The sequence below is a fragment of the Sebastes fasciatus genome, chromosome 5 (assembly GCF_043250625.1).
Source record: "Sebastes fasciatus isolate fSebFas1 chromosome 5, fSebFas1.pri, whole genome shotgun sequence".
NCBI lineage: Eukaryota > Metazoa > Chordata > Actinopteri > Perciformes > Sebastidae > Sebastes > Sebastes fasciatus.
In genome coordinates, this window is record NC_133799.1 from 35,242,261 (window position 1) to 35,364,632 (window position 122,372).

The following is a 122,372-nucleotide window of genomic DNA, read 5'->3' on the forward strand; positions in this document are numbered from 1 at the left end:
GATTATTTTTTTACTCATTTTGGGGTCGTAGTTCTCTGGATTTGAGTCTGATTTTAGAATTTTCTTTCAGTATTTGAATTGCATCTGAACTAAAGGACACATCATCAGTAGTGGACCACAGGATCATACTCTTCCTATATATACTGTATATATACCAGCGTACCAGCTGCTACCTCCAGAGCTCAAGGGGGACTTGGGCCTTGGTTTCAGACGTCGAGGGGCGTGACAAAGTGCCTGTATTTGACAACCAGAACGGGCTGCACACCCTGCCTGCTGTTATGGGCTGGGTGTTACACCCCCATGTGAGGCCCAAAGGTTGTTTGCTGACACCCAGAAATGTCCAGAACAAATAAACAGAAGAGAAAATCCAGGCAGAGGGCTGCAGGGTCTCTGCAGAAACAGACACTCCTAGGGGGTCATAAGTGATGATTGAGAGGGATTATTTTTGTATCAGCCTATTCATTGTTTGTAGAAAATTCCTGCATATTATATACTTTAAAATAATTACGTACACAGTCTTGTACCTTTGCCTTTTTTTCTATTTTGCTTTGTTGCTCTGAATCAAATGTTTTATGGTCACGATTCATCTCGTAGTTGGTTGGCTTGGTTCCATGCTTAAAGGTCCCATATCGTGCTCGTTTTCAGGTTCATACTTGTTTTTTTGTGTTTCTACTAGAACATGTTTACATGCTGTAATGTTAAAAAAAAACTTTATTTTCCTCATACTGTCGGCCTGAATATACCTGTACCACCCTCTGTCTGAAACGCTCCGTTTTAGCGCATTTTGACGAAATTGCGACAAAACTGCGACAGCATTGTGTTGCTAGGCAACAGGTTGGGTCCATGTGTACTTCCTGTCAGCTGATGACATTCACATACGCTGCAACCAGGAATAAACTGGGACACATTTAGAATGTTTACGTTTAAATCTGTGTAAAGGGTCTAAATATTGTATATTTGTGACATCACAAACGGACAGAAATCCTGACAGCTTGTTTCAAATGCAGAGTTTGTGAATACGGGCTGTGTGTATTTCCCTGTGGATTGAGTGTTTCAATACTTTCACAGTATTTATATAGGACTTAAGCTTGCTTTATAATAAAAAAAAACATGAAAATCTTTTTTTATAATATGGGACCTTTTTTTCCTTTCTGGAACATCAATGGAGTGAATGAATGGGAATTTCACTTCTGGAACTGGACTGAACACTGATATATGGAGAGATTGAATAGCATCTGCAACATCTGCTCATTGGATCAAGGTAGGCATATGTTCTATATGCATAAACAAACAAAACTCAATGACTGCTATTTGATAAATGTTACTAAATAAAATACTATAACATTATAATATTATTGTAGTTAATACATATATTTCAGAATACTGTGCTCATTGAGACAAAAAGCAAAATTTAATCAGTGAAATGTAATTTTTAACATGTTGTTCCTGATCGTGTTGCAACTGTCCCCATGGTTGGGATCAGTTGCAACATGACTTCTTCCATTCAAATAAATATTGTGATGTCATATATAATCATCTTTAAATTGTATGAGTAATTGGCAGCTGGATGTAAGTTTAACATATAAAAACAATAGTTGGTCTAGTCCAAATAGTCTCTAAGTAACTGAGAGAAATGCAAGAAGGTGTTTGAAGGTGTTGCACCTCCAGCCTCCTCTACGTTCTAAACGAGCGATAAGTGGTACGTAACGCAGGAGCCCTGTGTGCGCATGTGTGTGCGGCGTTGCCCCTGGTGACGCGTCTCTATCCAGCGTAGTCCCGCCCACGCTTCTCATCCTCGGCCTGTGATTGGCTTTCAGGAGCTAACCCCTCTGCCGCTGACTGGCTGGGACAGCTGTCTGTCAGTTAGCTGGATATATTTAGCTGATTGCATTATCGGATCAGATTTAACCTGCAGCCCAACAATATAGAGTTAAGAACACACAGTTGATGCTGCTTTCATGCGAGCATTAGCCGGGAGACTAGTTAGCTGACTAGTGAAGCTAACATCAACAGCAGATCCTGGATTGTCTGTGAAGCAGCGAACAACAGACGACTAAAGACATGTCTTCAGACGAAGACAGGGCCAAGGACATACTGAAGGGCTTCAAACTGTATCCTTTCTACTGGTGTTAGTTAGACCCGGAGTAACGTGCTCTCTGTGTGTCCGGTTTGTTACCAGATACCGTTACCTAGCGATAGCATGATGCTAGTAGCATGTATTACAGTAACAGTGAGGTTAGCTAGCTGAGGCTAACCTGTCAGCTCCACCTCTCACTGGAGGACCTGGAGCTACACAGCCGATGTCTTCATGTTGTGGGACTAAATGGAAATGCTCTGTTAGTTAGGAACCAGCTAGATAGTTGGCCTGCCATATAAAATGAGTTTTTTGGGGCTAATTAGCCGGCTAACTGCTAACTGCTAAGTGGTGAATACCCTAACAACGAACCGTTACGTCCTGTAGCAACGGAGACATGCGATGGAGACAATGCTCACATTGACAGAGGTGATATAAATACCCATTGTCAAACTTATAGTTACTATTTAGCTCTATAGCTGACATGTTCCTAGCGTATTATAGTATAACGGTACAGCGTGTTTGCTGTGTGACAGCTCCGTGAACGTTACATACTGTATGAGGAGATGTCAGACCCAGGTGTTGTGGTTGTTGTGGTATGGTAGTGATGCCAAACTTCATTACAAATCAGCCAAGTTTTAATGTTTCACTGCTTAACAGCCATATTTAGTGTATGTTATGTGTGTTATCCCATTTCCCCCCAGAAGTCACGTAGACTGTCTGATACTTCGGCTCATTTCCCAAGTGTTTTTGGGGATCTTGAATGTTTTTGTTTGTGTCACAGTGACAAGACTTGTGCTCTTCCTCACTGTCACAGTTGCTGTTTAGTGATGCAGTGAGTTTTCAGATCAGTCTACAGCTATATGAAAATAGTCTCTTGTTTTATGAGGACTTTCAAAACAAGAGAAATTACTTTGGAAACAAACAAGTGAGTTAATGTCAGCCCATTGGCACACCTGTATATTCTCCAACACACACATACAGACACTTTTTAATTATGTTTTTGGTATTTGCCTTGTAAAGATGTCAACAGGAAGCACAGGAATCAAACCTGCAAGTTGCGTTCACGTGTCCAGAACTCTGTCGTATTTTTTTTACTATGCTGTTAGGTGGTATGCTGATATTCTCCCACTTTACTGCTCTTTATTAATGTTGTAGCACTCATTTGACTTGTCTGGTTGTGTTTGACTTACAGTACGTTGCGTAGGGTAAGATCATCTACCGAATACCTACAGTACGTATGCACTCACGCGTTGTTGAACATGAATCTTTTCTCTGTTTCGTTAGTAATTATTAGGATGCACGTAGAGAAATGTGATGTTGCAAATTGGTAGATTTGCATTTTAAATTGCGTTCACGGTCAGATAAGAGTGATGTGACAAAACATGTCGGCTACTCCTCACAGTGTTAGTTAAGGGCTTTCCAAACACTAGCTGCCACCCTCAATAGCAGCCACTCAAGCTCTGGCTGTAAATCAGTTGAATACCAAAAAAAAAAATGGAAAAACACAACATAAAATTCCAAAGAAAAAAGTGGAGACTGAAGCTACTTATTTGGCCGAGCATCAGAATGGGGAAGAAAGGGGATTTAAGTGACTTTGAAGTGGCATGGTTGTTGGTGCCAGACGGGCTGGTTTGAGTATTTCAAAAACTGCTGATATACTGGGATTTTCACGCACAACCATCTCTAGGGTTTACAGAGAATGGTCCGAAAAAGAGAAAATATCCAGTGAGCGGCAGTTGTGTGGACAAAAATGCCTTGTTGTGATGTCAAAGGTCGGAGGAGAATGGGCAGAGTGGTTCGAGATGATAGAAAGGCAACAGTAACTCAAATAACCACTCGTTACAACCAAGGTATGCAGAATACCATCTCTGAACGCACAACACGTCCAACCTTAAAGCAGATGGGCTACAGCAGCAGAAGACCACCCGATACTAGCACCGGCCTTTTTATTAGGTACACCTTGCACCTAATAAAGTGGCTGGTGAGTGTATAGTCCATGTCCAAAATGTATGAACCATATGTGCCGACAAACATGAACACCTGCAGTAAGGTAGTATAAGCAGAACCACGTCCGCGTCCTTTTCGGACCTAAGCAGAACAGGAAGACAGGAGGATGATACATGTATGATGGTATTAAACCTTTATTCATTTACATCAGGTAATTTTTCAGTCTACCTAAGGCAGATAGACACATAAGCTTTCCTTGCTGGAAATATAATCCCACGGCAAAAAGTAGTTCTAAGAGCTTGAGGTATCATTGGCTAAGTTGCAATGTTTGCACATTTTCACGTCCCCACTGCTACTCCAAGTCCCAAGTTTGTTGAGTTTTTGTGTTTTTTTTTCTTTTCTTTTTTTTTTACTAAAGCAAACTGTATCTAGGATGTGAGGGTGTGTGGGTGGGTGGAGCCAACATGACAAATTCGATCTCTCCATATTACTGGCCGGACTGTGTCTTCATGCGACTGACCATGTAGGACCGAATTAGCCTCAGTAATACCTTCTAGAATAAGCAGCAGAGCACTGCAGCATGCTACACTTTACTTACCCACTGGTGCTCTCCTTCCAGTCAGTTAACACATGACCATACAACTTTAGTTAGTTTAGTTATTTCAATATGTATAAAACATGTCCCCCTTTTATTATATTATACCTATCCCAGTCTATACCAAAGCTCAAGGCGTGAGTTAATGTGTGTGTCTTGGTAAGGTCAGGCGTCTTGCTGCACTGTGGTAATGCCTAAATCCGTGATTTAGTGGGACAGGGATTTACTACCTCCTGTCCATGCTGCCTTATAGAGCTCAACAGTGAGGTTCCGGAAGTGAAAATCCCATCGAGGAAGCCAACGCAGAGACTAAACGGCACGTTGTTTTCTTATTTTCTTCACTAGACTGTAAAGGCAACATTGCTGCCATCATGTGTGTTATCCAAAATATTTATGAATAGAAATATAAAACTAGAAGATAACAGACCGTCTAGCGGTGAAATTCTCTCACTTGGTTGGTTAGTGTTTTTTAAGAACAGCACATAGACTAAGATGCTCACACAAGCAGTAGCACTTGTTGTAGTCAGTTATTGGTAGTCTCACATATTCATACCCATAGTCTGACTGAATTTATTGTTATTCTGAGATAGTTAAAAAAAAAAAGTTTCCTCTGTAGTTTGCCATAGACTGTATATAAGAAGTGGACGTAATCACTGTGATGGCTTCCATCGGTTTAAGGACTGCGGTTTTGAAGCCTTGAGTTCGGCATTTAGGCCGTCACCATCTTGTTTTTTTTGCCGTCGCTGTCTTGTTTTTTTGCAACCAGAAGTGACACGAGAGGGTGGAGCTTAGCACGACCGAACTCTGAATAAGACATTTTTTAGGCGACCAAAATGTAACGATTAACTTTGACGAACTGAAAACACACTGTGAAAGGGTTAAAGCTGTAAGACGAAAACACGGACAACTCCCAGACCGGACAACGCCGTGGTAGCGACCTGTCAATCACAAGGTAGCCCCGCCCTAAAGCATATCATGCTTTATGGTCTATCTGACTCTAAATGGGAACATAATTTCCTAAATGAACATCATGCTGTATTGAAGAAGACTTGAAACTAGCGATTGAGACCATAAAATCATGTTTACTATGTTTACTGAGGTAATAAATCAAGTGAGAAGTAGGCTCATTTTCTCATAGACTTCTATACAATCAGACTTCTTTTTGCAACCAGAGGAGTCGCCCCCTGCTGGCTGTTAGAAATGCAAATAGGCTGGACATGAATGTCCATAGTTAATCGCGATTAATCACAAATGAATCACACATTTCTTTTATTTGTTCAAAATGTACCGTAAAGAGAAATTTGTCAATTATTTAATCCTCTTATCAACATGGCAGTGGACAAATATGCTGCTTTATGCAAATGTATGTAGATATTTATTATTGGAAATAAATTAACAACACAAAACAATGACAAACATTGTCCAGGAACCCTCACAGGTACTGCATTTGGCATTGAAAATATGCTCAAATCATAACATGGTAAACTGCAGCCCAACAGACAACAACAGCTGTCAGTGTGTCAGTGTGCTGACTTGACTATGACTTGCCCCAAACTGCATGTGATTATCATAAAGTGGGCATGTCTGTAAAGGGGAGACTCGTGGGTACCCATAGAACCCATTTACATTCACATATCTTGCAAGCTGCGTTAATGCGTAAAAAAGAAATTAGTGGCGTTAAAAATAATTTGCGTTAACGCGTTATTATTGCGTTTACTATGACAGCCCTAAATGCGAGTTTAAGGCACTTCCACTTTGGCTTCACTTTTCAGACCCGGAGTTGTTCACTGGAGAAAATACATTTCCCCTTGAAACGTTGAATGATTTCATATCCTTGTATAATGAATACTGTGATCATTAGTCATTTTTTTTCCCATTTGATAGACTGAACAATTGAAAAATAGTCAATAGACAAATTGATAAGAAAACTTTGATTTAAAAAAAAAAAAAGCAGTTTGTTAATTCACTGTTGTTGCAGCCCAACATGAGGTACAGTAGTACTGACCACAGCCCTGTAAAGGTGGACACTGTGTGTGTTGGTGTCTGTCTGTAGTGTGGCACGGTTGGGCTCAGTTTGCTCTGTAGTTTACACGCCTCCTTTTGATCTGTGTAGCTCCATATTACAAATATTACTACAATATTAGAATGGTGAAGCTTTTGGAAAGCACAAGCATTGCCTTATAATGAATGAATGAATGGATGGCAAGAATATATCCCTGTGTGCTCATAGTGTTGCCGAGTTGTTGCCGTATGAATTGACTGGAGTGAAATGGTGCATCTGTTCAGTAGCGGTGCGTCGTAGAGGTCGGGGTTAGGAAGCCGCCTGTACTTTGAACAATTAAAGCGTCTTTAAAAATAAATGCAGACTAAACAGTGACAGCAGCTTTTCACTGGGGGCTCATTAGCTTGTGTGTGTTCTGACTGATTTGTGCATGCACCCTGGTGGTTTACACACGCACACGCGCCGCGTGCAGCATTCCCTGAGGACGCGGTGGTTCAACCTCATACGATGTTGTTGGAGCTTAAATCAATTGCTGTACAAGAGTGTCTTTAGTTTAGTTTGTGAGGAAGTGATTTGAGAGAGAATGAAGGGAACACATCATCTGATGTGAACAGTAAAATGTGGCTGATGGTTGCCCACTTCTTCCGTTGGCGTCACCGTCAGGCCGCTGTCATTATGACAACCTGCTGAAAACGATGCACACGTTCTCTTTTGTTTACAGGGACACGTTTAGAAATGAGATGTGGTGAAAGAGCGAGAAAGGCATCGCAGTGTGGTCTGGATTATTTTTGGAAGGTATGGAGGATGATGAGTTTGATGTAGGAGATTTAGTTAGACTTGAGAGGATTAGAGAAACCATTCAACTCAGCACACTTTACTAGAAAGCCAGAGGAAGAGGTGGGGGATGGTGGAGGCGGCACGGCTCTAATAGACCTTTAGACGGCGGATAGGGCTGGGTATCATTTAAAAAGATGACAATGCCAGTACCCTTAAAGTGATAACGATGCCAATAGAGTGCTTCATTCTATACCCATCATGTGAATGTGCTGTGTGTGTGTGTGTGTGTGTGTGTGTGTGTGTCCCACTGGCTTAAAGTTATTTTTATAAAACGGTCGCTATATCGTGACAGTAGTACATGAAACAGGTAACCTGAAAACAATCATGTGCCTCTGTGTCCTCCGTTGCTCCTAACGGCATCTGCAAGATTTTCACAGACCGGAGGAAAACAAGCAGTAAGAGCTGAGCCCAATGATGCCAAAAATATACTGCCTACTGCCACGTTACGTGTTGGCTCTCTATCAGCACTTGTTGCCGTTGTTAACGCTGTAAGCACCGTTAGCTGCAATTCCGGCCGTATGGGTTGCAGCTGCTGCCGACTGAGCCGATCACACGTCGCAATAAATCGAAGAACGCTTGTGGTGATTGGCTGCGAGCAAAACAGTCATCTTTTCCTAGATCTGGGCACAAAAAGGACCGATTGCAGTCATTGTTTGGCTGGAGAAATTTCGATACTACATGGCACTGGGTTGTTTCGGTTGATATCTTAAAGGTGTTATTGAGTAGCGATACCCAGCCCTAAAGGCGGTTACAGCTGATATCCATCACGGAAGCGTAGCACCCACCAGCCGGTTCCCCCTCACACTGTCAGCTCTGTTAGCACTGTTGTCGTTATTTTAACTGTTAGCACTGTTAGCACTGTTAGCACCAGCCGTCGCCATATTGAGAGCCGTGCGGAGGCAATAGAAATGCTCCCAATCTTGTATTTAGCACCTTATATAAAGTAAATCAAATATAAAATACTTAAAAAGCACAAAATTATGTTTAAACTTCCTTTTTTTTGATGGTTTATTCTTAAGCCCATATATGATCAGTCCACCCTGGCTGTTTCAGATTATTGGTATTATTATTATTATAATTTATGCCTGTCCCACTCTGAAGGCTATCTGCAGACATTTTAAGAAGACATTTCTAAGACCTGAAAAAATTAAAGGTCCTAATTGTTTGAGATAATCCAAACATGCATAAAAGACATTTTTAGAGACATGTATTGACGTAAGATGGCATTTTCTTTCTGTCGACATTGATGCAGATGGAAAGTCTTGCAGAGAGTAAGACAAATAAATCAAAGTAAAATAAACAAATCTAATTATTGTATATTATATGACATGCAGGTGAAGATGCTGGCCATCATTACAGTGGAACAAACCTTTCTTACACATACATATCCTGTGTCTTCGTCCTGACCAACTAGATTTTATGACAAGCTGTCAAGTAAGTGAGTTTGGGAAGAGTCCCTGAATGCAACAGAGAACCCTTCAAGTTACTGTGTGTGAGCTTTAGGAGCTGTCTGTTTGGAGGCAGTTAGGATGGAGGGCTTCACAGATGGTGTGGAGTCAAGTGTGTGTGTGACACTAAGTAGTATCTGAGTGTGACAGAGTGGAGAATCTTCTAGAACAGAGGGCTGTGGGACGGCGGTTCTTTACTGGTGTCCATCAGTCTGATTTCAAAAGATAAAACTGAAACAAACCAGCAACACACTGACCGACCTAGAGTCCCAGGCTGAACACAGCCTGATCATAAGCACAGCGCTGCACAGTGCACAGGCCCTGACATCGTCTCCATGGCCAGGCCCAAAGCCAATGTTTGAATGTCTAAATGCATGTAGCATATTAGTGAGGAGAAACCATGACAACAATATTAAGAGGGAAAAATGAAAATGAATGGACTTGGCATCACACAGGATAAAGTCTCTTTCCCACTCCTGCAGCAGCATCTCTGCTCAGTATAAAGTACATTACACGCCTCAGGGGAAATCACAAGTGACTTAAATGCTCCTTAAATTCTGTATAATTTGGACGTTTTCACAGTCAAGGCGGTGTGTGTGCATTGATAGATCAGTAGCAGTCATCTGATCATAGAAATGGAAGAGGAGTAGAACAGACATTCCCGTTCAAATCATAAACTGTATAGATGGATGACGCGTCCCCTCTTCCTCACACTGTACAGAAGTGAAACCAAAATATCCCGGATACGGGGAGCTGCCATCTTGTGCTTTTTGACGTCATTTGGAGCCAGAGTCTGTGATCCGGTGGTGGAGCAGCGGCATCGAGGTGCCGTCCACACACACACCCACCCATATGTATATACGCTCTATAGTTCAGATCAACATAGCAGAATGGTCCGAACGGTGGCCATTTTTAAGGTGTACGGTTGCCATTGCGACCGACCGATTTATGGCAAGTCGCAGACTCACTGAGGTGAGGTTTTGCATTAACAGCTAAAACGAGCAGTGGAGTAGTAACGTTAGGAAGCATAGAGAGCCAGAGGAAGGGAGTACAATGTAGGCTAACCGCTTAATGTTTCATCCACACACTCGTGTCACAGCGTAAGAAAGCACATCGCTATCGCCAGACGAGGGACTACTTTGTTCGGCTTATTTTCCGTAAGCAGCGTAGTATTAAAGCATGGTGGAATTAACAAGCTAGCTAGCTAACTAACTAATGGACGGCTGGCTAGTTAGTTTGCTTGCTACTTCCACCATGCTTTAATGCTACACCGGTTACAGAAAATGAGCTGAACAGCAGGCTGGTGGCCGGCGGGTCTAACGGTCCCTCCGCCTCACTCTCTGCCGCTCCGGAGAAGGACAAGCTACCTAGCAAACTAGCCAGCCGTCCGTCTCTAGAGCTGCGTCCGCCGTTTTCCCCGGAGAGCTGAGACCACACGTTATGGCTCACTGACATGTGTTGTCACCATAACAACTAACAACAATCACCATTTTCTGATTTACTGGTCAAATGACCAGTTCAATGTCCTGTTCTATTTCTATGCATTTGATGCATGCTTATGCATCGGTGCCCCCGCAGACTGTTGAAGTGATTGTAGAGACGCAGCATGAGAAGCGGTAAAGTACAGTGGAACCACTGACCGGGTCCTTCCCGGCTCTGTGATTGACGGCTGTATTGTGTTTATAGTGAATGTGGAGGTCAGGAACAGCTGACCAGCTGACAGACTGATGGGACAGCTAGCAGCCAACAATGTCCACACAAAGCTCTCTCTCTCTCTCTCTCTCTCTCTCTCTCTCTCTCTCTCACCTCCACACAGTTGCCTTTTGTCATTATGTTGTCATTTTTGGTAGTTCTTATCACGCTGATTCATGCTCAAGTGCTCATTTTTTTCTGGTAAGTTTGGTTCTAATTAGTTATTTGATGCTATAAAAAAGGGGTTTGAGACGTCATGATTGAAGTAGTAGCTGTGTGTTCATCTCATTGTCATCATCAGAAATGTAGTTATGGAGGTATTATGGTTAGTTGTTGTGTCTTACTACTTACTTACGCGGATCCAAATGACATTAAGGGTTCAATTGATAACATTCAGCCACTAGATGTCGCTTTCTCCCTCCCGTTTCATTGCATTTACTTCACAACAAGTCGTTGCCAGGCACTTACCGTCAATCTCAGCCATTTATTCTTTATTTTCCACACTATCTGACGACACAGAGACACCACGTGATACCAACGTTGTTATATTATTGGCTGACAAGCCTTGTTAGAAATGGAAACCGAATGATATATTCCACAGGAACAAAATCATTCATTTTGGACCCGCCAACATTTTTTAAATGACTAATTCACGATCATAATAATGCTTTTTAAGAAAAGCCATACTTTTATCCGGCATCTTTCTAAAAGCTCTGTGGATATATTATTATTTTATTTAATTTTTTTAAATATTTGTCTACATGAAAATGTTATCAATAACCTTTTAAAAGCGCTAGATGGCAGCTCCCGTATCTGGGATATTTTGGCTTTACGTTTGTACAGTTGGTGGAAGTGGAGATGCGTCGTCCATCTATACAGTCTATGGCGTAAACACGATATACATTTTTGAAGTGATACACCAACACCTCATATCACCCACGTTAAAAAGTAACTGTCCTTCTGAACTTAATGACTGGTTGCGGCACCTTTTAGCAACCAAAGGCGTCTGATAACTGGAGATCAGTTACACACATCGTTGTGGAGGAAGTTTGTTCCACTCTTTTTTTCCAGAATTGCTTTAATTCAGCTACATCGGAGTGCTCATTTAAGGTCAGGCCACAGCATCTTTGGCAGGCAGTTGTGCCGTTGTTATTACGGGCAGCATGTTGTGACTGAACTTGATCTCTATCCTTTCCCGGTTAACCTGAGCAGAGGTGTGTACGTCTTCCATCTGAACCACTGATCTGATTTAATACTCCACTACAGTTCCCAGGTCCCATGCTTCCCTCAGACAGCGCTAGCCTATCTTCACTACACATTCTGTTTTGTTTGAAGGTCCATATCTGAATAGAATCATTTTTATAGGAGAAATAAAAGCAACTTTCCAGATTGGAATCTTTTCAAAGATTGTTCAGACTGCGGTAAAAGGTTTTAAAGTATATAGTATATAAGTCTAATGCAGTGAGGGCCAAAGAGCAAATGTACTACGGAGTATTAGGGCCACATTGAGGGAAAGAAATCAGAGATTTCCAGAATAAAGTCATAACTTAACGAGAAAAATAACTCGTAATATTACAAGAATTAAGTCATAACTTAACGAGAAAAAAATAAAATAACACGTAAAATTACTACTTTATAATATGACTTTATCCTCATAATTTTACGACTTTTTTCTTGTAAACCCTTGACTTTATTATCGTAATATTACAACTTTTTTTCTCGTAAACCTATGAATTTATTCTCATAATATTATGACTTTATTCTCGAAATCTCAGATGTATTTATTTTTCCTCGATGTGGCCCTAATAATCCGTCGTACCATAGACCTACAACAATGATAAATAAAAATTAAAATGTAAACAAAAAACAGTTATTCATTTCCATTTTAAAAGCCACTGGAGAGGAGCTAAAGAGCTGCAGGTTTCTGACCCCTGCTTTAGTCTGTTCTTCAGTTTGGTTGTTGCCACTTTAACTTTTTCCTGACAGAAACTGGATGAATCTTCGAGATGCAGAGACGGGCAAAGTGCTGTGGCAGGGAACCGAGGACCTCTCTGTACCAGGAGTAGAACATGAAGGTACATTAGACGGTATATATGTATCATAACACAACATGGGCTATTTTGGGGCTATTTTTTGTAGGGCTGGTTGTCTTGATTGGTGGCGTTCTCCAGTGCCTTTGGCCGGCCTGTGGGTGATAAGCGAGCTACGATTTCTCTTTGAATCATCTCCTTTAATCATCACCAAATGTACACCCATCTAAAACAACCAACAAATAATATTGTGAAATGATTCTAATTTCAGAATACTGTACACTACAGCTTTATAAGCAACAGGATTTAGTACGAAGCAAAATAACCCCAAAATGTACAATAATTAACATTACACTTTAAATCTTTGTTTACACATGCAACAAGTCATCAGACAGGTTTCATGTTTTAGAGTCTTCGTCAGGTGTTATTATTACCCAAACCCTATTCGTTTGAACTTAAACCGGTTTTGTAAGATTTAAAGGACAGAAAGACAGAAAGGATTCACAGAGGACAATATGATGGACCGAGGATATATTGAGGTCCTGCATACAGTTTTACATGCATTTACAGTTGACTTTTTGAGTGCATGCACATCCTTTTGGTTTAGATAAACTGGATATGACTGTCAAACTCTTTGTGTGCATCAAACGTTGATGTGGTGAAGGAGAATACCAGTTTAGTATCATTAGTGAAATTGTGCAAATGATTTGACATAACAGAATGTATTATGGGAAGTTACCAGTGCCACACACTTGTCTTACTCTTATATAACAGAAGCCTACAAAGCTCAAAGGGGTCAAAGGTCACCTACAAACCTCTGCTACCCATACAGTAGCTCTCGGTTAATTCCAGCTTTGCTGTCTCCGCAGCTCGCGTCCCGAAGAAGATCCTGAAGTGTAAAGCGGTGTCCAGGGAACTGAACTTTTCCTCCTCGGAGAAACTGGAGAAGTTCAGGCTGGAGCAGAAAGTTTTCTTCAAAGGACAGTGTCTAGAAGGTAATCTGAACTGCTTAAAGGGACGAGAACCTGAAGGCCAGTCAGTCACAGGAACCCCGTGGATCCCGATGGTTTCACACTATTCCGCTGATCTCGTCCGTCTCCACCTGGGGCTGTGGCCGATTAGTCTTTGTTGCTTATTAGGAAGGTTCCTCACTGAGTGAAATGACCCGGAAGTACCTCAGTAGCAGCCATGATGAGAGCTGTTTGAATCCTCTAAATGCTGAGGAAAGGTGCTCCAATGCTTCCTTTATTATCTCCTTTAGCATAGGATACACTGGACCATCCTTTAGCAAAGGAAAAGAGAGAATGCCATCCCACAATTCCTTGCGGCCGCAACTTTTAAAGCGACGCACCGTTCGGCCGTTCATGATAACAAACGATATGCTTATCTTGCATATTATCTTCATACAGTCATATACTAACGGGATTCATGTTGATAAATATGAGTGGACAGTGGCAAGCATTTGTTTCACTTTGTATTTAATTATTTATTATTTCAAACATGTAACAAATACCTATACTGTGTATATATATATATATATAATTTATGTATATATACTATAATAACCCTAAACATATAGCAACCTGTCCATAAAGAAATATTACAAGTTCAAAAAGGAGCAGAAAGAAGTACAGCCTACTCATATGGTCCTACCCCTTCTCTATAACGCAAACAATTAAATCTATAGTTATCTTGTATTCCTTTTATCATTTCAATTCCAACCTATATAAAAGACGTAATTTTTTTAACTTTTAAACCGCAACCTTTGTAGCTTAGGAAGGTTCCTAACTGAGTGAAATGACCCGGACGTATCTGAGTGGCAGCCATGATGAGAGCTGGCCTGCAGTCGAATAGTAAAAAAACAAAAAAAGAAAGGGTTGTGGTCGACGTCTTTTCCTAACCACTTCTCCTTGACCTCGATGGTAAACGTCATGAGGTCAAGGAAAGATGAGAAGGAGTATTCAGAAGGACTTAGGAAAAGACAACCGTGGCGTTGGGAGAACCCGACTGCTCTTTCACTAGACTCCATCATTATGATGCGACGGCAGTGGATGTTAGTGACGTGTGTCACTTTAAATGTTGCTGCCGCAAGGAACTGTGGGACAGCGTTATCTCCTTTCCTTTCATAAAGGACGGTCCAGTATTTCCTATGCTAAAGGAGAAAAGTACGAGCAGGGGAGGCATCTGATTGGTTCTTTCCAAGCGGACTGCGAGGCAATGATCGGTAGACGTTTTTACAGGATTACAGCAGCTACAGATGACAGCTCTTTTCTGGTCCTTTTTTTTTTAGAGTGGGGGTGTAAAGACCATTTCAACCAATATAACAAATAGTGTAGCCTGGAGAACATTGTCAACCCTGCCTTTAATTAACCTGCATGTCTTTGAACTGTGGGAGGAACCCGGAGAACCCAGAGAAAACCCACGCTAACACTGGGAGAACATGTAAACTCCACACAGAAGGACCCCAAGCCGGATTGGAACCTGTGACCCTCTTTGGGTTTGAATCCAGCCAGTCAGATTTAAATCAAGATTAAAAAGATAAAGAGACTCGACTGATGAGAAATTGATAAATAAGTCTTGTATGAGCCTTTGGGGCAGGAGATTGCAACCTGCGCCTCCGGAGCCACATGCGGCTCTTTAGCTTCTCTCCATTGGCTCCCTGTGGATTTATAAAAATAGAAATGAATAACTGTTTTTTGTTTACATTTTAATTTTTATTCATCATTGTTGTAGGTCTATGGTACGACAATACAACGTAGTATTAGGGCCACATTGAGGGAAAAAAAAAAAATCTGAGATTTCGAAAATAAAGTCGTAATATCTTATTTTCTTTTTATCTCGTAAAGTTATGACTTTATTATCGTAATATTACGACTTTTTTTCTCGTAAAGTTATAACTTTATTCTCGTAATATTACAACTTTTTATTCTCGTAAAGTTATGACTTTATTCTGGAAATCTCAGATGTTTTTTCCCTCAATGTGGCCCTAATACTCCGTAGTACATTTTCACTTTGGCCTTCACTGCATTAGACTTATATACTATATACTTAGACTATAAACTGTGTTACCTTCATCACAATGCTCAAATGTTTTGTGGCTCCAGACAGATTTATTTATTTTGTTTTTGCCTAAAATGGCTCTTTTGATAATAAAGTTTGCTGACCCCTGCTCTGGGGTCTGGAGATGTTTAAAGATTTACCAGCCCTGTAAGCAAACGGCAAGCTTGGCTCCCTAACATGTGTCATAAGATACAGCAGTTGCTTTATAACATCCCTCACCATTACAGCATCGTCTCCAATCCGTCCAACAGACGGCTCCGTTAGCTGTTGTCACTTCCCTGTTACTGTGTGTTAGCGGTGCTGTCCCCCGGGGGCCCTGCTGTACAGAGGTGAGGTTATACAGAGCCCCAGGGGACAACACACTATCCACTCCAACATAACATGTTTATGTTGCTGCTCTCCAAGTCAGTGACAATGGCTGTAGGCTATTATTATGGTCCACTAACATAGTGTATTAACAGGATTCCTAGAAATGATATTGTATGTTAGTGAAGGCAGCGCTGAACTCTCTGTGTGTGTCTGTGTCTCTCTCTGTCCAGAGTGGTTCTTTGAGTTCGGCTTTGTTATCCCCAACTCCACCAACACATGGCAGTCTCTGATAGAAGCAGCTCCAGAGTCCCAGATGATGCCGGCCAATGTTTTAACGTGAGTCTCCACTTTCATCATCTTTATCTTGACACATGTTGCGGTAGATCTCATTTCTCACATCTACTATTTGACCCTTTAGTAGAGCTACGAGGTATCAAACCAACACACAGTGATGCAAAACAAGTGTACATGTGACCTCCTGGTCCGTGTTAACGTCATACACCAGTTTGCTGCGTTGTATTTAGATTTATAATGATCTGACATTATGATCATTTATTGTGTCAATATTTGGAGGATTTGGCTTACAAATGAGCAGGGGGACGTTTTAAAGAACGATTATTACAATGTGGGTCTCATGTTCATAGTTTAGTCCATCATTTTTATAAGTTCTGATGAGATTGTAGACATCGAGTTAATAGCTGAGATCTGGGAACACGGCAACATCACCACAGAGAAGTCTGAAACCCCTCAGGTTAGAGAAGAGGAAACCAAACATCACAGCATACTGACCCACTTCCTGCTTCAGCTTTGACCTTTCTGTTCTTGCCGTAGTGTTGTGCACCCATGTACTGTGTTAATGTGCAACAGCTCATAAACTGAAAGTGGTTTCCTGCCCGATCGTCTGCCTACTCGAGTTCCTCCCGTCAGATTTTATTCAAAGGTGCAGTGTGTAGGATCTGGCGGCGTCTAGCGGTGAGGTTGCAGATAGTAACCAACCAAAGCCTCTCCCTTGTGCCGAGCGCGTCGGAGAACTACGGCGGCCGACGCGAAAATATGATTACGCAAATGTCCCTCTCTAGAGTCAGTGTTGGGTTTGTCCGTTCTGGGCTACTGTAGAAACATGGCGGTCGGCTCTGTGAAGAGGACCCGCTCCTTATGTGCCAAAAATGCATATATCGCTAAGAAGTGAAAGCCAATCGTTCGTTCCATTGCAACATCAGGGCCCAGCAGCAGAGCTACGCCTCTGCCATTTTGGACTGACAACGCCAGTTAAACGTCTGCCTACAAAGTGCCGTAACAAAGTAAAACTAAATGATTTCTGTTCTATTGTCATAATTTCAATGTCTCTACTGACATGGCCTGTGTTCCATTTTAAAAATGCATAAAATTATCACTATTTATGTACTTATTTATTTATTAGACTTTTTTGCTTCCCAGAGGAGCGTAAAGTAAGCGATGGACATCAATGGAAGTTAGAAAAATCCAGCACACACATTTTGAGATCAATCTCAAACTTTTTCATGTCAAGGATCCAACATGGAGTCCAATAGACCACAGACCATGGATGTAGAAGAGGGTCCAACAGACCACAGACCATGAATGTAGAAGAGGGTCCAATAGACCACAAACCATGGATGTAGAAGAGGGTCCAACAGACCATGGATGTAGAAGAGGGTCCAATAGACCACAGACCATTGATGTAGAAGAGGGTCCAACAGACCACAGACCATGGATGTAGAAGAGGGTCCAATAGACCACAAACCATGGATGTAGAAGAGGGTCCAACAGACCACAGACCATGGATGTAGAAGAGTGTCCAACAGACCAGACCATGGATGTAGAAGAGGGTCCAACAGACCATTGATGTAGAAGAGGGTCCAACAGACCACAGACCATGGATGTAGAAGAGGGTCCAGTAGACCACAGACCGTGGATGTAGGAGAGGGTCCAATAGACCACAGACCGTGAATGTAGAAGAGGGTCCAATAGACCACAGACCATGAATGTAGAAGAGGGTCCAGTAGACAACAGACCATGGATGTAGAAGAGGGTCCAATAGACGACAGACCATGGATGTAGAAGAGGGTCCAGTAGACCACAAACCATGGATGTAGAAGAAGGTCCAATAGACCACAAACTATGGATGTAGAAGAGGGTCCAACAGACCACAGACCATGGATGTAGAAGAGGGTCCAATAGACCACAAACCATGGATGTAGAAGAGGGTCCAACAGACCATGGATGTAGAAGAGGGTCCAATAGACCACAGACCATTGATGTAGAAGAGGGTCCAACAGACCACAAACCATTGATGTAGAAGAGGGTCCAACAGACCACAGACCATGGATGTAGAAGAGGGTCCAACAGACCACAGACCATGGATGTAGAAGAGGGTCCAACAGACCACAGACCATTGATGTAGAAGAGGGTCCAACAGACCACAGACCATTGATGTAGAAGAGGGTCCAACAGACCACAGACCATGGATGTAGAAGAGGGTCCAATAGACCACAGACCATTGATGTAGAAGAGGGTCCAACAGACCACAGACCATGGATGTAGAAGAGGGTCCAATAGACCACAGACCATGGATGTAGAAGAGGGTCCAATAGACCACAGACCATTGATGTAGTAGAGGGTCCAATAGACCACAGACCGTGGATGTAGGAGAGGGTCCAATAGACCACAGACCATGAATGTAGAAGAGGGTCCAGTAGACAACAGACCATGGATGTAGAAGAGGGTCCAATAGACGACAGACCATGGATGTAGAAGAGGGTCCAATAGACCACAGACCATGGATGTAGAAGAGGGTCCAATAGACCACAGACCATGGATGTAGAAGAGGGTCCAATAGACCACAGACCATTGATGTAGTAGAGGGTCCAATAGACCACAGACCATGAATGTAGAAGAGGGTCCAGTAGACAACAGACCATGGATGTAGAAGAGGGTCCAATAGACGACAGACCATGGATGTAGAAGAGGGTCCAGTAGACCACAAACCATGGATGTAGAAGAAGGTCCAATAGACCACAAACTATGGATGTAGAAGAGGGTCCAATAGACCACAGACCATGGATGTAGAAGAGGGTCCAATAGACCACAGACCATGGATGAAGAAGAAGGTCCAATAGACCACAAACTATGGATGTAGAAGAGGGTCCAATAGACCACAGACCATGGATGTAGAAGAGGTTGTGTCCTGGTCTTTTGCCCTCCGTGTTAGTAAATAGCCTACAACTCCATTAAATTATGTTGATGTCATGCTACTAGCACTACTAGCTACTGGCCGATAGCCGGTTGTTATTATAAGATAATAAAAGTGATGAATTACAGCCAATATATCCATTATTACAGACGCGTACAGCGAGCAGGAAGCTGGCAGAACCAGATGTGTCATATGAGCGTGCAGGGCGGTGCAGTCTCGTTGGTCTGATGAGCGTTCATTAAGACGAGGAAAATAACTCTGGATTCAGCTGTTAGTGAACTTTACAACTTTTAGGATATAATGATTTAAATGAAGGATATTAGCATTTCTACTGGGATATTTATTTACCTAAAAAATAATGATCCTCTGATTTACAGACGTCTCTTTATACGACCTCTTTGCATCTATACTCTCTGCTATGTAGATATAAACCATGGATGTTTAAAGAGAACTGGATACAGCGTTGGAGGCTCCAGTTCATTCCTATGAGAGTTGCTCAGTGGAGCATGAAGCAAAAAAAAGCTCAACTTACCGAGTATAAAAGTTCCCGGATCTTCTGGCGATCTTCCGCATCCATTGGGCCCATAGAGCAGACGCTGTAGCGTTTCCTTTAACCCTGCCTCCTAGCCCTCGCTCCAGCCTCGGTCTGGGTCTTATTCACATGAACGGAGGAAGGGAAATAACTCTGGATTCAGCTATTAGTGCATTTTACAACTTTTAGGACCTAATGATTTAAATAAGGACTAGTAAAGTGTTCATACTGGGGAGTTGATTCATCTAAAAAAAAATTATATGCTGAGTTACAGACGTCTCTTTCCCAATGTAAGTCTATGGGGAAAAGTCCTTTTTGGGCCCAATGGCATCACGTGACGGACACGGACGTTGTAGTACCGTCGTTTGGCCACTACGAAAATTTTGCTTCAAATCCCGGCGCTCTTCCTGGGGGGGCTTGATATAAACCGCTCATTCTAAAGTAACGAAAACACAACGATTCTTATTTTCAGGTGATTATACACTAAAGAAAACATATTAATCTTATATTCCATCTCTGCCAATAGATCCCCCTAAATGCTACACACTGTCCCTTTAAGGTACATCACCAGACCTCTTTATTGTCTTGATGAGGAGCCTATAGTGCAGGGGTCAGCAACCTTTACTATCAAAGGAGCCATTTTAGGCAACAACAAAAAAAAAAAACTTGTCTGGAGCCACAAAACATTTAATCATTGTGATGAAGGTAACACAGTTTATAGTCTACGTATATAGTATATAAGTCTAATGCAGTGAGGGCCAAAGAGCAAATGTACTACGGAATATTAGGGCCACAATGAGGGGGGAAAAAATCAGAGATTTCCAGAATAAAGTCATATTACGAGAATAAAGTTGAAACTTTATGAGAAAAAAGAAAATAACACGTAGAATTACTACTTTATAATATTATGACTTTATTCTCATAATATTCCGACTTTATTCTCGAAATCTCAGATTTATTAATTTGTTTCGACAGCATTAAGATCCACGTTGTAATCAGCTGAAATGTTCCGTTAACTTGATTCTTGCAGTCACAACAGTGCACGTTCATGGATTCGTGCTGATGTTATATAGTGTGCACATGCCTCAGCTAATGTTGCTATGTGTGTCTTTGTCTTCCAGTGGTAATGTGATCATAGAGACCAAGTTCTACGACGACGACCTCCACGTCAGTACCTCCAGGGTACGGCTTTTCTACGTCTGACCTCTGACCCCCAACCCCTCACCCCCCCCCCCCACCCCCTGACTCTACCTTCCAAAATGCTGGTGTCCTGCCAAGGTCTATAAATTACCAAGGTTAGCTACAATTCGCAGCAGTAAACGTCTCGTCGCTGACTTGGGATCAGCCCGTTTGGATGAAACCCAGCAGCAGGTCCCAGAGTCAGCGAAGTGAGCTTTGTGTTTGGTTGTTCTCTTGTTTTGTGTCGACCTGAAAGCGTCCTCTAGACCTTGGGAGGAGAGGAGAGGAGAGAGGAGGAGAGAGCGCTCTGCTTGTTTCCTCTGTTCCAAGATCATCTCTCCCTCTCTGCATCACCCCCCCCCCCCCCCTCCTCCAGACTGTTCCACTGTAAATACACTACCACTGATATCTCCAGTCATCCAGGGGAGCCTGAAATGACACGGTTTGTGCTTTTTTAAAAAAAGAAAAATTCTGCCCTCTCTCACTCCAAGGTTGCGTTTACTCAGGAACAGAACATCAGACTCGTAACCTGTCTGATGTGATCTTCTCCTTTCTGTTTTGGAAACACTGCTCTCTCCCCGTGTGTCGCCGGTGTCGAGGAAAGGAGCTCTCTCCTGAGCTGCGTTCAAGAGGTCCTCATCATGAAACACTAGATAACATTTCCTCCAGCTGTGTCCCACTCCAGAGGCTTCCTCCTGTGAAGTTGTCCTGACAGAGTATATATCATCGTGGGTAAATGAGGCTCCGAAGTCCAAGTGAAATGCAGCCTCTTTTGTATACATTTGAAGAAAATGACGGGTATATTGTTCGTAGTCCTCAATCATACTTGCCAACCCTCCCGATTTTCCCGGGAGACTCCTGTTTTTCATCGCCCACTCCCGGTTTCCTCCCGGGGTCACAATTCTCCTGTATTTCTCCCGATTTATGACAAATGTTCACACCTTTTTTTTTTTTCCTTTTCATTATCTCAACATGTTCCTGGCTCTGTACAGCGTATACTGTATATACTATACTATAAAAGCCCTACCGAGAGTAGAGCAACACCAAATGTCATTTTCCCGGTGGAAGAGATGCCTGTGACCAGGGAATGAAATCAGCACCTGCGACCTGCCAAATACAGGATAAATGTTGGCTGTGGCAGGTTACCTGCCACCATGGCAGACAGATTTTTCCTTGTATTAAGAAATTAAAAAAGCAATTCTAAGCCTAAATTAAATATATGGTAACACTTCATTTTACAGGTCAGCAGATTTCATGGTAATAAGGTGATAATTAGCAAGTAACTTGTTTGAAATTTCTTTCGAATTACTGTCAAATTACCTCCAATATTGACCTATAAATTTATTGAAAAGGACTTTGTTATAAACATGATTTAATAATTATATTCCACTATTTCTCAATAGCTGGTAATTTATTTAATATGAAATCCTCCCTATTTTTGAGGTCTCAAGGTTGGCAAGTATGTCCTCGATATTCTAAAATCTTTTTGCACTGGTCAGTTCTGTCTATTATCAGAGAAATGGAAGTCATACAGATTAATTTCTGAAATGTCCACTTGTACGAGCTGACGAGGACAGCCTGAATGCATCGTTACCGCTGGTCTCTGTGAGGTCAAGTGTTGGATCTTGTGATGTAGCTTTTAGTCCTCTGAAGGACACACCCACGCAGGCAGCCTCTGAAGTGGGACACGGCTTCTACCGACCAAACCTTTCCTGTTTCCTGACCACATGACCCGGCATTAGAACAGCGGTTTCTCAGCGTGACGTGACGGAGGACCAAGCACCTGTTTTTTTAATTCCCGTCCATCACGAGAGCCGCTGCTTTATCTGGATCGCTTCTCGCCTGTTTTTATTTGGAATGAAAAGCTGCACACTGTTTGTCACGATGACACGTGTTTGAGGGACGTTCATCAGCACACAGGAGGGGTTTTATTATCACATCCACTTACATGCTAAATCATCATCAGGTTGTGGACCGAGATCTGCGTCATTTATTCTCCGTAGTTCAGATGTTAACGGCTGCTTAACTCGGCTCTTCTGTACATTCTGGCTTCCCATCCAGTTCACTGTGTTTGTTTTTTTTCTTAGCTGCTAACTGAGCTGTGTAAAATAGACTTGTGTTTTAATATGACAGGAGTTGTGGATTAAAGTCATCCAATGTTGTAATAACATGATGTGTGTGTGTGTGTGGTCTTTATTGTGTTGCTTTCAGAAAATGCATGTGTGAGTTGATCACGTTTGACCCCTTAAACAGAGACGGACACAAATAGCTGCTTTCTTATCACACGAGGGGGCTGTTGCTCAGTATGAAATGAATTCACCTAAACTGCCGTCTGCAGGAAGTTAAACCTAGTGGAACTGCAGTTGCACCGTTTACAGGGTTCCCGCGGGGTCTTAAAAAGCCTTATAGGGACTGTTTGTAAGAATCAGAAATTGCTTGTTAACAGCAGCACCTGTGTCCGTTAAGTCAACGAAAGTCAGCGTCCTGTTGCTCGCGCTTGTGCTCGCTCTACATAGGCATGAACGAGCGTCGGTGAAAACAGTGACGCTTAAAAATTCATTAACGTTACTTTCATTTAATAAAATAAATGCATTATCTTGCTTTTAAACGTTTCGTTTTTTGAGCACACCGTAACAAAACTATAAAACGGAACCAAAAGGTAACACCACTTTAGGAGCAACGGAAGTCAGACGGCAGCTGGCGGGACCACGGTTCAACATTCTACTACGGTGGCCTTCAGGTAACGTAAAAACGCAAAAAGCTCTCCAGAGCCAGAGTTGGGTTTGTCCGTTCTGGGCTACTGTAGAAACATGGCGGAGCAGCATGGAGGACTCCGTGAAGAGGACCCGCTCCCAAAGTAGATATGAAAAACACAACGATTCTTAGTTTGGGGTGGTTATACACTTAAGAAGACTTCGTTATGAATATCATATCCCATTTCTGCTAATAGAACCCCCGAAAAGTTACACACTGGTCCTTTAAGTTAAATCCAGATAGGAATGACATGAGAAAGTGTACTCATAATAAAAGTTTATAATTAACAGATAAATTAGGTTGCATTAACTTTCACCAACACTGGTCACAGCATTATTAGGTTTTACTGCATGACTCCACACACATCACCAAACATCTGTACCACCAGCTCCAGGTTGACATGTGGAGCCATGTCATCCCTGGGAGGACTGGCACTAGGGACAGTGCTGCGGTGATATCTCACTGCCTCGTTTGTCCTATCAGCTCCTCTTGACAGAAGACACCAATCTGCTAAATATTTTTGAAGTTCATTCTTATTCAAAGGAGACTCTCACAAGACTCGCATTCTACTGACATATCAGTCGGACATGTGCCCGTCCTTATGATTAGATTCTTGTACTTTTCTATTAGACAAACACATCTGTTACTGATTTGTTCACTGTGAAGTTGAAATGAGATCAATGTTTTGTTCCACTACAATCATTCATTGACAAACCTTGGGGTGATACAGGCCATTCCCTAAATTTAAAAGAAAAACTAAAAGAACCGTCTTCTCTCTTGTTGTCCACATTCACACTCGTCCAGATTCATAGATGGTGATTCTCTATGTGCAGATCAAGACGGTTCTGTGTGTCCTCTTCATCACTTCATTTGGCCCGCTGTCATGCTGAAAGACAACAGCACACTTCATTAACCAGCACAAGGTTACTGTAGCTGTACATGTACTTAAAGGTCCCCTATCATGCTCATTTTCAGGATCATACTTGTATTTTGTGTTTCTACTAGAACATGTTTACATGCTGTAATGATAAAAAAAACAACTTTATTTCCCTCATACAGTCAGCCTGAATATAACTGTATTTACCCTCTGTCTGAAACGCTCCGTTTTAGCGCATTTCGATGGAATTGCGACGAAATGCAACAGAATTGCGTTGCTAGCCAACAGCTTGGGTCCATGTGTACTTCCTGTCAGCTGATAACATTCACAAACACTACAACCAGGAATAAACTGGGACACATTTAGAATGTTTACGTTTAAAATTGTGTCTAGGGTCTAAATATTGTATATTTGTGACATCACAAATGGACAGAAATCCTGACAGCTTGTTTCAAATGCAGAGTTTCTGAATATGGGCTGTGTGTATTTCTCTGTGGATTGAGCGTTTCGATACTTTCACAGTATTTATATAGGACTTAAGCCTGTGTGTGTGTGTGTGCGTGCGTGCGTGCGTGCGCGTAAACCTACTTGTTAAGAAATGTCCGGTCTTGTAGGTTCAGGACCAAACTGTCAGCATTAAGGTACACCTTGTTCTGAGATGTTGACACCTGGAAGCAGACACAACAGCCATCATGACCACCACCACCACTATCACTAATGCTGGGACACAGTTACTTTGGTATCCTGTAATATTCACACAGAAGTTAAATCTGGTAGGTTTCATTGAAAATCACGTACAGTAAATCAGAGTGGAGCAGAGAGACGGAGTCACAGAGAGATAAACAACAGTACTGACCGTCTTTGCGATGGCCTGTGCCGCTCTGATCCTCCTCAGCTTCAGGTAACCTGGGTTCTTAGTCACTGCTAGGCCCAACTGACACACAAACACACACACACACACAGTTTTTGTTTAGTCAATACATTGCCTTTCATACATCATGACCAGAAATGTAATGCAAAGTAAACAACGGTACCGATTACTTTCCACAGTTTTCTTTAGATATCTAAAGTCCTCACGGTCAATAATAACACGCTGCAGGTTTGTTTCACTGTTTGACTCAAAGTTTACATCACAACACTCATTTTCTCAGTAGGATACGACTCGTGATGTGGAGCAATGCTGTTTCCATAGTAACAGTGAGAAGCAGGTTACCATTTTGGCAGCTTCAGCCTCTCCCTCAGCCTGGATGATCTTCTGTCTCTGATCCTGTTTGGCTTTCTCCACATAGAACTGGGCTCTCTGGGCCTCTTGGTGGGCTAAACACACACACAGACACACACAAACACACTATTACTGATAAAGTTCCTCTTTGTATAAATTCAATGAATTTATAGAACAGCAGACTCCAGATCAGCTCTCATTGGTTGTTTTCCTCCGGTCTGTGAAATCTTGCAGATGCCATTAGGAGCACCGGAGAACACAGAGGCACATGATTTTTTATAGATTACCTGTCTCATGTACTACTGTCACGATATAATGACCGTTTGTTAATCATATTTGCTCCATTTCTATCCACTGAAGCTTAACGCAATCGATCTTTTGGACGTTGTAGCAGGCTCCGTTTTAAAACTTGTCCAGTAGGAGGCTTAATAACGCTCCAAATTTACACTAAATTTTGGCGAGGAAAACTGTCGTGGCCATTTTCAAAGGGGTCACTTGACCTCTGACCTCCAGATCAGTGAATGTAAATGGGTTCTATGGGTACCCACGAGTCTCCCCTTTACAGACACGCCCACTTTATGATAATCACATGCAGTTTGGGGCAAGTCAGTCAAGTCAGCACACTGACACACTGACAGCTGTTGTTGCCTGTTGGGCTGCAGTTTGACATGTTATGATTGGAGCATATTTTTCATGCTACATACATTTGCATAAAGCAGCATATTTCTTTACTCCAATGTTGATAAGAGTAATAAATACTTGACAAATCTCCCTTTAAGGCACATTTTCAACTGATAAAACGTGTGATTAATCGTGATTAACTACGGATAATCATTATCATATTATAGTATGTCAAACAAAGTAATAAAAAGTCATCATATAGTATGTTGAAAAAGTCATAATATAGTGTGTTGGAAAAATATCATAAAAAATCATAAAAGTCATCATATAGTATGTCGAAAACAATCAGAAAAAAGTCATATAGTATGTCATAAAAAAGTCATAATATAATATGCCGAAAAAAGTCATAAAAAAGTCATAATATAGGATGTTAAAAAGTCCTAATTAGTATGTTGAAAAAAAATCATAAAAAAGTTTGTTGAAATAAGTCATAAAAAAGTCATAATATAATATGTTGAAAAAAGTCATAAAAAAGTCATAGTATGGTAGACAAGACAAACACATGTGATAATCTGTTAGCTCAATTAGACCGAAGCAACAACACTGAAACCCCAGACAGTGTAAAGCTCATCTGGGCATTAAACAAGAACCTTTCTACATTTGAGTCTGCTGTGGTGATAATCAGCAGATTTCCTCTATATTAACATTTGTGAAATGTTTAGCAGGAAACAGTCTGAGATGGTTGAGGCTATTGAGCTACATACAGTAAGCATGTTGACAGTGAGCTGCACCGAGCCTTACCGACTTGCTTGGCCTCCACGGCAGCAGTGTACTGGCTGCTGAAGCTCAGCTCGGTGATGGACACGTCATCCAGAATGATGTTGAAGTCTTTGGCTCTCTCATACAGCTCCCTGCGCACCAGCAAGGACACCTGGACCACAACACACACACCGACAACATCCAACTCTTCACTAACAATATCACACATGTAGATGGATTTTGAGGTGTTTGGTCACCTGACAGTCTTAAAGAAACTGAACTAATTGTAGCATTTAGCTCTGAAAGAGATGATTATTGCATTAGTATTACAGTTCATTTACTAGAACTATAGACTGGGATCCTCATTTGTCCCAGCAGAGTGGACAGATATGAGAGTACCTGTGCTCTCTGCGTGATGAGCTGCGAGGCGTTGAACTTCGCCACTACGGACTTGAGGACCTCGTTGACAATGGAGGGCAGGACTTTCTCATCGTAGTCCTTCCCCAGCTGTTGGTACATGATCGGCAGGTTGGACGCCAGCGGTCTGGACAACACCCGCACTGCTATGTTCACCATCTGCAGATCTTTACACAGATATTAGATACTACTGAGAGATCAGAAAATCAAGTTATTCTACACAGTTTAACTTGTTTGAATGAACACTGAGCTGCCTCGTCCTCCTGCTCTGGTTTGTTACTTTTACTATGTTCATTACTGAGTCATCTGTGTCACATGTGATTCACATGCTACCACCTGTGGTTTCTTTCGTCTTCACAAGTTAGCGCAGTCAGACTCCGTTGACAGTCGACCGGTCGTCGGTCACGGCCGATCAGCTGACAACCGGCTGGCTGACGATCCATCGGTGCATCTCTACTGCTCGTAGACCTGCTTTGGTGCGAGGTAACTTCAGGGTTAACCCTTCAGGGTTTTCCGACCTACGAAGGTGGATCACTTCTTACCGGGGTAGATCGCCATGGTAACTGATGCTGAACAGCTGACCTGCTCCGGAGCAGGTTATTTTCCAGATAAGAGATCAACTGGTATAAAAGCAACACCTACTGACCAATCAGAGCTTGGTGAGCGGACTGTATGATAATATTACACACATATGAAGAAGTTACAGTCTTAATCCAGACTAAAAACAACACAGTTTAAACTGACAGATGCAGGAAGGACAGCTGGCTGTATGCTGTGGATGTTTACCGCTTTGCATTGTTTTTATATTTATTTTTTTACTTGCTCTCAAGTCCGTTTCACACCGCCGGAGACGCAGCTGAAAGAAGGCTGAAATACTCACGCACGCCACCACATTGTCAAAGGCCATAATGGAGTGTAAATAACTCATCCATTACACTACTAAAAGCTATTTATAATATCACTGCCCCATCTAGATGTCTGTATCTGACTTTTGAGTATTCTGTTAAATTAATAAGTCTGTTAATTTACGCATTCACACATCTAGAATTTTGTTCTTTTGCCAGCTGTTCTTCCTGCATTTGGCAGCTTCAACTGTGTTCATTTTAGTCTGATTATGTGTTTAACATCTTCGTATTTGTCTAACATAGTTATAGCTCTTCCTTTGTAAAATGTGCTGCTCTGCCTGTCAGTCTGTAGACTTGTCCATGTCTGTGATTGGTCAGATGCTGCAAACACCGCCCCGTTCATGTGAACGCGCTGATAACCAGACTGAGAAATAATGGGTTGATTTACCGAGTTGATAACCAGCTTTGCAGGACCGCTTAGCGTGATCTCGATTGTTAGGGTTAGTGAAGCCAGATAACGAGAAGATACCCTCGGTGTGTTGAAGTCGCTTCGTAGTACAAGCCTCGACTCAACATGCCTTGATATCTGTAACAATAGGATTGTTTGTTCCTAGTTGATGTTGTTCCGGGGAACTGTTAGAGTGTGACACGGACCATAGTAATGCTAGCTAGAGCTGAGTTAACATGTGGACTGTCGTACTGAATAAAGTCACAAGTAAGCAAGTACAATGCTTTAACCGTCCATTCTGTATGATTTATGAAGAACGGAACAGATTGAAACAATATCCTGTCATATTACAACAAACAATGTGGACCTCCCTCCCTCTCCTTCTCTGTCTACCTACACCCGCCTCTCAAAACACTCACACAACCCTGCTTCAACCTCAGAAAAATCAAACTTGCTGTTCTCTTTTCTGCCACCAGGAGTCGCAAAGGTGCTCCCTCATCACTAACTCTATCTGTATGCAGCATCAACGCTCCCATCATACAGGGGCTGGATAAATATTCATAATCTGTTACACACAGGGCTGCAGATATTTAGTCAAAGATCTAAAAAACGTGTCTAACACAGAGGCACGAGCCACAGAAATATTATGTAAAGGTTAAGAAGACAACTTCTCTGTCATCTCTGTTTTAAATATCCATATAGCCGATCACAGAGCTGTTGTTTTTACCATGGCGCATTCAGATGAGTCTGCCCACACGGCAGTAGAACATCACTATTACAAATACTTCTATGCTGAGTCAGAGAGCTTGTGTGTGTGTTACCTTTGCTGCCAGTCAAAGAGGAGATCTTTCTGGGTTTGGCTCTGATATCAAAGATGATAGGGTACTGGAACCACGGGATCCTGCAACACAGACGCTAATGTCACGGCACAGGTAATACCGGTGAGATGATCGGTTTTAGGTCTAGTTCATTTTATTTCCACTGATCCTTGAGACTGCACCAGCTAGTAACGGGCCATAACATAACACGAAGGCCTGATGACTCCACCCGTCCTCCACACATGGTGGGCCCAGCCAACTCCGGTCTTCTTGTGACGCAGATTATGCACTAAGCTTGCATTTATGTCAACAAACAGACGCAGACAGACACTAAATCATGATACTTCAGGGATGTGGGTTATCGTTCGTTGTCCTTCACAGTCTCCGTCTGCAGCGTGTCACTGTCATGTGTTCCACTGCTCACTTTCTACCTGGCGTCTGCCCTCAGACTGATCTTTTTACTTAACCTTCTTGAGGTTGGCAATCAATCAAAAATGACAAATAATAACCTGCGAGTGTGCAAGCAAGCGAGTAAAGTCCAATTCTATAGCACCTTTCACAGACACCACTCACAAATGGCTTCGCAGTCAAAGAAATAGGTTAAAATATTAAATAAACACATGCTACCTAAATGCCTTATCTGCTTTTTAAAAGAGTTCAAAGACCTCAAGCCTACTGGGAGACTATTCCAGAGCTCAGGGGCTGTTGGATCCTCTATGGATGGGTAGAGGAACCCGAGAGCTCGGCTCGTGGTGTGGGGGTTCAGAAGGTAGGTGATATACTGTGGAGCCTGGTCATGTAGTGCTCTGTAGGTGGGCACCAAAAATGAATGAATTAAATGAATTCTAAAATGAACAGGAAGCCAGTTAAAATAGGTGTATTAATGGCAGCATTTTGGATGGTTTGTAAACGGTGTAAGAGGAGATTTATTAAGGCCGGTAATAAGAGAATTACAGTAGTCCAAACATGATGAGATAAAAGCATGTTTGGTTTCTTTAAACAAAGGTTGAACAAAAGAACGTGGTACAAACCCTGAAAATAAAAGGTGATAATATTGACTAGTATGCAGAGGCACATGAAGTCAAAAACCTTTAAAAAACAGAGAGGTTGGGAGGACATCTAGTGGACTTGAGGAGGATTTGCAGTGTGGTAGACAAGGCTTTAGCCTTTAAACCAGCTCTTAAAGCACTGGACAAAAAAAAGAACTCGTATCACTATTACAATATTATCGAAAAATACAACTTCGATTTTTTTGTTTATGTTATGTTTGTTTACCTTATAAGATACAGCAGGTTTAAACTATTTATTCTAAAAGCTCATAATGAAATAAGACAAACGGGATCATCAACGAGGGGAGACGGTGGAAATATAAAACATTGTTCAACAAACTTTACGTTACTCAAACTGCTTTTTCAGTTACAGAAACAAAACAGTGGACTGATCTCCCTCCAGATATTAGAGAGATGTTAAAAAGGGTCATGTTGTCTCAGCAGGAATCTCTCTGCTCCGTCAGAGGCTGCTCTTTCCCTCTCCTCTTCCCTCGTCACTCTGCTGCTCTGTATCCGGTCTGTGAGCGTCGCTGCCTGGCTGGCGAGCGATCTACGCCCGTGGGTGATTGTGGAGCTTTTCAACTCCAAAAAGGCAGATAAACACAGGTTCCTGTTAATTTATAATTTACATTTTTGTTGTGATAACTAAACAAAACTATCCGTCAACAAGGAACTAAAAGCCCCTCGTCTACAGACCGGTCTCTAGAGAGCTCCAGCCAGCTCATAGCGGTCTGTGAGCGTGACCGCCCGGCTGACGAGGTAGTGACCCCGGCAGGCGCTAGCTAGCTGTCACAGCAGTTTGTGGAGCTTCTAAACTCCGACAACGGTGAAGCAAATGTTCGGTTCGCCATCTAATATCGTAAAACTGTCAATATTCAAAATCTACACAGTTGATTTCTCGCCTCAAAAACTTTTAGAAGTGAATTTAGTGATGAAATAGATACGAAAAATTGCGGTCGTTGTTGTAACCGTAGCCTGTAAAGTTCCAGCGCTTTGCATTGTGGGATACAGTAGGTGAGGTAGACTGGTCCGACGCATACTGGAGATTTTGCCCGAATCAGTACGACATCCGGGCACTTTTGGCATACTGTAGATTTTGCTTTTGTTTGCATACTAAATACTACATGCTACATTTTGGCCAAATCAGTATCTACTACTAGTAGAGTATGAGGTTTCGAATACAGCCACAGAGTCTAGGATGGATGGATGGATGGATATGAGGAACCACTAGTGAATGGACTGGATGTTTGCCCCAACATTTACAACCTTATCTACTCTTACAGGTTTAGGATCTAGGGTTAAATGATGATCAACAATGTTTTGAAAAATAGTAAAAGGTTTTATAGTCATCAAAATGGTTCAGTATGTTCTCCAGTGTCACAGTAGTGAGTAAAAGCAACTTGCTCATTCTGCGTTTTGATGACTGTAAAACCTTTTACCATCATTCAAAATACTGATGATCATAATTCAACCCTAAACCCTAAGAGACTGTTAGAAAAAGATTTGTAAGTTAGGAGTGCTGGGAGAGACAATATAGTAGTGTGACACAAATTAAAGCCAGGACAGACAACAGACTCAAAGAGTTTAGAAGTAAAGAGGGGAAACTCTGGTTTCTTTTTGGACAACAGCCACTAGATGGCGCTGCGGTAGCGCTGCCAATATTTGGGACTGAAAATGCCAATGAGTCTTTGGCTGTGGATGTATAAAAAGACATCTGTAAATCAGAGGATCTTTTTTTTTTTTTAGGTAAATCAACTTCCCAGTAGGAACACTTAAATAACCCTCATTTAAATCAGTACGTCCTAAAAGTTGTAAAACTCACTAACAGCTGAATCCAGAGTTATTTTCCTCGTCATAATGAACGGTCATCAGACCCACGAGACTGCACCGCCCTGCACGCTCATATGACACATCCGGTTCTGCCAGCTTCCTGCTAGCTGTACGCGTCTGTAATAATGGATATATTGGCTGTAATTCATCATTTTATTATCTTTTAATACACCCATGGGCTGTATGCTGTCAGCCTGTACCGTGGTGGATGTATTAACGTCTCTGTTCCCAAACAACCGGCTATCGGCCAGTAGCTAGTAGTGCTAGTAGTATGACTAGAACAGAATTTGTAGGAGTTATTATATATTACAGAGTTGTAGGCTATTTCCTAACACGCAGGGCAAAAGCACAGGACACAACCTCTTCTACAGTATTTTCTGCATATTTATAATATATCTTTATTGTTCAACACAGGCCATTTCGGTAGAGACATTAAACATGACGGTAGAATAGAAATCATTTTGTTTTACTTTTGTACGCGCACGTTTTACTGGCTTCGCTATGGTAGTCGTCTCAATTACAGTCCAAAATGGCGGAGGCGTAGGTCTGCTGCTGGGCGCTGGCGTCGCAATGGACTTTCACTTCTTAACAATATACATTCTTTGACAGACTGGAACATCCTACCTGAAATGCAGACCCTCAGACAGAACAGTGTCCATCTGCATCCCTCCTATCCTGTTGAAGATGATGGCTCGGTGACCACCCTCCACTGTGCAAGCACACACACACACACACACACACACACACACACAGAATATATGATTAACTAACATGTTAAAGGTATAAGCAATGCTTCTTTGTATCAAATATTTTCTTACACCCCCTACAAACTACACTAGGATTAATGGCTACTGCAGCCCAACAGGTGAACCACATTCAACAGCCAGTGCATCTCCTCGTCATCCTAGAAACTCCTGCTAGTTTTTGTGGAGTATCACTGCCATCTGGGGGACAAGAACCGGTCTGCCTGCGTCTGTTACATTTTGAGAGCTCGGTACAAGTGTGTGTGTGCGTGTTTACCTGTGTATGTGGCTTCTTTAACGCCATATGCCAAAGCACCAGCTCCAAACAGCAGCTTCAGTCCTATTCCTGCCCCTCTGCCACCAGATGAAGACATCCGAGCGGCCAGATCCCTCAGGTGCTGGATGAGGCGCTAGAGTTGAGTGGATGAGCGTGTGACAGAGAGAAAAAATGGAAAGTAAGATAGATAGTCGTGTCCTTGCAGCAATGTGTGACTTTACAGTAGTGCTGAAATGATTAGTCAATTAATGGATTAATCAATTGTGTTTTGGGGTGCTTCTCATTTGCCATGTCTCCCCGCTCCTTGGGTGACAGAAATTAGACTGATCCGCCATAATGAAGATGTCTGAATAGCCTTATTTCTGTTGGGAGAAGTAAGGATCGACTCGGGTGTAATCTCACTAGCAAGTTTAGATTCTATTTGTGTTCTGACCATTTAGTTCCTATTAAAAGTCCTATATCATGCTGATTTTCCTCATACTGTCTGCCTGAATATACCTGTATTTAGCCTCTGTCTGAAACGCTCAGTTTTAGTGCATTTCAACGGAATTGCAACGGAATTGCGTTGTTAGGCAACAGTTTTGGTCCATGTTTACTTCCTGTCAGCTGATGGTATTTACATACACTGCAACAGGAATTAAACTGGGACACATTGAAAAATGTTTACTTTTAAAACCTTGTAATGGTCTAAATATTGTATATTTGTGACATCACAAATTGACAGAAATCCTGACAGCTTGTTTCAAATGACCTGGATGACCTGGATTTCATAACCTGGATTATTACATAGTAAATTAGAATATCAATAAATGCAGATGTGTTGCTGACTTTCAGTGTCTGTTGATAATATAAATACTGAAGAGTTGATTTTGAATGAATGTGCAGATGCTTGTCAAATATTTAAAGGGGAAACATGCAGAGATATTTCACATTCACTGGTGTGATGTTGTAGAGGACATCATCATGTCCTGGCTGTATAGGAACAGTGCAGCCTCATTATCAGGGCTAATAGAGGACTCAGGGCTGTCCCACTATGTCTTTACGGGCTCTGACTACCGGTGTGGACTAACCTTAGACCGGAGCGAGCTGAATAAGCAAAGGCCTACAGACCAGTCTCTGTTTATATCAGCATATGATGTTAGCATGCTAACAGCTAACGTCAGGTCTGACTGTAAACGGTTAACGGCGGCTGTCTCTGTGAGGTTTAGCGGTAACCGGAGCCGGTAAAACGGTCCCCTAACCTCCCGTTAAGGTGCTGACTGACGTGCTCCTCACTAACGTTACCGTTCAGCTTCAGTAACGTTAGTAGATAAACGTGTCTGTCAGCTGCGCATTAAACTCATTTAATCATGTAGTAATGTAGTTAACACTCACATTGGGCTCCTTGTTCGCCATGCTGCTGTACGTCAAACCCCAAGGTCGAGACAACCCCCTCCTTCCTCTGCGTCGACCGCAAAGTCTACTGGGACATGTAGTCCGACAGCATGGACAACCTATTACTGTAGAATAATCATCAATTATCCCACTTTGGTTATTGAAGGTTCTCTGACTTCTTACTGTATAAAGGTTTACTGTTCATACTGTAGGCTATATAAATGTTTACTGTTCATACTGTAGGCTATATAAAGGTTTACTGTATATACTCTAGGCTATATAAAGGTTTACTGTATATAAAGGTTTACTATACATACTGTAGGCTATATAAAGGTTTACTGTATTTAAAGGTTTACTACACATACTGTAGGCTATATAAAGGTTTACTGTATATACTGTAGGCTATATAAAGGTTTACTGTACACACTGTAGGCTATATAAAGGTTTACTGTATATAAAGGTTTACTGTATATACTCTAGGCTATATAAAGGTTTACTGTATATAAAGGTTTACTGTATATAATCTAGGCTATATAAAGGTTTACTGTACACACTGTAGGCTATATAAAGATTTACTGCATATAAAGGTTTACTGTACATACTCTAGGCTATATAAAGGTTTACTGTATATAAAGGTTTACTGTATATACTGTAGGCTATATAAAGGTTTACTGTATATACTGTAGGCTATATAAAGGTTTATTGTATATACTGTAGGCTATATAAAGGTTTACTGTATATAAAGGTTTACTGTATATACTGTAGGCTATATAAAGGTTTACTGTATATACTGCATATAAAGGTTGACTTTATATGCAGTATAGCCTACATATACTGTAGGCTATATAAAGGTTTACTGTATATAAAGGTTTACTGTGTATATACTGTAGGCTATATAAAGGTTTACTGTATATAAAGGATTACTGTACATACTGTAGGCTATATAAAGGTTTACTGTATATACTGTAGGCTATATAAAGGTTTACTGTATATAAAGGATTACTGTACATACTGTAGGCTATATAAAGGTTTACTGTATATACTGTAGGCTATATAAAGGTTTACTGTACACACTGTAGGCTATATAAAGGTTTAATGTATACACTGTAGGCTATATAAAGGTTTACTGTATATAAAGGATTACTGTACATACTGTAGGCTATATAAAGGTTTACTGTATATACTGTAGGCTATATAAAGGTTTACTGTACACACTGTAGGCTATATAAAGGTTTAATGTATACACTGTAGGCTATATAAAGGTTTACTGTATACTGCATATAAAGGTTTACTGTAGATAAAGGTTTACTATATATACTGTATATACAGTACAGGTTTACTGTATACACTGTATAAAAAGGTTTACATATTTAAAGCTTTACTGTGCATAATGTATATAAAGAATTACTGTACATACTGTATACAAAGTTTTACTGTATATAAAGGTTAACTGTACATACTGTAGGCTATATAAAGGTTTACTGTATATACTGTATATAACCTAAAAGTTTACTGCATATAAAGGTTTACTGCATATAGCCTAAAAGTTTACTATGTATAACGGTTTACAGTATATACTGTATATACAGGTTTACTGTACATACTGCATATAAACGTTTACTATAGATAAAGGTTTACTATATATACTGTATATACAGTACAGGTTTACTGTATACACTGTATACAAAGGTTTACATATATAAAGCTTTACTGTGCATAATGTATATAAAGAATGACTGTACATACTGTATACAAAATTTTACTGTATATAAAGGTTTACTGTACATACTGTATACAAAGGTTTACTGTAGATAAAGGTTTACTATAAAGGTTTACTGTATATAAAGGTTGACTGTATACAAAGGTTTACTATATATACTGTATATACAGTACAGGTTTACTGTATACACTGTATACAAAGGTTTACATATATAAAGCTTTACTGTGCATAATGTATATAAAGAATGACTGTACATACTGTATACAAAGTTTTACTGTATATGAAGGGTTTACTCTACATATTGTCTACAAGCAAGACCCCTCTGCTTCACATCGCCCTGTCAGGGTTTGTTTCACAACCAGGATCCCGTTAGCTGTACATTATCCCGCTTGTAACATCGCTACTTATTTAAGGAATCAATAATTTGACACAAAAACGGTCCCTTACGTGTTTTTATGTTCTGAGACAGATCATCGTGTGATATAAAATAGATGTTCACTGGTAATATTGGATAAAAGACTCCTGGTATAATGATACACTAGAGTTACCAGTCCACACAACCTACATCCCAAAACATGGGATAAATGATGTTTACTAAATATACACAATGTACTGATGGTGATAGTGAGCTGGTTCATTTGCAGAAAATTCATATACACGCTATAATAATAATATAATACAATGTATAATGTGCCAATACAGGACAGCAGATATTTAAAAAAACATTGCTGAGCACTTTCAGCTTCCAAAGAGGCATGACCTTCCCTCTAGCGCCCTCCTCAGGACAAACTATATATTTCAGCCTCACCACCTGGAAGGCTTTTAGAACCGTTCACCTGTCCAGCACTTTACATGTTGAGGGCTGTATTGAACCTTACAAGCTCCTACAGGTTTGAGACTTGAGTTGGTTTTTTTGCCAGTATGCCCTTGAGGATTTACAACCATGTATTACTTTTACAATTAAAGTGTAACCATGATGATGTATTTTTTAAATACACGACCATAGAAGTGCAGCATGAATTTAGTTCTTCAAGCACAAACGATGTGAATCTGCAGCTGAAACTGACATAAACGGATGACAAACAGGTGATTGCCGTTGACAGTTGATAAGAAGCCATGCCACGTCAGCACTGTCATAGAGTGATGTGCAGGCTGCAGCAGGCCGGCTTCACAAGAATTCAGCAGACATGTTGAAACATGCATCACCTTCTCACTATACATGTGAGTCACTCACTGAGCTACAAAGACATGCTTCTTCACTTCCATCCAGTTCTGCTGCTGGTAAAAGGAGGAGGCAGCAGAGAGATGATCACACAAAGCTAAATATATCTGCTTCTTGACAGATGACTGTAAGACTAAAAATTCATATTGTATACAAATGCTTTGATTGATTAGATGTTTAGATAAACTAACAAAATCAAACACTCAATTCAAGTGTTCTGAGAGATATCTAGACTTCCGCTCCTCCTCATGGCTCTGTTTTCAGGCTTTAAAAGATCTAGCCCGTGACGGGAGACTTTGACCAATCACAGGTCATTTCATTGAGAGAGCGTTCCAATTGGCTGTGACCGGAACTTGGCGTTCCTTTACCAGATTTTACAATGGCGGCGGCGTCACAAACTTTCTCATTTCACAGCTAAACCGTGCACTACAAGATGATTCTGAAAACATTTGAGGAGAGAAATAGGCATTAACGTAACATAATATTGATTAATATTTGATCAGCGCTGCCTAGTTTGACCGTTTGGTCGCAGTTTGCTAGGGATTGACAGCCGGCTCTCATAGACGGCAGATGGACAGCAGACCTCAAATCAGCTCTTACTGCTTGTTTTCCTCGGGTCTGGGATATATTGCAGATGCCGTTAGGAGCACCGGAGGACACAGAGGCACATGATTTTTTTCAGGTTATCTGTTTCATGTACTACTGTCACAATATAGTGACCGTTTTATAGAAGTAACTTTTTTTAATCATATTTGCTCCAATCTCACCTACTTCAGCTTTAAAGTTCAGTCCAAATTTGAATCCTTCAGATTTCAGTTCTGGTTAATACAAAAAAAACATCTCAAATAAAAACATGTCAGCCATAAATTGTATCAACGATGAGGTTTGATTGATTAAAGCAGCAGTGGGTAGAAATGGAGCAAATATGATTAATAAAAAGTTATTTATATAAAACGGTCAGTATATCCTGACAGTAGTACATGAAACAGGTAATCTGAAAAAAATGGTGCTAATGGCATCTGCAAGATTTCACAGACCGGAGGAAAACAACCAATTAGAGCCGAGCTGGAACCTTGCCGTCTCAGAGCAGCTGTCAATCACTCAAGAACTCCGACCAAACGGTCAAACTAGGCAGCGCTGATCAAATATGAATCAATATTATGTTACGTTAATGTCTATTTCTCTCCTCAAATGTTTTCAGAAACATCTTGTAGTGCACGGTTTAGCTGTAAAATGAGAAAGTTTGCTCCGGCTGGTGGGCGGTGCTTGGTATTTCCTCAAATGATCTCAACATGGCTGCCGGGTCAAAAACGTTCTCATCAGCGCAGCCTAGTTTGGCCATTTAATCGGAGTGATTGGTCAAAGTCTCCCGTCACGGGCTACATTTTTTAAAGCCTGAAAACAGTTCCATGAGGAGGTGCAGAACTCAGAGCACTTGAATTATAATATGCTGAAAAGTTATTATGGAATTTTTGCCCAATGATGCCAAAAATATTCTGCCTACTGCAGTGGAAGCTGATGACTCAAAAAATTGGGGACGACAGGAGGAAAACAAAGCCACGGTGTCACTTGCACCTCCATTTTATATGGGCTCAGTGCTATATACTGTATATATATATATATACATATATATATATATTAAGTTAACGCAATAATGACACAATAAAGACGCTTTAACGCAAATTTGTTTTAAAGACACAAATTTCTTTAAAGCAATCAATGTTTCAGAGGTTGTAGCAGCTTCAATTTTTAGAGCTAGAGTGAAGATATTAAAGTAAGTAATCCATTGGTACCAACCATGTCATACTAGCTTGTCACAAAGGGGGACTAGTAACGCTCCGAACTTGCGCAAAATTTTGGCGAGGAAAAACTGTCATGGCCGTTTTCAAAGGGGTGAAAATGTGTTCTATGGGTACCCACGAGTCTCCCCTTTACAGACATGCCCACTTTATGATAATAACATGCAGTTTTTTTCATGCAGTATAAATGTGTTATTGTCTCCTATTCTAAAAATAGTGTATTTGAATATTTCTGCATACTGGGGTCCCTAAAAAGTCTTGAATTACATAAATTGGGTATCACTGTAAAGCTGAGAGCCCAACTGTATTCATGTGTGATGATGTTAATCCCTATAGTAGCCATTTCATTGTAGTGAGAGCATTTTTTTTTTTTTTATTTGACCTTGCTGTATGAAAAATTGATCATAATCATTAAATTGTGTGTTTTTATGCAAATAACCACTATAGATGACAATAGCAAAGTACAGTACTGTGTACACTACCCTCCCTACCCCGAAAAATAGGGCTCTCTCAGAAGCTACGGTGTAATTCAAACTCTAGAATTTACCATGTATATAATGTTTTTTATGTAAAATATATTGAACATTGAATGACATTGAATCTAAAATGTTACTCCTTCATTTAGTGCAGAGATTTTCACTTCCTGCCACAGTGGCAGGAAGTGAAAAAAGTTCATTTCAGACCCTGGATGTGGCCAAAGATGGAGGTGCTACAACTCAACAATTCCAACGTTAAGATTAGAAGGTTTTGACTTTATTTAACCTGACTCTACTCTTTGGTCAGTCACCAAGTCCTCCTCTCTTCATAATATTGTCTTACCCAAATACATAATGCAATATTTGCATGCATAGACAGTGCATCAGGCTATGGGTATAAGACACACAGTGATCCGCAACAATAATTTAGATAACCCGATAGCAGTCCTTTTCAAACGGGCTAATCATCCAATCACAGCTTTCAGCTACTGTGGGGTCGAAAAAGTGGAATGTCACGACATGGAGGTGATCTTAAGGAAGATCTTCTTAAATGAGAAGCCTTTTGGATAACAGAGCTCCACACTTTTGGGACCCACTTTGGGCCCAATGATGAATTAGATTTGAGTGTATGTCTGTGAAATATAGAACTTCTACTTAATTGTAATGATGATAGCTTGGCATTTTGATCTTGTTGTTTGAGTTGCTGTAGTAAATTGACCAAGCAATGTTTTTAATGTGTAATATTGTATACTTATGATCGTGTGCCCTGATAATTTATGGTAAGATTATTATTGTTTTCCTTCAATAGTGATGTATGTTTGATGTTCTTTGTTTGACATGTATTTTTCTTCTCTTCTCTTCCCTGTTCTTTTCATGGTGCAATGGATATGGGATGATGTCACTTCCTCAACCAATAGGGATGGCAGACACTTCCAATCATCCAATCAGATTGATTTAGTGGTGTTTAAAAGAACACACACCACCATTTTATCTTCTTAATGTCCTGATGAAGGTCCTTGTTGACCCAAATGTTGACTATTTTTATAATTGTCATTTTTTATTTGAATAAGACACACAGTGAGTCAACAGCCCACTTCTGGCACCCATTTGCTGATCGTCCTTGGAGGTGGCCCTTCCGAGGTTTCTTCCTTCATCCTTCTAATGGTAGTTTTTCCTCCCTCTCAAAGAGGGTCTATAATGTCTGGGTCGGTGTCAGTTTAAAAAGAATAAATAAAGGGGTGACCTCTAGCTCACCCAGTAGAATGTGCGCCTCATGTAGGCTGAGTCCTTGGCAGCAGCAGCAGCATGTCATCCTCTCTCTCCCCTTTCCTGCCATTCACCAGCTGCCCTAACAAAAAAATAACAAATACATTTAACTTTCACTTGTTGGTTCATTATTATTGCTTTCAGAATCCACAGTATGAAAACCTTATAAAAAAGGGAAAGCCTCTGTAACCTTTGTGGATGGAATAGGTATTACAACCTCAGTCATTCAAATGCTGATGTGATACAAGCATATTATCTAACAGACATCTCAACAGCAGTGCTTGAAGTGGAAAAAAAGAAGTGCTGGTACTTCCCCTATACACATGTTGGCGTGTGTATCGGTCGGTATCAGCAATACAATTCCTATTTGTTCATTATTTCTTTAATGTGTGTGTTGTAACACGCAGCTGCAGCTGCTGACTGGACAGCTTTCATCAGAAGAAGAAGAAGTCAGTCCAGTTCCACTTTGCACTGCAGATCCTCTCTGGGTTTTCTCTGCAGCCACTCTGCTGTTGTCTCCAGTTCTCCTCCTCCTCTCCTCCTCTCCTCCGCCATTTCAACTAACAGCCGCCTGCAGTCTGCCCTGTATCATGGAGGAAGAGGAGAGCCGAGAAGGGAGAGGAGGGAGGGAGTGGGATAGATCAGACAGGAGGAGGAGGACGAGGAGGAGGGACCAGCTTTAGAGGAACACAAAGGAAAATCCAAAGTTTTCAGTCAAAGTAAAAGATGCAAATTTGGTGCAATTTAATTTTCATTTACAACATACAAAAAAACAAATCAAGTTTATCAATGTGAAATATTTTTATTGCTAGCTTTTGTTAAGCAGTCCCATTCATTTCTATTTTAAGATCAGCTGAAAAGTCAGAAATATGAAAGTATGAAGTTTTAAAAGAGGAAGTCATACAACAAATGTCTCTCAAATCCATTTTCCCAGAGATCAATAACATATTACATTAAATATAAGACACTAATTATTTTAAGCAAATATATTTAAGCCTGGTTTCCTGTAATACTTTGTGTCCTGAGCTTTGGAAAAGATTTCGACAGACGCTCTTCATCTCCGTCTCTATATCTGCAGCATGAAGTCGTGCAGTAAGCCCAATAGACACCTTTTCCACCATTAGCATGTAGCTTGTTAGCCACAGGTGACCTCTTGTCATTACTGTAACAAGGAGGTACAGCGGTCTGATGAGGAGCACAGACAACACCAAGCAGTGATTTATCACAATAAGGTTGCACTCCTCTCAGTATTGACAATAGTTTATCATTTGGACGTACAGTACGAATTATAACAGTGATTCTTGGTCCGTGGCACTCTGTCAGGAGATCTGCAAAATAATTTGCTATAAATTATAAAACTGTGCTGTATCATTGAAAAGTGCATATCTACAAATGGGGACAATTTGCATCAATATAACAAGCATATTGTGTCCGTTACTACCACCCACGTTAGCTTTGGGGCCAACAGAAACTCTGATATGATTGTGACACACAGCAATAGAGTGCTCCAAGGACGACGTATTTTTGTAGGCCAACCAGGACATTAGCATCGACCTTGACAAAATGACAAGATGACAAGAAAATCTCCACAAATAAACACCTCTTTATGATTTTTGAAGCGTGAATGCAATCGTCAGAAGTAAAAAGCAAACGTTAGGCTATAAACAAACTACACCACGGTCCTCATGACGACGTTTAGCGGTCCCACAGCCACTTGTTAGCAACCGCCTTTTTTAAAGGTTCCATATTATGCTCATTTTCAGGTTCATACTTGTATTTTGTGTTTCTACTAGAACATGTTTACATGCTATAATGTTCAAAAAAACCTTTATTTTCCTCATACTGTTGGCCTAAATATGCCTGTATTTACCCTCTGTCTGAAATTATCTGTTTTAGCGCATTTCGACAGACAAATTTGCAACAGAATAGCGTTGCTAGGCAACAGCTTGGGTTCATGTGTACTTCCTGTCCGCTGATGTCATTCACATACACTGCAACCAGGAATAAACCGGGACACATTTAGAATGTTTACGTTTAAATCTGTGTAAAAGGTCTAAATATTGTATATTTGTGACATCACAAATTGACAGAAATCCTGACAGCTTGTTTCAAATGCAGAGTTTCTGAATACGGGCTGTGTGTATTTCCCTGTGGATTGAGTGTTTCGATACTTTCACAGTATTTATATAGGACTTAAGCCTGCTTTATAATAAAAAAAAACATGAAAATCTCACTTTTTTATAATATGGGACCTTTAAGACACATAAAGGCTTCAAAATTCATGAGTGGGGTATTTATTGATGTATTTTATATCATAGAATAAAACGTTAAAATCTCTTCAGCTCGTGTTAACCACAGACCTTATTTCAGGCATCTAACTAAAAACTCATTGACTTCCCATTGATGAGGGAACTAAAAGTGTAGGAAAGTGTACTAAAAGTAGGACTCATTCCTGGAGCACTCTATAAGTTAATTCTTTTTAAATTGAAACACTTGCTGAAAGTCATCTTTAGACTGGTAAGTTTAAACATCTGGATTTATTACGACTATGCCAGTCTTGCTATTGTTCATTTTCTGACAGCTTTTAACATCAACTACTTGAAAAGTATAAATGCTGAGTCCAATAGTTGAGTTAATTGAGTTAAAAATGTATAAGTGGTATTTAAATTATTAAAATTGAAATGTGTTTCTGTTTATCACTATGAATCAGGTTTTCATCTTTCAATTTGATTGTAGCATTATCTGATATTAACCTACATGGTTATACTTGAAATGATACAGGCCTAAACTAGAATGGCACTCGGAGAGCACAGACCTCCGCCAAGGTGCGTGACTTTAAAAACAGATCACAGCTCACAGCTGGCAGTACCGTGAGGTGGTCGGCTTGTTATTAACACGGTGTGTTTCCGTGTAACGTATCGGCGGATGCCTTTCTCGTTCAGCAGCCTTGTTATGTCTGTATAACGTTACACTAAATTGTCTCTCATCTCGTCATCTACCGCTTTTTTCTTTCTCACCGTGGACGGCCAGCAGCTCCCGCACCTTGAAGTCTCGCCACACATCCACACAAGTATCTCTCTGCTCTCAGAAGGAGGCGGGGCCACGCGTCATCCCCGTGTCATTAGCTACACTGCGCATGGGTTATACTCTGTGCTCTTAATGCTCAGGCTGATCGGAATCCTTCAAAAAATATTCACTGTGCTACACTCCAACCCTCCAAAAAATGTCATTCAAATCCTTTGCGAACTTTTGGAGTAATCCTGCTAACAGACTAACAAACCAACAAACCAACGCCGGTGAAAACATAACCTCCTTCCTAAGCCTTTGGCCTTGGCGGAGGTAAATATGCTTCTTACTGTACACCAATGAAGTGTGACGTACTTTTTCAATGAACAAGATGGAAAGGGGTGGTTTAAAATAGGTTCAATATTCATTTATTATTATCAATCTACAACACAGGCTTGCACAACCAAACACAACTTGTAGTTCCAAATTTATTGCTACACGTGCAAAACATTTTTTATGATGGATACTTCTGTATCACTTGCCGGACGACAGCAGAGTGAACAGGCTGTTGCTGGGGTGGGTTTTGTCTTTCAGTATCCTTTGGGCTCTGCGCAGGCACCTCACCTCACCGATATCACTGATGCTTGGTAGATGGCCTGCCTTGAGTGTCACTAAAGGGGGTGTGGGATGAAGTTGTGACTCTAACCATGACCTTTGAGACCTGTCCGGCTATAGTGGAGGGCAGTAGTATAGTGGAGTTTTATCACATCCACACTCATCCAGTTATAGGCATCTTTCAGATAAAAAAAGTAACGATTACAAACTGATCTACCAGGAAATGGTGTTTGCGCATATTTAATTTGTCAACACAGATGACCGTGGGGCGGTATTGCTTATCTTATCTTATCTTATCTTATCTTATCTTATCTTATCTTATCTTATCTTAAAGCAGACCAGAGATGTTTCAGCCCTACTTTGAAACAGCCAGTCCAGTCCGTGATTCGCTCCTGCCGTTACCTGCAGCCAAACAGCCCACCCACTTCCATAACCCCGCTCTGGCTGATTGACAGCTGCAACAGCCACTCGTGGGGCGCAAAGCGTCAGCTTTGTGTTCACTCGAGTTCACCGACCAATCAGTTGAGTTGTTCAACAATCGCAACGCCATACGTTCTCTACGGGCCGCCATGTTTGTGAGGTAGACCAAAGACCATGGCGTTGTCTGCACTCCTTCAGCTGCCACTGGATCCACAGAGACTCCCTGATGAACCGCCTTCATCACTGTTATAGTTTTTTCCTTGTTCAAATAGCTTGTTGATGTTGATTATTAATTTGTATGTTCTGTGTTATTATCAGTGTCTTAATGGCATTACTAATTTGTTTATTTGCATTGAAGAATGTGGATAATATGCGATGAAAATGACATTAAGAACAGTAAATTAATAAATCAAACTCTGCCGTGACTGCTGATTTAAATATCTTTCCACACACACCTCCTTCTCGACCCCTCCCGTCTGTGTCTCCTCCTTTCTCTGTCTCCTCCTCTTCCCCCTCTCCATCCTTCCTCCCTTGCCCATCACCCACCCCCCCATCTCCCTCCCTGCTCCCCCTTCTCTCTCCCTCTCTCTCCATCCATCTCTTGTGCTCTCTCTCGTCCTTCTCCTTCTCTCTCTCCATCCATCTCTTGCGCTCTCTCCCCTCCTCCTTCTCTCTCTCCCCTCCTTCTCTCTCTCTCTCTCCATCCATCTCTTGTGCTCTCTACCCTCCTTCTCCTTCTCTCTCTCCATCCATCTCTTGTGCTCTCCCCTCCTTCTCCTTCTCTTTCTCTTTCTCCCCTCCTTCTCTCTCTCTCTCCATCCATCTCCTGTGCTCTCTACCCTCCTTCTCCTTCTCTCTCTCCATCCATCTCTTCTGCTCTCCCCTCCTTCTCCTTCTCTCTCTCCCCTCCTTCTCCTTCTCTCTCTCCATCCATCTCTTGTGCTCTCTCCCCTCCTCCTTCTCTCTGTCCCTCTCTGTCTCATTCTAAGTGCTGTAATAAAAGGAACACCAGTAGAAAAAGACAGTAAGACCAATGAGGAATGTAGTGGTACAATCAATACAATGTATATCAATTTAAGTACCAGCAGGCTTGAAATAATGTAATGGGTACTATGGCTACTACTTACTGTTTGTACTTCATTAAAATACTTTGCAGTCAAGTACAATAGGCTACTTACATACAGTCATTTTTGAAGTACTTGCCCTTTTGAGTAATTCCACTTTTTATTAATCCATGGACTCAACTAATTTCAGGGGAAAACATTTTTGCTTATCCGATGACTGATAGTGTTACTAGATAACAAAGACTCAGATAAAGACTCCACACTTTGCCTAAAGAACACGATAAACCAGGTGATTGAATGTGATAATTGGTAGATCCAGGTATCCAACACCTGGACCAGTGACTACATTAACATGTGGTATGGTTAATGATTCCTCACAGTCTGAAAGGAGTTTATTGAAATAGGGTACATTTTTGAATGCATGCATGACTGTTACTGGTAAGTAACGGTGTATTTTACATTACAGTACTTCCACCACTGTAGGCCTACAACTTACCCTCGACACAGAACTCCACACATGTAAGAGAGACAAAAAACAAAGTAAATGATATGTAAGGGGTAATGTCCACAGAGCCCGTCATTGTCGGGGATTCTTTCACAACAATGACCCGCTGGCTGTAAAGTATCCTGCTTATTACATGGCTACTTACTGAAGAAATCTATATTTTGACACAAAAACGGTCCGCTGGAGTCCGACATCAGAACTGCACCCATAGCAGCGGTCTGCTATACATAGCAACGGTCTGCTATACATAGTAACGGTCTACTATAAAGAAATAACAGACCGCAGAACGCCGTGATTAACCAATCAGAATCGAGTATTCAACACACCCGTGTAATAAATGTGATATGACACATACATACATACATATACACATACTGTATATACACATACACATATACATTTATACATATACATATGCACATATACATATATACACATAAAAAAGGAAAATAAAACGGGTAATCAGACATAATGATGGGATAATGGTATCGTACACACTAAGACCTACATGTATGCATAAATGTACCTCAAGATCTCAGTCCATGCTAGTCCATATAGAGACCACTCCAAAGAGCCTGGTGCCCCGTCTTCTCCAATATAGACCAGAAAGGGGTCCCAGATTAAAAAGGTTCGTCCTTGAGCCAGAAGCTTATAGCTTCTAAAGGGATCCGAATCCAATGTGAAACCGTAGGGACAGCGTCTGAAATCCAGTGAAGAAGAACACATCTCCTTGGACTAAAAATAAGCCCATGAAGCAGCTTCAGTGAAGAGGAGGCTATAATGTTCAACGCTGCTGATTGTAAACCAAGAATACAGAATATATAGGTTGCAGGGACATTTTTTTTTTGCTGGAGCTGTTGCCCCCGCGACCCGACCCCGGATAAGCGGTTGAAGATGGATGGATGGACATTTGTTTTTCTTAAATATAATGTCAGTTTCTTTACCCACTTTGACCCAGAAGCCATTAACAAGAGGGCATTTGAAAAACACAGCGGAAATATGAACCTTCAGTAATTTTACACTTGTGTATTTTGAAAGCAAAGGATTTATCTCATTGGGTTTCACTGGAGTGATTTAAAAGCCGGTGTATAACCCTGAATTGCAACATCCTGGCTTAAAGACTGAAAACTTGTGCAGACAAAAATTTGCTCTACATCGAGGTCACACACAAACACACACACACACACACACACACACGCACGCACGCACGCACGCACGCACACACACACACACACACACACACACACACACACACACACACACACACACACACACACACACACACGCACACACACACGCACACAAAGGGAGGGCTGTCTATTGTTTCCCCTCTGGCCAATTGCAGGCTACATATTTTCAAAGCGAATCGACCAATCAGGTGCTTGCTTGCAGACAGCTCACCCCGCCCCCCTGGTGTATAAAGGCGGGAGCTCGGCGGGTGTACGCGCCGCTGGCAGCACCGGACAGACTGACAGACAGACAGACTGAGGACTTACAGGCTTCACAGTCATTATCTGGAAGAAAAGCTCTACGCTCTAGTTTTTAAATCAATATTCTGACTGGATATTAATTTCCTTTTCTATCTCGAACATGGCGGACAGTAAAGTGAAGAGCAGCGCAGAAGTGAGCACCAAGGTGAGGTTACTAGAGGAGAAGAGACACAATGGTTTATAACTCCGTGTGTGTAACTGTATTACTCATTTGTCTATTTTAAGCGCAGCGGCGACATGAGAGAAGACTCGGTTTGTCAGCCTGCTATCTAAATATCATTAGTTTATAAATGTACTCTATGTTAAAGTCTGTACACTAGTGTTGTAGTGTTGAAGTGTTGGAGGTGAAGCAGCAGCTGTGTGAGTGATGATGAGGAGCGAAGCTTCCTCTGTGGTTTAAAAACCAAACCACCACTTCTCTGTTTAACACGGACTGACACAGTTTACAGCCCAGCATGCCTTTCTGTGAGACTACATTATAAACTACTCCATCCAGGTAGCTTCCTCTCTGACGGTGTCGACAAAACTCAGTGAAGTTACGCATCTTTATGAAGCTTTCTGAAGCTTTCTGAAGCGTTTAGTAGCTCTCAAAGCTGAATTAAAGACAGTCGTCACCGCCCACCGCCGCTCAGTGTTTCCATGCTGGGGGAATAACAGAGGCTAATAATAATAATAATAAAAAAAAAAAGAAACATGCTGTTTGCTCTGTTTTTGAATATTATCCCACATACAGTACATGGTGTTTCAGAACTGGTTTTGTGTCACAGTTTATGATGTGTAGGCGGTTTTTCTAGTGGACATGCGGAGTTTATTCATCGCATATTAATCTGATATTCAGATCGGAGTTTCTACTGCGGAGATATACTTCTACACATGGATAATAATAATATAATAACTATAGGTCTCGCCAGGCGGTATAACTCCTATCTATCTATCTATCTATCTATCTATCTATCTATCGGTGACGTTACTGATGGCACTAATAGTTTATTCATCTCGAGCTCTGGTTAATCGTTGTGAGCGCGCACCACGGTGTCGTGTTTATTTATATAGTACATCACTATCATTGTTATCATACTGTAGCCCAGTCTGCATGTAGCACCAGATACTGATTATTTTTATTGTTTTATTTAAAAAAATAAATGGAAATGATAATGGATAATAGGTTCCCTAATATATAACCATACAGCTCGCGCTCTCATCCGGTCTCTTCACCTCAAGCAGCTAATGTGCGCGAGGGACGGGGTCGTGCCTGTTTGAGCCGCGCGTGCAGTATAATCTACCGCTCGGTTTGACTGCGAGCCACAGGAGGGCGCGAGGCAAACACACTACTTTGCTAAAAACAGAGGCACCAGGATGTGAGACAGACAGACAGACAGACAGAGCAATGCATGCTCTAGTAGTTAGAAAAGTGTGTGCAGACAGTGAAGACATGAGACACTGAGGTGATGTGGAAGCCTAATTAATACTACTAGAGATACATGGTGTTGTCTCGCTTGCACCCGGGTTAACATATTGAAGTGAAATCCAGCCCCACTAGGGTTGTTTGAGGAGCTTTGTCAGGAGAAAAAAAAACATTTGTTTGCTTTGGCTCTGATTAGCTGACTAGAGAATAATCAGCTGCTGCGCTGTGCTGCTGGGAGTTGTAGTCTTTGCACTGGTGTGTGTGTGTGTGTGGTTTCCACCACCAGGCTGCAGCAGCAGTGACAGATGGTGTCAGGTTTCAGCCAGCCCCAGTGGGAGGTGGGAGGGACTTAGAAAGAACTGACCAATACGAATAGGAGATGTGAGATTCAAAGCACCACCTGTCTGTAAACGGGCAACTTGCAGCCCAGCTCCATGAAGGGGAGGAGGATGGGAGGAGGATGGGGGGTGGGGGGTTTCCCTCCTCTTTCAGAATCAATCAAATTTTATTTATATAGCCCATTTCATCCGACAGGCGTGGACTCAATGTGCTTCAAATAAAATAAAAAACAAAACAGGCAAAGATCATATATGATGAAAAAAACATAAAATATATAAAACATAACCTATAAGAATGTAGTACATATAAAACCTATAGCATAAGAAGGTATTACAGTAAAAGGGGAATAAGATAAGAAGGTATTAAATTATTATTATTATTAAAAATGGAATAATAACAATAATTCGTTTTACCCATTAACCACACACCAAACACAACAAAAAGCTTGCTTGTATTGAGTCTGCTTTTAAAAGAAGGCACTGTTGTAGAAGACCTCAGTTCAAGTGGCAGATTATTCCAGAGATTAGGACCATAACGACTGAATAGAATAACTAACTAGAATAATAAATTTGGCATAATATATGGAGACTACTTAATGAAAATGCATTTATTCCCTGCCGTACACAGAAGATGAGTAGAATGAAGCCACAGAAGAACATGAAACAGAAAGAATACACAAAGACAATACGAACCACGGAAGGGTGTCACATTTTGCAAAGTATTTTGACTCAAAGAGTTGATGTTGACCTTTCACATTCATTAATAAAGTTCATCTGAAAAGACTGTCATGCATTCATTGTCATATTAGGTCATTAGGTCATTTCACCTTGTGTTATTTACACAACGAGATACGTTCATAAAAGTGGATATGTCTAAGACCATGTTTGCTTTCAGGAGTTGAAGAAGAAGAGACAGACTGAAGAGGCAGAGAATGGAGATGATGCCGCCGCAAATGGCAAGACTGTAAGGAGAGCTCCTACGGTTCCTTTCTCAAGTGTGTAGAGCATGAATGATCCCTCCCCGTCCCTCTGGTGACCGATGTAACTGTGTCTCACCCTTGGCAGGACGAGGAGAACGGCGAGCAGGAGAAAGAGGTGGAGGACGACGACGATGACGTGGGAGAAGAGGACGAGGAGGAGGATGGAGAGGGTAGGTGTCTTCATACCATGTTGAACAACGGAAAGTGGAAAAGGTCATTATGAATGTTTCTTTGGGATATATCTAATCTCTATAAACAGATATCTGCATATGATTGCCGAATCTGTAGGTAACACGACAAGGTTTTGGTATCGAAAGCGTTCTGGTGTCTGTTTGTAGTCCGTTTGTGGTCCAATCGATCACAAAAACAAATAAAAAAAGTCAGCTGTCAAGTCGGCCCCACCTCCAGAGGACCACTGTCAGCATCCACAGCGGATGTGAGAAGAACCCCGCTGAGAGTGAATGTGAGTAAAGCTGCTGGGCCTGATAACATCCCTGGTCGTGTACTAAGAACACCAGCTAGTTGGTGTCATTGGTGACATTTTAGTTTTTTGATTTCAGCTCAGTATTCAATACAATTCTCCCCCATGAAACTGATTAAACTGGATAAATTTAGCACTCTGGGCTTAAGCAACACTGTGCAGGTGGATAGTGGACTTCCTCACAAACAGACACCAGTCAGTTCGGATCGGTGGTCACACCTCCTCCACTGAAGCCCCCCCCGCAGGGCTGTGTGCTCAGCCCGCCTCCTGTTCACGCGGTACACGCACGACTGCAACGGAGAGAACTCTGTTGTGGAGTTTGCAGATGACGCCGCCATCAGCGATTACAAACAACGACGAGACTTAATATCGGGAGGAAATCATCATCGGTCTTGCGTAAAAAACACTCCTGAAAACTGTACATCAATGGTCTGATGATGGAGAGGAGGAGCTCAGAGATTGTTTTGAAACCACAGACTGGCACTTGTTTTTTGACGCATGCCCTGATCCGCACGAACTGACAGACACAATCACAAGCTATATTAAGTTCTGTGAGGACACTGTTATCACAACTAAGACAGTTAAGGTGTTCAGCAATAACAAGCCAGACAGAGCTGTGAGTGAACTCTCCATCAGAATATTCACAAACCTACTTCAGAATATTTATGTGCACAAACTAGATGCACTACCTTTTTGTGCTGTTGTAATGTAAGCAGGTGAAAACAGTGCAGTTACAGAAACAGATAGCTAAGCCCACTAATTTCACTGTAGTCCTTATTGATTCAATAGAAGGGTTGGTCTGCCACCTGGTGGCCAGACTGTGCAACTGCAGGATGCACTCTAGACTTCACTGACATCAGTATACTTGCGTTAAACCCAAGTGAGTTCATTTAAATGTAATTAAATTAAGATTGGGAAGATATTCTGAAAATAATAATTTTTTGAAATATAAACTAAAGACAAAGGGTGAATACAGGTATATTCAGACAGACAGTATGAGAGAAATAAAGTGTTTTTTGAACATTAAAGCATGTAAACATGTTCTAGTAGAAACCTCAAATACAAGTATGATCCTGGAAATGAGCATGATCTGTCCCCTTTAAAGGCTAGTGTTCATATATTTTTTTCCATTTCTCAACAAATTCCTTGAAAAGACCCAAACCAACAACGTCACTCTAGTTTTTAACAGACGTTACTCAAATATAGTGCATTTGTTGAGGGCTAATTTAAATGGCAGATTAATACACATTAGGTTTTCTTCTGTATTGTAAGTTACTGCACAGCCCATAAACTTTAACTTGTGTATCAGTTTAGATCTCACACACCCACACATAAAGCCACGTTACACACCCGAGAACCAGACCTGACAGATACTGTACAACTGAAAGCTGTCCACATCCTCGTGTGTAATGCAGTCACATAAACTCTACAGTCATGTTCAAGTATCTCAGAATGAGGAGAACAGAAGTGATGGATACGTGGAGCGAGTGATATTTACTGTACGGTCTGTATAATAACTCAGCAGAGTCACTGTGTCGGTCTAACAGCCTGTGATTATCTCTGTGTATTCAGGTGACGAAGACGATGACGAAGACGATGACCTTGACAGGCCAAGGGGGAAGAGAGCAGCTGATGAGGATGATGATGATGATGATGATGATGATGATGAAGAGGTGAGGAAGAGTTGCCATGAAACATGCTCTGTTACAGATGGGTATCGCTTAAAAAGCCACTAGATGGCGCTGCTGCCATTCTGGACTGAAAACGCCAATGAGTCTGTGGCCATGAACGTATAAAGAGACATCTGTAAATCAGGAACACTTAAATAACTCTCATTTAAATCATTATGTCCTAAAAGTTGTAAAGTTCACAAACAGCTGAATCCAGAGTCATTTTCCTCGGCATAATGAACGTGCATCAGACTCACAGGACTGCACCGCCGTGCACGCTCATATGACACATCCGGTTCTGCCAGCTTCCTGCTAGCTGTATGCTGCTGTAATAATGGATATATTGGCTGTAATTCATCACTTTTATTATCTTATAAATCACCCATGGGCTGTATGCTGTAAGCCTGTACCGTGGTGGATGTATTAAAGCTCAAGTAGGCGAGATTGGAGCAAATATTAACCTTGAGGGGATGCATCCTATTTCTCCCTGATATTGTGACACTGTGAACAACAAACCTGTGTTTAAATCAACAGGAGGAGAGTTAGTAACGTTAGCTGTTAGCAGCTGGTGGGCAGCACAGTCCTGCTTAGTTAAACAGCGGAGCTACTAATGTTAACGGAGGTGCCATTCAGTTATTATTATGAAGCGTTCAAAGTCGGCTCAGGAAAAAGGACTATTGGGTGAAGGTAAATTACAACGTTAGCATGATGCGTTCAAATGTAATCTCGTAAAATTACGTTTTTGGCGAGAAACTTGAATAACTCCAGTTGTTTGAAGGAGATGTTTTCACATCAATATAAAATAGATATTAGAGAGAGAATTATGACCTGTTTAACTTCCTAACAACTCACCAAGATTTTTTTAATCAGAGCAAATATTTAAATATCCATAATAATTTGAATTGTGTTGTTTTATGCAAATAACCACTATAGATATGTTTTTTATGTAAAGTATATCGAACATTGAATGACATCAGATCTAAAATGTTATTTCTTCATTTAGCTCAGAGATTCCAAAAGTGACAGATAACATTTCTGAGTGGCAGACAAAAAAAAATACTTGTCTGCTACAGTGGCAGGAAGTAAAAAAAAGTTCATTTCCGACCCTGGCTACAGCCGCCCAGCACCTCTGGCTTTAAAACAAGTGAAAGGTGCGGTTACTAGACATGTTGTTTCTTTCCTGAGTCGTTCTCGTTTGTTTCCAGGATGTAGTTGAAACCAAGAAACAGAAGACAGACAAGTAGAGTTTGCAGCGCCCCTGTCGCTGTCTGGAGGACGCCACCATCGAGAGACAGACCAGCCAACCTTCAACACCTCAGTCCTCCCTTCTTCTCAAGAATACTTTTAAAAAGAGAATTTGTTTGTATTTTTATTTACATTTTATATTTTTGTAAATACTGTAAGGAGGTCGGCCATTTTGCAAAAGTGATCTTTCCGGGTATCGAGTGGTGCTTTGGAGATTTTTAGATCCAGACTCGCCGTCCATCATCAGCCGTCCACATTCTGTATGAACTGACCGGAAGCATCCAGCCTATGATTCCATCCACACACACACACACTGCACCACGTCCTGCACTTCTCAGAGTGCCGAGTGTGTATTAGTGGTAGTTTGTGTGAGATTCCAAGGCTGTAGTTTCTGCTGTCTCCATCTGTCTCCATCTGTCTGTCAGGGGCCAGATCTGAATGTTTTTTCTGTCTGTGCTGTTTTGTTGAAAAATAGACGGCCATTTGATTGTTTGTTTGTAACTGTTAGTTTCTACCTGTCCAGACGTCGTGTCTACCTGCAGTAAAAAAAGAAAGAAGAGAATCAGCTGTCAGTCGTGTGTGATCTTTTCAACAGGGGACATGTGCTCAGATGTGCATGTCCACACTTTCAAAATAAAAATCAGATCACAGCTGTGCTTGTGGATTTTGTTTTTTAGATAACTGGTTAATATGGTTGAGGATTGTAAAACAAAAAACTGACACATAAACTGTTGAGACTCCCGTCGTACTTTCCTTTTGACGGGTTGCGCCTGTCCTGGATGACAGTTTCAATAAAGTTTATTCAAACAGTCAGTGCAAATGTATTTCATACCATCTACTGTATGTATCCTCTCACACGACACCATCCAACATGTTCGGCAGTGAGGCTGCAGAAGAAGTGACTGTCATATAGGCCTCTTCACCTTCTACATGTCTGAGCCAGTGTTTGTTTTTGTCCCTTCTGGGCTACTGTAGAAACATGGAGGACTCCGTGAGGACCGGCTCCCTATGTAGATATAAACAGCTCATTCTAAGCTAACGAAAACACACAACGGTTCTTATTTTCAGGTGAATATACACTAATGAAAGCACATTTATGAATATTTTATTCCATTTCTGCAAATAAATCTCCCTAAATCCTACACACTGTTCCTTTAATCTCTCAATAAAAGTGCTGAACTGGTCAAACAAAATGATGGCTGTGTTAGGAAATCGGGTCTCAGGTTTAATTTGCCAACTGCCACGTGTCCTTTCAAAGTGTTGTTGTGCAATAGGCAAAGCTTGTATATGTGTAGAGATATTAACTAGCAGAAGAAAAAGTGAATAAAATCATTCTCGTTTACACCGATTCCAGTTTCTAATAGTTTTGATATGGATTGCTCCAGAAGGGGCTTTCACAAGCATGCTTCATTTCCATCCATCAATCTATACCTGTTTCACAGACCGGAGGAAAACACTATTCTAAAAAAACAACAACACTATTCTACAATTCACACCACTCCTTAGCAACAACTTTATTAAAAGAAGTGTCGTTTGTCATGTTGTTTTTTTTTCAGTCACACATGTAGGCATCAGTTTGAATCTGATTGTCCAGAAATATCCATCACATCCATCTCAACTTCAGAGGGAAACTTTGGCAACGGTCTGCTTCTCAAAGCAGACTGTATGGTGAATTCCCTATTTTACACGCACACACAAACAGCTGTGGATGTTGAGTTGCAGACTTGTGTAGCATAAAGATAAAAGAACAAACAGATTGTTGGTTGATGCATTTAAATGTTGATTAAAAAAAAAACAAGAAAGGATCTGTGAGCATGGAGGTGGAGCTGTCCGAGCTGAGGTCAGGGCTCATGTAGGTATGCGGCTGCGGAGGTACTCCATCACTGCATCCGTTCCTTTGGCCACGATGGCTGCTCTTGGTGAACGGAAAGGATTCCCCTCCAGACTGAGACACCTGAGGGACAGTACAGATTTTACATTGATTGATTTTGGAGTCCATTTTTCACCAGTTTTAAAAAAAAAAAAAACCTCAAAATAAACACAATTTCCTGTTTTTCTTTTTTTTAAAAGGTGCAGTGTGTAGGATTTGGCGGAATCTAGCGGTGAGGTTGCAGATTGCAACCAACTGAAACTTCTCCCGTGTGCAAAGCGTGTAGGAGAACTACGGTGGCCGACGCGAAAACGTGAATGTCCCTCTCTAGAGCCGGTGTTTAGTTTGTCCGTTTGGGGCTACTGTAGAAACATGGAGGACTCTGTGAAGAGGACCTGCGCCCTATGAAGATATAAACGGCTCATTCTAAACTGACGAAAACACAATTCTTATTTTCAAATGATTATAAACTAAAGAAAACATTACTATTATTAGGGCTGTCAGTTGATTCAAATATTTAATCGCGATTATCGCACACTAAACGCAATTTTTTTTTTAATCTATTTATAAAATGTACCTTAAGGGAGATTTGTCAAGTATTAAATACTCTTATCAACATGGGAGTGGACAAATATGCTGCTTTATGTAAATATGATGCTGCTCAGAGTATCGCAGTGACTGACTCGTCTGCTGACAGCACGGAGCTAAAGAGCTCCGATAACGGAGGTTCCATTGTGTTACATTATGGTGCGTTCAAGCTCTACTCAGTAAATTCGTATTGGGCAATGGAAAATTATAACGCTATCATGATGCGTTCAAATGTAATCTTGTAAAATGTAGTTTTTGGCGAGAAACTATCTACTTCAAATAACTGGATTTATTTGGAGGAGATGTTTTTACACCGATATAATATTGATAATAGAGAGAGAATTATGACCTGTTTAACTTCCCAACACTAACTCTAAGTGGCTTATAATATATAATTAGAACTACTAATGCCAAGAGTTCTTTTTATCAAAGGAAATACTTAAATAAAAATTAGGGCTGTCAATCGATTAAAATATTTAATCGCAAATTAATCAAATTTTTTATCTGTTCAAAATGTAGCTTAAAGGGAGATTTGTCAAGTATTTAATACTCTTGTCAGATTATGATCACATCTCATGATCATAATCTGACTCCTACAGTGTGGCGGACATCACATAACGAAAAACACTGAACACCGGGGGTGTGAGCGGAGACGGCAGCCGGTGGTGAGCTGCAGTGACGGAGCTCAGAGACGACGTACGGGACCGTACCTGAGGCTGGTACACAGGCCCAGTTCAGGAGGGACGTTCATCAGGTCGTTGTTCGACAGATCCAGGGTTGATAGATGGTCCAACTTCATTAGACGACGAGGGTCCACCTCGCGCACCTGGTTGTTACCCAGCAACACCGTCTCCAAGGAAACTATCTGATAGAGGACTTCAGGGAAGGACTTGAACCTGTGATCAGTAAAAAGACTGAGTGGACAAACTGTAGGAGACATTGTAGCTGATTGATTCACTCTAGTTCCGCTAATACTGCTTCCACACATCCTCACTCCTCTGGCCCCCTCCGGTGCTCCTAACGGCATCTGCAAGATTTCACAGACCGGAGGAAAACAAGCAGTAAGAGCTGATCTGAGGTCTGCTGTCCATCTGCCGTCTATGAGAGCCGGCTGTCAATCACTCGCGAACTCCGACCAAACGATCAAACTAGGCAGCGCTGATCAAATATGAATCAATATTCTGTTACGTTAATGCCTATTTCTCTCCTCAAATGTTTTCAGAATCATCTTGTAGTGCACGGTTTAGCTGTAAAATTAGAAAGTTTGTGAGCCAGCCGCCATGTTGAGATCAGTTGAGGAAATACCAAGCACCGCCCACCGGCCGGAGCACAGCCAATAGGAACTCTCTCTCTCTCTGAAATGACCTGTGATTGGTCAAAGTCTCCCGTTATGGGCTAGATTTTATTAAAGTCTGAAAACAGAGCCATGAGGAGGTGCAGAAGTCTAGTTATCTCTCAGAACACTTGAATTACAATATGCTGAAAGGTTATTATGGAATTATTGCCCAATGATGACACAAATATACTGTCTACTGCAGCTTTAATATTCAAGGAAAATGCAGTAGCCTTTCCAAAAGCATGTCTCATTAGTTCTGTAATAAAAAAAATTTGTATTGCCCCTCATGTCTGTTCTGTTATTATTCTATATTAATCATCTATATGTCCCAATAGATCTATTATTGAAGGAGCAGTGTTACTGAATTATCCCTACACATTATGGGACTGTTGATATGCTGTATGTCCTCCATCAGTGTCTCTTCCTCTCATCCCCTTTAGCATAAAATCAATAAATGATTGGTGCTCTTTTTGAGACACCCATCAAATGAAACTGCGCTAGCTAACGTACATGATGAACTTCAGTTCAACTAAACAGGTTCGGAGTTGGACTGGTCCTGAATCAGTGAGTTACCTGTTTTGATTGAGGGTGATGGAGCACAGTTTGGTCAGGTTCTTCATTTCAGATGGTAAATCCGTCAGCTGGTTGTTCCTGAAAGAAAAAGAGGCAGGACAAAGATTATTAACCCCTTCGCTGGAGGCTCTATATCAAAATCCTGTTTCCACACATGTGACCTCTAACACTGCTGGATTATTCTGTCTGATAAAGTATTGGCTTTTTAATTGAATTCTCCGTCATGTCAATGTTTGGTAAAGGCTCCATTTAAAGCAGCAGTGGGTAGAAATGGAGCAAATATGATTAAGAAAAGTTATTTTTATAAAACGGTCACTATATCGTGACAGTAGTACATGAGACAGGTAACCTGAAAAAAAGTCATGTCCTCTGGTACTCCTAACGGCATCTGCAAGATTTCACACACCGGAGGAAAACAACCAATCAGAGCCGAGGTGGAGTCTGCCGTCCAGCTGCCGTCTCTGAGAGTCGGCTGTCAATCACTCACGAACTCCGACCAAACGGTCAAACTAGGCAGCGCTGATCAAATATGAATCAATATTCTGTTACGTTAATGCCTATTTCCCTCCTCAAATGTTTTCAGATTCATCTTGTAGTGCACGGTTTGGCTGTAAAATGAGAAAGTTTGTGACCCGGCAGCCATGTTGGGATCTGTTGAGGAAATACCGAGCACCGCTTGATTTTGATTGGATTTTTTAAAGCCTGAAAACAGAGCCATGAGAAGGTGCAGAAGACCCAATTTAAAGTTGATCTAATCAAATCTGTAGGAGGAGTTCATTAAAGTACACGGCCTATAAAATGCTAAAAATGGGGGGAAAAAAATCACATATTGAATTCAATGTGGCTGACTTCCTGTTGAGTTTTGGGTATACCTCCTAGAGGTTTTTTTGTGCCTCTCCACATGTTACATCTGTCTGCCAAATTTCATACATGTAGCCGAAACCAGAACGAGGGGCTCAATTTTTCCAACTTTCTAGGGGGCGCTAGCGAGCCATTTTGCAACACCCAAGTGCGAGACCATTAAAATATCATATTTTTCACCGCGTCCAAGTGTGCCAAATTTAACAACTTTTTGAGCATGTTAAGGCCCTCAAAAATGCGATTCATTTGAGATAAGAAAAATAATTCCTAGTTTCAATAGGGTCCTCGCGGCCCGACGTCGTCGGTGCTCGGGCCCTAATTACTTCCAATGTTAATACATTGTAAATGTGTGTGTGTGTGTGTGTGTGTGTGTGTACCTGAGGTTGATGTGTGCCAGCTGCAGGAACTTGCAGATGTCAGGAGAACAGCAGGTCAGTCTGTTGAAACCCAGATTGATGTCTGACACTGAGGGTAGGAACTCCACCAGTCTGCGCGCACACACGGGAGATTTTATTAGGGTCGACAAATAAATTTGCAGAATTTCTACCTTATTCTTTTATTTAACATTTTTATCTGCAGTACACCTTTGAGCCACATGAGGGAGCCTGAATGTTCGTATTGTTCTGATAACTGTAGCCTACTAATAACTCTGAAGCTAATATGAAAGGCTAGCGTACATTCTGTTTGTTTAACTGATGAGAGGAAATGAAAAGAATGAGATAGCCTGTTAAAGCTGAAGTAGGCGAGAATGGAGCAAATATGATTAAAAAAAAAGTTATTTCTATAAAACGGTCACTATATTGTGACAGTAGTACATGAAACAGGTAACCTGAAAAAAATCATGTCCCTCTGTGTCCTCCGGTGCTCCTAACGGCATCTGCAAGATTTCACAGACCGGAGGAAAACAAGCAGTAAGAGCTGATCTGAGGTCTGCTGTCCATCTGCCGTCTGCGAGAGCCGGCTGTCAATCACTCATGAACTCCGACCAAACGGTCAAACTAGGCAGCGCTGATCAAATATGAATCAATATTCTGTTACGTTAATGCCTATTTCTCTCCTCAAATGTTTTCAGAATCATCTTGTAGTGCACGGTTTAGCTGTAAAATGAGAAAGTTTGTGACGCAGCCGCCATTGTGAAATCTGGTGAAGGAATGCCAAGTTCTGGTCACATGACCGGAGCACAGCCAATAGGAACGCTCTCTCAATGAAATGACCTGTGATTGGTCAAAGTCTCCCGTCACAGGCTAAAGCCTGAAAACAGAGCCATGAAGAGGAGCAGAAGTCTAGTTTTCTCTCAGAACACTTGAATTACAATATACTGAAAGCATGCCCACTGAATACGCGCAACAGTGTTTCTCCTGTTTGCCCCGCCCGCAAGTTCCCGCTCGGCCGATAGACTCTCAAGGAAAGTTTTACAAATTTAAAACCTCCATGGACCTCACCTGCGCTGTGTGTGTGTGTGTGTGTGTGTGTGTGTGTACCTGGGGGGTATGGCGATCAGCTGGTTCTTGCTGAAGTTAACGGTGGTAACACTCTGATCCGCTGCAGCATCAAACACCTCATCTGGAATATCAGCTGCCTGCTTCTCACTAAACACAAACACACACACACACAAAGTTACTCTGAAATGTATTAATATATACGATATGCAACTTTAAAGTATCATTCCGGTTTGCTACCATTATATTAAGTCCAAGTACAAACAGTAACTGACAAGTATGCATATAATCACCATGCTCTGATGAAGGCGTGTCCCCTAAAGGTTAACACATGAGTGCATCACTAACCTGTAGTCCAATAACTTGAGAGTTTTAATGCTGTGTACATTAACCCTGGCCTGGCTGGGTAACGTCATAGCTGTCGGTCCTTCATCTGCTCTCTCAGGATCCTCTGCAACACACACACACACACATGGAAAATAAAGTTCATTTGGAAACGTTGGGGTTTCATTCTGTTTTGCTGTTCATTTGGTTAATTGGGTGCAAAATGCAGTTACTAAATACAATAGAATCTCTTCATTCTGCAAAACTCTGTTTTACTTAACAATATTGTCTATACATAATCCCTATAATTAATCTGCAATGTTTGATGAATTGTAGAAATGTAATGAATCTTGAAGATTTCTATCCAGGTGGATGAGCAGCATTGAGCACATCACACATAAGGCTGTAAAAGTTAATGAGATAATAACGCGTTAACACAAATTAATTTTAATGCCACTAATTTCTTTAACGCATTGACACAATCGGTCATTCGGAGTGAAGATACTGGCATCATATGAAACTAGAAAACCTCAGGAATCCATTGGTACCAACCATGCCATTGTAACGAGGCTGAATAACGCTCCAAATTTGCGCAAAATGTTGGCGAAGAAAAACTGTCACGGCCATTTCCAAAGGGGTCTCTTGACCTCTGACCTCTGGATATGTGAATGTAAATGGCTTCTATGGGTACCCACGAGTCTCCCCTTTACAGACATGCCCACTTTATGATAATCACATGCAGTTGGGGGCAAGTCATAGTCAAGTCAGCACACTGACACACGACAGCTGTTGTTGCCTGTTGGGCTGCAGTTTGCCATGTTATGATTTGAGCATATTGTTTTTGCTAAATGCAGTACCTGTGAGGGTTTCTGGACAATATCTGTCATTGTTTTGTATTGTTAATTGATTTCCAGTAATAAATACATACATACATTTGCATAAAGCAGCATATTTGTCCACTCCCATGTTGATAAGAGTATTTAATACTTGCCAAATCTCCCTTTAAGGTACATTTTGAACAGATAAAAAATGTGATATGTCTTCAGTGCGAGATAGCAGGTCAATAGTAGATGTCACATAGAAGTGGTGTACATCATCTGAAAGCTGGGAACCTGAAGATTAATTTGAATTGAATAAATTAATAATTGAATAAAATGAATTGTAAAAGTGTATAAGGGTTTAGAACATTATGATATAAGTATATGATGACCATCCTCATGCTCTATTATGTCTCATTAATTGTTGCAGCAATTTTTGTGTCGATACCATTTGTTACACAGATTTAGTGCTAAATTTAACCATTTTTTACTACTCGAGAATTGGTAAAAACAACAATAATCCCTCCAAAATACCACATTAAAACACCAAGACCTTGAGGAACACCGTAGAAAAAGCAATGCTGTGATTTGGGATCAAAAACTTTTGACATTTTGGAGATGCATTTTTCGGCGATTGGATTGTTAATCTACCAAGGAAAGCCATCCATACTCTGAATGCTCTAGGTCTCTAGTTTGTGACTGTAAAGTTTCATGATGCTGTGATTATCCTAGAGGTCACCACAGGCCACAACGTAGTCAATTAGAATCAGAATCAGAAAAAAGGTTGTTGTCCATGGCATGGCAAGGCAACGGAAATGGGTCTGACACGTCTCATGAACAGGTTACAGAGTTTTGATGGAACCGTTTCAGCCCTTTTTAGTTTCAGTGGTGAAAACGTGTTTCAAGTCATCACAAAAAGTGAAGCGTACCTGTAATTCTTCCTCTTAGATATTCCAGAAGCTCATTGGTTCCTTTCTGTGATGAGGACAACAGAAGGAGTGCAAGCAGTTATAAGGCACTACATTACCAACTGATACCACACACACACACACACACACACCTCTAAGTTTAAAATCACTGTAAATCTCTAACACTGTGATTTCAGAGAGTGTTCGTAATGGCTGAACTACCACTGCGTTATCTCCTCTGTGTGTCAGTGTGTCACCTACAGCGAGCAGGTCTCTCCTGATTCCTCTCAGAGGGTTTCCCTCCAACAGCAACACGTTCAGTTTGGGCAGCAGGCTGAGAGAAGCTGGAAGACTGACAGAGAAAGATCCCATTCACATGAAATACCTGAAACTCAGGTGACAACGATGTACTGACAGCAGGGCTGCACGATTCTGGCCAAAATGCTAATCCCGATTATTTTTTTTATCAATATTGAGCTCACGATTATTTATCACGATTACTCAGATTTTAGGGACAAAATATTTTTATTGCAATTTCGCATTTAAAAAAACAGAGCTCTGCTTTCACTTCCATGTTGTGCTACATTCCAACCGTGTTGTTATTATGTTATGTAAGGGATAATGTACAGCGAGCCGGTCACTGTTGTGAAAGAATCCCTGACAAGGCGATGCGAGGGGTGCAGCATCGCCCTGAAGGGGATTCTTTCACAACAATGTCCCACCAGCTTTACATTATCCTGCTTATTACACAGCTGCTTACTGAAGAAATCAATATTTTGACACAAAAATGGTCCGCCAGAGTCCGACAACAGAGCTGCGCCCATAGCAACGGTCTGTTATACAGAAATTACAGACCACAGAATGCTCTGATTGACCAATCAGAATCGAGTATTCAACACAGCCGTGTAATAAAATATTATGATTTTACTTTGGTATAGTCATCTATAGTAGTTATTTGCATAAAAACACACAATTCAAATGATTAGGAAATAAATGATTGTATTTTTATTAGGGCTGTCAGCGTTAACGTAAATTTGTTTTAACGGCACTATTTTCTTTAACGCATTAACGCAATTGATCTTTCGGAGATTGTAGCGGGCACAGAAAACCTAAGGAATCCATTGGTACCAGGTTAAATAACGCACCGAAAGTTTGGCGAGGAAAAACTGTCATGGTCATTTTCAAAGGGGTCCCTTGACCTCTGACCTCCAGATATGTGAATGTAAATGGGTTCTATGGGTACCCACGAGTCTCCCCTTTACAAACACTTTATGATAATCACATGCAGTTTGGGGCAAGTCATAGTCAAGTCAGCACACTGACACATTGACAGCTGTTGTTGCCTGTTGGGCTGCAGTTTGCCATGTTATGATTTGAGCATATTGTTTTATGCTAAATGCAGTACCTGTGAGGGTTTCTGGACAATATCCGTCATTGTTTTGTGTTGTTAATTGATTTCCAATAATAAATATATACATATATATTTGCATAAAGCAGCATATTTGCCCACTCCCATGTTGATAAGAGTATTAAATACTTGACAAATCACCCTTTAAGGTACATTTTGATCAGATAAAAAATGTGATTAATTTGCAATTATTCGCGATTTACTACAGACAATCATGCGTTTAATCGCGATTCAATATTTGAATCGATTGACAGCACTAATATTCATTTAAGTATTTGCTTTGATAAAAAGAAATATTGGCATTAGTAGTTCTAATTATATATTATAAGCTGCTTAGAGTTAGTGTTAGGAAGTTAAACAGGTCATAATTCTCTCTCTATCATCTATTTTATATTGCTTAACTTCTTCAAATAAATCCAGTTGTCCCCTTCAAACAACTGGATTTATTCAAGTTTCTCGCCAAAAACATAATTTTACAAGATTACATTTGAACGCATCATGATAGCGTTATAATTTACCATTGCCCAAAACACATTTTACTGAGTAGAGCTTGAACGCACCACAGTGTAACACAACGGAACCTCCGTTAACGGAGCTTTGTAGCTCCGCGCTGTCAGCAGACGAGTCGGTCACTGTGATACTCTGAGCAGCATCATGGGAATGAATTACAATATAATAAGTCTCTGATTATGTTAGTTGTTCCAGATGTTTTTAAGGTTGTTCCTCCACGGCTTATTTTGGACTTACAGTTGTGACAAATTGCAGCTTTATGTCTTCTTCACTCACACTGAAGAACTTCCACACCGACGACATGTTGTGCGTGTCTGTGACGTTACTGACTTTGCCGCTGTGTGACAACGTAAAACCGTCATGTGGCGGCTGCACACGTGTGTGTGTGTGTGTGACCGGCAAAAATATGTGGACAGATATACGAGACTGCTGAAAACCGGCCGGCTTCAATCGGCTGCTGATTGACGGTTCATCTCTAGCTGTTACTTTAAGAAGCGCTTGATTTATGCAGCAGTTTTCTATGAGCTGAGCACGCGTTTTAAACGTCAATATCGCAGTCGATCGTGTTCATTTAATTGTGGGAAGCCAAAATCGTGATCACGATTAACATTTGATTAATTGTGCAGCCCTGATTGACAGCGTCTATTGATTATATCACTCAACATCCAGAATTTGAATATAGTGCAGGAGTGTGTAAATGTATTCTGATGGCAGAGATTGAGTGTTAGTTAGATTTGTTACAGACTGGATACTTCAATCATGTGTTGAGTTTGGCTCATGGGCAAAAACAGTTAACCGGTGTCACAACGCCGTTGACCTACGTGGTGACATCATTGTTGGTGAGGTCGAGGCGTGTGAGCGTGCTCAGTAAGGTGATCTGTTCAGGGAGGGTTTTGATCTTGTTGTCTCGGAGTTCTAGAAGAGAGATGGCTTTCAGGCACGCCAGCTGCTCCGTCTCCAGTTGCTCAATGCGGTTGTTCCCCACATACAACTCCTACACACACACACACACACACACACACACACAATTAGAATATATTAACATAATTTAAAGGGGAACAACGACCAACATTATTATTAGGGCTGGCAATCGATTAAAATATTTAATCCCAATCAATCACAAATTAATTGCACATTTTTTATCCATTGAAAATGTACCTTAAAGGGAGATTTGTGAAGTATTTCATACTCTTATCAACATGAGAGTGGACAAATATGCTGCTTTATGCATATGTATGTATATATTTATTACTGGAATTCAATTAACAACACAAAACAATGACAGATATTGTCCAGAAACCCTCACAGGTACTGCATTTAGCATAAAACAATATGCTCAAATCATAACATGGCAAAGTGCAGCCCAACAGGCAACAACAGCTGTCAGTGTGTCAGTGTGATGACTTGACTATGACTTGCCCCAAACTGTATGCGATTATCATAAAGTGGGCATGTCTGTACAGGGGAGACTCGTGGGTACCCATAGAACCCATTTACATTCACATATCTTGAGGTCAGAGGTCAAAGGTCCCTAAAATTTAGCCTAACTTTGGAGCGTTATTTAACGTCCTTCGCGACAAGCTAGCATGACATGGTTGATAGCAGTGGATTCCTCAGGTTTTCTAGTTTCATATGATGCCACTCCAGCTTTAAAATTGAGCCCGCTACAACCTCCGAAAGATCAATTGCGTTAATGAAATTAGTGGCGTAAAAACAAATTTGCGTTTATGCGTTATTATCGCGTTAACTTTGACAGCCCTAGTTAATATAATTCTGGAGGCTATATAACATGATGAAAAAAACACTGTAACTTGCTCATGCAGGCGTATATTGCGAGAGCACGCCGGGAAACCACAAGGTGGCAGCGTCATCACGGTAAACAGTTACTGCCTGTCAGCGGTGATATGAATGGAGTAATGGATCGCTCCTTTCCAGTGGACAGCACTTGCATAAACTACAACTACTGGAAAACGAAAGAAGTCAGAAAGGTATGACTCAGTCTGTGTTTATTGTTAACATAAAATAGATTCAGAAAGTGACAGCATGTTTATTCATATTCTATACTCCATTCATATCACCGCTGACGGGCAGTTACTGTTTACCATGATAGCGTTGCCACCTTGGGGTGGCACCGATCAGTCATAACATTATGACCACCTGCCTAATATTGAGTTTGTCCCCCTTTTGCCTGCCAAAACAGCCCTGACCCGTCGAGGCATGGACTCCACTAGACCTCTGAAGGTCTGCTGTGGTATCTGGCACCAAGCCGTCAGTAGCAGATCCTTTAAGTCCTGTAAGTTGCGAGGTGGGGCCTCCGTGGATCGGACTTGTTTGTCCAGCACATCCCACAGATGCTCCATTGGACTGAGATCTGGAGAATTTGGAGGCTGAGTTGACACCTCCAACTTGTTGCCATCCACATGATGTAAAAGAAAACGTGATTCATCAGAGCGGGCCACCTTCTTCCATTGCTCTGTGGTCCAGTTCTGATGCTCGCGACGTGCCCATTGTAGGCGCTTTTGGCGGTGGACAGCATGGTCACCCTGACTGGTCTGTGGCTACGCAGCTCCATACGCAACAAACTGCGATGCACTGTGTGTTCCGACACCTTTCTATCGGAACCAGCATTAACTTTTTCACCAATTTGAGCTGCAGTAGCTCTTCTATTGGATCGGACAAAACGGGCCAGCCTTCGCCACCCACGTGCATCAATGAGCCTCGGGTCTGACCCTGTTGCCGGTTCATCGGTTTTCCTTCTTTGGACCACTTTTGGTAGGTCCTGACCACTGCAGACCGGGAACATCCCACAAGAGCTGCATTTCTGGAGATGCTCTGACCCAGTCGTCTAGACATCACAATCTGGCCCTCGTCAAAGTCCCTCACATCCTTAAACGCTGGCCCATTTTTTCTGCTTCCAACACAAAGTTCAAAATGTTCACTTGCTGTCTAATATATCCCCCCCACTGCCAGGTGCCACGGTAACGAGATAATCAATGTTATTCAGTTCATCTGTCAGTGGTCATAATGTTATGGCTGATCAGTGTATAGCCTCCAGATTAATATTTTTTTTTTTTTTAAATGACTTGTTTCCCATTTTTTTACATAAATTAAACAAACTGAAGAATGTAATTTGAATCATATTTGCATGTAACTTTATTTATTAGACATTACCCATAATGCTCTCGCTCTTATGTAACAAATCTAGTGTAGCATTACAATCACAGCACAGCACAAGCTTTCCCTCTCTTCACTGTGGACGAGCACATTACACAATCCGGTAAATCGATCTAGCCATAGCAGTTCTTTCCTGCACTGTGACAAGAGTGTGTGGTTGAAGCATTAAGTTGTTTAATCTTATTTAGCAGCTGACTAGTAAGCTAGCTAGCTTGCTAAACAGTCAGCATTATCCACACCACGAACCAGCTTTACACCTGGGAGAAACTCATGTTGCTGTGGTTACCTTGAGCTCCGGTGCGAGGACCTTTGGGAGGAGGCGGAGCTGGTTGTGTCTGAGGTAGAGCTGCTCCAGAGCGACCATCTCTGATAGGCTGGCGGGAATGTCAGTCAGCTGGTTGTTGCTGCAGTCCAACAGCTTAACATCTGTGGAATGAAGTCAGAAGTCGGTCAAACAGATACTCTACAGGGCCGTCAGTGTTTCAGAGCTTCTCTGGTCTGGTACCTAACCCAAACCCTAACCCACATTCACACATGTTCTATTACACAGACTTGTGACGGCTATGGAAAGTTAAAGGTCCCATATCGTGCTCATTTTCAGGTTCATACTTGTATTTTGTGTTTCTAATAGAACATGTTTACATGCTGTAATGTTCAAAAAACACATTATTTTCCTCATTCTGTCTGCCTAAATATACCTGTATTTACCCTCTGTCTGAAACGCTCCGTTTGAAACGCTCTATATTAGGGCATTTCAACGAAATTGTGTTGCTAGGCAAGAGCTTGGGTCCATGTTTACTTCCTGTCAGCTGATGTTATTTACGTACACTGCAACAGGAAATAAACTGGGACACATTTAGAATGTTTACATTTAAAACCCTGTAATGATCTAAATATTGTATATTTGTGACATCACAAATGGACAGAAATCCTAACGGCTTGTTTCAAACGCACAATTTGTGCTGGGCTGTGTGTATTTCTCTGTATATTGAGCATTTTGCTAGTTTAACAGTATTTATATAGCACTTAAACCTGCTTAATAATATAAAAGACATGAAAATCTCCCTTTTTACAATATGGGACCTTTAAAGTTACTACTCCTCTTTTGTACAACTCCCAAGTCTCCGGCTCCGTGACTACTTCACTCAGAGCAGCTGTCAATCATGACGTCTCATCCCCTTTTTATAGCATCAAATTGCTAATTAAAACCAAACTTATCAGATGAATAAACACTTGAACAAACATCAGCGTGATAACACCGACCTAAAATGACAGAAACCATCTTTGGGAAAAATATATTTGGTGTGTACTTTGACTTTTTAGTTTGGCCCATGTCCCATCCGCTATCATGTAGGGGGAGGGGCGGCTTTATGAGCTATACTGCAGCCAGCCACAAGGGGGTGATCCAGATGCTTTGGCTGCATTTCTGGGCAGCTGTCATCTCGCCCATCTTTATATACAGTAGGGATGTGACAGTGAGGACATTTTCACACTGGCTGGTCTTACTTGTGAGCTGGGCCAGGCTGTCAGGCAGACAGCTGAGCTTGTTGTGACCCAGGTTCAGGGTCTGCAGACGGGTGAGACGGCCCAGGCTGGAGGGCAGGCCCTTCAGATGGTTGTTGGACAGGTCCTTCAACCAATCACAACAGACAGGACATCTCAGTCAGCCAATCACACAACACGGCAGAAAAAAGCCTGGTGGGAGAACGTAACACACTACAGTACATGCAGTATGTTGTTAGTTACCAGCTGTGTCAGCTTCTCCAGTTGTCCCAGTTCCTCTGGCAGGCTTTCCAGCAGGTTTTGCTGGAGTGAGATGCTACAGAGGTTCTTCAGAGTACACACCTCCACTGGCAGTGATGTCAGCTGGTTTTGACTGGCCACACAGGAGAACACACACATTAGATTTTAGTTATTGTTTGCCTCTCAGTGGTTAGTCCCACTAACACTCCGTCCACACTGGGAACGTCAGGAGCGCGTGGCGTCGCGTGGTGGCTGCGTCGCGTGGTGGCTGTGTCGCGTGGTGGCTGGGTCGCGTGGCAGCTGCGTGATTCACGCGTCGGGTGTTCAGACCAGCTGCGTGTCTGCTGCGTTTCTGCTGCTGCTGTCAGCCCCTTTCTTTCTACATAGTTTGCCTTTCATAATGGCCATTTAATTTCATTATAAATGTCATTTATATTTATTTTAGACAGAGAAAGGTTAAGAAACGTATGGTATTTTGCAAATAATAGTAATAATCCACAATTAAAACCCCGTACTATATTCATTCATGGAACCGTGCAAGTCACTGTATGTTGAACAACACTGTCCTGCCAATATTTCAGAATAAAAGCCTTGTATTAACAATTGAAGGAATTCTGTCCACAGAAAAAAAAACGCGAGGGCTTTTATTTTGAAATGAAAGCAGGAAGTGTTGATTTAAGAACAAGTTTTTACTTTTTTTCATCTATGTAACATATTCTACAGATACAGACATTGAAACTGTAGTAATGTTGCTGGTATGATGTCAATATACAGTCAATAGATCACTTTCACTCTCCGTTGTTGATGTGAACCGGGCAGCTTGCGTCAAAAATAGGCGAGATCTCGAATCAGGAATGATTGGAAGAAGTGCACTATGAAGTAACTCGTTCGAGATACCTAACTCGAGGGCACGACTTAATAAGAAATTCTCCTAGGGGTCTCGGGAGGCTCCGTACAATTCAAAAGCTTGGATACATCCAATATTAGGTCTGCACTGTGTGTGTGTGTGTGTGTGTGTGTGTGTGTGTGTGTGTGTGTGTGTGTGTGTGTGTGTGTGTGTGTGTGTGTGTGGGGGGGGGGGGTGTACTTGAGTCGCAGTTGCTGGAGCTCCTGCAGTTCTCCCAAAGCACTGGGTAAACTTCTCAGCTGGTTGTCATGGAGCTGCCAGAACAAAATGAACATTTGAGTTGAACAGATAGAGTTAATGCTACTGATGTCTCAAGTAACAATAGATGCTACTGTATGTATTTAGTGAGTTCAGTGAGTTAGTGTCTCAGTACATAGCAGGTTCTATAGTTAGAGAATTAAAGAGTGTAGGCCTTTACACGCCGGGGGTGGGTTTTTTCGTGCAATTAATTCGGATGTCAATATATTTTTTTGAACTCTTGTTTTTTTGTCATGAGTACAATGTGTATGTATTACTCAGTGGAGGAGTTCCTGAGTCAGGCTTCCCACTACTGACTGAGTTGGTGTCACTTACATCCAGCGTAGTGAGTGCAGGCAGTAGTCTGATGTCATCAGACAGTTGTGTGAGCTGATTGGATGAGAGCAGCAGTTTGGTGAGGTCAGCCTGTTCCCACCAGCGATCTGACGTTCCGAAGGACACGTTCTGGTGGGCCTCCTCTGGTGTGTCGACGTTAAGACGATACACGTCCTGAGGGACTGAGACACACACACACATTTAGCTGGTTAAAGAGGAACAATTCTGGTTTTCAGTATCATCTTTCTGTCACAGAGCTGCTTTGGTCCAGATCTAGATGGATCTCAACTGAAAGACAAATATGGCGTTCCAGCATCACATCTCTTTATGCATCTGCAGACAAGAAACTATGTCCAACTGAATATACAGAGTTTCGAAACATACCCACCCTTTTGTGATTTGCACACTCTCATGGAAAGTGCTCCTAGCTAAAAAAAACCCAAGTATCCCGATTTGTAGATCTATTTACATGGCATTATATATACACTATACAGCTGTACACCACAAATCATCTTAAAAAAACCTGAGAATCTCAGATGAGATGCAGAGTATACACTTCTGTTCTATCCATTCAAGGCACCAGCTAATGCAATAGGGATGCACCGATACCGATACCGCATCGGATCGGATCGGATATCAGGCCGATATACTGACTCAAGTAGCTGGATCGGGTATCGGTGACAATGGAGCCCATCAATTCAATTCTATGTTTATATACTATATACAGTATAGACTGGAATTTTAATTCCTTATTAAAAAGGCTTGCATTTCAATTGTGATCGCTGTTCATTTTGAAGATTTTTTTTACCAAGTTGCTGGTGTACAATTTATTATTTTAACAATAAAGAACAATTCAATAAATGTATATTTGTTAGGAAAGCAATGTTTAAGTCAAGCCTGATTTTGCTTTACATATAAAAGAATGATCCCAGTCACTTCCACACACTGAAAACGTTGGATCACTGCATCCTTATAATCCAATATAAGATAGTTTGCATAGACTACACTATTCCTACATCAAATTACATTCATTTATTTGACCATTCAGTGTCTTAAACCTGCCCTAAATGCAAATGTGCAGATGGATCCTCCCTAGCCCATCTATTCTGGCATTGCACAAAGAATAATAATATCTGGTGTGACATTTTTCATTTGCACTCAGAAGCATACAAATGTGATCTTTCCACTGACCAAGCAATAGCCATTCTAGGCTTAAACCATTGGCAGCTATAAGGGCATTACAATATAGCATCGCCAAAAAAAAACATTGTGAGCTTGTGGAACAATGATGCAGTACCTGTATTTAAAAGCTGGTTGGTGAACTTACTAGAATGCTTAAAGGTCCCATATCATGCTCATTTTCAGGTTCATACTTGTATTTTGTGTTTCTACTAGAACATGTTTACATGTTGTAATGTTAAAAAATATATATATATATATTTTCCTCTTACTGTCTGCCTGAATATGCCTGTATTCATACTCTGTCTGAAACGCTCAGTTTTAGTGCATTTCAACGGAATTGCATTGCTAGGCAACAGTTTGGGTGAATGTTTATTTCCTGTCAGCTGATGTTATTTACATCCACTGCAACAGGAAATAAACTGGGACACATTGAGAATGTTTACCTTTAAAACAGTGTAATGGTCTAAATACTGTATATTTGTGACATCACAAATAGACAGAAATCCTAATGGCTTGTTTCAAACGCACAATTTTTGAATATGGGCAGTAAGTGTTTCTCCGTATATTGAGCGTTTTGATAGTTTAACAGTATTTATATCTAACTTAAACCTGCTTTATGATATAAAAGACATGAAAATCTCACTTTTTACAATATGGGACCTTTAATATAGAAAAGGATCTGCTAGAATCTGACAGGGAAGCCCAATACTGTTATTAAGATCTGGAAACCCATTCTCACTTATCTTTATCCAAATGACAAAACCTTGGTGCCACCAGACTAGAGCATAAATGAACGTCACCCAGCAGGAGAGGAGGTATGGCCCTGAGGTGTGTGGTATGACAGTCACATTCATTTAATGTAGCATGCAGTACCCAACATCAGCTGATGTCAGTTATAGATCATGTACCATCATGTCTGATGTGGTGTGGCTGAAAGAAAACTGTTCCTAAGAGCATATCTGATCATCATTAGATCAATGTTATACTTCACTTCAATTAACATAACTTTCATAAATCATAAGCATAGCTTAGCTAGATTGGAGGAAAATAATGAAAAACAAGATGAATACACTTCATTCATTTGTCTGTCTCGAACTGTAAACACTGTCATACTCATTTAAATGAATGTCTTTTTCTTTTCGTATTTCACTCCAATCATTTTATCCACGTTTTAGCACTATTTGGACCTTTAATACTTTCAGTGTAACTATGTAACTTAAGCTAGCTAACTGGTGACTGTTACCTTGTGTTAGCCCTAACCCGGACAGGTTTAGCTGGGACTAGTTACCTTGTGTTAGCCCTAACCCGGACAGGTGGAGCTGGGGCTAGTTACCTTGTGTTAGCCCTACCCCGGACAGGTGGAGCTGGGACTAGTTAACTTGTGTTAGCCCTAACCCGGACAGGTGGAGCTGGGACTAGTTACCTTGTGTGAGCCCTCGGCCGGACAGGTTGAGCTGGCCGCTCTTCCTGGCTGCCTTCAGCAGACCGGAAGGGACGGTCGGCTCCGTCGTCGGCTCCGTCCTGAAGCCCGCCAGAGAGTCCACCGGACCCGCTCTTTTAAACCGAGACATTGTCCGTGTGTTCAGTAAAATTGGTCCAACTCTGCGAGTGTTTATCTCTTTACCTCCACACCCAAACTGTCTCCTGCCCGCCAGCAGCAACAACAACACTTCTTCCGCCCAGCATCCTTCAGAATAAAAGTGTTATCTCCTCAATCCAAACAGATTTGCCACAAAATTGCAAACAAATCACATATCTAAAATACTCCTTACGGGCATGCCTTTTACTGTGAATCAAGAAAAAACACGTAAACCCTTGAAATCAGTCACCCATCTACATTAATGGTGACGGATTATAAAATTGCATTTTGCTTGATTTTATTCTGAAGGGCATTTGAACATACCGGAAGTGGTAAACCGGAGTTAGGTCAAAGATCCCCAACAGTGTTATTTTACATTATACGGCATAATAATAATAATAATAATAATACATTTATGTATTTAGCACTTTTCAAAACATATGTTACAAAGTGCTTCACAAGACAAGGAAAGCAGATGAGGTAAAAGTAAAAACAATAAGGTAACTGTTAAAACAGAACATCACAGAACATATCAATAAAAAATTGTTGTAGGATTAACAACATTACATCATTCCTATCAATGCTGCAAAAATGTCAGACAGTGGTAAGGTTATAGCATCCAGCTGTCGGCCCCTGTTGACCCCTCATTTCTCCCATTCTAAGTGCATAGTGCACATGGGCTATGTTGTCTATGTTCTATTATATTGCATTACCCATCCCAGCAAGTTGGGATACTACCCTCTTCCCTTGCATCAGATAATCACACACAAGGACATTACGGGTACAAATGCAGGAGAACCCATCATTTTGGTGTATATTGTGCTTCAGCATATTACCAAACAAACCAAATAATACTGCACAAGGTTGCAATGAATCATATGATCACAAACTGTGGCATAATAAGTCTGGGGTCTTCTTGTGCTCCCTTCGCCCAGTCGGTAATCCGACCTTGTCCAGTATTATTTGCAGCCAAGTCATTTTTAAGTAGCCTAATTATCAAAATTGATGTAAGGAAAGGAAGAGTTGGATCGTGCAGCCCGAGTATTATAAATGTTAATCTTTCACATCTGTTTTGTAGTATATGAGTGTTTTTAGCAGTGTATGTGACCCCAGACCCTCAGTGGGTCAAAGCGTGGAAACTAGTTTGCCTAACCGTAATATGCACTGCTTGGTTTATACAGCCCACACCTGTGGTGTAATACAATGCTCCAGAGTTCAGGTGAACTTCTATGTGTGGTGCTGTGAATTAGAGAGTGTGAACGAACATGCATGCAGTATATGGAACTGGCTGATGAATAACACAGCAGATAACACACACACACACACCCAGATTGCAGATTGTGACAACCTCCCTCTGGACTGTGAACTTTGACTGTAAACTTTGACCACAATTAGAGTTAGGTATGTGTGTGTGTTTCTCAGCAGTCCAGTGGAGCTGAAGGTCCAGTTCTGGTGTACTGTGTTGAGTCAACACGTTCTGGTATATTCAGGATGAATCTGTCTTTTCTTGTGCTGTGTGTGCTACTGTCTGCCTCCAGCTGCTCAGCTAACAAAGGTACAACTTTTTCTATTCTGTTCCATCTCTTGATATATAAATATGGAATTATATGTGTCTGTGTTCCCCATTTAAGTAAGAAACAATGATGGCAGCTAAAATAATGTGTGTTGTTGATCTGGTGTATTAGTACCACTGTTGGCATAAAAAGTATTTTCGTCTCAAAACATTGTTTTCAAAATTATGTAATTTTTTTGTCACAACATTAGAATATGTTCTCGTGAAATGACAACTCCTCTCAAACATGACAGTTTTCCCCCTTTAAATATTTTGACTTCATTACTGTACACACCATTTCACTCAAAATCTGAGCTCATTCTAAAAGTGGCACAAGATCCAGATTCAGAAGAACTCACTGTCCATCGCAATGTGACAAAGGTTTGTCTTCAATGTGGCTCAAAAAAAGAAAAGAAATGCGCTCATCTCAAATATTGGCAGTGCAGTTGTTATTTGCTGTCATATAAATACTACACTATCAGCTCCCACTTTATTACACAGTAATCTATTTAAAATGACCAGTGTGTAGCATTTAGGGAGATCTATTGGCAGAGATGGAATATAATATTAATAAGTATGTTTTCCTTAGTGTATAATCACCCGAAGATAAGAATGGTTGTGTTTTTGTTAGCTTAGAATGAGCTGTTTATATCTACATAGGGAGCGGGTCCTCTTCACGTAGCCGGCCGCCATGTTTCTACAGTAGCCCAGAATGGACAAACCAAACACTGGCTTTAGCAAGAGCCTTTACGTTACCTGAAGGTCACTGTAATTCTTCAACACGGTTGTGAAACTGCGGTAACGTGAGCCACAGAGCGCTCAACTGTTGTACCGCTAGCCGCCGTCTGACTTCCTTTGCTCATAAAGTAGTGTTATTATGGTAAGGATTGCCTCAGAGCGAGGCGTACGGCGTTACCATGGTTTTGCACTCTGCGGCTCACGTTACCGCAGTCTTGGAAAGGGAGGAGTGAGCGGCGGGGTGCTCAGTTGGTTGCAGTCTGCAACCGCACCACTAGATGCCGAAAAATCCTACACACTGTACCTTTAAAGGACCAGTGTGTAGCATTTAGGGGGATCTATTTGCAGAAATCGAATATAATATTAACAAGTGTTTTTTCTTTAGTGTATAATTGCCTGAAAATAAGAATCGTTGTGTTTTCGTTAGCTTAGAATGAGCCGTTTATGTGTACATACGGACAAGTCCTGTTCATGGAGCCGGCCGCCATGTTCTACAGTAGCCCGGAACGGACAAACCAAACCCTGACTCTAGAGAGGGCCATGCACGTTTTCACGTCTTTGCGTCGGCCACCGTAGTTCTCCTACACGCTTGGCAAACGGGAGAAGTTTCAGTTGGTTGCAATCTGTAACCTCACTGCTAGTTGCCGCCAAATTCTACACACTGCACCTTTAAAGTGCAGCAGTCATAGCACCTATCATCACATTTTAGTCTCTTTTGGACTGTGACATGTATGTGTGTGTGTGTGTGTGTGTGTGTGTTTAGGTGTGCGGACTGGCACACGAGTAGCAGCAGGATCTCAGTCAGTGACTCTTCAGCCCTGGTTGGTGGGTTTGACAGCTGTAGTTGGTTTCCTCTTCATCGTCTTCACCATCCTCCTCATTCACAGACTACTGAGGAAGAACAGGTCAGCTACACACACACACACACACACACACACACACACACACACACACAGAGTCTCACACGCGTTCACGAAGGTCTGTGTGATGCAGTTAGTTCAGTTTCCACATTTCACACAGCCCATACTTAAACATAAAACATTGAAAACATCTAGTTGCTGATGTTCAAATCCATTCATTGTGTGGGAAAAAAAGAAAATGGGATGAGATCAGCTCTGATTTGTTGTTTTCCTCCGGTCTGTGAAATCTTGCAGACGCTATTGGGAGCACCGGAGGACACAGAGGCACATGATTTTTTTTCAGATTACCTGTCTCATGCACTACTGTCAGGATATAGTGACTGTTCTATGAAACTAACTTGTTTTAATCATATTTGCTCCAATTCTACGTACTGCAGCTTTAACTCCCTGATAACTGCAGGTAAACAGGTGAAAGGTAAATGACTAATCTGTCTGCTTGTTGTTGTCTTGTGTTGCAGGGAGGATGAAGAGGGCTTGGGTTTTGACAACAAGGCTCTAGAGATGGATGAAGGGGACACTAAACAAACCAGTCTGTAGAAACGCAACCCATCGATTCCAAGTCACCTGCTCAATAAGTGCTCTTTCCACTGAAGGATATGGCTGCTTTAAATTCACTGTTGTCATAAAGAGTTGAACAGGAGTCATTAACAATGTCTCTGTTGATCTTTGTTTTGTTTTTCTTTTAGAGACAGAAATTGAAAAATAAATAAATAGTTAATGCTTTTCATTTTCAATTTTTTAAGACAATTTAAAAAACGTACTTAGGTTTCAGCTGTCAGAAATTGCAAGACATGTCGAATATTTCCATTTCATGGAATGTTACAGTCATAAAATACTTGGAGTCTTGGGTTTGAATGTTTCAGTGCTCATTCAAGAACTGCTCTAGTTTTCTGTCACCACCAGAGGGGTCCATAGCACAGAAGAAGAAGAAGAAATGAAACTGCTCCAGTTACAGAACTGTAGTATTTACCATAATATTTTTTGTGTGTGTGTGTGTTGTGTCCCACTACCAAAACTCACCCCCATTATAAGCTTGTAGTTTTTTCCTCCCATAGATTTATTTGAAACAAGAAATCTATGACCAGATAGACATTTCATAAACAGACAAATTAAAGGAAAAATCGGAATAAATAAGTAACACAATGATGCTTCCATATCAATCAATCAATCAATCAATCAATCAATCAATCAATCAATCAATCAATCAATCAATCAATCACTCATTCAATCAATCAAACTTTATTTATATAGCACCTTTCAAATAAGTCAAATGCAATTCAAAGTGATGGACAGACGATTGACAAAAATGTAGAATGTTAAAAATGGATTTAGAGACTAATGCACACCAAAACAACCAAGATATAAGTTCATTGGATAAGAAAGCAATAAGAGATGGGTATTTAGGATAATAAAAGATAAATTAAATACAAGGAAATAATAATAACAATAAAAATAAAAATAGAAATAAAAGTTACGAAACTACACAAAATGAGCAGATTGTATTAAAATAATAAAATTGTAATAAAATAAAAAAGAATAAAAGAGATAATAACGATCAGCAATAAAATGTTGATTAAATAAAATAGAGTAAAATAAACACTATAATGATGATGCTAAATAAAATAAGTATTAACAATAAAAACCATAAAATTATAAAACTATAAAACACTACATAAAAGCCAGACTAAATAGATGGGTTTTTAGTTTACGTTTAAAAAATATCAATATTTTCAGTTCCTCTCAGTTCCTCTGGAACGTTGTTCCAGCGGCTGAAAGCAGCATCACCAAATACACCATACACATCTATGGAAATTAATGATGCTGTTTATATGACACTGGAGCTCCCTGAATGGTTTGATGAGTGTGAAAATAATGTGAATCATACGCTGTGGCCTCCATGGTCATCGATCTCAACCTAACTGAACACCTGTGGAGGGGATTTTGTGATGCAGTGCTCTCCACCACCATCACATCAGCAAATGAGGGCATAACCGTTGTCGATCCCTCCAGTAAAGCACCACAAAGAATCGATGACAAGAAACACTGAAGCTGTTCTGGAGGCTCACGGTGGAACAACACTTTGTCACTCATCTATTCACTGGCTTAGATTAGCCTACTGCTGCTCGTTGACGGACCGACAGTCATTGCAGCGTCCGCCACCTACCGTCACGGAGTAGCCTATAGATTACAACGCCATGTCTAGATGAACAAAGCAAAACAAAAAGATCTTTATATATGTAGCTTATGTATGCATTTATTTATTCAGCCTATTCATCCTCTAACCTCACCCTGTTCTCGCACAATATTATACACTTTTTAGGCCATTCTATCCTCTTGGCTTTTATCATGATGTATTTACTCTTACTTCCATGTCACCTGCAGTCTGCCTTTCTTCATTCTTCAATTTAAAAGGAAAAATGCAAGGAATTAACAAAAAAACAAAATTGGACCATTTTTGGAATTTGGTTTTCCATTTTTGGTTTAAATGAAAAAACGAACTGCCAGAACGTACACAGACCCCGGCCATATATCCCAAACCAATTAATGGGGAGTGGAAGTGGGTTATATAACCCTCCAACAGCAATTCTGCCTATACCCATGCTACCATATTATTTAGTATGCCAGAAAAAGATTTAGTATGTCTCAATACATAGTACAGATGTTGCTGGTTTCATTTAACAGAATTGCTGACGCGTTACGGTAAAGGGGGGGGAATTACAGGATTTTATGATACCCCCTTTGACAACAGTGTTGTCAGCAATGGCAGAGTGGCGCTGTCCTCCTCCACCTACCTATCCTCTCCCACTACTAAAACAGACACCGACACATATTATAGGCTCTTTTTAAATCTTGAAGCTAGGCTTCTGGTTCAACCAATCGGGGTGGAAGAACACCAAAATTGGAGGGAAAATACACATCTTCCCCTTTAAAGGTCTCCCTCCACCCTGAACCCAGCTTCCCCCCTTCTCCCTCTGAGGAAGCACCGGCTGGGTGCGAAACGTCAGGGATTCCTGACCCCGTCGGATTTACACACCCCTTTTTTATTCTGAAAAAATTGGTCCCAGGACCACGGTACAGGCCAGAACACCCACGGAGAATCGACAAGTCGAATCTTCCGGTGGGACCACAGTTTGGGCACAGGGTTGGAGGGTCTGAACACCGACGGGGTCGGGATAGGGGGAGAGCTGGCAGGTCGCCAGCTAGCCACACACCTAGAAATAGGCAAGAGCACATTAAACACACACAACCACACAGGTTACACAGATACACCCCCAGACACTCACCTTCACCCCCCAGACAGGCTTTGGATTCACAAACCCGACAAACTGCTAAGGCACACTTTAAACTCATCCAAGCCATTCACCACCGAGGAATCATTAGACTACACTGTAAAACCTTTTCCTGTAAAATTATAGTAACTTACTGGCGAAACTGCTATCAAACCCAAAATAGAAGTATGAACCTGAAAATGAGCACGATATGGGACCTTTAAAAAAACAGCACTGAAGTGAAAAGGGCATTAATTCATCTTTGTCCCTGTCTCTTAGAGGTGTCCAGTGTCAAAATCTAGTTTCAATACCTTTATTAGGCTAGATTTTTAGTTTTATATTAGGGGCTAATAGCACAGCTGACATGTGCCTCCTCAAATATATAACTACATGTTGTTGGGGCTACAGCAGCTATGGAGATACCAAGTGGAGACCACAAGAACTAGAAGTGGCTGCTTGTGTTTTCTCCTACAGGTTTCTGATGCAGGTAGATCATGTTGACAGTGACGACAAAGTTAAGGAAGTTGAAGAAACGTTGAACTCCTTTTCAGTAGCAAGCATTTAACGAAACCTTCTGATCATATGTCTCAATTAGGGGTGTAACGATTCACCAACTACAACGTTGTATCGATTTATATTCCTACGATCCAAGTACATCGATAGGTACTCGGCAAGTTGTCCTTCAAGGGAGACGTATATCGATATAAAATCGATTTGAAACGCAAAAATCTATGGTATCGATACTAAGGATTTTCACCTTGTATTTAAGGACGACAAACGTTCTATGAAAGTGTTTTTTAGCACTTTTATTAGTAAAGAAATGTTAAACGTTACTCCAGTTCACTCTCCAGACACAGTTGATGATGATATATTAATATATATTATTAGGATTTTACTACAGAAACAAGTCTTGCTTTTCTTTTTGTGTGAAACAGAAACTGGTGGAATCTACCTTTTTACCTGTTATTGACTATGGAGATGTGTTGTATACGAATGCTTCTGCTCATTGTCTTCACATGCTGGATAGCGTGTATCACGGGGCACTGAGATTCATTACAAACTGTCATTCTTTGACTCACCATGGTGTACTCTACTCTAAAGTGAACCGGTCATCCTTATGTGCTCGTCGCCTCAGTCATTGGTATGCGTTTATCTACAAAAGCATTCTGGGTATAATTCCTTCTTACTTGTCTTCTCTTTTAAAAAGGAAAACTGGAAGTCATAATCTTCGTTCTATGGACATTTTGCAATTGGTTGTTCCCAAAGTACGAACTGAATGGGAAAGAAAGCTTTTGAGGTTTTCGGCACCTAACGCTTGGAATAATTTACAATCTGATCTTTCAACTTCAAAACGTAGTTACCTTGACTGAGTTTAAAGCTCTGGTGAAATGCAAGTTTTATAATGTTGTTAATTTATGTGTTGTCTGTTACTTTTACTATAACTGTGTTGCTGCTATCTTGGCCTGGTCTCCCTTGTAAAAGAGATCTTTGATCTCAAAGGGACTAACCTAATAAATAAAATAAATAATGCTGTGATATCATAGACTCAGGTAGACATTACTCCTCTATATCTTTACATAGACTAATAGTTGATGATGATTTATTAACGCTCTGAATTTCTGAATGTATGAAAGTAAAACCTACCTGCTCGTTGGCACGTGGCCAGAAGATAGCCATGAGGAAAACGGCGGTGATGGGCGGAGCTAGAAAGCTGGTGACTGACTGGACGTAATCAAACAGCTGTCTACTGTTGGCTGTTTGGATGACTGGAATCCACAACAGACTAACACACACCAAGACCAGGATGAACACCCTGAAAATACACAAAATATTATAATCTATCAGCTTTGGGTGAGGTCAAACAGAGTCTTAAAGGTCCCATATCATGCTCATTTTCAGTTTCATACTTGTATTTTGTGTTTCTACTAAAACATGTTTACATGCTGTAATGTTAAAAAAACACTTTATTTTCCTCATACTGTCTGTCTGAATATGCCTGTATTTATCCTCTGTCTGAAACGCTCCGGTTTAGCTCATTCTGACGGAATTGCGTTGCTAGGCAACAGTCTGGGTCCATGTTTACTTCCTGTTAGCTGATGTCATTTACATACACTGCACACATTAAGATTGTTTACATTTAAAACCATGTAATGGTCTAAATATTGTATATTTGTGACATCACAGATGGACAGAAATCCTAACGGTTTGTTTCAACCTTTAAGTCTTTACAGTTGGAAGGATTCCTGGATCAGATAGGAAAATAGATTTACTGTTCTGTGTAGCTAAGGAACCATCTGGCGTTTCAGGTTACCTATCCCGGGTCTAATGTCCATGACATTATCACTACTATCCATTTTGCCGTCAGTGTTGCTGTTGCATGGTCACCATCATCACCGTTAGAGATGAACTGCGCCTCGCCTGGAAAGTAGACGACATCAGGCAGCAGGGGGCGGGGACAAAAAGCTGCAGTCAAGTCGGACAGTTTCCAGCAGCCTTCAATGAATTTACAGGAAGTCACAGAAGAAGTGACTTCCTGTTAGATCCGATCTGTAGGCCACTTGTAGTTTTCAGACCACGTTGGGATTTATTTATATTTGTTTGTAAATCTATATGGAAATGTGCGTGTATCTGGCATTGGATTCTATCCTTTATTATTTTTATGTCCGCCTTGTAAAGCACATAATGAGCACTCGTTTTGATAAGTGTTATATATAAATAACCTTCATTATTATAATAATCATTATTATCAATCACACAAGATGTGTTTGTTAACAGATGAAACCTTCATTGCACAACACGAGACTAATATCCTACAACTAGTGTTAAATATTACAATGACACAGAAGGTTAGGACTTTCTACAACACGTGGTGTTTGCTGTCAGAACTAAGAGCCAATCAGCTCTTTGATCAGGCGTTTCCCATAATGCCCTGGGTCTTGCAGTTTGTGGAGAGCAGCTGCGTTGCCTGGCTCTAAAATCTGCGACCGCCTCGATCTCGTGAGGTTATCGTTGCCCACGTATGCGTGACGTCGGAGCGAGTCGGCATCAAGTCGGACACAAATCCAACCGGCGTGCATTGCGCGGCGATCGCCGGTGATCGATTCTGCGCAGGCCTGGCTCATCTCCAACGAGCCTATTATTATTATCATTGCTTTACCTACATCATTTTGAATCAAGGGGGTGTTTTCTCTATATGTATCAGATAGTCTCGACACCACTACCTTCCGACTATCATGAGTTCCCTCTCCGAGGCGTCAGGTCTGGCTCTGTGGTAGAGGTCCAGTGTAAACAGAGTGGAGCTGCTGTTAAAGATGGAGGTCAGCGATGACATCAGAGCAGCTAACATCACCGCTAGCATCAGACCACGAAGACCTGCACGTCAAAAAGATGGCGCAGTCACGGAGAAATATCAGGTTTACATTCAACTATAAAACTCTATTATTTGATCATTAATCATTTTACACAGGGAAAAAAAACAACATAATAATAATATTGCAGAAGCAAATAAAAGCACAGCTGATTTCACTAAAAATGTATTTTAACATGTATACATGGTATATCTGAGGGGGTTTTCCTAATAAAGAATCTCCAATAATAAGAGTTCTTTCTCTTGTTTTGTTCTCAAGATGTTCTCCTTTCATAAAATGTCCTGTTTTCAAGATGTGTCTATGGAAATTTGAGACGTATACCACAGCACTTTACAGTGCTTTACATGCTGTACTATACTATACTATTTTATATAAATTTATGAATATTAAGTACCGTATGATCTTTAGTTTCTACTAATATGTCCTGACAACAGCGATAGGCACGGAGGATTAATCGACAGAGCACACCTGAGTGCAAGGTGCAAGATTAGAAGGTATAATAAGTAAAATACGGAGAAAGTAAGGCATGTATGTGTGTGCAGGTGTATGTGCACGTGTGTGTGCATGTGTGTGTGTTTGGGTGACATCACAGCAGTGGTGACATCATCAGTGCATCGTGACATCATCACTGCATCGTGACATCACCAGATGGAACACTGTGATGAATTAAAGGAGTGGTGACATCAGTTGTGACATCTTAAAGGAGCGGTGACATCGTAAAGGAGTGACATTCAGGAGAGAGTCCCAGAATCACACAACTGTAGTTGAATCTGAAGACTCGATCAGACGAAACACATCGACTGAGAGAAGCAGTTTCAAGTCTCAAGAGAAAGGTATGAATTTTATGAATTTTATGAATGCATTGCTTTAGATTAAACCTCCCAACAGTATATGAAGCAGTTCAAATTAGCCCCAACATTTAAATGCAGCTTACATGTTAGTTAATAATAATTAGGGCTGCAACTAACGATTATTTTCACTCATCAGACTATCTACTGAGAGAAGCAGTGAATTTCTCTCCAAAAACCACAAAGCATCGACAAGAATTGACCGTAAATCAGCATCATGGTATCATCAAGAACTTCCCAGCCAGAATCCATCATGCCCGAGTTCAACGTCCGTCGCGCTGTTTCCAAGCTGCTCAACTCCTTCTTTAAGGGGATGACGGCGGATCAGTGGGGATTTTTGAAATCCGGCAGCCCCGACGACGCCACTATGACCATGATGGGAGAGTTGCTGTTGGACATGACAGCGGCCTTGACAAAAGCTTTCCTGAAATCTCTCGGGAGCACAACCCTGGCGTCTGAGGACGACGTCCAAATCAATCTGGGCGACACAATCTCTCAGAGTTTTGCCGAAGCTCTGGGTGTCGACGTCTCGGTTCAGTGTCCGAGCTCCAAAAACTTGACAACATTGATCTCTGCAGAGGTTTCGGAGAGCGTCCGAAGTGCCCTCTCCAGCCCCGAGGGCATAGTTCAGCGCCTCACTCCTCCCAGCAGACTCCACAGCATGATTCTGCACGCCTGCAAAATGTGCCAGACATTCATTGGCAAGATGAAGTCGGTGTTCTCGCCTCGACAGCGCAAGCAGAGGACCATCTACGAAGAATCAGATGTGGAACTGGAACCTTCAGACGCCAAAGACCGCCATGCGACGACGCCTTCGTCTGACGTCGTGATTTCGATGAAAGACATCGCTATTGTCCAAATCATCATCAAGACGCAGTTGAACGTCATCACCGAACCTCTCTTGGTTGACGTGCCAGACTCCGAGTACGCGCTGTTGCAGTCTCAAAGCGCTCGGGAGATTGAAGACGTCGCGGAAGAAATTGCTCGGAGTATCGCCGAAGAGGCTGTAAGACAGACTCCTTCGGAGCAGAAGAGCAAACGCTCCAAGAAAAACATCAGAAGCAAAATTAAGATGCTTTTGGCAAAGTGCTTTGCCAAATCTTGCATCCATCGCATCGTGGCACAGATGAGGAAAAAATTCCACCGAAGCTCCAAAGTTCACAGTCGGGAGTCGGCAAAGTCTCTCACGAAGAAGATTAACGATCTGATGAAAAAAACAGAGAACCGCGATCTTCTGGGACTCGGCACTCCGCTCCTAAACATTCCCCCCGGTCGAGTCTTGGAGTTCACAAAGGTCTTAAGTGATCTCCTCTACACACACATCCTACACGGACCAGAGATCATCCCCGAGCCGGTGATACGTGCCAACATGCGCGCCGAATTGCAGCGGAAGGTGCTCGGTTTCCTGTCTCTGGCTAGATGGTGGCAGATCTGTCAGTCCGGCGGCCTCGCCAACAATATGAGACACGCCATACTGGGCACTAAGCCGAGGGCCAGGAAACCTTTGGCAATCACTGCCCCGCCTCCCCCGGTTTTTCGTGATGACTGTGAACGTCGAGCGCGGAATGTACAAAACAAAAACTGTGTCGAGGTGATCTTGGAGAGGCTGGTCACGCGGATCTTCAAGAAGGCAAAAGTGACCTGGACCCTTTCAAACGTCCATGACATCATCCAGCGCCTTTTTGAACAAACGTGGGCCGAAGTCGAGGGTCTCGATTTCGATTCCAGCCCAGAAACATGGGAAAACCTCGAAAAGACCATTTACCGGGACCTAATTAAGACGTGGGGCAATGCGACGTGGGTGCTGGTGTCCTTGAAAGGGGGTAAACCGGCACTCGGAGACCGTATCGCCTCCGCCGTCAAAGGTCACCTGATGGCACCACCGAGACAGAGGTCCTGCATGTGCAGGTTCTTCTCCTCAATGTTCACCGCCGTGACGAGGCGTTAAGGTGGTTTATGGGGTTTTCTCCGGGGGCTCCGGTTTATCCCACATATATATATTTTATATATATATAAAAAATGTCTTCAATGTGTCATTCATCTTGAAGGAAAAATTGACTTTTTCCTTCTGAATGAATGCGAGGGCTTGAGCTCTCAGTGCCACCTCAGTAGTCAGTGTTGTCTACTGTTGTGGAACGCACGGGTTCGATCTGGGTGATCCAGTTCTCCCACAATCAGTGCATAATAATGAACATCTAATTAAATCAAATAAATAATAATATTAATAAATAATATGAATTAATTTCTGCTCATGTCTCTCATCATTTGCTGCAAATATTCAACTCAGACTGAAGTTCTGCTGATTCAGTGAATTTGTATAAAGTACAAAAATAAAGTACAAAGAAAAGTGTGTTTTGCACACTCTCTTCCATCATATGCACTGATCTTAATTATTGCATATTTGAATGAGTTTACCTGCCTGATTGTAAACATGTAGAGAATTATTGTAAAGGAGAATCAGGCTTCTTGTGTGTTTTAGCCCACACAGTCTGTAAATAGCTATTAATATTCAAAACCACGCCTATTCCTGACCGATCAGAACTGTTGTAATTAAAGATCATTAAACCTTATTTATTATGTTTAGATATTTATTTACTGACACCTTCACTGTAAGGTGTATCAAGACATATCACAACGATGGTGTATTGTTTTACTAGAAACATAAATGCATGGGGGGTTAAGTGTAAGGATAACTCATACATTAGTTCATTCAATAAGCCTATAAATGTGAGGGACACCACGGCTGCCCACATTCTGCAGACAGGTTCAGGTGAGTTTACCAGGTCAACAAGTGACTGTGAGAGAGCTGGACAGCATCTCGCTCACTCAAGGTGGAAAGAACACACACAGTGACGGTGTAAAGGTGGACAAAACAATCTAATACAGGAAGTGATTACGCTGATGTTGTGCTTTTATTATATTGTGCTTTTATTTTATAATGCATTGAGGGCCCAAACGAGACCTTAGTGTGTGTGTGCACGTGTGTGTATGTAGTATGTGTGTGTGTAGTGTGCACGTGTGCGTGTGCATATTTGTGTTTGTAGTGTGTGTGTGTGTGTGTGACTCACCCGCAGGCATCAGCTCCACCACTAGTTTAGGGTAGGCGATGTTGGAGCAACCGACTGAAGCTCCACACACACTCTGACACACTGCTGGATCCACACAGCCCACCTCATCTACAACAACACACACACAGAGAATAACAGATATTTAGAGTTAGTTAGTTACACATCTTTGTCCAGCTTCTACGATGCATCACCGTCTCTCAAAGCCAAATGTGTGAGTTAGAAAACTGTGTTGAATTTCATTCATTCAATTCCATGAATTTGACGACGGATGTAAATATATTTAATTAGATAAATGAAAATATTTTGGCTGGTTTATTGAGGTCAAATCAAAAATGATGAATGAACTCGAACATAAAGAGGAGAGGCAGATAGACTGACCTGGGAACAGTGATCGGCTGATCATGCCTGGCATGACGACAAAGAACATGGGCAGCAGTTTGAGGTAGCTTCCCAACACGCTGCCTCCTTTGGCATGAGACAAAGACTTGGCTGACAGAGACCTCTGGACTATAATCTGCACACACAAACACACGCATATTACTCTCTCTATACTTGAGGACCCTCGTTGAACATAATACATCAAGTCAAATTTATTACGATAGCACATTTAAACCAACATGAGCTGACCAAAGTGGCACGCCCAAGAAAAATTTGCCAAAATGCTCTGCCAATGGTAAACAGTGTATTCTCATAAGGCTACCAGGAAGCCTGCAATGACTGCCCTTCACCGTCAGGCCTGTTGGCGCTGGTGTCGACAACACAGACAATGGAACCTGAACATGTGGGGGAATGTCATGTTCAGTGATGAGTCCAGGTTCTGTCTGCCAGAGTTGGATGGCAGGGTCAAAGTATGGAGACGACGCGGAGAACGCTATGCTGATTGTTGCACCGATGGAGTAACAGCTTTTGGTGGGGGCAGTGTCATGGTGTTGGGGGCGGGGGCGGCATCTCCCTCACTGGCAAAACAAGGCTTGTCATCATTGAAGGCCATCTCAATGCAGTGAGATATCGGGATGAGATTCTGCAGCCAGTGGCGATCCCATATCCCCACAATCTGAGACCTAACTTCATCCTCCAAGATGACAACGCTCGCCCCCAGAGCCAGGGTTATCACAGACTACCTCCACAATGTGGGAGTAGAGAGAATGGAACGGCCTGCCAAGAGTCCACACCTCAACCCAATTCAACACTTGTGGGATCAGCTTGGGCGTGCTGTACGTGTTAGAGTGACCAACACAACCACGCTGGCTGACCTGCAACCAATTCTTGTTGAGGAATGGAACGCCATCCCACAGCAACGTGTGACCAGGTTGGTGACCAGCATGAGGAGGAGGTGCCAGGCTGTTGTGGCTGCGTATGGATCTTCCACCTCTACTGAGGCTCCTGACGGTGTATTAAATGAATAAAGTGTAAAATAGCCAATATGTCTTGTTTGTTCCTTGTTACTGATACAGAGTTCAATCATCGTAGGTCATATAGAGGCATCAGTATTAAAGTGAGACTGTTTCATAACCAGTTAAAACACACACACATCAAAGCACATACACACATTTAAAATGACTGATGATCCGATCAAAGATTCTATGGACTACTAGTGTCGGTGAAGCTACCTGATCCGTGCACCAGACCCACGTAGACAGTACGTTGAGCCCAAACAGCAGACCTGGCCAGGGTAAGTCCCCCGACACGGGGTCTCTGAGCATGTGGAAGGCGTCACTACGAGGCAGGTGGCAGGTGGTGTTGGCGACCGTCACCGAGGGAACAGCTGACATATAACCATCAACAAGGCCGTTGTACCAGCCAACTTTGGAGAATGCTGGAATATGTACAAACACAAACACACAAACACACACACACACACAGACACACACTTTACTTTACTTTAGAACTAGAACACTATGGGCACAATACATGCCCATAGATATATATATAGATACAGTATATATGGGCACATGTGTGTCCTACCTATGAACATTAGAGAAAAGGCTCCCCCCACCATGATCACAGTCTGGAGCACATCAGTGTAGATCACTGCTGCCAAACCACCTACAGAGACACACACACACATAAAAAAATAAATAAAATAAATATGCTCAGATCATAACATGGCAAACTCATACCCAACAGGCAACAACAGCTGTCAGTGTGTCAGTGTGCTGACTTGACTATGACTTGCCCCAAACTGCATGTGATGATCATAAAGTGGGCATGTCTGTAAAGGGGAGACTCGTGGGTACCCATAGAACCCATTTACATTCACATATCTTGAGGTCAAGGGACCCCTTTAGAAAATGGCCATGCCAGTTTTTCCTCGCCAAAATATAGCGTAAATTTGGAGCGTTATTTAACCTTCTTCCCGACAAGCTAGTGTGACACGGTTGGTACCGATGGATACCTCAGTTTTTCTAGTTTCATATGATGTCAGTATCTTCACTCTAGCTTTTAAACTGAGGCCGCTACAACCTAAAAATTGCAAGTTACGTTGAAGAAATTAGTGGCATCAAAACAAATTTGCGTTATTATTGCGTTAACTTTGACAACCTTAATAAAACATACGTTGTGTCAGAGTATTAGGACAATTCTTTTTTTTACTCTCTATGGAGAGTTTGTTTAGTAAGACCTCATGGTCCCATGGGGGACACTGGAAGGGGAGGGACTTCGCCTCTGTTGTTCACTACTTCCCAAACACATGCATCTTCGCTAAAAACCTTTACATTTTAGCAATGATCACACTGTAAAACTTTTTCCTGTAAAATTACAGTAACTTACAGGAGAAACTGCTGCCAGTATTTTATTTTAAAATTTACAGTATCTCTACTGTATCAAAGAATACAGCAGCTTACTGTAATCAAAGCATACAGTAATTTGCTGTAATAATTCAAAAATAACAGTAAAATACTGGCAGCAGTTTCGCCAGTAAGGTTACTGTACAATTTACAGTATCTGTACTGTATCGGAGATTGAGATTTGACAGAAACTAACATCCAAATAAAACATTCAAATACTCAAGCCCTTACAAATAAAAATAGTGTGATGAGTTGTGAGTGAGTAAGAGACACAGTGTGTGTGTGTGTGTTTGTGTGTGTGTGTATCTGAGTGAGTGACAGGCTGAAAACATTTGTACTTTTAAAAGAAACTTTTCTGTTTCAAAATGAAATAGCTTCCCTCGTTAGACTAGACAGAACCATGCTGTTGAACATTACTGTGTGCTGGCTCAATATGGTCAATGTTAAACGTAGAAATAATGACAGGTTGGACATTGTAAACAAAATTAAATAAAAAATACAAAAATAGCCCTTACAAATAAAAATAACATTGTGAATGAGTGAGACACAGACATAAAGGGATTGTCAGTAATTGAGTGAGATATGGAGGGTTTGTGTGTGTGCATTTTAACTCTACAGACAGAGTCAGGAATGTGATTGTTAAACTCACACAAAGTCCCACTCGAAATCCATGAGCTCCCGCAGGAGGGTGCATACATGAGGATTCAGGGATGTCACTTTCTTATGGACCATTTTCCCGCTCTTCTTGCGGGTCACCTTTCCCTGTCGTGCCTTTGTCCCTCTCTCTGGGTTGATCTCGACACAGCTTCTACAAGGCACAGCAAGGTAAAACAAAAAGACACAAATGTGAATCAAACCACCTCTTACCTAATATTAGACCGCTAAATATTGTAGTATAAATAATACCTGATTTATTATAAGTCCCCAAATCGTTCTTTTTCATGCTTTATGTTTGTAATATATATATATATATATATATATATTTGTAATTTGTAATGCATATTAGAGTAGATACACGTGGACAAGGTGAAATATTTCTTGCTAATATAGTTTACTTGCCTGATGTTTTATGAGTGTCACACCTTTGGAATATGCATATAACATTGAGTGTTTTTGGTAACTTGATGACTCTTTGATAATTATGTACATACAGTACTAGGGCTGGGCGATATGACGATATATATCGTCAAACGATATAAGAAATGTCTATGTTTAGATTTTTTTTTCTATATTGTTTCTATTGTGATGTCAAAAAACGAGTGGCTGAACTGTTTTACTACAATATTTATGTCATTTGTACGACTCTTTACGTCCCTAGCATGTGGGTGAAGTTTGTCTTCAGGGCTTTCTGCCTGAAAATATTCTAAGTTTTAGGCAACAAACAAACTTGGTTAGTAGTAGTTTGGGTTAAAATAAACCCTTTCTGGCAGAAAGCCCTGTAGGCAAACTTCTCCCATGAGCGAGCCGGGCGGAGTTGTAGCGAACAGCTGTTTTACTTTGAGAGGGCACAACATGCAGAAACTCTCTCAGACTCAGCCCAACCAAAACAAGAAGAGCTCGTTAGAACGTCAGACACAGACCCGAAAACAATCTTCTGCAAAGTATGCCACCAGCAAAGTTTGAGTGCAGGCTATCTGTTGTCCGTAAAGTTCTGTATAAAATGATCAAATACTCAGTACATTTCATTTGTCAAGTATTTAATTCACACAGGAGTATACGAAAATAGACTTTACCATGTGCTTATTTCATATGGACTTTTTATTTATTGAATTACCAGAACATTTGCTATATTGTGATATATATCTTTATCGAGATATGAAATGACCTTTATCAGGGTAGAAGATTTTGTCCATATCGCCCAGCCCTAATAAGTGCATGTCTTTATTACATTTGCAGTGTTTCGCCATGTGCCGTTTTCAGTGCTGCAGTACATGCTATTTGTCCACTAGAGGGCTCTGTTGACCACAGAATTGCTCAATCTGGCTAAACCAGCAATTGAGTTTAAGTGTATTTCTACTGATTGTAACATTGATAAAACAAATTTATTTCATATATATACCAGAATACCTACATTTAACTTAACCAGTCTATTGTATTTAATTATTCAAGACTAATAACAATGGGTTATTAATTTATATATGAAATGATATTATCGAAGGTTTCTTGTATATATTTTAGAACCACACATACACACCCAAACGTCCAAGTGATCATTTAAGTTTATTTTGGAATGAACTCTCCATACCATACTCTCTGATCGTATGTCTATCACACATAGATAGTAAGGCCCAAACATCTGACACAAATGACTATATGGAATTCAAACTTACCTCTGTATGAATTCAAGTGTGCAGGCAGCGTGATCCTGATATTGGAGGTTGAAGTTGTAGTAGGATGTGAAGACAACAGCAAGCCCCAACGCAAACAATGCCTCTTCACACACGACCTGACCCTCGATGCTTACCATCCAGCGCTGGTCGGAAATCATTGGACCTGAAACACAATGCAAAAAGCTTTAGGCTGAATGCCAAATTGACCATTTGACGAATTATCAAGTGGCCACTTACCGCTTTATTGTTTTTGTATGGTATTGGCATTTCCAACTGATATTTGAAAACCTTTCTAAAAAAATGTAAGCCTCCGCTAGATATCAGGAATTCTTGATGCAGGATGTGAGATGCTACTCATCTACTGCACTGCTCTTTGATGTATCCAGGTAGCCATTTACATACTTGGGACACCATCGCGTGGTTGTGTCGGTTGCAGCGAAGGAGAAATCAAGTAAAAAAGTTAATACAAATAAAATAAAATCTACAAAGGGAGGGAGAATAGCAAACAAACTATTTACACATTTATAAGCTATAGGAATCTAAACCCTAATCCAGACAGAGAGTGAGAGAAAAGCTCAAACGAACTATTTACATATCAGAGAAGAATCAGAGAAATTATTATTCCGTAGCTTACTGTGTATGTATTATAGTCAACTATTTATTAACCATCTAAATCTATGTATTTATTTATCCATTTCTGTATGCACAACTGTTTATGAATCAGTATCTATTTATAAGAATGTAAAGGTGTGTGTATTATATACAATATAGAAGACATAACCATAGAAACTCACTACAACTGAACTCCAACTCCAGCGGCAAGCAGCGTCTTCCTGCCTGCCCCACACCTTCTGACTGCCTGCTGACAGGCTCAATAGAAGTACTCTGCATATGTGCACTAGTACAGTGTAAGTAGAAACGTGGTGCTTAGTGCTTACCTAGAGCGATCAACCGAGGGCTATCAGGAAGGGTGAGGGATGTCTTCACAGTCGCCGCTGTGTCTGACACCTATATAGGAGACAAAAAAGGCATTGCATTTCTAAGTTAATGTTAATACAATTAAACAATGCTTTAACTATAGTTGTCATCAATTTTCCTTTTAAAGAAATTATTTTAAAAATCACACTGAGCTCCACTCATTGCATTTCAATAATTTCAATGTCTTAATCAGTTATACTCACACCTGCCTGCAAGATGAGGGCATCTCTCCTCTCTTGGAAGTGTGCCATCAGTAGATCAAGAATGTAGGGGAACGTGATACTGTTTTCTTGGGAGAAGACCTTCTTCACTTCATCATTACTGGGTTTTGCCTTGAAGTATTCTGAGATGATTCTGCCCTGGTCTTCAGGATATGCCTCCATTATTCTCAGGATCTGAATGTCTATGAGCAGTTCAAAGTGTCCACACATGCTCCTTGGCAGAAACAAGTAGGGCCACTGACTTTAAATGGCCTGAAGAGGGGCGGCTGGCGTGGCATTGATCGATTTGCGTTGCAGATAATACGTTTTGCACCCATAGCTGTCTGACGGTTCCGGGCTGTGATAGCCCCTGTGGCATCCTTTGATGGTCTATGTCAAGCAAGGGTGTTGTTCCTGTTCAAGTGCTCTACACGTACTTTAAGCTGGCTCAAAGTGATTCATAACCTCTACCAATCATTGTCTTGCCATCGTCCATGGTATCGGCAAAGGATTGTGGGTATTCTCTTATCACATTTCTGGTGATGATGAGGCATTGTGGCCTAGTAGGGTTAGCTCCGTGCTTTCTCATTTCATCGACTAACACTCTCACAACCTGCCGTCTGTCAGATGGCGAGGGCCTCTTACCGCTCATAACCGTAGACAGCAACTCCGGAGGCCAATAACTTTATTTTCTCTTCTGGAAGACTCGGGACTGTGGCCTGGATGATCTCCAAGATCCGTGCACCAGCGTCGTCAGACATTACGCTAGGGATGGGACAGAATGATGCAATGCAATTACAGACAAGCCCAGCATACTGTATTCTGGAAAAGGGTAATAGTCTGCCAGCTCTCCATGTTCAATACAAAAGTATTGTGCTGTTGAATTCTCTTTTATTTCAAAATGGTAATTCGGGTGGGGTGCCCTTTACCCTCCCGTCCAACTGGGAGCCCCCTTGGGAGCTATTGGACGGCAGGGTGAAGGCCCTCATCCACTCAGATATACAATATCTTAATTCTTATGGAGCTCTTCCGGAAAGAGTGGATCCTCTCTCTGGAGGATAAAAAATCCATCCAGAAATTACAAGAAAATCCAAATATAGTCATCAAACCAGCGGATAAGGGGTCAACAATAGTCATTATGGATAAACAACAATGTACCATAGAAGCCAACAGGCAACTTAATAACCATAAATATTATAAACCCATCCAGGGGACTTTCCAAACACAAAAACCCACCACAATCACGTGTACGCGGCATTATACAACAACTTTACCATAAAAAAAATTCTGACGGCTAAAAAACACGATTTTCTATTTGGACCCAACAACCCACGTGATAGACACTGTTTTACCTCCTCCCTAAAATCCATAAAGATACACATACCTGGACGGTTCCCCACGTGGTTCCCCCTGGTAGACCTATAGGCTCTGATTGTAGCAGCGCCACCTACAATATTGCAATTTACATAGACTCCTTTCTTGGTCCCCTCTCCTGCCGGCACAGCCGGTGTGCACGGAGCAGCAGCGCCAGGTAGACCCCCGCAGCAGAGCCCTACAGCAAAAGCTCTACCAGAGAGGCCAGACACACCACCACCCAACGGTACAGATCAGAGTCAGCGCTCTGCACATGTTGACCGTAATCTTTCTTGTAAAATGTCCGGTGTAATCAGTAACACCGGTGTTGTCACAAGTTTATTAACCGGTATACATATATATATACATATATATATATATACTGTATATATATGTACTTATTTATTATATTATGACCAATTTGTCATAACCCAGACTACTAAAGTATATGCAGTATATGTAGTCGATTTTCTATTAACTTTAATTTTTGGACTGATAGTGGTTGATAAAGTCAAATAATACGGCATCAGAGGTAAAATCATTGCTTTCCCGTCGGGTCAGTGTTACAGGAACTCTTAGCCTGACAGTTAGCCTGCCCCGGACCAGGTTAGTTTCCCAGCATCAGTTGCCATAGTAACTGAGGTTGAACTATGTTGAATATGCTTGATGGAACTGGATCAACAGAAGCAGACAAAAACAATAATGGGTACATATCCGTAATAAATCATTCTCAATTCAAGGCTCACATACTCTCTTTTTGGTGCTTTTGACCATATCTATGGCTCGGGTGTGTAGCCTTATTGCATGGAGCAGATTAATGACCAATCATTAATTAAAAGCAAAATATAATATCAGAATGCAACTTTATATTCAATTAAATTATTCAATTTAGAACGCCACCCAATTTAGGAAAAACCTCAAACTTTGATATTAATCAGTTAAATCTCATAATCTCAGGGATACTACAGTGTTCTTGGGGATAGAGTGCAGTCATTGTAATTGTTTTATATACACACACACATCAAATAATCAAGTGTTTATTTAAATAACTACATGACTAAACTACTAACAGAAAATAAGTGAATAAATGATCAAACAAAAGGAAAAAGGAATAGAATGATAAAGGATGAATGAAGAGATACAGTGAACACAACGATGAACATTACTCATTACATATTACTCCTCCCATGTAATAAACTATATTGATTCTTTTAGTTAAATTTATTTCACAGGATTGATAGTAATTAATTCGATCACATAATTAATTCTTCCCTATTTGACATCTGGGCTTTATCTGCTGCAGAATGGTACCAAACACCTATATGATATAAACCACTGAATAAAACCTGATCAACGGAATTAAAATGAATTAACCAATTACACAACATAGATAAACCTTGTTATCATAACATTTAGGTATACAAACACTACAACAGACAGGCCTATATATGTAGATATACAGTATATGTGCACTAATTATACAGTAAATGAAGGGATATGATTGATCTCAACATGTGGCACAGATCTGTCTAGATGAGAGCAAGAGGCAAAAGGGAAGGGGTCGCTCCCATGAAGCAGACAAGTCGGTGAGACTGGGCCTCAGGGGGATACAAGTTACTAACAGTACAGTTAGAATTCAACTTAGACAACATAAAACACATGAACACACATGTAACAGTAATATAGGGTCAATTTGTGTATGGTTCACAAACAATGTTAAAAGGTGTAATACACTTTAAGTAGATTAAAAGCATATATTAAAAATATAGGACTAACTGAGGCATTAGTGTGCACCTGAATTTATGTTTTACATCTCCAGGGACCTTTAATATGCATATATAGAAATAACATGTCTGTAGGATGGCAAGATCTAACCAAGTAATTAATAGAAAGGGAAGGTTTTGATCTACAACCTTTAGTCAGTGTAACTTCTTTGGGCTTAATTTGTTATTTTTGCAAGAACAACTTGTTTGCTTATTAGCATGAGTATTTGAGTTATATAAATTGAAAATGACTGACATAGATAAACTAAAACAGTTCAGTATCACAGATGTGGATTTGACCTCTAACAGGAATGTCTAATCTAAGAAATGAAGGGTCCACAGATGAACAGGGGGAGGGATTAGAGACCGGCTCAGTATTTCTATTAAAGTACAGGTGAATTTGCATTAAACATCAGTTTCATTTAGTCTTCTTCACAGTTTGGATGTGTCTCTGTTTATGTGACTGTGTGTGAGCCACCCAAAGGAATGCAATGCAGGTTGTAAACCAAGGAGGAGGAGGTCATAAAACCTACTTTGGATATTCATATTGTTTCTCCAGTTCTGCTTGAGAGCTCCAACCTGTACAACAAACATTGGTTCTTTTCAGATGATTAGTTAAACGTAGCATATTAACTAATGTACATGTAATGGCAGAATTAGTTTCATTCTGATTCTCATCAGTTCATTGTGTCTTACTGGTTGGTCTTCACCGCTTCTCTGAGTCTTTGGGAAGAACCAGATGTCAGGGCCTTTAACCCATAATTCAATAAACAGCTCAAATGGTCAGGATGGGTACTAACAGCCCGGAACACACCAGGAACATCAGGAGCGCGTGGCGGCTGAGTTACCTATTGTTTTTTATTTCGGCGTCCGTGTTAACAGGTTAGAGTAGCCACAATGCCCGCGTGAGCTCTTCTAAAGAGTAGAGGTCTTGCCTATTTTTGACGCGTGCCGCACGCGTCTCACAGCAACAACAAACACTGAAAGTGATCTATTGACTCTATATTGACATCATACCAGCAAGATTACTACAGTTTCGATGTCAAGACATCTGTAGAATATGTCACAGACAGTGAAGGTGATCTATTGACTGTATATTAACATCATACCCGCTACATTACTACAGTTTCGATGTCTATCTGTAGAATATGTTACGGAGAAAAAGTAAAGACTTCTTTTTAAATCAACACTTCCTGTTTTCATTTCAAAATAAAAGCCTTCAAGTGTTTTTTCTGTGGACAGAAATCCTTCATTTGTTAACACAATGCTTTTATTCTGAAATATGAGCAGTCAGTGCTGTGGAACTTGCAGTGACTTGGAGAGCTCCATGAAATGATAAAGTATGGGGTTTAAATCAACGCTTCCTGCTTTCATTTAGAAATAAAAGCCCTCAAGCGTTTTTTCTGTGGACAGAATTCCTTCATTTGTTAACACTTATTCTGAAATATGTGCCGGACAGTGTTTTTAGAACATGAAGGAATATAGTACGGAGTTTTAATTGTGGATTATTGCTATTATTTACAAATAACCACACGTTTCTTAACCTTTCTTGGTCTAAAATAAATATAAATTATATTTATAATGAAATGAAATGGCCATTAAAATGCAAACTCTATGTAGAAAGAAAGGGTTGACAGCAGCAGCAGAAACGCTGCACATACAGCTCAAATGCAGCTGGTGTGAACGCCCGACACGTGTATCACGCAGCCGCCACGCGCTCCTGACGTTCCTGGTGTGTTCAGGCTGTAAGTCGTGTGGTTGTTTCTCCTCTGTGAGCTTAATCAGGCTGGTTGTAAATTAGGAATCTCACCACTTAGTGTCCTGAGAGGTCCGGTAAAGTTTCTGGTAAAGTTTAACTGACTGAGTCAGTTAATTTGGAAAGTTGTAGGATGCTCGAGCAGCTGTCCCTGATATCCATGTTCTGCACTAGTCCTTGTTTCCCTGAATCTCTATAACAGAGCTGTGATCCATAGTCACAAAGGATTCATTCATGGGAAATACGTCAGGTTGAAACAAACCACAATTTTCCTTTAAGATTTTTAAAGTTTTGTGGTTGGTTCTCCCTCCTTGCGATTTGAAAACAATTCAGCCTCATAACGGAGTCCCACTGGGAAGTTTCTGGTGGTCCAAGTATGTAGTCATAGCCACGAAATCCGACATGAATTCACTGTTGGTCAGCCTTCAATGTGGAGAGAAGCTCAGAATATAACAACACAGCTATCAGGGCATGGGGAGGAGGCAGAAGGAAACGGTTAGCTAGGCTCTAAAAATGTGTGAAGATGTGTGTGGACTTTAAGGCTATCAGACCGAGAAAGAGTTTTACCACATTGGTCACACCAGTACGGTTTCTCTCTAGTGTGAATACATTGGTGGGCTTTAAGGATACCATTCTGAGAAAAGGTTTTACCACATTGGTCACACCAGTACGGTTTCTCTCCAGTGTGAATGTGTTGATGTGTTTTTAGGTTGCCGGATCGTGTGAAAGCTGCCCCACATTCATCACAGCTGTAGGGTTTCTCTCCAGTGTGCATGCGTTGATGTGTTTTTAGGGTACCTGATGTAGTGAAAGCTGCTCCACATACATCACAGTTGTAGGGTTTTTCTCCAGTGTGAATGCGTTGGTGGACTCTAAGGCTACTCCCCTTAGTTAAAGTTTTCCCACATTGGTCACAGCTGTGTAGATTCTCTCCAGTGTGAATGCGTTGATGTGTTTTTAGTTCACCTGATGTTGTGAAGGCTGACCCACATACATCACAGTTGTAGGGTTTCTCTCCAGTGTGAATGCGTTGATGTGTTTTTAGGGTACTTGATGTTGTGAAAGCTGCTCCACATACATCACAGTTGTAGGGTTTCTCTCCAGTGTGAATGCGTTGGTGGACTCTGAGGCTACTCCCCTTAGTGAAAGTTTTCCCACATTTCTCACAGCTGTGTAGTTTCTCTCCAGTGTGAATGCGTTGATGTGTTTTTAGGGTACTTGATGTTGTGAAAGCTGCTCCACATACATCACAGTTGTAGGGTTTCTCTCCAGTGTGAATGCGTTGGTGGACTCTGAGGCTACTCCCCTTAGTGAAAGTTTTCCCACATACATCACAGTTGTAGGGTTTCTCTCCAGTGTGAATGCGTTGATGTGTTTTTAAGGTACCTGATGTAGTGAAAGCTGCTCCACATACATCACAGTTGTAGGGTTTCTCTCCAGTGTGAATGCGTTGGTGGACTCTGAGGCTACTCCCCTTAGTGAAAGTTTTCCCACATACATCACAGTTGTAGGGTTTCTCTCCAGTGTGCATGCGTTGATGTGTTTTTAGGGTACCTGATGTAGTGAAAGCTGCTCCACATACATCACAGTTGTAGGGTTTCTCTCCAGTGTGAATGCGTTGGTGGACTCTGAGGCTACTCCCCTTAGTGAAAGTTTTCCCACATTTGTCACAGCTGTGTAGTTTCTCTCCAGTGTGAACTCTATGATCGATCAGTCCTCGTCTTCCTCTCTGTTTCTATAGCAACAGACAAACAGCGAGAGCGAGAGCGAGAGCAAGAGCAAGAGCGAGAGCGAGAGCGAGAGCGAGAGCGAGAGAGAGAGAGAGAGAGCTAGTCAGTGAGATGCCATGGTGGAGCGACCCATCTAGAATCATAAAGAACATTTAGAACATGTCTGTGGAAAATAACCCACAATGTTCCAGTAATTCAACAATCATAGGCACCAAGAAACACAAATAAGAAACTTAATAATACATAAAGGAAATATAATTTAAGGCAAATTGATCAACTAAAACAAGAACAACTAGAAGGGAAACTGAGAAAAGAGTGAGTTTGACAGAGGCCTACATAGAAAAGAAAAAGTCTAGACAAAGGGAACAAAGACAAGAAAGACAAGTTTTGACCTTGTGCTTTATTAAACAGACATTGCCACCACAGTGATTATTTGTGCATACTGTATGTGTTATGATAACAACCAGCCGTGATCATGTCAGTGCTCGGATTAACTTCTTCACCATTCACCTCATAAGTGTAAAGTAGTCTTTAAATACTGACATTTTGAGTGAACAACCCTTTTTGAGACTTTATCAACGGTTCAGTTATTGGTCCCTGATCCCAGGGTGGTACCCCGTTATTATTAATGCTTATTAATAATGTCATTATTACCAATAATTTTATTTATATTAATTACCTTTAATATTTGCTAATAACCTAACCTGGTTCTACCTAATCCCAACACATCGGTGCCCCGTGTGAGGCTATCTAATACCAGATTTATTGCAATATTTATATTGTTTGCATTATTCATTTTTTCGGAAATTTTGATTTTTGAAAATTAATTTGCACACAATTTGCCAAGCATATAGTCAGTTGTGGTTTGTGGATTGCTTCAGTGTGTACTAGTGGTTAGTTCTTTTCCTTTCCTTTCTGCTTCAAATAGCAATTTGGCTTGCTGTTTGGTTTTGAAATACCTAAAACACTAACATAGCTATTACTCACCAGACGGGCTGAAGTCACCTCATTAACATCCTGATAGGATAAGAGTAACAACAGCCTTCAACACTTCAGGTCGAAGCCTCTCACCTGTGCATTTACAGCAGCCTTCCATTAAAACAAAGACCACAGGGGTTGCCTTTTACTAGCTAAGTAAAATGAGTATCGAAGAGGCCCGGTGAGTCAGGAGCCGATTTCCCCAGGAGCCTCCTCAAGCTCTCCTCACAGGATAGAAAGAACCTTAATAGCTTTTATGCTACCACTTGCGATATTAAGCTGGCAGAGCAAGTGGATTATATCAACCAGCCGACCGGGAAACCACAGAGCACCATCCCGGATGTGCTCAGTCAAATAGTCCTGTATGATCGCAAAGCACAGAGCATCGGACACAGCTCGCTCAGCTGCAGAACAGCCACCAAGCGGCGGAGTAGGAGGTTTTGGCCAGCCAATTTGAGATCTTCAGAGCATGGGAAGATCGTGCCCGGTCAGGCGAGGAGACTGACATTCTGTATGAACAGCTTCAGGTTGCCGAGCGAAAAGCAGAGTCCAGGCAAGAAAGAGCTCAGGACGGCCAGGTAAGTACAGCTGCTGACCTGTTTTCTCGAAGAGTCACCTAACACTGACACTGAGACGGGTTCTGTTTCTGGCCCATTCGACCTAGCCGGACTTCCTCCAACCTCATCACCCTCGACAGCTACCGGGCACCAGTAACGGCCCACCCAGGGGACACAGGTTCCTTACCTTTCAGAAGTGCATCCCAATCCATCCTGAGCCGCACCACCTTGCAGTTTGACCGGACGCCATCCCCACCCTGGAAGGTCGGATTATTCTCAAAGCATGAGTGGCTCTAGGCTGGAAGAATACGACTAGAAACGTCCATCGCTTCATGGAAACACTCTCACCAGAGACCTAAGACTGCTACTCATTACTCTCTGTCAAGCCCTGCGAGAAAAGTATTTGTCGTACAAAGACTAAGCTTCTGCCACTGTCTGCGCTTTCACTGTCATGGACAAAAGCATGAACCTCTGAGAGATTATTACAGGGACACAATGTCCCGGGTCTGGAGTAGGATTCAGATTCAGACAACTTTATTGATCCCAAGAAGGGCAATTCAATTTACAGTTTACTCAGCTACCACAGCTTAGGAACATACTTTTAAGTCTTTGTTCCTGCACAACCTCCATGGAAGTGTGCGTTACGACGTCACTATGCACAGTAGGTCAAACAATCTTAACATACAGGAGATCAGGAAGTATGCGCACATGGCATGGGAGACATATGTGCACCCTGCTATGAGGTACGAGGACAATACCAGAGTCCTGTGGATTCAGACCTCAGAAAGTACCTTGCTTGAAGGCAACGAAAAGCCTTGGGCTAGGATGAATGCCACGGCAACACCACAGGGGGCGCCGACCACCTCGCCAGCAGGGTAGTGGTAGCTAAGGCCACTTCCAGAAACAGACCAGACCAAGGCTACAAAGTACCTTCCCACCAAAAAGAAAGGTTCAGTTTCAGTGTAACCCCAAGCAAGAAGGTAAGTATAAATGTAAGGTCCCAAACCACCCCAGAGGGGAGGATTTGCAAGAACTTGAAAATCTGATCCGAAGATGCTTTAAGGAAGGGGTACAACAGTTTGGAACGGCCGGTCAACCACCAGTGCTGCCACACTCTCCAAAGAAGCCCGACGTCAGTCCTCCGTCAACATGACCGGTGACTTCCACTGCTACGGTTTACTTCGTAAGCTGGGGAAGGGAACTAAGGGAGCCCACAACACTTCCTGAGACCGCCAAACCTAACATACCACATCCTTTACCCTTGACCTTCTTGGGCGACCATGTTCGCAAGGGTAACGCCTGACGCATATACACCTCAGTAGTCATAGGGGCCTGTATCAGCACCCTTCCTCTGCTTCTGAAATAAGCTTGGTGTGTTCCAGCAATTAGGCAGAGGTTGCTAGAGCAATGCTCCTCCTCAGTAAGCCGTTGCAAATTGAAACCTGCAACATAAGCATTACCAGCTACACACAGTCGCCCATCACAAAACGCGCTTGGGTTGGCATCACTCTTGAGGAGATAACTCTCTAGCATCCCATTTACATTTGTACTCTTGATACAAAACCCTTGCTCGTCGGTCAGGACCTCTTAGATCGACTGGCCCCTCTCATTGACCGCCACCGTGGACACATTTAGGCTCAGGTTGATGTCCCGAAGCCACTTGGTCCTGCAGGCAGCTGGCCAGTCCCAGATGGACAAGTCGCTGTCATCCAGGGGTGCAGAGGACCCCTACCGATGCTCATGCCTCTCCCAGAGCCTGATCCTGGCTCTGACCTGTCCATGCCACCCACTAGCCTGCAGCCGCCTCGGGTTGGCAAACCAAACTCGTTTCATGATCACAGGTCTTTTGTTTGCTCGCTGAAAAACACAAATTAGGCGCTGTACAGCCCACGTGTGGTCAGAGGCGTGCACCTCAATGGCACTGTGATCCCAAACATGCTCCTAGCACTCTGGTCCCAGAGGTCCGCTGTCAGCCAAGACCTGTACCATGATTGGTGTCAACAGAATCCTCCACCAGCCTTCGCACAGCGAAGCCACAGCCTTCTTTCTGCGGAATTACCGCAGACTCTCTGACAACTGGAGTATGTGCCCTTCCTGTACAGATTGGGAAGAAAAAGGTCATGCATTTTGTGAGTGTAGTTCCTCAACTCCACCCCCTGGTCTTAATAGAAGCGGACTTTCTTGTCAGGCTTGGCGCCCAGCTGGACACAGTCAACAAGGTTCTGTGGTCCCAGGCTAGTGCCGAAAGCCATTCCCTGACCACTGAACCAGCTACGTGCCACCTGATCCAGGGGTGGACTGGGACTGAAATCCAGCCCGGGACTTTGAGATGGAGAGGGTCTTTATGTGAGCGCGCGCCTAAGGGCATTTTTTGGCAGTTTTAACACTGATACAGCCACCCCAGCTGCCACCTCAGTATATATTTATAAAAAGTTGTGCTGGTCAGAAATTCGCAAGAGCGAAACTCCAATGTCAAGTGAGTGCAAGTGAATGCAGCAGCAACAGCGCCGTTTTCTACCGGCCCCAGCAGCTTTCTGTACAGCTACTCCCTGTCCCGGACGCACACGACTGCTCATGACTTTTTTTCCTCCTAAATGTGTGTGTAGGGTTGCCAACTTCCACTAGTAGAAATATAGAACGGCTGATGATGGATGGTGGCGGGTTGTTTTGTGTTCAGTAATAGTTACTTGTGTTACTAAGGCTATAACTAAAAATTCATTCTGCTTCTGATTTTTGGGTGTGCCAGCTGCCTCTCTGGGTGGCAAAGGCACACCCTGGCACACCCGTGGCTACACCATAGCTCTTGAGGCCTCAGTAGGCTACATAACTACAGTACATTGTGCACAGAAACCTGCAGGTAAATGTCTGTCTGGCCTTGAATGAGGTGTCTCAACATTTAGGAAAATACACTTTTATTGATCATGATAAGTTAACTGTTGTCTTATCAAACAGTGTTAATTTACTTAAATGCAATGACATTTTCAATGATAAAATAACTTACGTTTATGACGTTTCTTTAAGGGAAGGCGATCATAATAATATATAATGTTAATATCTCTGAGGGAATCTGTCAAAATTGTCTTATAGATCGACAGCTTTTGTGTGTCATGGTGGCCCTAATGCACGAAGAAGAAAACAATCGGTGCATGTTCTCATGTCCTCTTGCCAATTTCAAGTTTCCAATACAGATTTGTTGTTCACAATGTGGCATTATCAAGAACTCCTAGCAAGCATGTTGGTGCTGTGGGAACCAACGCACGGGCATCCATCACAGGGACATCCCACATCAACATACATGGACGAACTGACGAGAGATGCTGGAAAGCCCATTTGAGGACAAACAGCACTCGTGGACTCATCATGACACATTTTGTTAGATAAAAAACGTGTGGGGGAAGCCTCTGATTATGGAGGAAATGTGCTGCTTTAATGACACGAGTCAGTGCTGCCTACTAACCCAGAGTTTAAGCGCTGCTCCGGTTACGGCGGTCACGCTCGCTGCCCATGCTCCAAATATTCCCTGTTGATTAATATGCTTATAGTTTGCTGTCTGTAACGTTACTGTGCGACACTCAGGTGAAGTTGCAGGACTGTTTTCCCTTCAGCAAATGATAATCCTGAATCAGTGATCAGCATTGCTTGCTTCATTGTTGACATCTAACCGCTGCATGTTGTTATAATCGTTGTGCTGACATCAGGTAAGTGAAAAGATTCTTGTTTATATGCTTTACTCACAGGGGTGTGAATTGACCTGGATATGAAGCGTCTGTAGCGCAAAATAATATAATGTTAGTTTCTAAAGAGATAAGACGGAGCCCTCTCTTCTCCTCTCCTATAAAACATTCTTCAGCGGCGGTCGTATTTTATCAGCGGTGCTGCTGCTGGCATATAGAGGAAACACTGGTGAGGCTGCAGGTCGTATCCCCGCGGACCCTCCACCGCTTTATTCTTTCTCCCTTTGGCTTTTATTTGGTTTCGGATATGACATCACGTTACTCAGACTACACAATAAAAGCGGTAACTTCCTTCTACCTGCACAGGTGTCATTTCTCACAGGTTTCAGTTTTGTGGGTAAAAACATCATTTTTATGTCCTTTAAACAGTAATTTATTCAGTTATTGACTATTCCTTGTGTCTTTAGTGCCGTTATGAAGCCATGAAGTCATGAACACTGACCTGAACATCGGTGGTATCAGAAGATGAGCCTGCTGCTGGTCTTCTGAGGACCTTGTTGCTCCACTGGTCCAGGTTCTGCTGGTCCTCCTCCATTTCACTCTTGTAGTGCTCCTGGTCCTGGTCTCTGTTTCAGAAAGTGTGATTAGTGTTTTATTTCCTCATTCATTCAGGCCGTATCGAAGGTTTACTGTGTGTCAGATATCAGTTTGTTACTCTGGACTGTCTAAAGTGACTCTTTTATGTGCTGTCAGTCATTTCTTTGAACATTCAAATATCACACAGCATCAAGTGGCCCTCAGCTCAGAATCAAACCTCTGCATGTCCTTCTTCTTTATAACACTGTGACTCTGAATACAGACAGCTGTCAGTCTGTTAGAGCAGCTCCATTAAAATCTTTATTGCTCATAATGTGTAATCTGTTTAAACAGTAAAGATCAGTATGAAGCTCAGACACATAGGATCAATGAATAATGATCTCTATCTGGTCTCACTGATGGAACATAACTCCTCTAATATTGTAGATGATCTGTTAATAGTGAGCAGGATGGTGGTGCAGCTGCAGAAGTTAGAAAGAGACTTTTTTAAATAGGCTGCGTATAGTCTGAACGGCTTTTAACAGCATTTCACTGACTGTTTAAATTTACGACATTTTACTTACTGTCATGTCACATTAAAGCTGAATAAATCTATCTAAATGTAATGTAGGCTACAGTCTAATACAGTCACATTCACCACTTTATCGTCTCATAAGGAAATGTCAGTCTGCTAAAAGATGAGTTCATGGACAACACTGAATTAAACTTTATTGTGTTATTGACACTTTTTAAAGAGAAATGTGCACAGTCAGCATATACATGCATTAATATCTCTACGTGGATTCAGATGGAGGCTCTGCCTCTTATTTACCTGTTGCCATGGTGAATCGTAGTATCAGAGCTCCATTGATGACGGCTGTTTTCATCCTCACATCTGATTGAACAAACTCTGATCAGCTGTTCTGGAACCGAAAACTTTTCCATCTCAGAGTTTGTTAAAGCTGCTTTCTGAAACGGGCTCCTGGTCCTGGTCTCTGAGATCCAGCAGGTCTCCACTCTGACTGCTGGACTGTGTTGTCCTGGACTCACACAGAGATATTCAGGTCCTGCTGTCTCCTCTGGTTTTACTCTCATCCACGTAGTGCTGATAACATGGTCCATGTTAGCGTGAAAACAGCTGCGGCTCTTCTCTTGAGGAATGCTCTGGTTTCCATGGAAACTACCAAAGGTCACATAGAAAAGCCTCAATGTGTGTGATCTGGTTAAAGAGACAGGTTTGGACCAACTGTTTGGAGAAACACACTTCCTGTTCTACACATGTTGAGGATGATTGTAGAAACGAAGCAAAGCGACTGAGACAAACTGAGAAACTCCTCTCAAACTGGACTAAAACACAAAGGAACCGGAAGTTCAATCAGATAACAGGAGCACACATTAAAGTGAGCTAAGGCTAACGCTAGCAGTTAGCCACACAGCAGCTAGCCGAAGCTAACAGGCTAACTAGCTGCGTGCTAACGCGATATTCAAGTTGATTTCCGGCTCAAAGCAACATTCTTAAAGTGTTTACCTGAGTGTGTGCGGGTTCACCTGCAGCTCTGCTGCCTCTAAACGGATCAAATCTGCTCGTCAGCTAACGAAACAACTATCCCGCCGCCAGTCAGAGATCACAACCAGACAACCACACTTCCGGTTCAAGTACTTCCGGTCCGGTTTTTCACTTCGAAGTGAAAGAATGTCGCCACCTGGAGGTCAGGAGGGAAACCACAGGTATACATAGGATTTTACTAATCAACGTTATTATATTCAGTGTTGGAATGTAACGAAGTACATTTAGTACTTTTGTACTGTACTTAATTCAAGCTCCTTTTCTTCAGTATTTCCATTTCCTGCTACTTCCTACTTCTCCTCCACGACATCTCAGAGGGAAATATTGTACTTTTTACTCCACTACATTTATCTGACAGCTTTAGTTCCTTTACAGATGACAGTTTGTCATCCCCTTCCTGTCCAGTGAAAACCACGTATCTCCAGATGTGTTGATGTTGAATGTTTGTGGTAAATCTGTTTTATAGGACCAGTTGTTGGAATCCCTTAAGTTGCACACCCATGGGCCTGCTGCCTTGACTCATTAGGGTGGTCAAGGGAGCGATGGCATCTTCTGGGTTGTCAAGTGCGTGCCCTCTTTCCTCTGTGTTTCGCTGATAGGCCCAAGACACCTCCAGAGGGTTCGGCAGTGATTCACGGCATCCCAGGTTCACCCAATGATATATATATTTATTTATTTATTATATTATGACCAATTTGTCATAACCCAGACTACTAAAGTATATATATGTAGTCGATTTTCTATGAACTTAATAAAGTCAAATAATACGGCATCAGAGGTAAAATCATTGCTTTCCTGTCGGGTCAGTGTTACAGGAACTCTTAGCCCGACAGTTAGCCTGCCCCGGACCAGGTTAATTTCCCAGCATCAGTTGCCATAGTAACTGAGCTTGAAACCTTATATTCAATTAAATTATTCAATTTAGAACGCCACCCAATTTAGGAAAAACAGGGAAAACCTCAAAATGTAATATTAATTAGTTGAATTTCATAATCTCAGGGTTGCTACAGAGTTCTTGAGCATAGTGTACAGTGATTGGAGTTGTTTTATATACACACAAACACATCAAATAACCAAGTTCTTTATAAATTAAGTGTTTATTTGACTAACTACATGACTAAACTACTAACAGAAAATAAGTGAATAAATGATAAAAAAAGGAAAAAGCAATAGAATGATAATGGATGAATGAAGAGATACAGTGAATACAACAATGAACATAACTCGTTACATATTACTCCTCCCATGTAATAAACTATATTGATTTTTTCCGTTAAATTTATTTCACAGGATTGATAGTAATTAATTCGATCACATAATTAATTCTTCCCTATTTGACATCTGGGCTTTATCTGCTGCAGAACGGTACCAAACACCTATATGATATAAACCACTGAATAAAACCTGATCAACGGAATTAAAATGAATTAACCAATTACACAACATAGATAAACCTTGTTATCATAACATTTAGGTATACAAACACTACAACAGACAGGCCTATATATGTATATATACAGTATATGTGTTAACAACATGAGTTAGAATTCAACTTAGACAACATAAAACACATGAACACACGTAACAGTAAAAAAGGGTCAATTTGTGTATGGTTCACAAACAACGTTAAAATGTGTAAGTAGATTAAAAACACATATTCAAAATATAGGACTAACTGAGGCATTAGTGTGCACCTAAATTTCTGTTTTACATCTCCGGGGACAGGTTAGAGCAGCCACACTGCCCGCGTAAGACGCGCGGCTCGGCTGCGTCTGTTCTGGAGAATTGAGGTCTCGCCTATTTTTGAAGATTGCCGCGCACGTCTCACAGCAACAACAGACAGTGAGAAGTGATCTATTGACTGTATATTAACATCATACCCACTACATTACTACAGTTTCGATGTCCATCTGTAGACTTTTACGGAGATGAAAAAAAGTAAAGACTTTTTAAATCAACACTTCCTGCTTTCATTTCAAAATAAAAGCCCTCAAGCGTTTTTTTCTATGGACAGTATTCCTTCACTTATTAACACAAGGCTTTTATTCTGAAATTTCAGCAGTCAGTGCTGTGGAAATTGCAGTGACTTGGAGAGCTCCATGATTTGATAAAGTATGGGGTTTAAATCAACACTTCCTGCTTTCATTTAGAAATAAAAGCCCTCAGGCGTTTTTTTCTATGGACAGAATTCCTTCATTTGTTAACACAAGGCTTTTATTCTGAAATATGTGCCGGACAGTTTTTTTAAAACATGAATGAATATAGTACAGAGTTTTAATTGTGGATTATTACTATTATTTATAAATTACCACACGTTTCTTAACCTTTCTCGGCCTAAAATAAATATAAATGATATTTATAATGAAATGAAATGGCCATTAAAAGGAAAACTCTATGTAGAAAGAAATGGCTGACAGCAGCAGCAGACACGCAGCTGAAATGCAGCTGGTGTAAACGCCCGGCGCGTGTATCACGCAGCCACCATGCCACACAGCCGCCACGCACTCCTGACAATCCTTGTGTATTCAGGCTGTAAGTCTTGTGGTTGTTTCTCCTCTGTGAGCTTAATCAGGCTGGTTGTAAATTAAGAATCTCAACAATTAGTGTCCTGGGAGGTCAGGTAAAGTTTCTGGTAAAGTTTAACTGACTTGAGTCAGTTAATTCGGAAAGTTGTAGGATGCTCGAGCAGCTGTCCATGATATCCATGTTCTGCACTAGTCCTTGTTTCCCTAAATCTCTATAACAGAGGTGCTGAGTGAAAAGTTAGCGTGACCCAGAGTCACAAAGGATGCATTCATGGGAAATACGTCATGTTGAAAACAAAACCACAATTAATGGACTTTAAGGCTATCAGACCGAGAAAAAGTTTGACCACATTGGTCACACTAGTGCGGTTTCTCTCCAATGTGAATGCGTTGGTGGACTTTAAGGTGACCAGACCGAGAAAACGTTTTCCCACATTGGTCACAGCTGTACGATTTCTCTCCAGTGTGAATGAGTTGGTGGGCTTTAAGGATACCATTCTGAGAAAAAGTTTTCCCACATTGGTCACACCAGTACGGTTTCTCTGCAGTGTGAATGCGTTGGTGGTCTTTAAGGGAACTATCCCGAGAAAAAGTTTTCCCACATTTGTCACACCAGTACGGTTTCTCTCCGGTGTGAATGCGTTGATGTGTTTTTAGGTTGCTATCCCGAGAAAAAGTTTTCCCACATTGGTCACAGCTGTACGGTTTGTCTCCAGTGTGAATGAGTTGGTGGGCTTTAAGGATACCATTCTGAGAAAAAGTTTTACCACATTGGTCACACCAGTACGGTTTCTCTGCAGTGTGAATGCGTTGGTGGTCTTTAAGGGAACTATCCCGAGAAAAGGTTTTCCCACATTTGTCACACCAGTATGGTTTCTCTCCAGTGTGAGTGCGTTGATGTGTTTTTAGGTTGCCATCTCGAGAAAAAGTTTTCCCACATTGGTCACACCAGTACGGTTTCTCTCCAGTGTGAGTGCGTTGATGTGTTTTTAGGTTGCCTGATCGAGTGAAAGCTGCCCCACATTCACCACAGTTGTAGGGTTTCTCTCCGGTGTGAAAGCGTTGGTGGACTCTGAGAATACTCCCTTTAGTGCAAATCTTCTCACATTGGTCACAGCTGTGTAGTTTCTCTGCAGTGTGAATGCATTGATGTGTTTTTAGGTCACCTGATGTTGTGAAGGCTGACCCACATACATCACACCAGTACGGTTTCTCTCCAGTGTGACTGCGTTGATGGGTTTTTAGGTTGCCGGATCGAGTGAAAGCTGCCCCGCATTCATCACAGCTGTAGGGTTTCTCTCCAGTGTGAATGCGTTGATGTGTTTTTAGGGTACCCGATGTATTGAAAGCTGCTCCACATTCATCACAGTTGTAGGGTTTCTCTCCAGTGTGAATACGTTCATGGACTCTGAGGCTACTCCCCTTAGTGAAAGTTTTCCCACATTGGTCACAGCTGTGTAGTTTCTCTCCAGTGTGAACTCTATGATCAATCAGTCCTCGTCTTCCTCTCTGTTTCTATAGCAACAGAGAGAGAGAGAGAGAGCGAGAGAGAGAGAGCGAGAGAGAGAGAGAGAGAGAGAGAGAGAGAGAGAGAGTCAGTCAGTGACATGCCATGGTGGAGCGACCTATCTAGAATCCTAAAGAACATTTAGAACATGTCTGTGGAAAATAACCCACAATGTTCCAGTAATTCAACAATCATAGGCACCAAGAAACACAAATAAGAAACTTAATAATATATAAAGGAAATATATTTTAAGGTAAATTAATCAACTAAAACAAGAACAACTAGAAGGGAAACAGGATGTCGTTAACAATTGAAATTAAGAAAAGAGTGAGATTAACAGAGGCCTTCATGGAAAAGAAAAAGTCTAGACAAAGGGAACAAAGACAAGAAAGACAAGTTTTGACCTTGTGCTTTATTAAACAGAAATTGCCACCACAGTGTTTATTTGTGCATATGTGTTGTGATAACAACTGGTCGTGATAGTGTCAGTGCTCGGATTAACTTCTTCACCATTCACCTCATAAGTGTAAAGTAGTCTTTAAATACTGACATTTTGAGTGAACAACCCTTTTTGAGACTTTATCAACGGTTCAGTTATTGGTCCCTGATCCCAGGGTGGTACCCCGTTATTATTAATGCTTATTAATAATTCATTATTACCAATAATTTGATTTATATTAATTATCTTTAATATTTGCTAATAACCTAACCTGGTTCTACCTAATCCCAACACATTGGTGCTCTGTGTGAGACTATCTAATACCAGATTTATTGCAATATTTCTACATAGTAATCCAGAATTATCAAGTTTGCATAAATTTTTCGGAAATTTAGATTTTTGAAAATTAATTTGCACACATTTTGCCAAGCATATAGTCAGTTGTGGTTTGTGGATTGCTTCAGTGTGTACTAGTGGTTAGTTCTTTTCCTTTCTGGTTCAAATAGCAATTTGGCTTGTGTCCAACGACCTAGCCTTGCAGGATGCAGTCGCTGGCCTCCTCAAGCTCTCCTCACAGGATAGAGAGAACCGTAATGCTTTTATGCTACCACTTGCGGTAATAAGCTGGCAGAGCCAGTGGATTATATCAACCAGCCGACCGGGAAACCACAGAGCACCATCCCAGATGTGCTCAGTCAAATAGTCCTGTATGATCGCAAAGCAAAGAGCATCAGACACAGCTCGCTCAGCTGCAGAACAGCCACCAAGCGGCGGAGTAGGATTACTCTAGCCTGCGAAGGGAGGTACGGGCCAGCCAATTTGAGATCTTCAGAGCATGGGAAGCCGAGTGAAAAGCAGAGTCCAGGCAAGAAAGAGCTCAGGACGGCCAGGTAAGTACAGTTGCTGACGTGTTTGTCGAAGAGTCACCTAACACTGACACTGAGACGGGTTCTGTTTCTGGCCCATCTGGCCTAGCCGGACCTCCTCCAACCTCATCACCCTCGACAGCTACCGGGCACCAGTAACGGCCCACCCAGTGGACACAGGTTCCTTTCAGAAGTGCATCCCAATCCATCCTGAGCCGCACCACCTTGCAGTTTGACCGGACGCCATCCCCACCCTGGAAGGCTGGGGATTATTCTCAAAGCATGAGTGGCTCTAGGCCCTCATATACTGACGAACGGTACACCCCGCATAGCTCGTGGCCTCACCGTGACCGGACTCTGTCCCTTTTGTGAAGGGGGAACAGTTGCCCTTGTTGTTATGGCGACCCAAGCGACTTTGAAGTTTCGGATGACTCAGGCGGTCCGTACCCGCCCCGAGAACAAGGCCTGCATAACAGTCAGATTGAGACCATTGTAAGAGATATAGAGCGCTTCAATTTACAGTTTACCCAGCTACCACAGCTTAGGAACATACTTTTAAGTCTGTGTTGACCGGTGACTTTCACTGCTACGGTTTACTTCGTAAGCTGGGGAAGGGAACTAAGGGAGCCCACAACGCTTCCCGAGACCGCCACACCTAACGTACCACACCCTTTACCCCTGACCTTCTTGGGCGACCATGTTCGCAAGGGTAACGCCTGACGCATATACACCTCAGTTGTCATAGGGGCCTGTATCAGCACCCTTCCTCTGCTTCCGAAATAAGCTTGTTGTGTTCCAGCAATTTTGCAGAGGTTGCTAGAGCAATGTTCCTCCTCAGTAAGCTGTTGCAAATTGAAACCTGCAACATAAGCATTACCAGCTACACACAGTCGCCCATCACAAAACGCGCTTGGGTTGGCATCACTCTTGAGGAGATAACTCTCTAGCATCCCATTTACATCTGTACTCTTGATACAAAACCCTTGCTCGTCGGTCAGGACCTCTTAGATCGACTATCACCTCTCATTGACTGCCACCGTGGACACATTTGGGCTCAGGTTGATGTCCCGAAGCCACTTGGTCCTGCAGGCAGCTGGCCAGTCCCAGTTGGACAAGTCGGCTTCATCCAGGAGAGCAGAAGACCCCTACCGATGCTCTTGCCTCTCCCAGAGCCCGATCCTGGCTCTGACCTGTCCATGCCACCCACTAGCCTGCAGCCGCCTCAGGTTGGCAAACCAAACTTGTTTCATGATCACAGGTCTTTTGTTTGCTCGCTGAAAAACACAAATTAGGCGCTGTACAGCCCACGTGTGGTCAGAGGCGTGCACCTCAATGGCACTGTGATCCCAAACATGCTCCTAGCACTCTGGTCCCAGAGGTCCGCTGTCAGCCAAGACCTGTACCATGATTGGTGTCAACAGAATCCTCCACCAGCCTTCGCACAGCGAAGCCACAGCCTTCTTTCTGCAGAATTACCGCAGACTCTCTGACAACTGGAGTATGTGCCCTTCCTGTACAGATTGGGAAGAAAAAGGTCATGCATTTTGTGAGTGTAGTTCCTCAACTCCACCCCCTGGTCTTAATAGAAGCGGACTTTCTTGTCAGGCTTGGCGCCCAGCTGGACACAGTCAACAAGGTTCTGTGGTCCCAGGCTAGTGCCGAAAGCCATTCCCTGACCACTGAACCAGCTACGTGCCACCTGATCCAGGGGTGGACTGGGACTGAAATCCAGCCCGGGACTTTGAGATGGAGAGGGTCTTTATGTGAGCGCGCGCCTAAGGGCATTTTTTGGCAGTTTTAACACTGATACAGCCACCCCAGCTGCCACCTCAGTATATATTTATAAAAAGTTGTGCTGGTCAGAAATTCGCAAGAGCGAAACTCCAATGTCAAGTGAGTGCAAGTGAATGCAGCAGCAACAGCGCCGTTTTCTACCGGCCCCAGCAGCTTTCTGTACAGCTACTCCCTGTCCCGGACGCACACGACTGCTCATGACTTTTTTTCCTCCTAAATGTGTGTGTAGGGTTGCCAACTTCCACTAGTAGAAATATAGAACGGCTGATGATGGATGGTGGCGGGTTGTTTTGTGTTCAGTAATAGTTACTTGTGTTACTAAGGCTATAACTAAAAATTCATTCTGCTTCTGATTTTTGGGTGTGCCAGCTGCCTCTCTGGGTGGCAAAGGCACACCCTGGCACACCCGTGGCTACACCATAGCTCTTGAGGCCTCAGTAGGCTACATAACTACAGTACATTGTGCACAGAAACCTGCAGGTAAATGTCTGTCTGGCCTTGAATGAGGTGTCTCAACATTTAGGAAAATACACTTTTATTGATCATGATAAGTTAACTGTTGTCTTATCAAACAGTGTTAATTTACTTAAATGCAATGACATTTTCAATGATAAAATAACTTACATTTATGACGTTTCTTTAAGGGAATGCGATCATAATAATATATAACATTAATATCTCTGAGGTAATCTGTCAAAATTGTCTTAGAGATCGACAGCTTTTGTTTGTCATGGAGGCCCTCATGCATGAAGAAGAAAACAATCGGAGCATGTTCTCATGTCCTCCTGCCAATTTCAAGTTTTCAACACAGATTTGTTGTTCACCATGTGGCATTATCAGCGATCGGCCACTGGAAAGCATTAATGCAGATCTCATGATCGTATATTTTTACTGAATATCGGTCAATATTCATTGGCAGTAAAACTTTATTTAACACTATGATGGTTAAACTGTGTGTGTGTGTGTGGGGTTGGTATCCAGCAAGCTCTGCCCTCTGCAGCGTGAGCGCGCATCCATGGCGTGCACGCAGACGAACGTCTTTCAACCGGTAACGGCTGGAGGGAGATGAGCAGCGGTCTGCATGAGACGGGGGCGGCTTCACCCACAGCTGCTTTCTCCGTGCGCTGTCGTTTTTTCATTCAGAGAAAATGACTTTCCTTTTCCCGTCATGATATCTACTGTATCTGAACGCAGCATCAGCCGCACGTATCCAATCGGAGAGCAGACGGTCTGTGAGGTGAATTATCACGACGAGAGAAAGTAAAAAACTAAACAGAAATTCAACTAAAGTTAGTCTAACCTAGTTTTAAAATGTTTTTTCAGATGTTTTCATGTATGAAAAGAGCCCAAATGAACACTTTAGGTGGACTACTGGATTACTATCAGCAAATTATTTAAACAGCGTTTGTAGAGGAATGATTATTGTCCCGAGCTGTTTGATCACTATCAGCTGTTTGATCACTATCAGGGGTTGATCACTATCAGGGGTTGATCTCTGTAATATTGATCTACTGTTTATACTGAAAATGAGGACAGAAGCAGCAGGTTAAATTACTGTTCATTTAACTTGAATAGAAGTTGGTTTATTATATTTTTTGTTAAATATTAAACTGCCTTGTATCTTGAGAACTGAATCAGCAGGTCCTGAAGCTGCACTTTTTATTGTTTTCTAATAAAAGCTGTATGTATTTGCCATTAATCGTTGTTTACTTGTTTATATCCATAATTAATTTATCCCTGATTCCCTCACAAGAAAAACTTTGAGGAATCCTGACCTGCTCTGTCCAGTATCAGATATTTATTTCAGTCACACTGACTGAAGTTTTGGCAAAAAAAGTTACTGTATCGATTTCAAATCATTGAATCGTATCGTATCGCTCTAGATGAGCCAAATATCGTACTGAATCGTATCGGAACCATGGAAATCGTATCGTATCGTTGTAAAAACGTATTGTTACACCCCTAGAAGCATCTGTAACGGAAAATAATATGTTAGTTTCTAAAGAGATGAGATGGAGCCCTCTCCTCTCCTCTCCTCTCCTCTCATATAAAACATTCTTCAGCGGCGGTCGTATTTTATCAGCGGTGCTGCTGCTGGCATATAGAGGAAACACTGGTGAGGCTGCAGGTCGTATCCCTGCGGACCCTATCAGCGCTTTCTGCTTTCTACCTTCGGCTTTGTTTTGGTTTTAAACGGATATGACATCACGTTACTCAGACTACACAATAAAAGCGGTAACTTCCTTCTACCTGCACAGGTGTCATTTCTCACAGGTTTCAGTTTTGTGGGTAAAAACATCATTTTTGTGTCGTTTAAACAGTAATTTATTCAGTTATTGACTATTCCTTGTGTCTTTAGTGCCGTTATGAAGCCATGAAGTCATGAAGTCATGAACACTGACCTGAACATCGGTGGTATCAGAAGATGAGCCTGCTGCTGGTCTTCTGGGGACCTTGTTGCTCCGCTGGTCTAGATTCTGCTGGTCCTCCTCCATTTCGCTCTAGTAGTGCTCCTGGTCCTAGTCTCTGTTTCAGAAGGTGTGATTAGTGTTTTATTTCCTCATTCATTCAGGCCGTATCGAAGGTTTACTGTGTGTCAGATATTAGTTTGTTACTTTGGACTGTCTAAAGTGACTCTTTTATGTGCTGTCAGTCATTTCTTTGAACATTCAAATGTCACACAGCATCAAGTGGCCCTCAGCTCAGAATCAAACCTCTGCATGTCCTTCTTCTTTATAACACTGTGACTCTGAACACAGACAGCTGAATGGCTTTTAACAGCATTTCACTGACTGTCTTTAAATTTACGACATTTGTTGAAGTAGCTGAAATAAAGTCACTGAATGCTGAGTAGATGTCTACTATTTAAAATTTACTCTATTGAACCTTTAAATCACCAAACACATTATTACTGGATCACACTGGGAGCTTACTGTCATGTCACATTAAAGCTGAATAAATCTATCTAAATGTAATGTAGGCTACAGTCTAATACAGTCACATTCACCACTTTATCGTCTCATAAGGAAATGTCAGTCTGCTAAAAGATGAGTTCATGGACAACACTGAATTAAACTTTATTGTGTTATTGACACTTTTTAAAGAGAAATGTGCACAGTCAGCATATACATGCATTAATATCTCTACGTGGATTCAGATGGAGGCTCTGCCTCTTATTTACCTGTTGCCATGGTGAATCGTAGTATCAGAGCTCCATTGATGACGGCTGTTTTCATCCTCACATCTGATTGAACAAACTCTGATCAGCTGTTCTGGAACCGAAAACTTTTCCATCTCAGTTTGTTAAAGCTGCTTACTGAAACGGGCTCCTGGTCCTGGTCTCTGAGATCCAGCAGGTCTCCACTCTGACTGCTGGACTGTGTTGTCCTGGACTCACACAGAGATATTCAGGTCCTGCTGTCTCCTCTGGTTTTACTCTCATCCACGTAGTGCTGATAACATGGTCCATGTTAGCGTGAAAACAGCTGCAGCTCTTCTCTTGAGGAATGCTCTGGTTTCCATGGAAACTACCAAAGGTCACATAGAAAAGCCTCAATGTGTGTGATCTGGTTAAAGAGACAGGTTTGGACCAACTGTTTGGAGAAACACACTTCCTGTTCTACACATGTTGAGGATGATTGTAGAAACGAAGCAAAGCGACTGAGACAAACTGAGAAACTCATCTCAAACTGGACTAAAACACAAAGGAACCGGAAATTCTCCACCATCAACCGCCTGCCCCGCCCCATTGCCCCCCACCCCCCCCCCACCCCTGCCTCTGACCGCTGCACCAAGTTCCGAGATTTCTTCCAGGTTGATGCCATCTACCAACAGCTTCCGGCGCCTCACCCCACTCCTCCACATACACCACCGCCAAAGGTCAATGCTCCCTCCACTGCACCCCTGGCCCAGCCCTTTCTATCCTCCTTCGTCCCTGTGGATGCTCATCAAGTGGCTAAACTAGTCGCCAAGGCTAAGGCCTCTACCTGCTCCCTGGACCCCATGTCCACAGCCCTGATTAAGGCATGTCTGCCCGCCCTGTGCCCTACCACGGTTAACATCATAAACTCCTCCTTTGAAACTGGTACGGTCCCCTCCAGCTTCAAAATGGCCTCCGTCAACCCCATCCTCAAGAAGCCAGGTTTGGATCCTGAGGACCTAAACAGCTACCGGCCGATCTCCAACCTTCCTTTAATCAGTAAAATCCTGGAAAGAGCAGTTGCCGCCCAACTCCATCAGCATATGTCCAACCATGGGCTCTATGAACCCCTACAGTCTGGATTCAGACCTCACCACAGCACAGAGACTGCCCTCATCAAAATCACTAACGACCTCATCGCAGCTGATTCTGGCCACATCTCCATCCTCGTCCTCCTTGACCTCTCTGCAGCTTTTGATACAGTCTACCACTCCATCCTCCTCAACCGTCTATCTGACCACCTAGGACTCACCGGAACAGCTCTCTCCTTGTTTCAATCATATCTCTCCAATAGAAAACAGTTCATCACCATCAGTGAGTCCAGCTCCTCCCCAGCCCCAGTCAACCAAGGTGTGTCTCAAGGCTCTGTACTTGGACCCCTCCTCTTCATCATCTACATGCTCCCCCTCGGTCAGATCATCCGCCACCATGGTCTCAGTTTCCACTCCTACGCCGACGACACACAGCTCTACCTCAGCACCAAGCCATCCACAAGCCACAAAGCCCTGGACAGGCTCCAGTATGTCCTGAACTAAGCTGCCAGGGTTCTCACTTTCACTGGCTTCCAATTAAGTCCAGCATCACCTATAAACATTCTCACATACAAATCCCTCCATGCCCCTCAGTACCTAACCGACCTTCTCCACCCCTACACTCCATCCCGGAAACTACGATCCTCTGACACTGGTCTGCTCTCCACCCACCGCGCCCGGCTGAGATCATTCGGCGACAGAGCCCTCAGCGTCGCTCTGGAACGCTCTCCCTCCTGAAATAAGAAATGCTTCATCCCTGGACACTTTCAAAAAACACCTCAAGCACCATCAGTTCATCAAGGCCTCTGATCTCAGCTGAGTCTTCCTACACATCACTCTTTTAATTACCGAGCTATAGTTTCTCCTCTGTTATTTATTAGTATGATTATCTGTGCCCCCTTTGTAAAGCGTCCTTGGGTTTCTGAAAGGCGCTATATAAGTCCAATTTATTATTATTATTATTATTAAAGTGAGCTAAGGCTAACGCTAGCAGTTAGCCACACAGCAGCTAGCCGAAGCTAACAGGCTAACTAGCTGCGTGCTAACGCGATATTCAAGTTGATTTCCGGCTCAAAGAAACATTCTTAAAGTGTTTACCTGAGTGTGTGCGGGTTCACCTGCAGCTCTGCTGCCTCTAAACGGATCAAATCTGCTCGTCAGCTAACGAAACAACTATCCCGCCGCCAGTCAGAGATCACAACCAGACAACCACACTTCCGGTTCAAGTACTTCCGGTCCGGTTTTTCAGCTTAAAGTAAAAGAATGTCGCCACCTGGAGGTCAGGAGGGAAACCACAGGTATACATAGGATTTTACTAATCAACGTTATTATATTCAGTGTTGGAATGTAACGAAGTACATTTAGTACTTTTGTACTGTACTTAATTCAAGCTCCTTTTCTTCAGTATTTCCATTTCCTGCTACTTCCTACTTCTCCTCCACGACATCTCAGAGGGAAATATTGTACTTTTTACTCCACTACATTTATCTGACAGCTTTAGTTCCTTTACAGATGACAGTTTGTCATCCCCTTCCTGTCCAGTGAAAATCACGTATTTCCAGATGTGTTGATGTTGAATGTTTGTGGTAAATCTGTTTTATAGGACTAGTTGTTGGAATCCCTTAAGTTGCACACCCATGGGCCTGCTGCCTTGACTCATTAGGGTGGTCAAGGGAGCGATGGCATCTTCTGGGTTGTCAAGTGCGTGCCCTCTTTCCTCTGTGTTTCGCTGATAGGCCCAAGACACCTCCAGAGGGTTCGGCAGTGATTCACGGCATCCCAGGTTCACCCAATGATATATATATTTATTTATTTATTATATTATGACCAATTTGTCATAGCCCAGACTACTAAAGTATATATATGTAGTCGATTTTCTATGAACTTAATAAAGTCAAATAATACGGCATCAGAGGTAAAATCATTGCTTTCCCGTCGGGTCAGTGTTACAGGAACTCTTAGCCCGACAGTTAGCCTGCCCCGGACCAGGTTAGTTTCCCAGCATCAGTTGCCATAGTAACTGAGGTTGAACTATGTTGAATTTGCTTGATGGAACTGGATCAACAGAAGCAGACAAAAAAAATAATGGGAACACATCTGTAATAAATCATAACTCAAGGCTCACATACTCTCTTTTTGGTGCTTTTGACCATATCTATGGCTCGGGCGTGTAGACTTATTGCATGGAGCAGATTAATGACCAATCATTCATTATAATCAGAATATGTATCTATAATTAATAAATCACAATTATGAATCATAAACCCCTGAATTGTTGCAAAAGGTGAAGGAGAGTGATGACACACAGCTACAGCTTTCATACACAATTAGTTTTAATATCAGTATGCAACTTTATATTCAATTAAATTATTCAATTTAGAACGCCACCCAATTTCGGAAAAACCTCAAACTTTGATATTAATCAATTGAATCTCATAATCTCAGGGATACCACAGTGTTCTTGGGGATAGAGTGCAGTCATTGTAATTGTTTTATATACACACACACATCAAATAACCAAGTGTTTATTTAACTAACCACATGACTAAACT

At 41.7% G+C, this 122,372-nt stretch overlaps 6 protein-coding genes and 1 pseudogene across 10 annotated transcripts; 3 read left to right on the top strand and 4 right to left on the bottom strand.

Moving 5' to 3' along the window:
- Positions 1 to 1,815: 1,815 nt before the first annotated feature.
- On the top strand, positions 1,816 to 23,092 carry pde6d (phosphodiesterase 6D, cGMP-specific, rod, delta). Its single transcript, XM_074636961.1, has 5 exons — positions 1,816 to 2,111; positions 12,585 to 12,673; positions 13,498 to 13,623; positions 16,228 to 16,333; positions 20,862 to 23,092. The coding sequence occupies exons 1-5, from the start codon at positions 2,062 to 2,064 to the stop codon at positions 20,941 to 20,943; spliced, it is 453 nt and encodes a 150-aa protein (XP_074493062.1). The 5' UTR covers positions 1,816 to 2,061; the 3' UTR covers positions 20,944 to 23,092.
- Positions 23,093 to 23,934: 842 nt separating this feature from the next.
- Positions 23,935 to 35,068, bottom strand: LOC141768551 (prohibitin-2-like). Of its 2 annotated transcripts, XM_074636952.1 has the most exons (10): positions 34,954 to 35,068; positions 33,580 to 33,712; positions 33,184 to 33,268; positions 29,684 to 29,763; positions 27,552 to 27,736; positions 27,195 to 27,324; positions 25,764 to 25,867; positions 25,407 to 25,484; positions 25,139 to 25,218; positions 23,935 to 24,559 (listed from the first exon to the last, which is right to left on the bottom strand). In XM_074636952.1, the coding sequence occupies exons 1-10, from the start codon at positions 34,972 to 34,974 to the stop codon at positions 24,535 to 24,537; spliced, it is 921 nt and encodes a 306-aa protein (XP_074493053.1). In that variant the 5' UTR covers positions 34,975 to 35,068; the 3' UTR covers positions 23,935 to 24,534. The 2 variants fall into 2 exon arrangements, with proteins under 2 accessions (XP_074493053.1, XP_074493054.1); XM_074636953.1 differs by lacking the exons at positions 23,935 to 24,559; positions 25,139 to 25,218; positions 25,407 to 25,484 and adding an exon at positions 25,573 to 25,614 and having other exon boundaries at positions 25,710 to 25,867.
- Positions 35,069 to 48,480: 13,412 nt separating this feature from the next.
- On the top strand, positions 48,481 to 55,468 carry ptmaa (prothymosin alpha a). Its single transcript, XM_074636965.1, has 5 exons — positions 48,481 to 48,681; positions 51,175 to 51,243; positions 51,345 to 51,429; positions 53,313 to 53,413; positions 54,616 to 55,468. Exons 1-5 carry the CDS (start codon positions 48,637 to 48,639, stop codon positions 54,652 to 54,654), a joined length of 339 nt encoding a protein of 112 aa, XP_074493066.1. The 5' UTR covers positions 48,481 to 48,636; the 3' UTR covers positions 54,655 to 55,468.
- Positions 55,469 to 56,156: 688 nt separating this feature from the next.
- Positions 56,157 to 74,547, bottom strand: lrrc40 (leucine rich repeat containing 40). Of its 2 annotated transcripts, XM_074636925.1 has the most exons (15): positions 74,293 to 74,547; positions 71,688 to 71,869; positions 71,295 to 71,368; positions 70,211 to 70,340; positions 69,971 to 70,094; positions 68,751 to 68,890; positions 66,112 to 66,284; positions 63,634 to 63,724; positions 63,394 to 63,439; positions 61,671 to 61,773; positions 61,365 to 61,472; positions 60,261 to 60,371; positions 59,023 to 59,100; positions 57,824 to 58,009; positions 56,157 to 56,609 (listed from the first exon to the last, which is right to left on the bottom strand). In XM_074636925.1, the coding sequence occupies exons 1-15, from the start codon at positions 74,438 to 74,440 to the stop codon at positions 56,504 to 56,506; spliced, it is 1,800 nt and encodes a 599-aa protein (XP_074493026.1). In that variant the 5' UTR covers positions 74,441 to 74,547; the 3' UTR covers positions 56,157 to 56,503. The 2 variants fall into 2 exon arrangements, with proteins under 2 accessions (XP_074493026.1, XP_074493027.1); XM_074636926.1 differs by lacking the exons at positions 63,634 to 63,724; positions 66,112 to 66,284 and having other exon boundaries at positions 74,293 to 74,539.
- Positions 74,548 to 75,864: 1,317 nt separating this feature from the next.
- Positions 75,865 to 78,381, top strand: smim24 (small integral membrane protein 24). The gene is made up of 3 exons (XM_074636967.1): positions 75,865 to 76,003; positions 77,502 to 77,643; positions 78,117 to 78,381. Exons 1-3 carry the CDS (start codon positions 75,940 to 75,942, stop codon positions 78,193 to 78,195), a joined length of 285 nt encoding a protein of 94 aa, XP_074493068.1. The 5' UTR covers positions 75,865 to 75,939; the 3' UTR covers positions 78,196 to 78,381.
- Positions 78,382 to 80,479: 2,098 nt separating this feature from the next.
- Positions 80,480 to 93,467, bottom strand: LOC141768550 (sodium/glucose cotransporter 4-like). 3 transcript variants are annotated; one of them, XM_074636949.1, is made up of 8 exons: positions 93,328 to 93,467; positions 91,647 to 91,805; positions 90,177 to 90,257; positions 89,822 to 90,027; positions 88,590 to 88,725; positions 88,212 to 88,319; positions 84,149 to 84,299; positions 80,481 to 80,870 (listed from the first exon to the last, which is right to left on the bottom strand). In XM_074636949.1, exons 2-8 carry the CDS (start codon positions 91,693 to 91,695, stop codon positions 80,660 to 80,662), a joined length of 942 nt encoding a protein of 313 aa, XP_074493050.1. In that variant the 5' UTR covers positions 91,696 to 91,805; positions 93,328 to 93,467; the 3' UTR covers positions 80,481 to 80,659. The 3 variants fall into 3 exon arrangements, with proteins under 3 accessions (XP_074493051.1, XP_074493050.1, XP_074493052.1); XM_074636950.1 differs by lacking the exon at positions 90,177 to 90,257 and having other exon boundaries at positions 80,480 to 80,870; XM_074636951.1 differs by lacking the exon at positions 93,328 to 93,467 and having other exon boundaries at positions 80,482 to 80,870; positions 90,208 to 90,257; positions 91,647 to 91,736.
- Positions 93,468 to 96,879: 3,412 nt separating this feature from the next.
- Positions 96,880 to 121,096, bottom strand: LOC141768502 (uncharacterized; annotated as a pseudogene).
- Between the last annotated feature and the right edge of the window lie 1,276 nt (positions 121,097 to 122,372).

Coding starts and splice junctions, on each gene's coding strand:
- pde6d (XM_074636961.1), top strand. CDS start 2,062: ATGTCTTCAGACGAAGACAGGGCCAAGGACATACTGAAGGGCTTCAAA. Junction 12,674..13,497: donor ACCAGGAGTAGAACATGAAG/GTACATTAGACG, acceptor CTGTCTCCGCAG/CTCGCGTCCCGAAGAAGATC. Junction 16,334..20,861: donor ATGCCGGCCAATGTTTTAAC/GTGAGTCTCCAC, acceptor TTTGTCTTCCAG/TGGTAATGTGATCATAGAGA.
- LOC141768551 (XM_074636952.1), bottom strand. CDS start 34,974: ATGGCGAACAAGGAGCCCAAT. Junction 33,269..33,579: donor TAAAGAAGCCACATACACAG/GTAAACACGCAC, acceptor GTGCTTGCACAG/TGGAGGGTGGTCACCGAGCC. Junction 24,560..25,138: donor GACCGGACATTTCTTAACAA/GTAGGTTTACGC, acceptor GTTGTCTTTCAG/CATGACAGCGGGCCAAATGA.
- ptmaa (XM_074636965.1), top strand. CDS start 48,637: ATGGCGGACAGTAAAGTGAAGAGCAGCGCAGAAGTGAGCACCAAG. Junction 51,244..51,344: donor CCGCCGCAAATGGCAAGACT/GTAAGGAGAGCT, acceptor CACCCTTGGCAG/GACGAGGAGAACGGCGAGCA. Junction 53,414..54,615: donor ATGATGATGATGATGAAGAG/GTGAGGAAGAGT, acceptor GTTTGTTTCCAG/GATGTAGTTGAAACCAAGAA.
- lrrc40 (XM_074636925.1), bottom strand. CDS start 74,440: ATGTCTCGGTTTAAAAGAGCGGGTCCGGTGGACTCTCTGGCGGGCTTC. Junction 71,870..74,292: donor CGGCCGAGGGCTCACACAAG/GTAACTAGTCCC, acceptor TGTGTGTCTCAG/TCCCTCAGGACGTGTATCGT. Junction 63,440..63,633: donor TCAGGAGAGACCTGCTCGCT/GTAGGTGACACA, acceptor TCCTCATCACAG/AAAGGAACCAATGAGCTTCT.
- smim24 (XM_074636967.1), top strand. CDS start 75,940: ATGAATCTGTCTTTTCTTGTGCTGTGTGTGCTACTGTCTGCCTCCAGC. Junction 76,004..77,501: donor CAGCTGCTCAGCTAACAAAG/GTACAACTTTTT, acceptor GTGTGTGTTTAG/GTGTGCGGACTGGCACACGA. Junction 77,644..78,116: donor AGACTACTGAGGAAGAACAG/GTCAGCTACACA, acceptor CTTGTGTTGCAG/GGAGGATGAAGAGGGCTTGG.
- LOC141768550 (XM_074636949.1), bottom strand. CDS start 91,695: ATGTATGCACCCTCCTGCGGGAGCTCATGGATTTCGAGTGGGACTTTG. Junction 90,028..90,176: donor CTTTTCTCTAATGTTCATAG/GTAGGACACACA, acceptor TACATATTCCAG/CATTCTCCAAAGTTGGCTGG. Junction 80,871..84,148: donor GAACTCATGATAGTCGGAAG/GTAGTGGTGTCG, acceptor GCCTATTTCTAG/GTGTGTGGCTAGCTGGCGAC.